Source organism: Coturnix japonica, chromosome 17 (genome assembly GCF_054131305.1).
Source record: "Coturnix japonica strain WE chromosome 17, WE-NBRP24, whole genome shotgun sequence".
Lineage (NCBI taxonomy): Eukaryota > Metazoa > Chordata > Aves > Galliformes > Phasianidae > Coturnix > Coturnix japonica.
The window spans coordinates 3,606,364-3,745,932 of NC_140679.1; the positions used below are offsets into that span (position 1 = coordinate 3,606,364).

At 44.2% G+C, this 139,569-nt stretch overlaps 9 protein-coding genes and 5 long non-coding RNA genes across 19 annotated transcripts; 2 read left to right on the plus strand and 12 right to left on the minus strand.

Annotated features, from left to right (window-relative positions):
• Positions 1-2,626: 2,626 nt before the first annotated feature.
• On the minus strand, positions 2,627-5,542 carry LOC146758057 (uncharacterized). Its single transcript, XM_085518658.1, has 8 exons — positions 5,448-5,542; positions 5,147-5,266; positions 4,497-4,620; positions 4,083-4,169; positions 3,895-3,999; positions 3,444-3,583; positions 3,199-3,266; positions 2,627-2,720 (listed from the first exon to the last, which is right to left on the minus strand). Exons 1-8 carry the CDS (start codon positions 5,499-5,501, stop codon positions 2,627-2,629), a joined length of 792 nt encoding a protein of 263 aa, XP_085374784.1. The 5' UTR covers positions 5,502-5,542.
• Positions 5,543-12,858: 7,316 nt separating this feature from the next.
• Positions 12,859-21,795, minus strand: LOC146758058 (uncharacterized). The gene is made up of 2 exons (XR_014935253.1): positions 21,172-21,795; positions 12,859-13,108 (listed from the first exon to the last, which is right to left on the minus strand). It is a non-coding gene; the product is annotated as an uncharacterized LOC146758058 (long non-coding RNA).
• Positions 21,796-30,809: 9,014 nt separating this feature from the next.
• LOC146758059 (kinesin-like protein KIF20B) lies at positions 30,810-36,266 on the minus strand. Of its 2 annotated transcripts, none has more exons than XM_085518300.1 (3): positions 36,066-36,266; positions 34,651-34,846; positions 30,810-32,208 (listed from the first exon to the last, which is right to left on the minus strand). In XM_085518300.1, exons 1-3 carry the CDS (start codon positions 36,216-36,218, stop codon positions 31,457-31,459), a joined length of 1,101 nt encoding a protein of 366 aa, XP_085374426.1. In that variant the 5' UTR covers positions 36,219-36,266; the 3' UTR covers positions 30,810-31,456. The 2 variants fall into 2 exon arrangements, with proteins under 2 accessions (XP_085374426.1, XP_085374425.1); XM_085518299.1 differs by having other exon boundaries at positions 30,810-32,211.
• Positions 36,267-40,346: 4,080 nt separating this feature from the next.
• On the minus strand, positions 40,347-48,660 carry LOC146758060 (kinesin-like protein KIF20B). Of its 2 annotated transcripts, XM_085518303.1 has the most exons (11): positions 48,507-48,660; positions 48,216-48,299; positions 46,547-46,633; positions 46,308-46,424; positions 45,977-46,115; positions 44,488-44,672; positions 43,056-43,104; positions 42,229-42,422; positions 41,465-41,576; positions 40,941-41,012; positions 40,347-40,484 (listed from the first exon to the last, which is right to left on the minus strand). In XM_085518303.1, the coding sequence occupies exons 4-8, from the start codon at positions 46,356-46,358 to the stop codon at positions 42,232-42,234; spliced, it is 615 nt and encodes a 204-aa protein (XP_085374429.1). In that variant the 5' UTR covers positions 46,359-46,424; positions 46,547-46,633; positions 48,216-48,299; positions 48,507-48,660; the 3' UTR covers positions 40,347-40,484; positions 40,941-41,012; positions 41,465-41,576; positions 42,229-42,231. The 2 variants fall into 2 exon arrangements, with proteins under 2 accessions (XP_085374429.1, XP_085374430.1); XM_085518304.1 differs by lacking the exons at positions 42,229-42,422; positions 43,056-43,104.
• A 1,369-nt stretch (positions 48,661-50,029) lies between these two features.
• On the plus strand, positions 50,030-53,620 carry LOC146758061 (uncharacterized). 2 transcript variants are annotated; one of them, XR_014935251.1, is made up of 2 exons: positions 50,030-50,474; positions 52,587-53,620. It is a non-coding gene; the product is annotated as an uncharacterized LOC146758061 (long non-coding RNA). The 2 variants fall into 2 exon arrangements; XR_014935250.1 differs by lacking the exon at positions 50,030-50,474 and adding an exon at positions 51,587-51,795.
• Positions 53,621-56,558: 2,938 nt separating this feature from the next.
• On the plus strand, positions 56,559-57,959 carry LOC146758062 (uncharacterized). The gene is made up of 3 exons (XM_085518311.1): positions 56,559-56,840; positions 57,176-57,246; positions 57,699-57,959. The coding sequence occupies exons 1-3, from the start codon at positions 56,567-56,569 to the stop codon at positions 57,756-57,758; spliced, it is 405 nt and encodes a 134-aa protein (XP_085374437.1). The 5' UTR covers positions 56,559-56,566; the 3' UTR covers positions 57,759-57,959.
• Positions 57,960-61,607: 3,648 nt separating this feature from the next.
• LOC146758063 (uncharacterized) lies at positions 61,608-75,986 on the minus strand. Of its 3 annotated transcripts, none has more exons than XR_014935256.1 (6): positions 75,632-75,986; positions 73,880-75,109; positions 73,502-73,648; positions 72,646-72,755; positions 69,515-69,626; positions 61,608-62,433 (listed from the first exon to the last, which is right to left on the minus strand). It is a non-coding gene; the product is annotated as an uncharacterized LOC146758063 (long non-coding RNA). The 3 variants fall into 3 exon arrangements; XR_014935255.1 differs by lacking the exon at positions 61,608-62,433 and having other exon boundaries at positions 63,561-69,626; positions 73,880-73,919; positions 75,026-75,109; positions 75,632-75,972; XR_014935254.1 differs by lacking the exon at positions 61,608-62,433 and having other exon boundaries at positions 63,561-69,626.
• Positions 75,987-78,032: 2,046 nt separating this feature from the next.
• Positions 78,033-79,328, minus strand: LOC146758064 (uncharacterized). The gene is made up of 2 exons (XR_014935257.1): positions 79,203-79,328; positions 78,033-78,193 (listed from the first exon to the last, which is right to left on the minus strand). It is a non-coding gene; the product is annotated as an uncharacterized LOC146758064 (long non-coding RNA).
• A 1,920-nt stretch (positions 79,329-81,248) lies between these two features.
• LOC146758065 (uncharacterized) lies at positions 81,249-85,509 on the minus strand. Its single transcript, XM_085518659.1, has 5 exons — positions 85,391-85,509; positions 84,833-84,994; positions 83,718-83,882; positions 82,964-83,083; positions 81,249-81,455 (listed from the first exon to the last, which is right to left on the minus strand). The coding sequence occupies exons 1-5, from the start codon at positions 85,502-85,504 to the stop codon at positions 81,249-81,251; spliced, it is 768 nt and encodes a 255-aa protein (XP_085374785.1). The 5' UTR covers positions 85,505-85,509.
• A 992-nt stretch (positions 85,510-86,501) lies between these two features.
• On the minus strand, positions 86,502-90,644 carry LOC146758066 (kinesin-like protein KIF20B). The gene is made up of 2 exons (XM_085518312.1): positions 90,475-90,644; positions 86,502-88,025 (listed from the first exon to the last, which is right to left on the minus strand). Exon 2 carries the CDS (start codon positions 87,967-87,969, stop codon positions 86,818-86,820), a length of 1,152 nt encoding a protein of 383 aa, XP_085374438.1. The 5' UTR covers positions 87,970-88,025; positions 90,475-90,644; the 3' UTR covers positions 86,502-86,817.
• A 5,316-nt stretch (positions 90,645-95,960) lies between these two features.
• Positions 95,961-97,440, minus strand: LOC146758067 (obscurin-like protein 1). Its single transcript, XM_085518679.1, has 2 exons — positions 96,945-97,440; positions 95,961-96,301 (listed from the first exon to the last, which is right to left on the minus strand). The coding sequence occupies exons 1-2, from the start codon at positions 97,192-97,194 to the stop codon at positions 96,156-96,158; spliced, it is 396 nt and encodes a 131-aa protein (XP_085374805.1). The 5' UTR covers positions 97,195-97,440; the 3' UTR covers positions 95,961-96,155.
• Positions 97,441-107,262: 9,822 nt separating this feature from the next.
• On the minus strand, positions 107,263-112,638 carry LOC146758068 (uncharacterized). The gene is made up of 3 exons (XR_014935258.1): positions 112,440-112,638; positions 109,828-110,096; positions 107,263-107,775 (listed from the first exon to the last, which is right to left on the minus strand). It is a non-coding gene; the product is annotated as an uncharacterized LOC146758068 (long non-coding RNA).
• Positions 112,639-120,548: 7,910 nt separating this feature from the next.
• On the minus strand, positions 120,549-121,782 carry LOC146758069 (rho GTPase-activating protein 32-like). Its single transcript, XM_085518660.1, has 2 exons — positions 121,638-121,782; positions 120,549-121,318 (listed from the first exon to the last, which is right to left on the minus strand). Exons 1-2 carry the CDS (start codon positions 121,780-121,782, stop codon positions 120,888-120,890), a joined length of 576 nt encoding a protein of 191 aa, XP_085374786.1. The 3' UTR covers positions 120,549-120,887.
• A 9,399-nt stretch (positions 121,783-131,181) lies between these two features.
• Positions 131,182-133,022, minus strand: LOC146758070 (myosin-binding protein C, fast-type-like). The gene is made up of 3 exons (XM_085518313.1): positions 132,740-133,022; positions 132,356-132,460; positions 131,182-131,459 (listed from the first exon to the last, which is right to left on the minus strand). Exons 1-3 carry the CDS (start codon positions 132,855-132,857, stop codon positions 131,311-131,313), a joined length of 372 nt encoding a protein of 123 aa, XP_085374439.1. The 5' UTR covers positions 132,858-133,022; the 3' UTR covers positions 131,182-131,310.
• Positions 133,023-139,569: the final 6,547 nt, after the last annotated feature.

The window sequence follows — 139,569 nt, forward strand, 5'->3', positions numbered from 1 at the left end:
GAATGGGTGGTTTCATTGACATGAGAGAACAGGCAGTGATGCTGTGAAACCAGATGGGTGATGCTCAGCCTGGCCATGTGCCTCAGAACTCTTTGCTCAAGGAAGCCAAGTATAGTTGTGGGTTTGCTCTCAAGAGCACAGTTTGGTAGGGATGAGTTGGAGGTTGGACTAGATGACCTTAGTGGTCTTTTCCAGCCTTAGTGACTCTGTGGTTCTCTGCTTCAGTAAAGACCTACTTGCTGACTTACACACGTGTCCAAGTCAATGATGCAGCAGAAATCGAATTTGTAGCATAAAGGGCAGAATCTCGTGCCCATCTTACAGTTAAAGGTAACTATGCTTCTGATGATGATTTCGCTTAAATTATGTTATAAACCAGCTAACATCCTTTGCTTTAATGTCAAGGAAGTTAAACACCACCAGGACCTTTGACAAAAATAAAAACTCCTACCTACCTACCTTTCTGCTCACAAAATCTCCAGCTTGTCTTTTGGGATTTACTTTTGCTAAGTAAAACAGATTATTTTCTTAGGAGGTTGATTTTCTACCTTTAGTCTTCAGATTTGTGTTTGAATGTTGAGGGATAAAAAACATAGCTTGACTTTTTCTTCATTTTCTCTGTCTGTTTCAGAAGAGCACAGGTTTTGGGTTTTTTTTAATATATACAATGTTAGGGTATATATATGATGTTAAGTGTGATAAAGAAAATGGAGACATTTGAGTTAGCACACTACTCAAGAGTTCAGTCCCCAGCTTTGCCACTGTTAGAATGGTAAGGGCAAGAACATCCTGGAAAAGGAATTTCTCCTAAGTTGAGTCATTACATTTGAGCTACAGAGACCTTTACTAGGAGAAAACTTGTTGTTCAGAGCTAAGTTGCTGTATTTAACCAAAGTATTTATCAGTGTTCGTGTTTCATTGAACCTCTTTTCCATTTTGTAATGCGAGGAGTTTGATATTGGGATGGGAAGGTCATGGTTTGATTTGGATGTTGAACTGGGAATCAGAAGATCTGGGCTCTCTTCAGGTTGTCAGTCTTATTGTCTGACTTCTTAACAATATTCCTTTCTTTCTATTATTTTTTAATGATTTTTTAAGGCATTTTGAGGTGATAGGTGTAGTGTTCATGTGCAGTAATGCTGACGTGAGTAAGTAGGGTGATAATGTAAGAGTTTTTTACATTCTTTCTAAATCTCTGCTTTCTCTCCTTCCATCCTTCTTAAAGAGCAATCCATTAATCTAGTAAAGGAGCTGTGTGATGAGGATGTGACTGAGCCTGAAGAAGCCAAATTTGAATGCGAGATATCCATTCCTTCTGTGAAACCTCCCAAGTGGTATCTACGTGGGGAAGTCTTACAGGCTGGCAGAAACTTGATTATGCAGCAAGAAGGACAGCCCTCCCGCCCACGTGACCGCTACTGTCCAATCACCATCTCCGCCACCCCCGCCCCTCGTGGTGCTGTGCTGTCCCGTGGTGCATTGCGCGGTGTCGGTAAGATGGCGGCCGTGAGTCTGAGGCTCGGAGACCTGGTGTGGTGAGTTCAGTGCGCTGCGCTGCGGGCGGAGTGCGGTCCGATCCCATCCGATGGAGTAGAAGGACGCTAAAGCCAAACATGGGGCAAAGCAATGGCAATGCAGCACGGACACCCCGCAGCTCTGCCCGGCCCTGCACCTTCATAGATGATCCCGCATCCTCCCCGCCCACCCAGCGAACCCAACGAACCCAGCGAACCCAACGAAAAGGGACGGGATGGGGATGGGATGGGATGGGATGGGGTGGGGTGGGATGGGATGGGGATGGGGATGGGATGGGATGGGATAGAGATGGGATGGGGATGGGATGGGGTGGGATGGGATGGGATGGGGAACGGGAGGGAATGGAAAGGAACGTAAGGGCTGTGCCAGCAATGCCGCCGCCAGAGGCCGCCCAGGCCCCGACCACCGGGGTACCACGAAGCCACGGCGGCTGCTGGGGCCGCTCCCTGCACAGCGGCTTTGCCCCCAGCTCCTGAATCCCACGTCGTTGTGTTCCCCCATGAGCCCCTGCCCTGAGTGCTGTGCTTCAGCCTCAGTTATTGAGCCCACTGTTACTGCCTTCTCAAAGGGTTGCCCAAGGAATCAGAACAGCAGAGCTCCCATTGGGCCCAAGGCAGAGTTTTGCTGAGGGTGAAGGAAGGAGGAAGTTTCAGCCCTGGATGGACGCCATTCTGTGCCCACAGAGGAGCTTTGTGCCCTCGATGCTGAAGCAGCACCCAGAGCTGGCGGCGGGTGCAGGACCTGAACTCAGAGCCACAAGGAAATCAGAACAGGATGCAGTCAGTGCTGATTGTCACTGCTTTGACTCGGCTTTAAGACTGTGCAGAGTCTCAGAAATACCCACAGAGTAACAACAAAAAGGAGCAGGGCTGGAAAGGAACAGGGCTGGTTTTAATTGTTGTTGTTTTAAACTGTCCAATCAGGCGATGGTGTTAAGCCGTCATGTCGGACAGGTCCAGAAGGAGCTCATCCACATCCTCAACGTCACATCAGTTTCTCCTTCCAGTTCTTCTGTGAGCTCCATCAGAAGCTCCTCAAGGTTGTTGTCTTCAGTGATGGCTGCTTCCCCCGCCCCTGTGCAGCTCAGCTGCTAATTTTCTGCCCCTTGTGAGGAACATGATGTAGTGTTGGATTCCTCTGGCTGTGCCATGGGGTCTGCATGGCTTCCTGGGAGCAGCTCCAGACTTGTGGGAAGGAAAAGAACAATCTACGTGACATTTCTGAGATGTGCTTTCAGCTCTGAGGTCTGTAGTTGACCCTCCCGCCCCTCACACCCACATAGGGATGGTGATTCGATTAACCTGCGGCTGCCTTTGGAGTTAAGGAAACCAGCAGGTGCCTTTTTCATCTGTTCAAGTAGAGCAGTTTGAGTCTGGCAATCAGGGGCTGGGCTTTGTAGCAGAAACACATTGCCACCCTCAATGCTTTGTCTGTAAACATGTCAAGAAATCTTCCTCTGCAAAATCCTGCTTGCTGGCTGAGGTACTTTTCCCCATGAACTCAGCAGAGGTTTTGACAAAGCAGTTTCAATGATCTCAGATGACCTCTTCCTTTGTTGCATTATGCCATGACACATCTCAAACACCCCATTTTCCCCCAGTGTGAAAGAACTTCTGTCTGATGGGAAAAGGGCATTAAGGAAGAACAAGTTGTGGTCATCACCTGCTTGGAAGCTTTATGACTTCGGTGCTGAGCACGGTGTATTCGGGCGGGACTGAAGCAAGAGTCTCCTAGGAAGAAACAAGACAGAGTATGAAGCACAGGTCAGAGTTTCCACAAGTACCTTGTGAGACATCTGCTGCCTTCAAGGGAAACAGAAGAGCTGTAGAACACTTGGAATTTCTTCCTTTTCTTCAAGGGCAATGTAAACCTTTCATATCCACTACTGCTTTTGCCACTGCTCTTACCATTGGTAGTTTTTTAGCTGGGGGCTCATCCGCGTCCTCAGCAGCAGATGGATGAATTTCTGCTGCTTTTCGTTTCTGTCTCCGCGTTGGGGGGAAGGTGTTTTTCCAATCAATGGGCCTCACAGAGACCCTGCGCCCACCTAAAGTAAAAGGAAGAGAGAGCTGGTACTGTCTTGCTGCGCCTCAAGAGAGATCAAGTTCTCTTATCAGTCCCACCACCCTTCCACAAAGTTAAATACATTTGGCCAGTGGAATTGCAATGCCCTGTCCGGGATTCTCAGCCATGTTTTGCACACGGTCATCTCTGTGTACCAACAACGCGTACAAAGGAACAAAGAAACCCAATAGCTGCACTCAGTAATAATCCAGGGCAAGGAAAAGTCTGACAGAGAGCAATGCAAAATGACAGCACTGCTTTTCTGAGGCACCGTAACGAGTTCCTCGTGCTCACCTTTAACTCTTTTCTTGCAGGGCGATTCCCCCGCTTTTCCCTTCTCCTCCTCCGACCGTTTGCGTTTAAGTCCAGCTGGGCCATGGGAGGAAACTGGGATGTCAACTGCAAAGAGTCCCGGGAAAGAACAGTCAGATCTCAGTAGAAAAACAGAGCATCAAACCCAGGAGCCTGTTGAGTATCTGTACCTCTCTCTGGTGCCTTGTCAACCTCTGTCTGGTTCCCCAGACTTTTTGCAAGGCCGCTCTTTGGAGGAAGGCCACTGGTGTCAACTTCTGGCAGAAAAGAAACAAGGAATGATTGATGAGCGTCTCTTTGGGGGCAGGTTTGAGCACAGTCAACCACAAGCTTCACATTTTCAAGCACTGTTTGTTACATTTGCCTTCCGCTGCCCAAATGCTGTGCAGTCAGCACAGACCTGCAGTGCATCTTCCTCACTCCAGAAAAAGCCCAGCGCTGCTCTGACAGCCAAAGCACAGACGGATATTTCACTATCACGACTCTCCCCTGCCACCCCAATGAATGGTGACATGCATCCCGCACCCGCTCAGAACTGACATTCAGAATTGAGCCTTTCATGCTTCACGCCATCGGACACTCACTGTGGCTCAGCAGTGCAGTTGGTCTGTTCCCACCACGTTCCTTCAGGTGACGAAAGGCGCAGTGTGGTTTCTGGCAGCCTCCGGGCTGGTTCTCCCAGAAGCAGGGAATCAAACTGCGCTGCTTCTGCAGAGAGAAGGAAAGAAAGGGCCATGGAAACGGGCACATCAGGTCTGCAGGGAGATGCCGCGCTCCAACAGCCATCAGAAACCATTGTGTGGAGCCTTAGCTCTGTACCCTCATTTCCTGCCCCTCCTTTCACTACTCCAAGCAGCCAGAATGAACTGCTCTGGAGAAATCCAGGATGGAGAAGGCCCGACAGGGCACAACCGAGACCTGCTGGCAGGAGGGCAGTGCCACTCTCTCCTACCACCCAGCTCCAGCAGCTTTAGGAGGCTGAGCAATGCGAGCTTTTTGCATCTGGGGAGAAAATGCTTTTGGCTCCTAATGCAAACATCTCCCGCTGTGATATACCTAAGGCACTGAATTCTCTGCCTTCTTTACCTCCTCCCAGTCCCCTCTAGAAACAGAAACCAGTAAGATTTTCACAGCAAACATATCCAGCCTGCAGAAGTGCATTCAGCCCAACCACAGCCATGAAAAGTGGTGTTGTAGACTAAGCTGGAAAGCACATCTTTAGGCAAACACTCACATCAATCCTCATGTGACGGAACTTGCAGTTACTCCTCGAGCAGCCGCCCTCCATCCACAGTCTGCAGACTCGTTCGCTCCCCAGAGCCGCTTCACAGTGGCGGAAGGGGCAGCTGTCTCCCTGCAAGCACAAGGAAACCACAGGAAAATAAGAGCACAGCCTGAAACATGTCCATGCCATTAGCCCAGGCTGTTAGCAGCGCTATGAGGGTAACATCACCAGCAGGTCTCCCCTGCTCCACCACTTTCTCTTCAACATGAGGAAATGGAAGAAAACCCAGGCAGAAGAAAGTCAACCGTACCTTAGTGCAGGTGGAGTAGAAGTAGAAGTAGCAGTCGCCTCTTTGCTGAGACATGGTGAAATTCTTAGAGCCCGTCTGGGTTATCTCCAGAGGAATTCCCTGCTCTTGCAAAGAGACGGTTGTGCTCGAACTGCTTGGATCCCCAAAGAGTCCTCTCGGACCGGAACCCTACAGGAAGTGCCTACAAGGGAAGAATCATGAGGAATAAGCATTTTCCCAGCTTTCTTTTGATGCAGTTTGGGCTCTCGAGGAGGGCAATGCCTTGGAAGCAGCTGATTGCAAGAACTGTGCCAGCTCTGGAACCAATGTGTGTCTAAGTGCCATGACTTCCCCAGCAAGTGCTGTTCTCCATCCCACCAGCAGTTATATACCTTGCAGCATACATTTTGTGTTCCTGCCATGAGAAGGACTCCATCATCTACCCTTGCTGCAGCTGCAGTGGATGCAGCGCTACCACTCACACGTTTGAGAAACCTCCAGTTCTGGCTTACCCGGGCACAGCTGCAGTTCTCCTCCCTTCCAGCTAACACACCAGTGCAATGGCTGGGCAACACCGTCAGTGAGAGCAGGTAGCACCAGCAGCCACCACCACCGTCACTGCCAGCCGGGACAAGGGCTGACACAGCGTGTCCACACTCTGCGCAGCACTCACGGCTCTGGCACTCACTGGTGGCAGCCGTGGCCCCAGGCAGCGCTTGTGAGCTCACTGTGCTTGTGATGTCACTGCACAGCCCACGGCCCAGCTCAGCACCTGGATCTCACCAGGACTTCAGGGGGTTCTGTTAAAAATGTGCTGGATCCGGGGGTCAATAAAGCACAAGTTGCACTCCATGAAGTCTGTGCTCTCCTTCCCTTCTAATGTCTAAAACAAAGGCTGGGGACCAGCAGCAGTTCTGCAGGGCTGTAGCAGCGATGCTCAGTCACGGCCTGAAGCAGAGATTGAGCACCTGGTGGGATGGCAGGGCCAACCCAGGGCAGCTCAGGCACATGCAAACCCCTCCCAGACATCACTGAAAGGTTGGCAGTGCAGGTGAGGGTGTCTGACTGGAGATCACTGCCTGCCTGAGCCCTTCCAATGGTCAGCAGTTTTTTCCTTCCTTTCTGTGCCCCACAGCTGCTGCACTCGGGCTTATCCTCACCTGCTGCAGCCCAGGACTTTGATACCCCATTATCACTGCTGTGCTTTCCATTGCACTGCAGCATCACACAGGGCAGTAATGGCAGTTCATCATCCTCACCAAAACGTGTGACAGAATCTCACAAGGAATCAATTTCCCCTGCAAACAGCCACTCGGAAGGGCCTCCATTGAGCTGGGAGCTCCTCCCCAGCCCAGCTGTTCTGCTCAGACTCCTTCCAGCAGCCGCCCAGCACCAAACCCAGCTCACCTTATTGGCCTGGTCAGTCCGGGCTGTGCCCAGCTCACACACACGCCGCAGCGGTGCCTGCAGTGGGCTCCCAAAGGATGATCTCCAACAAGGAATGCTCATAGCTCAGTGTCTGTGTGCAGTACGCTCACCAGAGCACCAGCTCTGCTCGACAGCTGGGGGCCAAACCCTCCCAACCCAGCAATGACTGTGACCTCACACAGACCCACATCACTGCTGCTCTTTCATCATAAACACAGGCAGCCAGCACCTCCTAGATCCAATTGTAAGAGACCAACACAAGGGTCACCCAGTGGGGTTATCTGAAGTAAAGTAACAGAGAACTGAGGTGACTCTTGTCACAACACTGGGAATGGGGACCAAACCTTCAGGCCAGGTTTCTTGCAGTTAAGATTCCTCAGAGGGAGGTTTGCAGTCCCAGAGAAGCCCATGAGCTCCTCTGCACGATGCTCGGAGCAGAGCTGCCTCGTGATTCATCAGTGCTCCATTCCATAACTAAGTACATCTCAGATGAAATAATAATATTTCATGGTCACTTCTTCCTTTCTGTGAGACAAGCCTTAAATGTGTCTTTTTAAAGTCGTCGTGCACCGAATCTACAGCATGCTAGCAATATAGGTATAATGACATCACATAGAATGGAGTGTTTGCAGGGCTTAAGGCCGTGAATCACGGGTGAGATGTGATATTCCCACTGCAATGATGCTTTTAGGGCAGGTTTAAGTGCCTTCCGCTTTGTGTAACGTGGAGTCTGTAGGATGACAATAATGATTGTGGAATCACACTCATCTTTGAGCTCTAACTCACATCCACATCAGGAGCCTTCCCAAAGATCAGGCCCTGGTTTGCCTGCCCTGCTGGGCCCAGCTCAGTGCAGGACAGGAGATGGATTTCTGCTGTCCCTGTGCTCAGACTCCAAAGCCCAAGATAAGCTGCAGCTGAGATCTCACAGAGCACTCTGAGGTTTCTCTGCAGCTGTTTTCTGCTGCTGTTACACAGCACGGAATAGCTGGGATCCCCCAGGCACTGCCCTCGCACCAATAACTCCATTGTGCTCAGGATGTGCCAATGTGCTGAAGTCAAACTGTGCCATGTGGGTTTCACACAGATCGAACGCAGGCTGCAGATCTGCTGGCAGCCCTCAGGAGCTCCCCTGCCCTAATCCCACTCTTGCACTCCTTCCCTTCGTGCTCTTGTGGCCTTTAATAACACCGTGACACCTGACAGCCTCCTCCTGTCTGTAAGCTGTCATTTTATGCAGCCGTTTCTCTTCCGTTTACCCCCCAAACTGAAGATGTTTCCCTGCAGTGAATAAGCGATGAGGTTCTTTTCACCTCTCCTTGGACAACTTCCTTTATTGTTTTTTCGGAGCATTAGGGACTCTGAGACCCTGGAGTGTGTCCAGAGAGGAGCAATGGAGCTGAGAAGGGCCTGGAGCTCAGTGGGGTCCTATGGGGGTGACCAAGGGGACGGCAGGCAGCCAGTTTTCCCTGTTTTTCTCTCTGGATCCATCCCCGCCTCAATGGGGCCATCAAACCCTTTTGCTGCAGAACCCGCAGGCACTTCACCTTGAAGGATCATTACCTACATTGAAACTACTGTTACATGCAGGCGCACAGGAGTGCCCTGGTTTTCACAGGCTCTGGGCAGGGACGTTCAGGTCTGGAGGCGTTTGGGGCATCACTAATTGAGCTGCAAAATGAGCTTATAGCTCCTGACTCCTCCCATCCAGAAATATCGCTCCTATATCGGCCCGCGCTGCCGGAGCTCACGGGACTCGGCTCCCCGCCGCCGGGATTGGGTGGTGCGTGCAGGGCTGGGGGTCGGGCTGTATTGTGCTGTTGTGTTGTGTTGTTGTGTTATGTTGTGTGTTCCCGGTGTTCCCCTGCCGCTCTCCAGCTCGGCTCGTTCCGGCCCCGCATCGTTCTGTGACTCCCCCCCCCCCGCCCCTTGGCGGCTCCATACATGCACACGGCGGCAGCGCGGCCCGCACGGCGCACACGGGGATGCCGCAGCTCCGCCCCACCCCGCCCGGCTGCAGCTCCGTCCGCTCAGCGCCGCGTCTCGGTGTCGGGGCGGCGCCGCGCGGCTCATTGGGTCCCGTTGGCGGGCAGAGCGCGGTGGGTCTCGGCAGCAGCGGATTGGAACGGAGCGGATCGGAACAGAACGGAGCAGATCGACGCGGGGCGCAGCGCATCGCTGTGGGGCTGGCACGATGCTGGAGATCCAGCTGGATGATGGCGGCGTGGGGGGGTACCCGGGCAACGACTATTGCTCGGGGTCGGTGATGTCGGAGCGGGTGTCGGGCCTGGCCAACAGCATCTACCGCGAGTTCGAGCGGCTCATCCACTGCTACAACGAGGAGGTGGTGAAGGAGCTGATGCCGCTGGTGGTGACGGTGCTGGAGAACCTGGACTCGGTGCTGACCGATAACCAGGAGCACGAGGTGGAGCTGGAGCTGCTGCAGGAGGAAAATGAGCAGCTGCTCACACAGTACGAGTGGGAGAAGGTGCTGCGCAAACAGGCCGAGGAGGTGAGTGAGAGCGGCCCAGCGCCAACGGGGCCCGGCATCCATCTTGTGCGCGGCGCCAAAGGCCGGGGATGTGATGCAATGTGATGATATGATGCGATGCGATGTGATGATGTGATACGATGTGATGTGATGTGCTGCGGCGGTACCCGCATCGCAGGCCGCGCTCCCGGCCCCGCTCCATCTGCTCCGCACAGCCCGTGCGGAGGGGAAGGGGAATGGCTGGGAATGGCTGGGAATAGCTGGGAATGGCTGGGAATGGCTGGGAATAGCTGGGAATGGCTCCGCGTTGCTGCGCTGCCCCGAGCTCGAACACCGGCTGCACGGGGATGACTGGAGGATTCCTGCCGGTTTCGGGTTTAAACGCGGCCCTCAGATGGTTGATGTCTTCCCTGTACTTCCCCTGCCCTGGAGATGGTTCCCTGTCTGATCTCAGCGGCCTTTCCCCGGGTGCTGCGGGTCCCGGATCCTCGGGGCTGCGGCAGGTGCTGGGAGCGGGCGGCATCGGGGCACAGCGCCTCATGCGGGGACAAAGGAGCCGAGCTGAGCGCGCTGCTCCGCACTGAGCGCTCGAGTCCGCCGACACCACCGGCATCTTTCTGGCCATAGGCGCGGCCGGGCGGCTCCGGCCTCCAGCAGGGCCGGTCTGCGACGTGCCGGACACATTGGTACCGCTAGAAGTGTAATGCTGTCGTGTCATCAGCATGTCTTTGCAAAGCTGCTGGGAAAGGAATGTATGCGTCTGTATTGGCTGTGTTTTAACACTGGGAGAGTAGAGGGTTTTTTCCGTCCCAGGAGTCTTGCTCAGAGTCGGGTTTTGATTTGCTTAGATGTGGTAAATGAAATCCCTTCATGACTCCAGAGTAAAGCGCCGTGCAGTATTTCAATGGAGGTGCTCTGGGTGCTGGATGGTGAGGACGTGAGCCCAGGACATTTATCGCCCTGTACTAATGCTGGTCAATTTGGGTTGTAGCCTTAAGTTTTAAGTATGTGTTAATAAAACTTACAGCTGATCTTTTCAAATTCATATGAAGGCAGGGAGGGATTGAAAAGCAATTCCAAGTGTGGGACTTCATTCCACAAGCCGGTATTTTGTAGCTTCTGAGAATTAAATACTTGGAAATGTGCTGCTGCTGGGGAGGAGTGGGGCTCGGGGCGTGGGGTGGAACAGCCCCATGGATGGATCCTGCATCTTTGGACTCGTATCTTTCTGCTCTCAGTTTACCAGGTACAGGGGGTGCTGCTTCCTGCTGTGCCTGCTCCTGGAAGCAGATGTGGTGACAACATTTACGTCCTGCAGGGACGCTCAGACCCACAGCATGGTGCTGTTGGCAGATGTAAAAGCACTCTGTCATCCTCAGGTGCATCTGAGCTGAATGGGCAAAAAAGTATCTGCATAGGGCCTTGTTAGCAGAAAGGAATAGATAATGTGCTTCTATGAGAACAAATGGGTTTTGCCCCCTGTGTAGCCTCTGCTATCAGCTCACGTGTGTGAGATACAGCTGTCATTCCCTTTGTGTGTGACCAAAGCACACCATTACCTGCAGCAGTTTCCTGTGTGCCTCTTCCTGTGCAGTGGATTACGTGTTATGGAAGTGAAAATCTCTTATGCTACAGAGAATTCTGCTGTTCATCAGCTCATTGTAAGCAGAGAAATGCACCCCCCACCAGAGCACGCCTTGCACTTCTGTAGCAGGGGAAGCCCATCTCCGTCCCTGAGCAGCACTCGGCGCTGTGTGCTTTGCCTGTCCTGGGTCTGCAGCTTCCAGCCCCACCTTCAGTGGGGGTTCCACCTCCAGGAGCGATGTTCAATCCCTTGCTGTTGAGTTCTTTGCGTGTATCAATGATCATTTCAACAGCTGCAGCAATGCTGGGGAGCTGGGAGTCGGTGATCACAAAGTAATTTGTTCCTGTATTGCAATATCATGTCATGGGCGTCTGATTACATCGTTAGTTTATTGATGTTAAGTGAACTGAAACCAGCAGTGGATGTTATTCTCTGGCATAAAAGTTGTGTCGTATCCTCCTGTTCCCGCTACTGCAGAACCACCAGATCTTGTTTTACATAAGCGTGCACCCAGCCATGTCCTGCTCCATTGGGGCAGCTTGCACAGCCTTCATTTCCCTTCCTCTGAAGCAGAGGTTTCTGTCTCCATGTTCTGCCACTCATTTCCCCAGGATGGTTGCATTCAGTATCTTTCAAAATACTCTCAGCCAAAAGCGAAGCTTTTCTGGACACTTTGACTGCAGAGTGACTCAATATTTTCCACTTGCTCTAAAATAGGGCAGCAGAAGCACCCGGACAAGAGCACTGAAGTCAGAAGTCCCTTGAAATGAAGCAGTGCAGTCAGTCTGTGATTGCAGGGCTCAGAATGTCACATTTCTTTTCCTTGACCTCCAAAACACTGAAGCTGTGGAACAGCGTCAGCTTTTCAGTATTGCCGTGTTCTTCCACCTGCTTTGCATTGTGTGAGCGCAGGGTAATGGCTGCACCTCTCCTAGAGCCCATTTAGGGGCTGACTGCTGCTGGCAAGGGTCTCTTTCTGGAGATCCCCCCTTGGTGCAGCTTTCCCATGTGAATCCGAGATCTTCTGCTCCAGGTGAGCGATCTTCTTCCCTTCCTTTATAGCACCTCTGTTGTGCCGCTCCTGTCATTGCACAGAGCTGGGGCTGCCCTGTCCCAGTGCAGAGTACAGCACTTCCCTTGTTAATCCTCATGTGGAGCCTAATGCACATCCCACTAACTCGTCAAGCTCTCACTGCAAGGCCTCCCTACACTCCAGGGAGCCAGCAGCTCCCACTATTTAGTGACATCTGCAGCTTATGCATAGGACCTTGCATAGGAATTTTCTTCCTGCTCTGTAGCGGGTGTTAGGATGGCACCCACTTGTAGGAGCACAGAACTGGGAGGGACCTGCTGACTCAGCAGCCCATTCCTCAGCACTGCAGGCAGTTGCATTACAGAAGCTGCTTCATAAATGTATCAGGCTTTGTCTTAAAGCCATTACTTAAACCTCTTGCGTCTGCTCTTCTAAAAGTGACCTCCTCCTGAATTCCACTTTCTTTTTTTTTTTAACTTGCAGCCTGTTTTTACTGGTTTGTTCTTGTGCCAGCATTGACTTTTACTCCAAGTAACTTCTGCCTCCATGAGATATCTGTGCCTTTGAAGTATTAATAGAAACCAGTCCTGCCTTTGGTCTCCATTGTGTTGGTGGCACGAGCCGAGCTCTGCTCGCTGCCTGCTGGAGGAGGGTCAGGTTGGAGTGCCCCATGGAGGGATCTGTGTGCAGCTGGTTTGGGTGACACTTGGCTGTGCCTGGTTTGATCCCTGGGCGTGTGGGGCTGCAATAGCAGGTGGCTTTCCTGGAAGGCTTCAGCATGAATTGGAGTGTTGCACTGTTCAAAATGACAATGGTAGGATTTATCTGGTGTGATCACCCTGCGTGTTCACCTGTGTGACATCCTGTTGTCATCAATTTACAAGCAATGAGCCGATAATGTTCCAATTAGAAACTTTTATTAATTGTAGCGGGTAAAACAAAAAGGCAATTCAGCGCTGGGCGACAGGGGAATCCTCGTTCCTCCAACTGCCGCACCTTCCCGTCCCTTGCAACTTCTTTTGTAAGGTCCATCCCGAGTGTATTGTCCTTTAATTGGTCGGTCGTGATCGTGCCACTTGGTGTGTCGTTCCTTGGTTGGTCCTTCCGTGAAACTTTGTATCCATCGGGGCGCGCTTTGCCTGTAACTATGCAGAGTACACAATCTACCCATAAAATTAGAGTGTTCTGCAACCCTTGTGGCCTCCATATTCCACCATCACATCCCGGTCCTAATGAACAAGCACTCCACCACAATGCTACCACATCCCGGTCTTAATGAGCAAACATTTTATCACAGTCCCCCCTTTTCTTTTATTGTACTATTTTGTTTTGCTCATTAAACCGTTTTAGTTCTTGTCGACTCCATTCTAGAGCATCCTCTTCTCGTTCCCCATCAAGGGGTTCATATCTTTCTCTAATTACCATTAGGTGGGCTGCCTCTAGCCTGTTCTTAACGATAACGATTAGTCTATTTAAAATACAGGGTCCAAAGGTCAAACCTAATATTATCATAATAACTGGTCCCATTATTGTGGATAATAATGTAGTGAACCAGGAGGAACCATTAAACCAACTCTCATACCAACTTCTTTGAGACTCCTGGGCTCTTTTTCTTTGTTCTAACTGTTTTCTTAGTTCAGCCATTGTATCTATTGCTACCCCCGTTTGATCAACGTAGGTGCAACATTGTTCTTTAAGAGCCACACATAGTCCCCCTTGCTGCAATAGGAGAAGATCCAACCCCCTTCGATTTTGTAACACTACTTCTGATAAAGACCGTACCGATTTTGTAAGCGCATTGATGGCTTCATCTATTTTCTGTAGATCTTCATCCACAGATTGTCTAAGGGTTTTCAGTCCCTGTGGCTGGTTTATTAAAGATGCTACTCCAGTCCCCAGCCCGGCCCCTCCTATAGTTAATAGCATTGCAACGGTTAGGGCTGTGAATGGCTCCCTTTTAATCAGGTGATGTTCAGAGGTTTCTTGTTGACTGATCACATAATCTTTAGGGTGATATATGATTCGTGGAACTATAATTACTTGTACACAGTAATTGGTGGTTTGATTAAATATCTTAGTCGATAAGCATGTAGTGACCCCTAATTTGGCACATATCCATTTAGCATTGTCTGCGGGTAGGAGCCAGTCTGAGGGTTTCTCCTGACTTTGTACTTCTATAGTTTTATTACATAGATGTCGTTTTTCTAGAGGTACAGTTCCCACACACACACCATTTCCAGTAACATGTGCTAGAGTTATCCCTGGAACGTTAGGCCTTCCCTTTTTCCATAGGCACTCTGCTGGGTTAGTCCCATTTCTTCTCCTAATCTTCGCTACGGACCCTATTGCTTCATAAAAAGGGGGTCTTATATCATAGCATAGCCAACACTCCTTAGTTAATTCTGGGTAGGTGTTGTTTAACACCTTGAAACTAGACTGAATTATTTTCCAAAGGGTGCCATATTCGGTAATATAAGGGCTTGCTTCGGTCGGGCCTACAGTAACAGCTTCTGTCTTATTCTGATTGTTATTTATTACTACGTTAGGTCCTATACCTATTGGGGGGTCTGGCGGAACTCTTTCTTTTTTAATAAGGAAATGGCCCCCTCGGTCTCTTCCAGGCTCCCACATTCGTACCCCCCAAGTCTTTCCTATCCACCACACTGTGTTTTCTGTTTTAAGGATTTTTATCTCTAAATGTTGGCATGTTACTTCACCAGAGTGAGTCCCATGAGTCGGAGGTGTACAACCTGAGGGACCCCAACTAATTGTTATATATTCATCTTGTCCCCCCCCTGGCAGAAATCCCAGTGAAACCGTTTCACAACCCCAGTATGCACAATAATATTCCCCTGGGTAATTACAATAACTTTTCCCTGGATTTGATGCTGGGCAAGCATAGATTGCCTTGCGATTCAGGCATGGTTGTGTTGGTACTAAGTCACATACTTGACTTTTAAGGATGGGAGCGCCTGGGGTCACGTCTGTGCTTATCACCTTCTGATCTTCCCCTCTGATTAGGGACCACTTAAATGGCTCATGTGTCTGTACCTCTGTACCCCAACCCTCATTAATGAGATTTAATATTATTATCAATTGAGCTAGTTTTAGATAGGCAGTTTTCCCACTGCAGTAGTGAGTCTTTAATTGCTCGGGGGAGTTATTTCCAGTCTTGGGGTATCTTCTGGATCCTAAATCTTTGGATTCATTCATAATGGAGCAGACTCCTCCACATGTTTTATCTCCTCTGCCTCGCCCATCGACTCGGTTGCCTCGAGCCATGGGGTGTATAATCTTCTCGGCAGCAAGAGTATTCTTCAGGAGGGGCTGGTTTTGCTTCCCTTTTAAGTGGGTCTTTGGGGTACTGCACCCTATTCTTTTTCCCACTGGTTATACACTTAAGTGATGCTGGTAAGGATCCAAATTCACCCCCAGGTTTACCCCCTTCTATTAAAATTTCCACGGCCACTCTGAAGGCTAATAACCAATTTGTGTATTCCTGTTTTCGCAGTGGGTCCACTACCTTTCTAAAACATATCCCAACAGTTGCATTCACAATAGTCAAAATATTCCCTTCTACATTAAATTCTATACTGATACGTTTATACAATCATTGTTAATTCATGTTCTCATTTTCCTTGACGGAGGGTTTCGTGACAGTTTTACTTTCAAATCACCCGCTGGACTAGTGACTCTCCATTCGTGATTTTGTACTGGACCCTTAACACGACTAGCATGTGTCCATCCTTTTTCAGCAGTTCTGATGGCAGTATTGGTAGTCAATAATACCAGATAGGGACCTTCCCAGCGAGGCTGCAGTGTGGTTTCTCTCCAGGTCTTTATCAGAACCCAATCTCCAGGCTTTATCTGATGGAGGGTAATGTCAAGAGGGGGTCTTTGAGTCAATTGTCCCTTTTTCCACAATTCCTGTTTATACTTCATTAATTCCGTGATATAAGCTTGAATGTTCTGATCTACCACCCCCGGGTGATCTTTAGGGGTTCCTGCATCATATGGCATTCCGTATAACATTTCGAAGGGAGATATTCCTATGTCAGCCCGGGGCTGGGCCCTAAGGTTTAAGAGGGCAAGGGGAATGCATTTTATCCATGAGAGCTTAGTTTCTAGTGTTAATTTGGCCAATTGCTTTTTTAGTTCCCCATTCATTCTCTCTACTCGCCCTGAACTCTGTGGGTGCCAGGGAGTATGTTCTTCCCATTTTATTCCCAAGGCTTCAGCTATATTTCTAGTGATTCTTGATGTAAAGTGTGGTCCTTGATCTGAATCTATTACTTCTGTTACCCCATACCTAGGGATGATTTGTTCGAGTAATATTTTTGTTACTACCTGAGCTGTTGCTTTAGTTGTGGGGAATGCCTCTACATAATGTGTGAGGTGGTCTATTATGACTAATACATATTTATATCTTCCTACTTTAGGAAATTCGGTAAAGTCAATTTGGACTCTAGAAAATGGCCTAGTGGCCAAGGGTCTTCCCCCCCATAGGCAGTTTTCTTTGTACGGCTCTGTTTATCTTTAAGCACGTAATACATCCTTGAGTAATATGTCTAGCTAGATTATGTAGGCCTATACACATGTACTTAGTGGCAAAATGATCTATTAAAGCTTGGCTTCCCCAGTGGGTCCGTTCGTGCAACTGGGTCAGCACCTGAGATGCTATTGACTTAGGCAGTACCTCTCTCCCGTCAGCTAGATACCACCTCCCTTCTGTGTTTTTAGTTATTCCCATTTGATTCAGTTTTTGTTCTTCCTTCGGTGTAAACGAAGGGGCCTCATCATGTGTCAATTCTTCCTGCCTCTCCTGCCTCAGGACCAATTCCCTGAGGGCAGCTTGCTTAGCTTCTAGGTCTGCTGCATTATTTCCTCTAGTCTTGTAATCGGTCCCCTGTTGGTGTCCTCTAAGGTGTACCACCGCTATCCTCTTTGGTTTTCGTAGGGCCACTAAGAGTTGCTTTATTAATTCTTGATGTATTAAGTCCTTTCCTTGGGAATTTATCAATCCCCTTTCTTCCCAAATCTTCCCAAAGGTATGTATTACCCCATAACTATATTTGGAATCGGTATAGATAGTGCCCTCTTTTCCCTGTAATCTTTTTAGTGCCTGTAAAACAGCATACAGCTCGCAAGCTTGAGCTGACCAAGTGTTACTCAAGGGTCCTGATTCCAATACCCGGAGGGTCTTTCCATCTACTATTGCATAACCTGATCTTCTCTTTCCCTCCACTACTCTAGAGGATCCATCCACAAATAATTTTTCCCCTTCTCTTAATTCTTCTTCTTCTAAATCTGGTCTGATTTTTGTTTGTTCTTCTATCGTATGTAAACAGTTATGAATGAGTCCCACATTTTCGGGTTTTCCATATAAGAATTCTGCAGGATTCTGGAGACTTGTGGTCTCCAGGGTTAAGTTAGGGGCTTCCAGTAAGATACCCTCATACTTTAGAAGACGAGAATCAGATATCCATTTTTCAGCTTTTTGTTGGAGCACATTTCTAATATTGTGGGGAGATAGTACCTTTATATTGCTGTTAAAAGTAATTTTCCTGGCTTCTTCTACCAATAACGCACACCCAACAATTGCTTGTAAGCAAGTGGGCCATCCTCGGCTCACAGGGTCTAATAATTTTGACAAATATCCAACGGGTTTCTTCTTCCCTGCCCAATCCTGTGTTAAAACCCCATACGCTGTACCACTGTCTATGTTAACGAATAAATAAAAGGGTCTTTTTAAGTCAGGCAGGCTCAAGACAGGGGCATTGATGAGATCCTCCTTCAGCTTTTGTAGATTCTCTTCATCTTGTCTATCCCACTTTATTAATCCATCGGTACTGAGCTTTTGATATAGAAACTTTACTTTACTGCTATAATTTTCAATCCATTGTCTACAATATCCCACTAATCCCAGCAATTGTCTTATTTGTCTCTTATTGTTTGGCGACTTCAGGGACAATATTCCTTGTATCCTTTCAGGATCTATCTTCTTTTCTCCTTTACTCAGGTAATGCCCTAGATATCTAACCTCCTCTTCCACAAATTGCAATTTCCTTTTTGATACTTTAAGTCCTTTCAGTCCCAAAAAGTTCAGCAATTTAATACTTTCTTTCCGAACCTTTCCCTCATCCTCTCCAGCAATTAATAGATCATCTACATACTGTATTAATTTGGTATCAGGATCTAGCTGATACTCTTGCAGGATCTGTTCTAGGGCTTGCCCAAACAAATTAGGGGATTCTGTGAAGCCTTGGGGGAGTACAGTCCACCTTAATTGCTGTTTTCTGTTAGTATCTGGGTCTTCCCACTCAAATGCAAAAAAATCGCGGCATGTCTCATCTAAAGGGCAAGCCCAAAAAGCATCTTTTAAGTCTATGACACTATACCACAAGTTGTCGGGCCCTAATTTACTTAGCAATGTATAGGGATTAGCTACAACTGGGAACCTAGATACAGTGCGCTTGTTAATTTCCCTCAGATCATGAACCAACCGATATGTTCCATCAGGTTTCTTTACCGGTAATATAGGGGTATTAAATGGGGACATACAGGGTTCCAGTAATCCTTTGCTCACTAATCTATCTATTTCTGGTTTGAGACCCCTCCTTCCTTCCAGGGAAATAGGATATTGTTTTATTTTTACTGGGATTTCAGGATTCTTGATTTTTACCGTGAAAGGGGGTATTTTTAGTTGTCCCACACTCTCGGGGGTATACCAGACATCAGAATTGATCTCTTGTTCATCTTCTACCCTAAGAGGGCAGAGTTTGATTCTCAATTCTTTATTCTCTACTTCTAGTCCTATGCCTAATGCAATAATCAGATCCCGTCCTAACAAATTGAACTCCGCTTCAGGCAGTATCAAGAAATCACCCAACCCCACTTTGGACTCTGCTTCTATCATTACATTTTTAACTATTCCTACTGTAAAAGGTTCTCCCTTTGCTCCTATTACTTTGGTAGTTTCCCGGGAAGGTTTGCATCCGAGGGGGATCTGTTGTATAGTAGACCTTTCTGCTCCTGAATCTACTAGAAACTCTACCTCCTCAGCTTGGGGACCAATTTTCAATTTTATCAAGGGCTCCTGTTGTTTCTGGGTCCCCAATATATAGAGCCCCTGTCACCCCTAGTCTTCTTGGAAGGACTTTTCGTCTCTCATTCTAACCCTGCAGTCCCTCTTCATGTGTCCCTTTTTCCTGCAATAATAGCATATTCTCTCCTCCTCCCTGTTTTCAGGCTTCCTAAATTTTTGCTGTCCTGGAATTCGATTTTGCGTCCATCCCCCCATTTTCCTTTCCAATTCCCTACTTTCTTTGACCGCTGCTACCATCATCCTAACCTGCCTATTATGTCTTTCTTCCTCCCTTCTTACATATACCTTCTGAGCTTCCCTCAAAAGTTCATCAAGCCCCCGATCCTGCCAATTTTCTATCTTTTCTAGTTTCTTGCGGATATCTTCCCAAGCCTTAGCTACGAACTGTGTTTTGAGCAGAGCCTGGCCTATCGGTGTATCGGGATCCAATCCTGAATATAGTTGTAAATTCTTGCGTAACCTTTCTAGCCATTCAGTGGGTGTTTCCTCCTTCTTTTGTCTTTCATTAAAAGCTTTATTTATATTCTGACCTCTTGGGACTGCCTCCCTAATGCCCTGGATAATGATAGTTCGCAGGTCCTGCATGTGAGTCCTATGATGTTGATTTTGATGGTCCCATTGCGGATTCTGTAAGGGCCATTTAATATCCGCAGCGGGCCCGTGGACATGTTGAGCATCCCAAATGCGCATCCCTGCACGCCTAATCATACCTCTCTCTTCTGCTGTGAACAGTATACTTAGAATAGATTGTAGTTCCTCCCAGGTATAAACATTTGGCCCTAAGAACTGATCTACTCTGTCTGCCACCCCCAGGGGATCTTCTAGTATATTACCCATTTCCTTCTTAAAATCTCTAACATCCCCTGAATTTAAGGGCACTGATATAAACCCCATCTGAGGTTGTGGACCTCCCATGGGCATTTCTCTTAAAGGGTAGAGGTTATTTTGTCGTGCCTTTGCCCGTGTCACAGGCCCTCCCCCTTCTATCTTTTGTACTTCTCCCTTTCTCGAATCCATCTGCCCATGATCCAACTGAGGAGGAGAAGGTAGGGGAATTGCTGGTGGTACAGCATATGGTGGGGGTCCCACTAAGGCCTCCTCTTCCCTTCGAGGTTTACGTTTTTCGACATCTTTTTCTTTTCGTGTCAAATTAAAAATGGGGACTCCTAAACCCTCTGGGCGAGTGACCCATACTGCTGCATAGTCACTTTCTTCTTGATTGAAAGGGGTTTTGGAGTTTACCCAAAAATTTAATTGCTGTTGTACCCAATCTTCATTAGAACCATACTTAGGCCACCATACTGCCGGGCCAATTTGTTGTCCGCTCCAAATTTCTATACAATAATAAATCATCTTTGCTTTATCTTTATTTCTTGTTCCTGGATAGTGCGTCCAGGCAATTAGCATGAACCCTAGAGGTGAGTCCTTAGGAATGGATGGTCGTTTAGAAGGGGTGGGTGGTTTAGTTTTACACTGCCCCATCTCGTTCTTTACTTCTTGCTCTCTTGTTTTATTCAATGTCTGTAGCTCCCCCTAGTGCCCGTAGCTCTAGGGGAACACCTAAATAATAATCATCCCTAGTGTCCGTAGCTCTAGGGGAACACCTGAATAATAATCATCCCTAGTGCTCGTAGCTCTAGGGGAACACCTAAATAATAATAATCATCCCTAGTGCCCGTAGCTCTAGGGGAACACCTAAATAATAATCATCCCTAGTGTCCGTAGCTCTAGGGGAACACCTGAATAATAATCATCCCTAGTGCTCGTAGCTCTAGGGGAACACCTAAATAATAATAATCATCCCTAGTGCCCGTAGCTCTAGGGGAACACCAAAGAATAACCCTCCATAGAGCCCATAGCCCTAGGGGTTGTGGTGGTGAAAGGGTCCCGCTTATACCCTGTACCCACCCTTCGGCGTGCCCTCACTCAGTGTTGCATTCACTCGCTTCCCCCAGGTCGTGGCCCACGCCCTCGCGGGCAATGGGAACCGCACTACTGTGGGGTCCACACTCGCTCGGGTTAGTGCCGGCTGCCGGCCCCCCTTCACAAGCACACAACACTCGCCACACGCCGGATTCCCAACCCAGACCGGACTATACTCACCTGTCCTGCGTCTTCGTCCGGACTTTCGTGCACGAAATTTAAAGGGTTAACCGGTTTTTACTTGCCTTTGTGTTTTAAATTTCGGATCGTCGGCAGGAGTAGGGCGGGAGGATAGGAGCCGAGGCCACCTATTTAGGCGGGGCGCCCCCTCAGGCTCGTACCCACGCCAGTATTCCCATCCGAGTCACGGCACCAAATTGTCATCAATTTACAAGCAATGAGCCGATAATGTTCCAATTAGAAACTTTTATTAATTGTATCGGGTAAAACAAAAAGGCAATTCAGCGCTGGGCGACAGGGGAATCCTCGTTCCTCCAACTGCCGCACCTTCCCGTCCCTTGCAACTTCTTTTGTAAGGTCCATCCCGAGTGTATTGTCCTTTAATTGGTCGGTCGTGATCGTGCCACTTGGTGTGTCGTTCCTTGGTTGGTCCTTCCGTGAAACTTTGTATCCATCGGGGCGCGCTTTGCCTGTAACTATGCAGAGTACACAATCTACCCATAAAATTAGAGTGTTCTGCAACCCTTGTGGCCTCCATATTCCACCATCACATCCCGGTCCTAATGAACAAGCACTCCACCACAATGCTACCACATCCCGGTCTTAATGAGCAAACATTTTATCACACTGTTGGCTGGAGATGGCAGCACGTCTGTCTGTCTCCTCACACTGTGTTGCAGCTGACCTGGGGCTCATCTTTGCTTTGTGCTCAGCTCCCTTCTCTCAAGTCTTCTCATTGCAGTCACGATGTTTGCATGCCCTTGCCCAGTCCCAGCTCCTCTCTGACCATCAGCATCGCTTCGTTCCTCCTGTGTGATGTTTTGATTCTCTTCATGAGTGGCATCTCCCAGTCCGGTCTCATCTGCTGCACTCAAGTAGCACCTCCTGCCCTGTCAGCCCCACTTACCACAAGGCTGCCTTGAAGAGCTCTGTTAGCTGCCCGTGCTCCCTTTGTGCTCCTCTACAGTGATCCATGGTGTGCGGGGGCAGAGCTGTGTCAGGGCTGAGAAGAGCCCATCTGCCTGCCCTGGCTCTGCCATAGCACCAGGCCTGCTTCATGGAGAGCATTTAAAGGGCAGAGCATCTCATTCTTCAAAAAAAGGCTCAGATCCCTTGGAATAGGAATCCAGGAGATGCTTTTATTGATATATGCCAAAATAACAGCATTTGATTTCACAGAAGCATTTGAAGACCAATCTACAACTATAAAGTAGCTAACACATAAAAGATGTGCTTGTGAATCCTTGAAATTAGCAAGAGAAGCAAAAGCCCTTAAGGGCTGCAGTTGTCAAGGGGATGTTATTTCACTGAGGCTGTGTGCTCCTGTGCAGGTGGAGGTGTTCCTTCAGAGGAGTGTTTCTCTTTGGGGAGGATAGCAAAGATTTGAGCGTGGGGTGTAGCTCAAAGCATCTGCCCACCAGGCAGTACTGCGTCCTGCCACCAGTGGGTTCTGCCCTATTTCTTTGTCTTGGCCTCCTAAGACAGAATACTGTCAACGTAACTTCCCGAATTGCCAGTTAATTACTGCCCCAAATTGTGAGTTGGAGGCTGCACAGCCTGCATTGGCTCCCTGGCTGACAGCCTTCCTGCAGGTGGGGAGTGGAATGCGGTGTGAGTCCTTCCTGCCCTGCAGACAGCCCCCTCCTCACAGGCACCTGTGCGTCCAGCTGTGCGTCCAGCTGTGCATCCAGCTGTGCGTCCAGCTGTGCGTCCAGCTGTGCGTCCAGCTGTGCATCCAGCTGTGCATCCTCCCTGTTCTCCCGGGCAGTGCATCCCAGCGCTGCTCTCTGCCCAGCCGCAGGGTAAGGTGACGACTGAGCTGCTGCTGTTCCCGTCAGCATGTAATACGTGCTGCCAGCCAGCCCAGATTAAGACCTTATAATAAGATTTCTGCATATATGCACACCTAGCTCACTCTGCCTGATTTATTGTTAATATGATATGATGGTTTCTGACCGCATGCTACTATTTTTAGTCATTTTCTTCCTCTGAAAGCCAGTAATGCAGGAAGCTCAGCCATCTCCAGTGTACCGCTGCTTTGCAGAGGAATACTCGTTCTTTCACTTAAGATGATTTTGTGCTCGTTGTTTTCCATTTAACGATGAGCGTGTGAACCATGGTGCTGGTTGTAACCTTATCCTGAGATGTTAGAGACCAGCGATCCTGCTTGAAATCCAGGGAGAGGCTCCAGCAAGACTAATTTGTATGTGTACAGCAGCATCATGTTCCATCATTACTAACTGTTTAAAATATATCTGGCTCCTATAACTGCTGGAAAATTATCCTTTGAAAGCAAGTATGAAGGGATTGGAAAAAATAGTAATGCTGTGCTCGGCTTTGCTCTCCCAGGACAAGTGGGAGTGGGCTCTTTGTTCTTCCAGTTCACCCATTGATTTCATTGTAGTGGGGTAGAAAAGAAAGGAAGATTTTCCCTTCAACATCATTTGAATTACCTGTTCCTGAGGCCTCACTTCTTGAGCCTGTCCAGGCTCCATGGCATCCCTTCCTTCTGTTCTGGTGCAGTTTGTAAACATATGTGTGGAAAATAGATAGCTGTGTGTTACTGTCAGTTAACATCTGCAATGTTGAAGTCACCCATAAGGACCAGGGCAGCTGGGTTTCAGGTCTCTCTCAGTTCCTTAGAGAACAGTGCCTCCATGTCCCCATGCTTGCTGGGTGGCCACTCCCACGGCACCCACTTTATTTGCTTGTCTTGACTTTCTGATGCAGGGGGAGACACTGGCTGGGAGATTCTGATGGAGGAACAGCCAAGAAGCGTTTTGGAGCCAGACAGAGTGAGGAGCCGTTGGGTCCCTGTGCCCAGAGCTGGTGTTCGATCTCCGTAGGAGATGGAGCAGGATATTGCTGCAGTGCACTCACCTGAGATGCTCTTCTTCCCTGAGAACACTTAGAGTGGCATTAATTTTTAATGCTGCTGTCTCTGTTTCTTCTCCACGTGGTCGGCTCATTGCTAGTTTGCAGTTTGTTTGAGTACTTTGAGGCTGCAAGACAGACAGGACTAAGAAGAGCCTTAGTGTGGAATGTTTAATCTTCCAATCGGTTTCACTAAACTAAACCAAAGCAACGGTAGCAAATCCAGGAATCCTATTAAAGTTGACCTACATAGTGGGAATAAAATTGGTCTCCTGCTTTCTTTTGCTTCCTGTTTTACTGTTGAGAGTTCTGTGAATGTTTTCCTTAGAGTCAGTTAAAGTTTATTGCTACTCCAAGCACAATTCCTGCCTGGCTGGGTGGCACACGCCTGGGTGGGGAGCTGGGAAGAGATGGGCACCTTGTGCCAGGAGAGCTGCACAAGAGTGAAAGCCAAGCAAGTGAGAAGGGAGAGGGATTTAGCGCTGGGCTGTAATTGGAAGTTTGTCAACAGAGCATTAGCATGGAGTGCTTCCAGCAAACCCTGAGAGGGGGCAGAGGGAAATACTGCTTTTCTTAGCATAGCTTCAACCAGTCCAAACCAAGTGAAATGGCTTCTTTAGGCCTGTTGCTCAGTGTGGCTGTCTTGGTTAGAACTTTTTCTTTTTTACTGATGCCCAGAGAAGACTGGCCGGGATTTTCTTGCTGTGAGGTCTCATCACTCACTGCTTCCATTCTGCACCAATTGAGGCATAACTCAACTTACAGAACTGAAAAAGTAAGACTCAAGTTTTTCTTAGCAGCTCTGGAGCTGAATGTGCCATCCTTATAGAATCACCTGTCAAAGTTGCTCTGGTTTTTACCATGTAACTCTCTACCCCTTCTCTGATGTGTGCCTGAAAAAACCTCTGGTCTGAGATCTGGGAAGTGGATTGCAAAGGAGACTGTGAGGTGTGACGGTTGTGGGTTGGTTTTCCACAAGGCTTTTATGTTTCCTGCAAAATTTAGATGCAACATCATTAATAGTGGGAACTTTCTGATGTCTGAAGGAGATTTCTGACGTAGGCACTTCTAAATGCGTGACCGTAGACACAGAATTTGGCTTTTCTGACATAAAACTAACAGGAATCCAAATTCAGCCTAGCATGATAAAGGTGTTGTTGAAGATGATGGAACCGTGTTGGTTTACATAACTTGCATTGGCCAGCAGATTATATCTTAATGATACACAAAGTACATCTTTTACTTTATTTTAGAAGATAAGTATTTCTAGCTTGAGTAAATGCTGTTTTAACTTAAAGCACATAGAAATTCTTATCTCTTGCTTTTTTTCTGTGTGTACATATATATATGTATATATACGCACACATAGTATAGGAGGAGAGAAGAGGAAAAGTCAAATACGTTTAGGTCTGTTCCTCATCCTTGCTTCCTTCTCTGGTTTTTCCCTGTACAGAAGTTCATAGAGTTTGAAGATGCACTGGAACAGCAGAAGAAAGAGCTACAAATCCAAGTGGAACACCTTGAATTTCAGACTCGACAGTTGGAGCTGAAGACCAAAAACTATGCAGATCAGAGTAAGCAAAGCTGTGCACCAGATACAATTATGTAGTTTGCTTTCCATGAGCATATACTTGCAGATATTCTTCATGTGCTGTTTTTTCTTGTTTGTTTTAATGTAGTTTGTGGAAAGCCTGAAATCTGTGGCTGTCCCTTTCTTTGGTATAAAAATCAGAGCAATCTACAGGGTGCGACATATCCACACTAGTGTAGTGCAGGTTTCATTGCTTCTCTTGCATGGAGCATGTCTAGATCTGTATGTTAGCTGATGGGTGGAATCTTTTCTTGGCAGTTTCACGACTGGAGGAGCGTGAATCAGAAATGAAGAAAGAGTATAATGCTTTACATCAGCGTCACACAGAGGTAAGCTGTTGCCTGATTCCTTCCAAATAAACAAACTCTTAGCTTACCCATAAAACCACATCAGAGAATTGGGTTTTTCATCCTGACAGTGACTAGAGCTTCAGAAACTTGAGAGCATCAACATTATCTGAAGGGAGGGTGCAAGGAGGATGAAGCCATGCTCTTTTCAGTGGTGCCCAGTGCCAGAACAAGAATCAGAGGGTGCAAACCGGAACACGGGAGGTTCTGTCTGAACATCAGATAGCACTTTTTAAAAGAAATTTTAAGGAATTGGAAGTAAATGCTGGAAAACAATATTCAAAAAACAGAAATAACAGAATATCCCAAGTTGGAAGGGACCCATAATGATCATGGAGTCCAATGGAGTCTTTTGTTTTATTCTGTTTGCCTCACGTATTTTTTCCTCTTCTCAGATGATCCAGACCTATGTGGAACACATCGAACGATCCAAGATGCAGCAGGTTGTGGGAAATAATCAAACTGAGGGCAGTGTACCTGGGAGAAGGTAGGGCCATAACCTCTCCATATAATGTTTGCCATCCAGGAACTTATCAAATGAGTGCATATTTGCAAGAGAAAGAAACCAAAGGATCTTTCCCTGTGGGCATGGATTGTACCTGAAGCTTTTTGTAATGGGTTGAGGGTGAGTTGTGGATAAGTTCTCTAAGGTTTGACAGAGAGGAGTTTTTTGTGTTCTGTTACAAAGCTTAGACTTCATTGTGCTGCTGCAGATGGACGTCTTCTGGAAAGCAACGTTTGTGTTCTCAGGTATCATGTATAAGACTGATCCATAAAATGGATGGGGATGGAAGAGAGTGTTCATTTGTGTGTGTCTGTGTGCATGTGTGATAGCCAGCGAAACTGGAGTAGTTAAACGCATTAGCCTTTATGTAACTTCTTCCCCAGTTTCTTAAGGGAAGATTTATCTGAGTCAGTCACTCAATAGATCTACTTATGCCCATGAAAGTGCTTTGTTTTTTTCCCCTCTGTTTTCATAGCACCAAAGTGATCAGAGCCAGCCTCTGTTTAAAGGAATGGCAGTAGCAGGAAATGAAGTGCAGTATATAAAACCACTCTATTAAAACCACATATAAAAAGATAATTTCAAATGAAGAAAAGAAGAAATATTCTTCCTATTTTATAAAAATAAGGTTATTTTAGTACCTTTTGTTTAGATCCGTAACATTTAAATACTAGTGTGTCCATTAGGTTTGGGATAAAGAAAGTGGAAGGAAGTGTCAGGTCTTGAAATAAACAATATAAGCTCTCTGGAAGCTGTGGCTTCCTTTTGCTGGGTTGGAGTGCCTGGGAAGGAATTCAGATCATCAAGGTTTTGGTTGTGTATTGTAAAACAGCAGAGGAGAGAGCAAGAGAGACACAAACTGCTCCCCGATTCCTTGCAGACGTGATGTTCCTTCCCCAGCCAGTGCTTGGCCTCCTGCCCGAGCATCGTGCTGTGAGGGGAAGGTTTGGGGGTCAGCCTCTGGTTCTGTACTGGTGCCTTACTGGTGTGCACACAGGGCTGCTGGGGGGAACGGGAGTTTTGTTCACAGCTGTTGGTAACGTAACATTGTGTTAGAAGGAAGGGAGGATGCTGAAGGAAAATGGGCTCTGTAACTGCAGAACATCCATGTTTGAGACTTCTGCTGGGCTGTGTGCCTCTGCTGTCAGATGTCTCTGTACAAGCTCTTAGGCACACCCATGGTGAAGGAGAAACAGGGTGGATTAGGTCTTTGTTCAGTCCAACTCACCTCTCCCACCTACCTGAAAGGTATGAATGTTTGTAGGAAGAACAGCTGTGCTGATGTGTGCGTTTCTGTCTTGTTGCCATCTCCATGTCTCAGCTGGGAACAGGGGGAGCTGGGAATTGCTGAGCTGGCAGGGTGCAGCATTGCAGGAAGCCAAGTGTCAGTGTGTGGTCCTGTTTCTTTTGTTCTGCAGAGAGCAGCTCAGCTCTCCTGCCATGGAGAATATCCAGCAGTGTTTCAGGGGCAGCAATATAGCAGTTTGAAGCAGTTATACCCTAAACTCCAGAGGCAGAGAGACTTATCTAGGCTTTCTCCTGCACAAACTCTGAAGGACAGCACAAATCTGTAGCGGATCTAAAAGGAACTGGAATAGGAACATTCTGATCTGGCTGAGTTCTTTCCATATAGTAAGTTCTCAGTGCTGTGTTTTCTGCAGAGCAGTAAATTGGTGTCATGTCAGAGAGTGGCTTAGAAAAATAAAACTGATTACAGAATACAGTGTAACCCTTTCCCATCTGAAGGTAATGCTTTTCTAGCAGACCAGTGGAAAAATATAGAAATCTATACAAGGAAAGAAGAGCAGAAGCTGGATGGTGGCCTCTGTAGGTGAATGGAGGCAGGCATGATGGGTATGGAAAGAGAAGATATGGGGTGAAAAGAACCAGTAGGTTGTTAGGATTGTGAGAGTGTGTGTTCCTGACAGCTCAATCAATAGGTTGTTTCTGTTTTCCTCTGCCCCAAACCAATCCTGATCACAGCTGTAATGGTTGGAGTGTGTTAGGCTGGTTGCCCCCCCACACCCCGTTCTCTGGTATGAAGGACAAACCTTGCACTGAGGATTGTCTCTATGTTGGAGGGATGCTATTCCATGTAACGTGTTGCTAGTTCCTGGAAGAATGGGAAGAAAGAGCAGCTCGCTGTGTCTGTCACAGCCCTTGCCAGGCCTCCATCTGAATCTGTAGGAACAGCAGCTGGGAAGTGGGTCGTTTTCCTTCATTTCAAGCTTTGGGCTGTTCATGTGTGCTGTATTTGTGTATGTTTGTGCCTTTGAGGGTTGTGTGGTCCTGTGTCTGCACAGCTGCGTGTGGGTGAACACCAGCACTTGTGAGTTGGTACACTGATGTGTTTTGGGGGGGATATGGGTGTAATCTCTCAATGTCTTCCTACATGTTTGTGAGTGCATTTGGTTACCTTCACCTGTGGATGTGCTTGGGTGTGTTTTATATGGTAGACTGTGTAAATACATATTTGCATAAGGCTGTAAATGCACCAAGGGTGCTTCCTTGTCACTTGAGAGAAGATGGTGCAAGAACTGCTGAGGGGTGTGTGTGTCTGCTGCCATCTGAGGAGGGGAATGGGTACAGTGCACACCTCCAAGTAGTATGAATAAAAGTGCATGCATTCGCTGTCTCTGATAGGGCTGCATGTTTGCATGACCTTCATTCTCTAATAGTTGTTGTTGTGTTTTTTTGTTGTTTTTTTTTGTCTTGCTTTTTGTGCAATTGCTGCTCTGTTTTGGCTGTTACGTTTGTCGCTGCAGTCATCGCCAGTCATGGAGGAAAAGGTAAATCCTACTGCTATTTGTTAATCATAGTTCTGGAGGTTGCTGTTGGGTGGTCGTGGTGTGATGCTGAAAGGTTCTGTGCTGGCCTATTTGCCCTCTTTGTGTACTGACATCTGCATTAGATTCACTCACATGGCACACTTCCCTTGGCTGGTGCAGAGGGAGCCAGCAAGCTGCTACATCAGGAAGGAGCTCATGCACCCAAAGCAGAAGGGGCAGAGGCTGGATTCCAAACTGGGATCATCCCTGTGTGATTGGACATTTGCACTTCACCTTCCAGATTACTTTAAAAAGTTGTCTTTTCTCCTTTAAATTAGAATCATCAAATCACCAAGGTTGGAAAAGATCCCCAATGATCCAAGTGTCCACCTACCACCAATATTTCCCTTCTAAACCATGCCCTGCCTACCGCATCTACACGTTTCTTGAGCACTTCCTATATGAGCACAAAATACTCCTCTTTTCTAAGCAGGGCAGGAAATGCGTGTCACCAGTAACTGTCAGAATGCACATCTGACTTTGGCTGAGGCAGTGAGTTCTGCACCCTCAGCCTACAAAGAGGGCTGTTGCCACCTTGCAATGATGGCAAACCTAGTAGTTCTGTTACATTTTCTAAGCTTTAAGGTCTTACAGGAGGAGCATTCTGATCCAGGTTTTGGCTACTGCAAGCCCTTATAGAGGCTTTTGCTGTTTTCCTCACAACATGAGGTGGAACTAACCAAGTGCTCAGAGTCCCCCTGGACCAGAAGGACGTGGATGTATGAAAGTCACTCCAAAGGGCTGTAGTCAGCACTGAAAATTTATAGCAACCCTGAGGATATTCTGAACTACTCTGGGGACTGGTAACACCAACGTCAGGACTGTGAAACTGAAGTTATCTTTCCTGCAGTTTTTCCTTGATGGGGCACAGAAAGCAGCCATTCCAAGCAGGAGCCATGCTGGCACAGCGGTGCAGTGCGCCGTGTCAGCTGGACAGTGCTCAGAATGGAAAGGCTGAGCATTGGTCTCTTCCGTTAGACATTTTGCTTTCACTTTGTAAATGAACTCTTTTCTGCCCCTGCCATGTCAGTGTGTTTGAGTCAGTCCTGGGGCAGCCTCAGATGCAGCTGCAGTTGTTTTTCACCCGTGGTCACAGATCACAGGATCACAGAACAGGTTGGGTTGAAGGGACTGCTGGAGGCTGCCGGTCCCACTGTGTGATGGTGGTAGCTGAGCTGAGTCTTGGTGAAATGATTGCTGTGTCCAGGAGCAGTGCTGTACTGGGCTGGCATGGAGCCTGATGGAGCAGGGAAGCAGATCGGTGTCTTGCAAGGAGGTGTTGACTGCTGCCCTGTTTCTGGAGTGTTCATGCTGACAAGCTACTTTCTTTTTTGAGTTCCCACCTCCACTGCTTGCTCTACATTTTCTCCCACTGGAACTTGGTCCCCAAATCTGTGGCAGCTTCCATATTGAGAATCAAATCCACAGCTTGCTGGTCACCTGCACTTGCCAGAAAGGAGAGTGATAAAGAAAAAGTAATACAGACATCTGGCTTTATGAGTGATGCATTTATTTATAAGTTTGTATAAATTCTGAATTTTGAGAAGACTGTAGTTGGATATGGAGGAGGAATCACAGAATGCAAGTATTACTTCTCTTGCTTAGTATTAGAAGTGATCCAAAACCCACTGATTTCTGCTGTTGGTGCAAACCAGGTTTGGGGTGGAATGTGCAGAAGTGGCGTGTAGGTGACTCACTTCAGCCTCTTTCTTCGTTCAATGATGCCCATTTTGTTGTGGGATTGTCTGCTGTGGCGTTTTCCCACGGTGCACCCATTTCTCAAAGGACACATTGGTTTGAATTTGCTCGGTTTCTTTGCACTTTTGCTTTTCCTTCAAACACTGCATGGGGGTGCTGATGTCAGTTGTGCCTGTCCTGGTCACTTGACCCCCTTTGACTTTCTAGGCAGATGGTTGGCTCTACCTGTAGACACTCTGGGTCTGAACAAACAGCACCATGGAGCTGTGGGTTTGGGAATCCACACAACTGCTAAGCTGGGGCAAGGAGTGCTGTTCAGTTTCTAATGACTAACATTTTGCATGAGCTAGTGTGCTGTTTCTTTTGTGTATGAAGCTCGTAAACAGCTAACAGATTGGCTTTCCCTCTCTCTCTGTTTCTCTGTTTAGCAGGAAGGAGCGTCCTAACTCTCTGAATGACGATTATGATTTTCAGCATTATTCAGTCCCGCCTTTAGGTTTTCATTGTCTTGAAGCAGTGCTTTGATGTGCTGACTTTTTTGTGAGGAAACATCAACAATACTTCTGCATACTTCCCAAATCCTTTCAAGACTATAGTTAAAGGAGAGGTCCTGCACAAGATCTGAGATGGAAGAAGTCTGTGACTGAATGCATCCAGAACTAATTTGAGATGTCCCTGGCTCATCTTTTTCACAGTCTGAGGAATCCTTTACACTGACAAAGTCAGTACCGATGGCGTGAAACTCTAAGTGACATTTGTATAATTCATCTAATTTGGTCCGCATTTCTTTTACTTGTGACACTTTATCAATTATATATTCTTTGGCAACTTCTATGTTGTTAGTTAGTTGGGCATTTTTGTTTTCAAGTGTCATATTTATAGATTTCTGTTCATCCAGTTCAGAAGCAATTTCCCGATAGTCAGCTTGACCCTGCAGAATTTGTTCACGGAGGACATCAGCTGTTTCTTCAGAAAAAGAAAGCTCAATACGCAGGCTTGTTACCTGCTTACTGAAATCTTCTTTTTTATTTTTTTCTCTTCTGCATTGTTCTTCAAGCACAGCTAAATGATGTTCCAAGATTTCAGTTCTTTCCCTCAGTGCTAGTACTTCCTTTCGGTACGTGGAGCACTTTTGCTTCATGTGTTCAATTTTCTTTTGCTCTACAGTGTTCTTTTTCTTTCTCTCATTTACAACTACTGTAAAACAAACAAACAAACAAACAAAAAAAAGGGAAAAGGAATGTAGCTCAGATTGATTAAAATCATTATTACATAGCAGTTCACAACACCAAGTAGCAACTTCTAAGTGAAAAACTGTCGTAATATGCAAGCCATGCCCTCACATCACATAGTATTTGATACTAGTGAAGGAATTAAAGTTCTCTGAACACGTAATCAGGTGCATCAGATTTCTATACAGAATTAACAGCAAATGGTTTTCAGTCTGGAAGAACACTTTTACCATGGCACTACTCAAACCTTCCACTCCACACCAGTAGAAAATATAATTAGATTTAAGAAACATGGGAACGAGATAGATAATTCACAGCTATATTCTTTCTATCTTCCGTGCTTCAGCAATCCCTATAAGGCAGCCAGGAATCACTCCATCTACATCTAAATGGTAGATAAACAGTTCTCTAAGAAATTTCATTCCAACTCACAGTCCTCTTACTTTCAAAAGAAAGATAAAACCCTGGACAAGTTGATCACTTAAGTGTTGATATCTGTCTCTCTTATTCAGTTGATCTCTAAACAAAATATGAGGATTCCTACTTCTGTCCACACTTACTCTTTTGCATATAAAGTTCATTCATAAAGTTGTACAAATTTGCAGATTCAAGTTTCCATAAATATTCCATTAGCTTGGGGCTGTTTTTTTCTTTAACTGGTGAGCAATTAGCTAAAATCACATGCATTTTCTTTCTATCAAAAGCGACTTCTGCTGTATTTCATCACTGCTTTAGAATCCAGTTATGTCCATTCCATAATATGCATACTTTAAGTATTAAAAAAAATAAATATAAGTCAAGACTTACTAGGGATTGGGTCACCACAACAATATATTCCATGGTGATTCTTGTACAGTCCTTTTATTACTACAACTACAGAAATGAAGAATTTTATAGTGCCCACGTGCAGCCTGCATTACATACAGATTCACATGTACTGCATGGAAACAGCCTCTTAACTCATCTAAGGAGTTTTATATACAGCCCTCAACTGATTTAAAAGTCATACTGAAGAAACAGCAGTGGCGTATTCCACCCCAAACCAGGTTTTGGGTTTTGACTGCTGCTCCCAGCAACACTAGTGAGGGGAATATGATTTATAAGTAATCTAAACACTTTATGCTGAAAACAACAAGCAAGCACTAAAGCAAGATAAATAAGACTAGGGAGAAGATGTGTAATGTTCAGTCTAGAAGCTCCTTACACAGGAAGTAGGGAAAAAGCATTATTACAGAGCATAGGAAACAAGACCTAAAGGCTCAGAGAATGGTGTAAATACCCTGAACTTTAAGCTGAGATAACCTAGCATCTCCTAAAACACTTTTGCTCGTGCTACTTATATAACTAATTCTACAAAAGAACCAGCACAACATACCTGTGCTCATTGTTCTACTGTGTATATTTAACATAGCTAAAGAATATATATTAAGCGGTTTTTGAAATTGGACGCTATTAATACTCACAAATAGAAGAAAATTTTAACATGATTGAATACTCAGTACTTCTTAACAGAAAACTTCATGCTGACATTGTGACTATCAGCTACCCATTTTAATTCCTATGTGGAGCATTGCTGTCATTAATTTTTAAATGAGAGCTTTGGTCATATGATTAGAACAAACCCACTACTATTTGGAGTATGGAGGAGTCCACATCCCTCCCTCAGTCTCTGGTAAGATGCTTATATGTGATGCCATTCAGTGGTCACATTAGGATTCAATATTTATGCCAAATAAAGGGACAAATCATCCAAGAACAGCATCTCATCCAAAGAAGGCCTTGACTTTCTCCCTTGCACATATTTTGCAAGAGGAATACAAGAAAGGAAGGGACTACAGCTAAGTTTTAGATTTTCCCTTCTACATTGTATATGCCTTCCGTAATTCTAGGAACACTGATGCTCAGCTGTGCCCAGAAGTGAAGTTAAATGCATCAGAGCTTATCCAAACCATTTTGCTCAAATATTGCCCATGAGTGAGCAATTAGCAGGTCGTCAACAATTTTGACAGTTGCTTCAGGAAAAACAAAACAAAACAAACAAAAAAAAGCACTTGAGCAGCTGATGCTACTCAGAAGATCAGCAACAGCAGTTGAAACAATCCTAAAGAAACTGCTTTAAAACTATTACCAAATCTGCAAGTGCATCAACAGATGCGGAAAAAGCAGCAAAAAGGAAAAAAATAGTGCAAAAAACTTTGATTCTTAAGCATTGAAAAATGAACAGCATAGGACCTTCTGAAAAAGGGATATTTACATAACAGTTACTTCTATTTACAGTTTAACACAGTGGCTTTTCTCCTTATACCATAAGGTACGCGCTTCACAGCCTTTTGCTTCCTATCCGGAATAGGAAGCAATTTATTGTTTTGGAAGACACCCTGTTCAACGATGGAAGAAACTGTACCTTTCTTTGGAGGTGGCTCTTCCACAGTAGGCTTATCCTCATCAGTACTGCGCTTTCTTCCCACTTCCAACTCAGTTTTCTCTTGTTTCAGTGCTTTAACTGAAAGCACTGAAAATTGGCTGCTTTCAGTTCCTTTATTAATGTTCTCTTCTGCCGGTTCTGCTTTAATGGCAGTTAAATGGTAGGTAGTCTTTTCCTGTATTGATATAAGATCAGTTACATTGAAGCTTAACAAAGGGAGCACTTAAGTCTCAGTAATCTTCTGTAGGCAAATATTTACACAAAACCATACAGCTAAAATATTTACCCAGTGACTCTATAGACATCAGTTACAAATTTCAATAGCAGACAGAACAAGTACACCTTCAGATAATGACAAGTGCAATACTTGGTAGAGTATACAAGGGAAAGCAAGAGCCTAGCAGGTTACAAAGTAAAAGACTTGCACACAATCAAGAGTTTACCAGTTTATCAAAGAATTTCCTGTTTCCAAGAAGTCAACATAATTACAAACATGGTCAAAGAGCAAATGGTCAGCTCTCATACAAGTTCATCACATCACACTTCTGCTAAGCTGCTAAAATCACTTTCATTGTGACAGATATAATCCAACCTTAAAGCTTAGTCAGCTCTGTCACGCATATTTTAGATTGTGTCCTTGACCACAAGCGAAGCTTCCTTACTTACAAGATGACGATTGTTAAGCCATGCTGGCACTGCCAAGGACTGATTATTCATCTTTAGTAACTTATGAAAAGAAAAGCCTCAGAAGTGTTCAGGCCACACAATCTCACAGATAGAGTTGGAGCCTTGTTCTTGGAAGAAGTAATAGGTGAGGACATGACTACTCATCACAGTCAGCTTTAATACCATGGAAATACTAAGTTGCAGTGATGCAGACAGTCAAAGACTAAGAAGGGTCAAGTTGCTAAGCTTACAAGGTTAGAGATCTGAGTGACAGAATTAACTATAAATGTTTTCAGAGCTACTTCAGGCTACCAAACATCAAAAAATGAACAAAAACCACCAGAAGTGGTATGCACACATACTTAATCAAGCTAGTCTTCACATATTCAGTAGCTCGTGGTACATTAGTCAGGATAAAGTTTTATGGACTGCATAGAACGTGGAGATATCCTGACCATTCATACTCGTACTTCCAACTCTACTCAGCATACTTTTACTGTTGCTCTTCCTCTGATGTAGGAGTGTGAGGCAGGAGTTAGTGGAACACACTGATATTTTTGTTGTTTGTGTTAACAACAACTACCTTCAGATAAATTTGAATTGTTTACAATTTCAAGCGAGTACCAGCTACATACAGAAAATCAGTTTTCCAAAAATGTGTTGATTACAAGCATAGAATTAGTGTTTTTCTTTTTTTGTATAAGGACACGGAGATGTGTAAAACTCACATAATCTTTTACTTTTTCTTCTAAATGAGATTTTAAGTCTTGTAGCTCTGTAATAATGTCATCTTTCTGCACCACGATGTCCATTAGCTCTCGAATCCTTTCATTTTGTGCATTCATTTTCTTGGAAATAAAAAATAAAAAAAATTCAGTCATCAGTTTCTAATGTAGTGTTAAGTAGCTGAATTACACAATGCATTAAAGGCAAATTAAGCTAAGCTCGGTAAGAAATCTATTAATGGAGCCTACTGGAATAGCATTTTAAGCTACCACAAGTTGGTATTAAAACAATTTTACACAACATCTTCTTGATAAAGTTACCTCAGTTGCTTCTTTAAGTTGCTCAACAGACTCATCCAATTTAATCACCTGCATTTCAAAGTCTGTAACACACAGAAAAGGTTGTATTACATAAGTAGCCAATAGATAGTTTATTAAGTAATCAATTTTTCCAGATATTCTAACGTTTAGGTAGCTTTTGAACAGATTAATTAATTTGCATGTGGTCTTCACTTATTGGGAGTGATTCAAAAGTTTTCTATATTTCTTGGAACGAAAACATTGCATCAACAAGACATAAAGAAGAGTAGAGATTACAATATATAAGTAAAAATCAAGATATAGACATTTAACCCCATACTTACGAAAGTGTAAAGCTGCTAGTTGCAGTTTAAAGGAGAGGGGGAAAAAAAGAAAAGAAAAGAAATAACCAAAAACCGTGGAATTGCTGAACCTGAATATACACAAGGAACAAACTATCACTTATCTACAGGCTATGGTTCCAAAGGTAGAACATCTCCTCTAATTCCTACTCAAACTGGTTATTTCTCTTTTAGATTAATGAACTATTTCTGTCTTCTACCTTTCACATCGCATAACTCACCTTTGTTCTTCTGCATCAGCTCTTCTTCAGTTTTAAGTAGTTTGGTGTTTTTCTCTGTTAGCTCTTCTTTGGTCTCCATCAGTTCAAAGTTAGTTTTCTCCAGCTGCTTTTCAAACCAGCCAATATCTTCCTTCGGGTCCTCCAGGGATACAATGGAACTATGTGCTGCCTCAGCTTGCTCTTTAATATCCATGACATCATAATGCACAGAATCAAGAATGCCCTCAGGATCAACAACAGGTGTCAGGCACTATGCTATGTTCTCCACCCTGAAACGTAATTTATAATCAGTTAAAACTGGTGAATAGCTGACTACATAATAGCTGTTATTTCTACAGATAGTCTGGATAGCCACTATGAAGACAGCCATACAAGAAGTTTTTAATTTCAGCTTCAAAACCCACCTCACAAATTCACATACAACATGACAGTGATTCGTATGGGGGGAAGATAAGTGGCATTCTAGTAACAGCTAATATATTTTATAGTATTTGATGTTTGGTCACTACTTAAACCAGTTTTCAAGAAAGTACAAAGGAGTTATTGCAGACTCCAATCCTGCTTTTAACCTCAAGAGTTTCACTAGGCCAACAATGTACAAGAACTGCCACTTCATGCAGCCATAGATTTCTGCTTTTTTTATGTTTTGAGTTTCCAGTTGCATTCAATGCAACTGATCATCATCTTTTCAGTTCTTTGTCTTGCAGCGCCACATCACCCTCATAGGCTGCTCCCTCTACTTTCACACTTAACCTCTTTCAGATAAGGCCACGATCCAAGGGCACACATCCATCAATTGTGCTTCAAACACAAACTCCCAGCACTTCAAAGTTTTCCATCAAGACTGTAGCACTGATCTGACAGCTTAACTTCTTCAGTGTTATATCATAGCACTCACTCCTACCCATTCCGCTTAACCCCCACTTTCCCACTGAAGCATCTGATGGCCATAACACAGCTTTTCAAACTCTTTACTGCTCCACTTCTTTTGTCAACACTTGAACTGGACAATATTCAAAATTACAACAGCAGCAACATATGGGGTAGCTGGATTTGCTTTCCTACATGGGATCATATTTTGAGAAGAGAGAAAAATTAAGTAAATAGCATAAAATCTCCTCCAGATGTAACAAGTTGCTTCTTGTTAGGTTGAATACTTTTTAGGAATGAGATTCTCAGAAGATGCTTATGCCCTCACGCCCCAAAGAAACACAAAGACCCCAGTAGAGATTTTTAGAAAACTCTGTAGGAAAATTAAGCTCAACTAAAACACTAAATTAAAAAACCTGACTGCTGTATGGAGACAAACACCCAGATTCACTACAGATACTACACAAATAGATTCATATTCTTAGAAGAACAGAATTTTTTCTTTAAATGCAAATCATAAGTACTGATCAACAAAATAGACTACAACATACTCACTTTTTGTGCAATAGCTGAGAATCTTAGCACATTGAGTGTTTCTTCATAGGTTGAAGCACACTGGCTGATGTTTGCTAACATGTGTATCTTCCCTTTTCCACTGAAGAATCCCTGAAGAAAGTGTGTTAACTTACTTTCACCACGCGGTATGTGCTGCTGCACCCTTTGAAGACAAAAAGCACAACAAATCCCATTAGCAGAAGTTAACAACTTCATTTCAATGTGAGAGCTATCCAAGTGGAAGACAACACATTAATAACTGCACTAGTCTTTAAATCATTTTGAGTTGTGGGTTGTTTTGAATTTAATCTTTTTGCTAGTTTGCAGTCAGGTTGTATGATTGTTCCAGCTACTATGCAGCCATTATCTTCTTAGACAACCCACGAGAACATTTAAAACAAAAAGTACATTCAACATCCAGCCTAAGATAGGTCATACAGCCTCACGTTAGCTTAAATTCTCTCTCACCTTTCTCTTTCCCTTACCACATCTGGCAAACTGACCTATCTACTTCTAAGAAAACAGTACCCAACAAAACCAGAGATAACCACTCTCTCAGTATATTGTCTCTAGGAAAGGACGATAGTAAATACTTTGGAAATAAAGAAGCATATACTTATCACAACATCTCTGGTGTTTCCTAAACCAAGGTTAAGCCACTGAATCAAACAGCTGGTGATGTACAGAAAATTAGGAGAGAACTCCTAAAGCGTGACTAAACACACTGTTCTCTAGTGAGGTTACCTGCTGGACTCTTTACAGCTACTGAATTCTGCAAACAGAGCTAAAAGCTTCACATAGCTACGCTCCTTTCACAACACACGTGACCCATAAGTAGCTTTAGTGCAGGAGTGGTAAATGAGTTCTTATTTTAAAGAAAATTACTATCAAAGTCATCACTACATTTCCCCCATATTGTTAAAATTTCAAGTGATCAGGACCAACAAATAAAACAGTTCTGAATAAATCAAAGCACTTTAAGCAGCAGCTAATTTTAAGGAATCCTTCTTCCCTAGAAAGGACAGACAGATAAGAGACTAATCCAGTAGCAAGGCCTATTTTCATCTACTTTTAAGCATAACAGAATTTGAATAGGCTACCAGGCACAGTGTGGCATTTCATGAACACAGAGCTCACCTAATCTTTGGGACAGAAAGACACCTTCAAATGAGAATCAGCAGAGAATTCTGCAATTATATCCAGCTGTGATTGTAAATAAATACTACATTGTTTAAAATACAGAAAGCTCTGTCTGCACTCATTTAGAGCACAACCTCAGACAGAAGTAGCAAGCAGGCTTTCTTCTCTCTGAATTTGGTTAGCTAGATCAGAAAGAATGATGAAGTTGCATCAAGGTTTGGAAAAATATATATATATGTGTATATATGTAATTATATATATCTATATGTATATATGTAATTATATATATCTATATGTATATATGTAATTATATATATCTATATATAATTTTTTTTTTCCAAATTATATATATATATATTCTGACCATGTCTCTTGGCTAGGACAAAGCACAGCAATATCCCTGAGGAAAACTGTTACAGCAGAACTAAATGATAAATGCAACTAACTAACAAAGGAGGAAAAGGTCTAACATTTCACACATTTAAAGTGAAAATAGTGAAAACAAATTTTATAATCTGCCCCAGGAAAAAAAAAAACAAAACCACAACGCTAATTTGCTTAAGTCTATGATAACACATTCAGAAATTTAGAACTGGAATGGTTTTATTTGAAAAAACAAACAAACAAACAAACAAAAAACAACAACAAAAAGAAGGCAAGTTTATAGATCACTTTCTTAGATCATTAAGTCTTCACACATCTGCAGAAGCCTACAGATAGTTTTCACTCATAACATAGTTTTGTACTCTGCATTTTAAACAATAGTTTAAACATTGTACATGATATCTGAAATCTACAACTAGTTTACAGTTTGTACAAGGACTTACTTTGACTGCTGACTGATCTTGAGTGCACTAATACACTTGCTTAGAGTTAGGAGAGATGCATTGATATTTCCACTCTCTTTCAGTCTGTCACCTTCATTGCACGTCTTGGTATTCCTTTCTGAACTAGCAAGATCACACAGTGATAATCTGAAGGCAGATAGGAAAATTAAGTTTTCTTGCCTTTGAATGTACATTGATTATTTATCATTTCCAACACAACCACTCCTCCTAGAGGAACAATTTCTTGAACCCTTTCATGCTTTTTAATGTTGCTTTCCTAGTGAAGTTGCACACTACTTCCTGCCAAACTCTTTTCCAACACAGCTTCCATTTTTCTGCCATATTCTTCCTTCTGAGGATTTAGTTCAGAAGTTGAGTGAGAAGGATAAAGGAACACTGTGTGGAACAGTGGGCACAAGATATAGAACAGCATTACAACTTGATGGTTTAGTACTGCATAATGACAGGAAATGGGGAACCACCACTCATACAGGAGGCTGTATCAGGGAACCTAGTGTCCGTAGCCCAATATCAATACATCAATACTGAAAGTAACTGACAATTTCATCCTAAAAGAAGAAGGGAACTCTGCTCTGAACTTACTCATTGACTCGTGTCACTCGTGGCATTTCAAGGTCTTCAATTCTTAGTACCTTAATTGTAAATATACTGTGGCTAAAAGGAGAAATGAAGCAAGGTCAATAGCCAGAAATACACACATTTTCTAAAATCTGTAACATCTGTTCAAAACACTGCTGGATTTATTCCAGATTCAATTAACAATAATTCTACTAGATGCATTAAACCTTTTAAAGAGACATTCCATCTTGGTTTATTTTGCTTTTCTTCCCCCTCATGAACCACCATTACTTACATGGAAGAAGGCTTAGTTGTTTTGTTGAGAGTTTTTGATAAAACACTTAGCTTTTGTATGCACTTATCTGCTTGAAGGACTAATCCTTCTAGTTCAAAGCACTAGAATCACAAACTGTCACAAAATATCACATGGAACACTAGATATCAAGCCTTTTTAAAGCCTCTTCCCCGAAAAAAAGCCATAAACAATATTTTCATTCATCCCTCTTCCCCACACTATGTTACACCCAATGTTAGTGAAAGTTTCCCACCTTCAGCTGGAGCAAGTATTTAGCTTTGTGCTTGCAAAACTCTGGTGTTTCTGTCCCAGTTTAAAAAGTCTGAAAGCTTCTTTAGAATCAGAAATCTGAACCCACTGCAAACCTTTCAAAAGAAGGAAAAGTGATTTTTGCAAGCTTTGCTAGCAAAAGAGAAAGTGAACAAGAAATAAGGTATACAAACTAAGAACATTTAGTTAAGACAATAAAATACTTCATTAACTCTGCCTCAAACATACGACAAGCTGATGGCAGATAAGACTAAGATTCTTCCTCCCACAGAAAAGGGCAAGGTATAGTATAGCACAACAGTTTATCCTACCAGTATACTAAAGTATGTTCCATCCAAATTAAGCAAGCAGCCTTAGTACTGAAAGTACAAAAGCTAAGTTCTTAAACTACAGAAGCCGAAAGTTTGTATTCATTGGTGCAGAAGTCAATCTGAGAAGTTTTTTGTTTTAGCTTGTAGTTTTTATTGGGGATGGGTTATCTGGATTCTGTCTGCATTATAACGACTGTATGGCTCTCATTTTCAAGGATGATGAAGGCAGTGGAGTTCACACAGGCTTTATGGGCAAAGTACAGGAATAAGGAGAATACTGTTGAAGATGCAGATACGTACATGTAGCTTGTTGCCTTCACATTCAAGCAGACACTTCTAGAGCTACACTGAACACATTTAAGAGTTTTCTATCTCAGAAGAAACATGTTACACTATTCCATGACAAGCTTGGCAGTTTGCAAAGTATTCTAGTTACCTTTTAAGTAAGAATATCCCTTGATGTCTTGAGCAAGGCGAAGTGTCCTTTTTTTTCTGTCATTTGATAAAGGAGCCAGTAAATCATAAAAACATTCATTGTAAATCTCAAAAAATGAAACCCAGAGAACTTCACAAAATCATCTATAGATAATCTGCTAAGTTGGTCTGATCCTTCTGAGAGATTTTCTGCACCTGCAAAGTAGAAAATATTACAAGTCAATGTAGAGACAGTAAAACTAGCTGCATTTAAAAATAAGTAATAGTTAAGCTTACAGCTTAAAACTTTTCCCAGAACATAAACACAGAGAATCCCCACCTCTCATACAAACACCAAGTATCTGGAAGTCAAGACGCATGCCCTACACATTTGCAAAGACACGCCTGCTATAAAGCTTGCTTTTTCACTTCCAAAACCCAATCTAACATCTATAGTTGGGTTAGAAATATTCAGAACTCTTCAGTCTTTACAATATAGAGAACTGAACTAGTAAGGACACTTCGTTCTGACTTTTTAGGGAAAAAAAAGTATTTAGTGAGTTCTTAAGTGCCCTAAAGGCCTGTCGGAAAACCACTAGGGATCTTATCACAAATCATACTCTTTTTCTTTGTTTTACTTTCACCTCATAAAACCAGGTTATGATAGATGTCCCAGTAGTCTCCTAGCCATTTTATTCCTTCTGTTTTCTGCCCAGATGTCCTGCCCATTATTCCGTTCTGTTACAAATAAAAGCTAAATAATCCTTTTATTATCAGCATTAGCCAAAAAAGCCAGTCGTTGACCTTACAGAAGCTTTTCTAATTGCTACTGTTTAATATAAAACATACCCTTAGAATCAGATGGGGATTTGTCATTAGTGCTGTTGTGATGGTCTACCTACGAAAGAAAACAGAGACTTTAGGATTTATTATTGATGTACAGCACCAATACACCACTGGTTGCTTTTATTTATTTATTTATTTATTTATTTTAAAAGCAGCTGTATTGCTCTACCAGAAAACAATACAGTATAGTTCCAAGGTGCCAACACAAAAATCCTGGCTACACATTTTGACTGGTTTCACCTTACTACTCATTTCTGACAATTCCTTTACTATAAGATCTGATGCATTTCAGCTTCCTGATTCAGAAAGAAAAAGAACAAATAGGGAGAGAATCCCCAACAGGAAAAGGAGTTATTAAATAAGATGATTTTCAATAGCCCATTTATAATCTGCATTTTACTCTTCATGAATCTTGGACTCCTGAAATATTTTTCTTATTGGGATTTTCTTAATTCAGGACTTCCATATCCTATGGCTTATTAGGTCAACTCTCAGAAAAGGAAGTTAAGGTAGAATACTTGATCACTTAATGTAGATATGCAGCTTATTATTTCTTAACTCAGGCTATCAAAGTGTTACACAAATGAAGTTATGACTAAATTTTGTAAATATAATATTTTTAAGTAGTTTGGTCATAGAAAATACAGAATAGCTCCCAACATGTAGATCTCATGATGTTCATAGATGTATACTCAGTTCCCAGGCTTCAGGTTGTGTTGCTTTTTTATAGAGCACAAAAGTAGAAAGAAATTCTCATCTACTGAAGAGGAGTAATCTCACCTACCAGATACAGTATGCTTAGAAGTAAAACTTTTAACATAGAAGTTTTCATCTACATGACACTCACCCAGATCTGGCTTTGTATAGTCAGCAAAGCTTGTACCTACTTAGCTTATAAGGTCAAGTATTTTACCTAGGAACACGGGTCTTGAAACTAGAGGAGGCACCTATATCGCACGACCACATCTTAACTCTCTAATGGAGTAGGATGAGATCAGCATATAGCTGTTCACTGCATTTTCTTTCCACATACTCACTAAACCTAGAACAGTTTTACACATCTTTGGTTCATGTAGAAGACAGGTGTTGTTTTTCCCCGAAATACTTAAAGATCATTGGAGCCGGACTTCATACTCAGCTGTGCTCTTGAAATAATTCAGAAGGAATTTTACTGCCACCTGCCTTTCACACTGTGAAGTCCACACTTAACCACCTCATCAGTAAGATCAAGTTAACATACTCCACAACTAAAATACCCCAGTGCGGTGTAGCACACCACTAATAAGATGCTTCATTCTTTTTCAGCAAGAACAGAAAGACAAATAGAAAACTGTGTGTAAATACAGAACCCTCTTTCATTACAGAATGGAAAGGATAACACTGAACTATCACAAGATGCATGTACTCATCATTTCTTTATAAAGTAGTTTCCTACCTCTTTTGTCAGACGAAGCAACGAATTTTTAAGAGCAATTTCTTCTCTCACTTTGTCATTAGTCAGTTTTACGTAATCTCTCCACCGAATAGGTTTCAGAACCATTTTTGTGTATAGCCTTCCTCCAACAGTTTTAAACAACATATCCATTGTCCTTGGCAAAATACCAACATCATCTTCTGTCCCTGTAAGCAATACACAAAAGAAGGGCCAGGTTACTATTGTAAGCAACATATAAACATAAATGAAGACAAAGATAACTGATTCTAATCTCAAAGTATACACAAAGAATTTAGAGGCCAGTTACAGTCTGAAGCAATGTTTGCAGTGTTACTAGACTGTTCCCTGAAAAATACTGGCTTTAAGCAACAGCTCACATCCCATTCCTTAGACATTACAGGGCATCACTTTAAAACAGCCAGAATATTCTGCATAAGCTTAGCCTTAAGAAGAAAAAATAACCCACAGCAAACTCCCACATTTAACAGACGTGCAGATTTTCAACTGTTTACCAGGCTCCCTTCCCGCTCTGAAACAACCCTGAAATAACAACCAGAGTGATGTCTCTGCTACAACATCCCGTTCGTCCCACAAACCCTATTTAGAAATATCTACAAGTCTCATAAAAACTGTTAAAGTAACTCAGCTCCTTTCCCATTGCCTTTTCTTGGAGCACACAACTACCTCCACATCTTGCCTACTTCACGCCTTAGTTTTTCCACTGTCACTAAATACCAAGCAAGCTTCAGTGTTTTAAAGTCAGTCATGAACACAAGAGAGGACAATACGCAGAAGAATTTCTATAGTGCTGTATGGAAGGTGCATAGAAAGATAATTTTTGAACATACTACCCTGTTGATTCTTAATATTTAAGTCCTAAAAAGGTATTACTATGGGAAAGTCTTCAGCTCCACGCATATAAAACTATTGGAAATACATAGTAACAGAACACTAAATAACAGAAATAAGGGGAATTTGTTTCCTGTGAACCCAATCGTTTCATTTGTTATGACAATATTAAACATAAAAAACAACTGCTCCCAGCCAGAAAGGAGATTGATGTATTATTTCTGTACTACTAAAGCTCAGGGAACACAATCTTCTATGCTGCTGTTATTACTAAAATCAGAAATTTGAAAAAAGATTGAAATACCTTGATCAAATGTTTCAGAATGTTTAATTTCTGCCTACAATAAATCAAACAAACTCAGACATACTTTGCCTTCAAATAAAGAACAGCATTTAAGATGCACGCATTTATAGTAGGAACAAAAACCAAAGTTATTGTAGTGTATGCTGTCTTACACACTTGTAAATTTAGTAATATTTGTTATGGAAGAAGACGACTTTTCAAGGCTACTAGTATTCAAAAGAAGGCAACGTACAAGGCCTGTTGAGTAACTAGGTAAGAAGTCATAACATCTCTCTCTTCTAGAAGTAGTTCTCACTTTAAGAAATTAATTCAAGGAAAAAGCATTTCTGCTCATACCTTGGAATGTGTAAGTTTTCCCAGCATTTGTAACGCCATACGTAAAAACAAGGCAATTACATCCTTCTAAGAACTCTTTCACTGGTTGCTTCACAGTACCTTCAAAGAATTCTTCTTGAGTTGCTTCAGGTCCAAACACCTGAATGTTACCAAGAAGCTGGTTAATCTCTTTATTTTGTTTAAGCAATATTTAAGTACTTGTAAGGAGTCAGATACACGTTGATAATTCTAAAGACAGTTAAGAAAAACTTGTTTGCTTTATATGAAGTAACAGAAGACAAGCAACTTTTTCCACAAATAACTTAATATCATTTAAAGACAATTAATTTACCCGTGAAAAGGTGAACTTCTGTGTTGTCTGTCCTAAAGTTTTATTGCTCATTCTTCCCAATGAGCTCTTAGGGGACTTCAGTATGATGCTTGTTGAGTCCTCAAGTGAAACACATCCCTATTACAAGGAAGCACAAGTAATGCAGGCATGAAAAAAGTTTTAAAAGGTCATCTTACAGGAAAGAAAACATATATACTTTAAGGGTTGTTTTTTTGTTTATGATTAAATAAATGCCTTACCTGCGATCCATTTGCTCTCTCCCGTGCCGTAAAGGGTTTAATACGCAGGCAAACTTGTATGCGTCCCCTAGGCTCCAAACTAGACCTCTAAAATTAAAGAGCTGGAAGTTAGAAATCTGACTAGATCCTCTGTTTGATGATTAGCACATTAAAGCAGTATTATTTTCATTATCCTATTGTAACAGACTCATTTGTTAACACAGGAAGTAATAATATTTTACTGTTTTCACAAGTGCTTTGGACCCTGCTAAACTTCTTTGTCAGAGCCTAGAATTTCAGAACAAGTACTACTGCAACACACTCCTGTACTGCATTCAGGCCAACTATGAACAAAAGTACTCCATTATTGTGCTTCTGAGACAATGTTAGCTTCATCCACTGATACCGGTGCTCCTCATAAGGTATCAAAGCAACACCACACATCTTGGTCTAGTCTATGTACAGTCTAAAAGCATAGTGAAGATGATTTTCATCTCCTCTGTAAGATTCTAATGCTTCTTATAAAGAAAAGAATTAAGTTTATTTATTTTTGGAGAAACAAGCTGCCTTTGTGGTCCTGAGGGCCCCTTTTTGTCACCTGTTGGGCATAGCAAGAGAGCTTTTCTTGTACAAATCTATGCCCCGTGTACCTTTCTCCATCCCAAAACCTAGAGTTGTGGTGCAGACACTGGATGCTGACCAGAGCAGTAAAAGAACAGAAGAGGGGAAAAGCAGATACAGGTAAGACACCTAAAAGAAAGGAAAAGAGCAGAAGAGAAGGAAGGATACGGTTAAGAACAAAGGACAGAAGATGGAAAGTGCTATAGAGGATTGGACTGGACATGAGCAGATCAGAGCTACACCAAGGTGTGGCTTCTCCCTGTGTCCCTGTCCACCACTGGCAACATCCCCCAATGACAGGGATGATGCTGCCCCAGCAGCTGATGGGGTTGTGGTCTGGGGTTACGTTCTATGCAGAGCCTCCAGAACCTGCTACAGACCTCCAGTTCCCTGCCACTTCTTTTTTTCAGGTGTCTGCACACAAGGAACAGGTGTTCTCTATGCCCTGCATGCTGGTAATTAGTGTGGGCAATTACTGTGTGGGAATTGGGGGAAGGAAATTCAGGGGTGGGATAGTGAGGAGGAATTGGAGGGGGCTGGGAAATTGTTTGGGTGGGATTGTAGAGATCAGATATGACTGCTAGGATGGGGGATATTTGGTTGGAAATATTGTCATTTCTATTACTCATTGCTTTGTATAAGTTATTAAATGCTTTATGTTCCCTCTGCTACATCTCTGCTTGCAGTCATTTGTGCAGTGACAAAGGTCCTCAGCTCTACATGCCCACCTCCAAGGTAGGATGGAGCATCACAGATGGCAGTGTTCCACAGCTGCCACCAGCAGCCCCAGCTCATCCCTCCACACCTGAGGTGTGAGTGGCTGTGAGAGGAATGTCTCTGTGGAAGTGCAGCTCATTCCTCCCCTCTGATGGGGGCAGAAGGCATCTGCATTTCCCTCATGGCTCTTATTTCCTGTGTTACTGTGGGAAATGAGCTGAGCCACTGTGCCTCCCTACTATGGCAAGCTCTGCAGCTCTGCCACTGTCTTTAGACTCAGCTGTTCCTGTGTGTAAAGCTCCACACTTGGACCCTGCAGAGCCCAAAGGCCTCCTTGGCTGCTGTTACTCACCTGGACATTGAGGGTGCTGTGTCTCCAGTCTGTACCTGCTTCCAGGTGTCACTTGCAAGACACTGCGATTCCACCTGGTTGGAACTGCAGTCAACAAACACAAATGTGAAAGAAATAAGAAAGGATTCTCTCATTTCACAGGCTTTCATCTCCATTGAAAGATGTTCTGCTGTGCAGCACAGCTGGAAGCATTTCATATGTGCAAAAAAGGGGGATAGGCCCTGGCTGTGCCCGGCCCCCTTCCAGCCCAGGCCCCAAAGCAGCCCCGACTGTGCTGGGTTCCCCTCTCACCTGGGCCCTGCAGTGGCCTCAGCTGTGCCTGGTCCCCCTCTGCTCTGGGCCCTGAGCTGGCCCCAGCTGTGCCTGGTCCTCCTCCATCCTGGGCCCCAAGGCCCTGCCTCTGCCTGCTCCCCCTCTGCTCTGGGCCCTGAGCTGGCCCTAACTGTGCCAGGCCCCCCTCTGGCACAGGCCCTGCCTCAAGCCCCGCCCCCTGTGGGCAGCAGTGCTAGTGCCTGTTGGTTTTGCTCTCTTCCCTCTCCTTTCCCTGTTCTCTTCACAAATGCTTTCAGATCCCCCAGGATGACGTGCACTGATACTGCTGCCTTCTTCCTGCACAAACTTTCTGGGCAGCTCAGCTTTTTCTACAGAGCAGCGTGCCTTTGGAAGTGCTTGGAGGATGTAAACTAACAGCAAGAGAACACTGAGCTCTTCTGGGTCTTTCTAGGAATGGCAAAGAGACAGGAGAGAGTGCTCAGCCTTGAGTGGTTGCTTGTATGCAGAAATCACAGTTGTCAACATCTGTGCTGTTTTGCTGTAGGCAGTAGTGTGTGACAAGAAGCCTACAATTACCAATTTAGTGAACATAATTAATTGTAACAGTTCCCCTTTCTTCTTCCCTCGACACTTGGGTTATGGAGTTCTCCTATGCTATGTGCCGGTGTAATACCTCTGAGCCACAGCACTGTTGCGTTTAGCAAAGCTCATGGCAACAGGCTTTGGCCAACCTCAGAGCTACGTAGATGATGATAAGATATCCGATGATAGGAGAGAAAATGAACAAGCTCCAAGGTAAGTGTTGTTTTTTCCTTCTAGTCAGCACGCCATCGCTAAATCTTCCATGCTGTGACTTTTATCGTGACAGTGATGATCCCTTAACCTCACACCTTTAGCGCAGCACTTTCTGTGGAGATTCCCACCAATGACAAAGTATTAGTGCCGCTTTTCTGCCTGTTTCTTTTTTGTCTGTATTTTCCAGAATGTGGGTATTTCTTTCATTGCCCACAAACACTGCCCAGTGCAGGAGGAGGCAGGGACAAGAGTCAGGAGCAAGGGCAGAATAGTTTCTCTGTTAGTGAATGGAATGCCAGTGTTTTCTGCATATGGACTTGCCATAGTGCTTCTTACAAGGCCTAACAGTGGGATGAAATGTGCCCTGAAGCAGGTGTGCTTGCAGGAAGGCAAAAGAGAATTGCAAATATTGCTAAGGGGGGCCAGTAAGATGATCAGAGGGCTGGAGCACCTTTCCTATGAGGACAGGTTGAGGGAACTGGGCTTGTGCTTGGAGAAGAGAAGGTTCCAGGGAAACCTCACTGTTGGCTTCTAGTATTTGAAAGGAGCATATAAACAGGCAGGGGAATGGCTGTTTACAAGGGTGGACAGTGATAGGACAAGGGGAATGGTTTTAAAGTGATACGGGGAAGTTTAGGTTGGATATTAGGTTGATGTTTTTCACACAGAGGGTGGTGACGCACTGGAACAGGTTGCCCAGGGAGGTTGTGGATGCTCCATCCCTGGAGGCATTCCAGGCCAGGCTGGATGTGGCTCTGGGCAGCCTGGTCTGCTGGTTGGAAACCCTGCACACTGTGGTCCTTTTCAACCCAGGCTATTCTATGAGTCTATGGCTGTTTTTAACACCAAAATGCAACTTGGCTTGTAATTGTTTCTAAAATGATCTGGTTCGTCCTGTTTTGAATGTGATATTTCTACAGCAGAAGGATGCAGAAGTGAAAAGGCTCGAAACGCTACTGAAGGAAATTGCCGAATGTCAGGACAACCTCGAGGAAGCAAATGAATCCATAAGAAAACAATTGAGATGAATTATTTCCTATGGCCAGACCGCGGGGGGGCAACGAGGCGGCCGCCACCCACCCCCCATCTCCTTCCCCTTCATCCAACACGAAGGGGGTGATGGCGGTGGGGGGCCGAGCCCCTTCCCACACCAACCGGCTTTCAGGTCCCACCCCCAGCGTTTCCCACATGGTGAGTGGGGGGGGGGGGGGGGGGGGGGGGGGGGGAAGCGGGAGGGGCGCAGGGTGAGCCTTAATTCTGCTCCCCCCGACTCCAACCGCACCGATCAGCCCTGAGCCCCCCCCCCCCACCTGCAGCAGCAGCGCCAGGATGTGGAGGCGATGAGGGGGGGTCGCGTCGTCGGGCTCCAAACGGAGGCAAAGCCGTAACCCCCCTCCGGGGCTCCCCATCGTGCCAAAGCCCTCCCGTAACCCCCCCAGGCTCCGGGCGGCCAAACGCCGCAGGTAGCGGCTGCACGCTTTGGGCCGGGGGGGGCCGGGCGCCTGAGCCAATACTCTCAGGTATCCCCGCAGCCCCCCTTCGTTTTGGGTGGTGGTGGTGGGGGCGCCCACGGGGGTACACGAGCAGCAGCAGCAGCAGCTCCACCTGTAGGGGGGGGACACACAGCCCTCCGTGGAGACACAGCTGACACGTCCCCACCCCTCTGAGGACACCCCCCCCCCCCTCCCCGGGATCGCCTTCCTCCGGCTCTGTAGACCGTAGGAACCAAAGCGAGGGCGGAACGCCAGTGAAGCAGATCGCGTTTCCCAGGGGACTCATTTCCGCAGAGCACGCGTTCCCTCCGGGGGAGCGGGTTACGGCACGGACCCATTGGGGATAATGGGGGGAAGGGGGAGTGGAGACTGGAGAGGCCTGACCTGGTTGCGTGGGGCGGAGGGGGGGGAACGGCAGAGGGAGCGGAAGAGGTTTGTGGGCTGAGGGCCGCCAACAGCCGCCCCCAAGGCCCCAGCATGGTTTAAGGGGGTATTTTGGGGCTAAGGGGTGGATTTGGGGTCCATAGGGTGGGTTTTGGGTGTATTTGGGGGCTGAGGGGTGGATTTGGGGTCCATAGGGTGGGTTTGGGGGGTATCTGGGGGTTATGGGGTGGCCTTTGGGGGTTTTAAGGTGGGCTTGGGGGGGTTTTTGGGGGCTGTGGGGTGGGATTAGGGTGCAGTGGGGTGGGTTTGGGGTCTATAGGGTGGGTTGGGGGAGGTATTTGGAGTCAGTGGGGGCACTCTAAGACCCCAGTTTAATGCGGGGGGCGGGGGGGTCTCTTTGGAACCAAATTGGGTTGAAGGGGAAGGGGCGTGGGGGGCAATCTTTATGCCTACGGCGCCCCCTAGTGGTCACCCACAGCCACGACAGGGGAACTTCGTGTCCTTCCGTGCAGGGGGGCAGAGCTTAGGGGTGGGCCCATATGAGTGTATATGGCCCAGCCCCCTCCCATCATCAGCGCTTCCTGCCCCGGGGCTGTGCCGCACCCAACGCTGCGTTCTGAGTTTCTATATAAAGGGTGTGTGTGTGTGTGTTATTAATGAGTATATATTGAAGGGGGGGGGGGGGGCTTTATTTTGGGGGGTTTGCGATGGCTTCGGTGTGGAAACGGCTGCAGCGTGTGGGGAAACGGGCGGCCAAAGTGCGATTCAAAGCGGAGCTGGAGGAAGTGCTGCTCGGGGGGGTGGGGGGGGGGAGTGGTGAGTGAAGACCCCCACCCCCCCATTAAATAACATCAACATATACACAAAAGAAGGGTGGGGGGTTATGGGGGGTGTATAACCCTATATTGTGCTACAGGTGACCACCCCTGTCAGACACTTGTGACCTCCCTGACTCCAGCCCTGCTGCATGCAGGCACCACCTCCCCAATATCCAACAGGGTTGTGAGCCCCAAAACCTTGGGGGGACACTTGGGGTTCTATGGGGACATGAGACCCCAAATCCTTGTGGACACATTGGGGACACCCGGTGGGGATGTGGACCCCAAAACCTTGGGGTGAAGCTGAGGATGTGGACCCCAAAAACCTCACGGGGTGAAGCTGAGGATGTTGGGGATGTGGGCATAGGACCATCCTCCTACAGGACCAGCAGCAGCAGCTCCATTGTGTGACCTGCAGGGAGCTGGAATGGGATGGGGTTGGGGGGGTCACAGGGGTTATGGGATGGGGTTGGGGGGGAGGGGCTCACAGGGGATGTGAGCAGACCCCCGTCCCATAATCAACAACAACCCCCAACCCAAAGCGGGACTGCCCCCGCCATGAGCCCTAAAGGGGCTTTCATCTGACCTGATCCCCCTTTTCCCTACAGACCGCCGCAGACACAGCAAAGGGGCTGCAGCAACAACATCAACAGATTGGACACGTCTGAACAGATTGAACAGATTGGATACGTCCACCCATCCTGTTGGGCCCAGCTCTTCTTGGCTCTCTGTTCCCTCCTGGCCTTGCAGCTGGCAGCTCATCGGCTGCTTTGGGGCTTCAAGCACAGCCCCGATGGGTGGCAGAAGACTGAAAGGACAGAGCGGGAGGCGTCTGCCTGAGTGGCTGATGGCTTTGGGGCCGCATCCCGCCAGCCTGAGCCAGGAGCCTGGGCTGTAATGCAGCCTTCCCCACAGACAGCTGATGGGCTGTCCCATGGCTCTCTGGAGACGTGGAGAGGGACCAGCCCTGTGAACTGGGGGGCTCCTGGCCTCCCCATCCCTCTCTCGGGCAGCCACAAACAAGCAGCGACCCTTTGGCGTTAGGGAATGGGCTCTCGTTGGGTCACCCCCATGCACATCCCAGCCCACAGCCTCCAGCCTCACCTGTAGGCAATGCTCTCCCTCTGCAGAGAGCTCCGTCTCCTTCGCAACTGCCCGCTGTCAACACTTGCAGTGCTCAGGCTTCTGGTGTAGGTTGGAGTCATGTCAAATCTCACTGCAGTTGGGAAGGAAGAGGAGATTCGCCATCAAGCCTTTGGCTCGCTCACTAGCAGCAATCAGGCCTGTTCCCAGAGCCAGCCCTGAAACCATCTCTGTCCCCACTCCTGAGGGTGGATAGTGATAGGACCAGGCCAGGGAGGATGTGACTCTGAGCAGCCTGGTCTGGTGGTTTATGACCCTGCACGCTGTGGTCCTTTTCAACCCAGGCTATTCTATGAATCTATGACTGTATCAGATGAGTCTATGATTGTATCAGACCTCAGGGAAGTCACATGGAAGAGGCAAGCCTTTGAAATTAAGCTTGATTTGCTTTGCCCCTCATACACCTGATCACTGCATCCCTTACTTGGCAAATGGTCTTTCTGTGGGGTGTAGATGAGGAAAGGGAAAGAGGAAAATAAAGCAGCTGCTTTGTCCTAGAGCTCTTGTTTCACTGGGGTCTGGCCCTATTTTCTGAAACTAAAAGATGATGTGTGAAAGAAGGACGGGAAAGGTGCAAGGAGGTTTTGGTTTTGGTGCTGACTCCAGCTCACTGCTTGCTGCTGGGAAAGGCACACTTGGCTCCAAGGAAGGATGCATGGGTGGAAAGCCAGTGGCCAGGGGTCAGGGATCCCCAGCAATAGAGGGCAACAGCCCAACCAAGAGCTGGGGTGATTTGCTTTTAAACTGCATCCAGTGAAGTCCTGTCCCATTGGTTCTGACATACGTCTCCCCATTCCCTTCCAGTTTGTGCAGAGGTGGCATGAAACAGAGGGCATTGCTTTCTGCCAGACTGCAGGAGCAGAAGCATTTCAGGTGCCTAAATGGTTTGCTTTCCACATTGTGGTTGAAAGGAGTACATATAGAAGGAGGACTTCCATTCTTGGGGTGGATATGCACATGGGAGGCTGCACAGGGAAGGCTCCATCCTGGCCAGTTCAGCCAGCAGCTGTATCCAACTGGCAGAAGCCCCACTCAGTGAGGCCAGCAATGGTCCAAGGGCCTCAAACCCCAGCCCATGAGGCCGGCACTGGCCCTGGGCCATAAAGCCACAGTAAGGGAAGTCAACATCGGCTCTGGAGCCTAAAGCCACAATCAGAGAGGTGAGCACCAGCCTCGGGGCATACAGATGTGCACCCCTATTCCTTCCCACGATCTCCCCTGGGACTCCATTGAGCACTATGAGGCCACATTAGTCTTGACTGGTTTTTAATGAAAATTACAAAACCATGACAGCTGCGCAAGAGTCACCTTCACTTCCCTGTTGTTTGACTTCAGATCACCCCATGGGCTGACCCTGGCGTTGGTTTCCTTAAATTCGGATCTAGGAGGCGTCCACTTCCATTATGATGAAAGCGCAGAAGTCATGCGAGCATTGCTGAGGTCTCAATGGTTGGCACGGTGGGAGGAGCACGTGTCCCACAGGTGGTGAGCAGAGCTGGTGCTCTGGCGAGCGTGCTGCACGCGGAGACTGAGCTCTGTGCATTTCGTGGAACAGATCACCCTGGCAGAGCCTGTCCGAAGGACTGCTGTGCTGTGTTGGTGAGCTGAGCGCAGCTTAGGCTGAACAGGCCCAACAGGTGAGCTGGGTTTGGTGCTGGCTGGCTGCTGGGAGGTGTCTCTACAGACATGAAATGCTAGGCCGGGGAGAAGTCCCCAGCTCCAGCAGTGCCCCTCCACATGGCTGTTCCCAGGGGAAAGAGGTTCTTGTGGAGATTCCAACCCGTGTTTTGGTGAGGATGATGAAACACCATTCATAAGGAAACAGAGCGCAACTTGTGCCTCACTACCACACGGATGGCTGGGTGCAGAGCTCCTGAGGAGATGGAGAAGAGCACTTGCTGACACAAGCCATGGCAGTCAGACACAAGCTGCAGCTAGCGTTGGGACGTTCTTGCAGCCAGCTGATTCCCAGACCTTTTCCTCCACAAGAGACTCAATTGCATGGCAGAACAAAGCTGGGAATATACTTCTCCCATTGACTTTTCTCTTGTGGATGATTTCTGCAGGGTTCCTGTTTGCAGGGAGATTTGGAGGATCGAGGCAGTCTTAGGAAGAGTGAAGCCAGCTCTTTCCAAGAGCAGGGAAAGTTCCTGTGGAGAGAGCTTGTGAGAGAACTTGTGCTTCCTCTGACACTTGAGCGATCATGTCTCAGCAAGGAGACAAGTGCGGATCCAATGCCTGCTCTGTGAGCGGAAAGGTATGGCTGGGTTCCTTTGGCTTGACTTTTCTTCTTTGTTCCCATTTGTAAAGGGAAGGAGTGGAGCAGGGGGAGCCCTGCTGGTCCTTTGGGACCTCAGTAAGCGGTTGGATCCTGAGCTCACTGCTGACAGCCTGGGCTAATGGCACGGGCAGGGCTCAGGCTGTATTTTCCCTTAGAGATCAATGATGTCTCAGCACTCTGATATCCCATCTCTGGCACAATCTGGAAGCTCTCAGCTGCCCGTTCCGACCTGAGTTTCTTCCTTTCTCTCTTCAGAGGCGGCGCAGCTGCCAGACATCCAGCTGCACCTTTCAGCGCGCAGAGGGACACAATGGGGATGGACTGTCTTTACTGCCACGCAAAAGTGAGTTTCTCTTCTGTCTGTAAAACAGGGTCTTTCTTTAGTGGGGGGTGGACACGGGCTAACAGGACAATACTGCTACTGTCATCTGTGAAATCAACACACGATCTCTTCTTTTAGGGACAGAGCCCGTGCGTCCATGCAATGGTGCTGGGCAAGGTGGGAAACGGAAAGCCCATGCAGGTAAGAGCTGTGGTGTGGGTACCTGCCACTAAATAGGGCTGCATGAAGGGGTGCATGTGTGATGGAAGAGTGAAGAAAGCCCACTGCAGATCTGTGCTGACTGCAGAAATGGCACCATGCTGTAGCAGCAAAAAGGAAAATGGTAGGAACTACACTTGGAGAGTTGAAGTTGGTGGTTGGCTGTGCTCAAATCTTCCTCCCAAGAGATGCTCTTCAAGTATTTCTTGTTTCTTTCTGCCAGAAGATGACGCAAGCGGCCTTCCAGCAAAGCGCAGCCTTGCGGCAGGTCTGGGTAGGACTGCAGCCTGTGACGTGGCACCCAAGAGAGGTACAGAGGCACAACAGGCATCGGGGTTTGATTCAATGTCGTTCTAGTCAGGCTTTCTGTCTGTTCTTTCCTGGGAGTGTTGTTGCTGCATGTTGCTTGAGGTCTTTGTCCCTGGGATTTACAAGTACCTTCCCTGTCCAGATTTGAAATGCAAACCCACACTTCACCCAAGATCTGCTGCTGTGAACACTCAAGATGAGATTTCCTAGTATTGTGGCCCATTCTGCAGACTGAAAGTAGCCTTGGGCTCCCTTGAAGTCTAACTGCTTCTCCTTTCTTGATTATAACAGATGTACAACGTGAGCCAAATGGAATGATCTACGTGAAAGCAGTGCAGGAAGTGCTTTCTGGGAGAGATCATCTCCAGGCTGGAGGGCTTCCAGTAACAGCAGGTCCCAGCTCAGGGAGAAGACCTTCCCTGGCTGTGTGCCCCCGCTCTGTCTCCAAGACCCTGGCTGGAGGGAAACGCAAGGGCTTGGACGAAGAGCAACAGGCAGCAGCGCAGTTGCCTGCTAACAAAAGAGCCAGGGGCCAGAGCACCGGCAGTGTGCCGGCCCCAACCCCACCACGGAGCTCCAAGCAAAGAGGTAAGAAGGTGCTGTGGCACCGTCCCGGTGAAGTGCTGTCCTTATCAAACACATTGAGTTTGCTTAGGGCTTGCTTTACCTTTTCCTTCTCTGTGGAGGGGAAAGGAGTTGAAGGCTACAAAGTCCAAAGGCAGCGAGGTGCCAGAATACCTAAACGCATCTCTTTCCATTAACATCATTATGCTCTTCCGTATTTCCCCCTGGAAATGTTACTCACTGAGAGGCTTCCTAGTCCCATTTGCTTTGTCTTTGGACTGCCATTTGTTTTCTCGGCACCCATATTTCTGCAGCTTTGCTGTAGACAAAATGAATTCATTGGTATTCTTGCTTTCCAGCAAGAAGACAACAACAAAAAGAAAGGAAAAGGGAAATGAGAAAGGCTTCTTTGAGAGCTGCACGTGCAGAGGTGAGTCCTTGGTGAACACAGACACGCATTCTCTTGTTGGTCTCAGTGCCTACATCTGTCAGACATAAAAGAGATGGCAAAATCCTGAGAGAAGCGATGGAATAGAAAAATTGTGTGTTTGAGGAAATGACACTGTCAGTGAGAGCTGCCATGGGGAGCTTGGACGCCTTCCTCTGGCTTGAGAACAATGTGGTTGGTAACAGCCAGAAGGTTTTGCTGTGATAAAGAAGCTTGCCATGTTGGGCACTGCAACCTTTGAAACGACCTTCCCATGACAGAGCATGAATCTTACCATAGACAACGTGTCATGGGAAGTAGTGTCAGTGACCTGAATGAAAGGAACATGCTGTTCCACACGGGGCCATTCTGGATGTTTACTGGTCAGGCTTTCTTCATGAGATCTCCCTAGATTGTTTCTGTCCTACTTCTACGCTTGCTTTGTTTCTTTCCAGTTCTTCGCAGAGATGAACAGCCTTGCAGAGATGATGCAGAAGGTGCACATGAAGGACTGAGAGGAAAAGCGTCACAAGGCAGCGGCTGCAGTGCACAGCATTTCAGTTGCAGCCCAACTCAGCATTCCATGTTTTACTACATTCTGGGATTTCTTTTATTTATTTATTTATTTATTTATTTTTATTTTTTTATTTTTTTTTCCTTTTTTTTTTTCTTTAATGCATTCAATCAATAAACTATCATAATTACATATTCACAAAGACTGCACAGCCTGATTTGTCCAGTGGCATTCCATGAGCAGCTGCCCGACATTTGGTCCAGAGTAGCATCTACGCATCTTCGGTCCACTATGCATCTTCGGCGCCCACCACAGCCCATCCCAGCACCGTTCTTCCAGGCAGTGCTCCAAGTGCTCCTGCTGTTGCTAGCACTCATAGAGGTTTCCCATGGAGCTCCATGGCACACAGGACCTGGCCCCCGCACACAGCTGTACAACCCCACTCCATTGCACAGCCCTGCACACAAACATGGGCAGCTCCTCTCTTGCACACAGCCACATGCCTGCTCATACTTGTATGACCCCAGCCATTTGAATAACACTGTGCACACACATTGATGTGCAACCCTGTCCTTCTGTCTACCCATGTGCATGGGCATCTATGTGTGCCACCATGCCTCCTTTGCACACCCAGGTGCCCACACAACATTCCATGCCCTTGTACTGATACTTGCTGCTACTCCTTCCCAGGCTGAAGATTCTGCACTTGCTTTTGTTAAACCTCTTCACGTTTATTGGTGCCCAGCTCTCCAGTCTGTCCAGGTCTTGCTGAATGGCAGCACAGACTTCAGGTGTGCCAGCCATTCTTCCCAGCTTTGTATCATAGGCGTACTTACAGAGCATGGACACTATCCCCTCCTCAAGGTCATCAGTGAAGATACTGAACAAGATCAGACACAGCACCAAGCCCTGGGGAACACTGCAGGCCACAGGTCTCCAAATGGACTCTGTGCTGTGATGCCATTATAGAAGGCTGCAGGGTTGGTTGAGCATGACTTTTCCTCGGTGAATCCAAGCTGCATACTGCTGATAAACTTCTTCCTTTCCAATTGCTCGCAGAAGGCATCCAGACCAAACTGTTCCAGCACCTTTCCAGGGACAGAGGTGAAACTGACTGCCGTGCAGTTTACCAGATCCTCCTCCTGCTCCTTTCTGAAGACTGCAGAGTCACAGGCTCTCCTCCAGCTTTCAGGCACTTCTCTTCTCCAAGACCTGTCAAAGATGACAGAGTTTGGCAATTACCTCTGCCAGCTCCCTCCGCACATGTGGATGCATCCCATCAGAGTCTATGGATTTGTGCACACTGATCCCACCCAGATGCTCCCAGATCACCCCGTCCTCACCCAGAGGAAAGCTCTCCATTTCCCAGGCTTTCTCTCTTCCCTCCAGGGTCCAGGAGTCCCAAGGGGCAGTCTTTGAAGTGAAAACCAAAGTAAAGAAGGCGTTCAGCATCTCCACCATCTCAGCATCACCCATTTCCAGGACACCCCCCTTCCCTATTTCCTACCTTTAGGGATGAACCAATCCTGAGCTCCAAAGAAGCGCTATTTAAATACTGCCCAGCTCTCATGGCTAGGAATGGATTTCAAGTAAGACTCATAGTCATAACGTGGTGTTGAGTGACCTGCAGTAAGCATTGTTACTGCTAGAAATGACCTGCAGTCTCAAGGAAAGGTAAACAAACCCATGCTAGGTATTACACTGAATCGCATCAGTGCAAAGGGCTTTATGACAGATTGCTTTTGTGTCAGCATCTATCAGATATCAGATGGGTCCCTTGGCTCATTTCCCACTTTGTTAGGAATTTGGAAGCACCGTGGAGGAGCTACATGCAAATCACAGTCAGTTTGACTAAATGGGGTGACAGAAGAGATGGTGTCACTGTGCAGGGAGCACCAGAAAGCCAGGATGACCTGAAAAAACTCTGAACGCAATTGTGAAGTGTAACAGATCCAAGGACTGATATCAGTCACAACCCACAGCTGCAACAAACCATATAGATGTTCTGCTTCTGCCTTTGTAGCTCTACGGACAGACAGACCGTACAAATGTGTGGTGCTCACGGGTACGTCTCAGAAAACCAGTGGTGGAGGAGCACATTTGGCTGCAACATCCATCCTGCTTCCCTCGAGATGTCGGTCTCCAGCAGGCGGCGCTGTGATTCAACTTTTGCCACCTTTTTCCTGGGTGCTTTACTTTAATGTGCTCCAAGTGATCAGTGCTATTCCAAGAGACTGAGAGAGATTTCTCATCAGGAAATTAAGGACTGGTTAGATTGGTTCCCTTGATCCACAGTCTTTGCACCATTCAGTGCACTGCAGAACTAATGAATGGCTGCATGAAGTAGATGCAGTGAAAGCTAAATTACAGCTTTAGATGGAAAAGAATGGGAGTAGCTGCTGTCCCCAAAGTTGTGGCCCTTATTCAAGTGCATGAGCCCTTTTCTCCTTTAATAACAGAGGCTTCCCAGATGTTGAAGCCTATGTGATCTGAAACGACCTGGTAGTCGAGCAGTAGTCATTTTGAGATGCTAGATGCCTTGGTTTGAAAGGATTGATACATTGTGAAAGGTTCACATTTTGTCCTGTTGCATTTCATAGAGGATCCTCCTTGGGGAAGGAGCAGTGATGCTTAACTGAACTGACATAGGGCTGGGAACTGATTTCTCTGCAGGTGGAGGTAAGGCTTCCTGCAGTGCTTTTCTCTTTGTTAGAATCAATTGCCCATACAGAAGTCACTGTCTGCTTCTGTTCTGTAGCACTAACTGACCAAAGTATCAGACAGTTCAGACAAAACATACCTCTAAGTGCTAGACATAAAGTGGACTGCAAACCTACAGCATGCTTTCTGTCACTCTGTCTCCTTAGTTGCAGACTGTGGTCTCTGGGGAATTATTGATGGGCAGGCAGGTGTTCATTCTCTGTGCATCCCACCACTGATGTATGGCCATCTGCCTCCTGCTGTGGTGCTGGCAGCAATGTGCAGCAACAGGGCAAAATCTCCAGAGAGCCCTCTCCATCCTACTTGCCAGTCCCTGTGACCAAGTCACAAGCCTGGAAATCAAAATACATACTGTCTGCCACTCAACTTCAAATGTGTTGGGCTTGAATCGCCCAGCAGAGACCTCACCTCACAAAATCCCCCCTGAGTGCCACCAGCCAAGCAGGACAGTGAAGAGGCACATGCACAGAGCTCTGAGTCCATCTACTGCTGACTTTGGCCAAAAATGAGGCAGGCACTCTGGACACTGGCAAGGTAGGCCTGCTGGTTCCTCCCAGCAAATGAAATGACAGATCCCTCCTGGCTGAGTCCCACAGCTTCTTTTCAGCATCCAGGTCACGGGGACAGGAGCCCAAGTGGCTCTCTGCTCGAGTGAGGATGCCAGTCAGGAAGTCAGCCATTCCATCTGAAGCAAGATGAAACAGTCGGGTTGTGTGGCACAAAACTCTCTAAAATAATTGCAGATGGACCTCAGTGTTCACATTAAGCTGATACTGCACCGAGTTCTGTCAAATGAAAGAGAAATGTGATGGTTTCTCCCAAAGAATTGCTTGCTTCCCCAGGCAGGCGCACTGGAAGACCCAGAACACTGAACTTTATTTTAAGTACCCAAGCACGAAGCTTACTTCTCTCCTCTGCCAAGGGAACAACCACTTCAAAGCACCTCTGGAGAGATCACTCAGGTCAACCAGTACTGGCAGCAAGGTTATCACTTGTGATTTCAGCACGTGTTTGTTTCTTTGTTTAATAGGTACAAAGTGTAAAAGGAAGATTTCTGCCTTTACCTGGAAATGGTTGGGAATATTGTCATTTCTTTACTGTTTAGACTGTTAATGTGTTAATTGTTTGGTGCTCACTTGGGTACATCTCTGCCTGCAGTCATTCCTGCAGCACCAAAGGCCACCCAGACCTCCATGCCCACCTCTGGGGATGCTGGAGTGGTTGCAGTGAACCAAGAGCTGCAGCTCCTCCAGACTGAATGTCTCCAGCACCATCGTTGCTGTCAACGTCTCTGTGGCCTTGTGTTGTTCTCGTGGAAGGAGATGGTCATGTACTGTACAATGGCTGTGTTAACTGGGGGCACTGGGCAGTACTGGTGCCACTGGGAGGCTATTGAAGGACGCAGACAGCACTGTGGTGGCTCCAGGCAGTACTGGGGGATACAGAGTTTGCACAAAGAGAGTCTAGACAATACTGGGAAGCAATGGGAGCTTACTGGGGAACTGCAAGGAGCACGAGCGGACACTGGAGAGCTCTGGACAGCACTTGTGGTGTTGGAGGACGTTCAGGAAGTACCCAGGTGGCACATATTAAGCTCATTCATTTCCTGTTCTCCAGCATCTCACGCAAGGTATTAAATGACCCACTTTTTTCACGGGGGAGACTTTCCCCTTGGGGCTGACTTCCCCCCACCCCAGCGCTGCTCTGCTCTCCCCTGGCTCTATGTTGATGCATTCCCACCTGATGCTGTCACTCAGTGACACACTGGCCACCAACAGACTCACTGTGGGTCCTGAGGATGGCTGGGGGTGGCACCACTGCACGTCGCACGAGGGGAAACAGAGGCAACAAGGTGAGCCAAGCGCTGCAGGGCAGAAGTTTGGCAGGATGTCACAGCGGGCACGGGGATGGCTTTTGCTCTGAGTGCTGCTGAGTCAAAGCCAAGCGTTTCTTTCCTGGAATGAAAGGCTTTTTGTCAAACTCAAAGTGTCCTCATTTCCCCCCTCATCTTCCACTTCTCCCTCTCCTTTCCTCCCCCTCCAGCTTCTGGGGGCAGACAGCTGAGGGGGTCCCACTCTGCAACCCTTTAGCCCCTTTTCTTACCCCAAATGGGGACAGGAGCAAAGGCCTCCCATGCCCCTCCCACACTTCCCAAGCTTCTGCTTTTTGCTGCCTTTTTAGCCCCAAATGAGTCACTCGGGGATTTTTTTTTTGGGGGGGGGGGGGGCTATTTCTTCACTGAGCAAGTAGAGGGGGTCTCCTATGTGATGCTGAGGGGTTGGATGCACATGGGTGCTGCAGCAGCCCCCAGTCCTGCTGCTGTCCCTATTATCCCTTATTTACAGGTGATTCCATACGGGTGGACCCCAGCCAAGCTGAGGACAGGGGACAGACCCTAGAAACTGGTTCTCATCAGCAGAGTGATGCTGGGTACTCAGGACAATCCCCAGGCCTACAAGGCGGGGAGACACCAGTGGCTCTGTCCCTATTTGTCCTAAAGAGTCACCAGGAAGAGGATGGAACAAGGCATCAAGCTAGGGATCAATTCTAAAGAGTCACCAGGAAGAGGATGGAACAAGGCATCAAGCTAGGGATCAATTCTAGGGATGGCAGCGGTGGGGGGTAAAGGGACAGCAATGAACTGAGACCCACCAGCAGCCAGGGCACAGCAACATGGTGGCAGTAATGTCCCCAAAGCCCTGGGGGCTCTGGAAAACCCAGCACAGTCATTCAGTGCTGTGCCTCAAAACTCCTGTGTGTTCCGGTAAGGAAAGAGTCCATGGCACACGCATGAGACCAGCCACACACAGCACTTCCCTTGAGTGGGGATGAGTCATCCTCAGCCTTCATCCCCAGCCCAGTAACACTGCACAGCACTGCACTCTTCCTTCCGGGGCCTCCACAAGACCTGAGTTTGGGTTGCGGAAAAGCAGGAATTGTCCCTGCATCCCAGTGGCATCCCGCTGCATCATGTCAGTGCTCCCACAGCCCAGGGCTACTGAGCAGTGCTGCATCCAAAAAGCCATAGCCAAATGAATGCATTTCATCCTGACTTGCGGAATAAAACTCTATAATCCAGAGATGGGTTATAAAGCAGGTATGTTTATTCCAGTGCCGGGTGCAAGGGGGATAGCTCCACCAAACTTGCACACCAACTTGTAAAATCGTGACACAGATATAGGTACATCTAATACATAGTCAATGATTTCTCAGAATTCTAATACATAGTCAGTAGTTCTCGGAATTCTGAAACATATTCAGTAGGTCTTTAGCATGAAGACCCCCTCTTGTTCTTATCAGGGGGATGAAACTCCTCTTCTGGTAGTTTACAAGTAGTTATTCTCCTCCTTGCCTGATGTCGTCCGTGAGGTCTCACTCCTTAGCTGCATCCTCTTTGCTCTCCTATGCCCCTTGTTTCTTTTACTTGTAAAATTTAACTATCCTTTACTTGTTTCTATAAACTAGCTTTAAGTTTCCCTCTTTTAGTCCCCCTTTATTCCATATTCCAACAGAGCATCAGTTTCCTGCTTCACTGTACAATCCCCACTTGGTATGTTATTCCTTATTTTGCATGGCAGAGTTCCTTCTTATTTCCCCTGATGGAGGTGGGACCTTCCTCCGTCAGCTCCACCAAAGAGCTCCCTGGCTCCAAGGAGCTTTGAAACCTCCCCAGCCACTGCATTGACAAGGAGGGAAGGTTTGGACCTGGCTGCTCCTCACGCAACCTGTGAAACCCCACTTATTGTATGCCATAGAGAGGCTATGTGAAAGCAGGGGGAAGGCAGCCTTGTTCCCAATTCAGTCAATAGCCATTTCAGCACAGACCACAGTGGGATAAGGACATGGGTCACTGCAGTTAAATTCTTCTTTCCTTTTTGAAGGTTGGGCTGCAATTTATTTAACAAGGAGAACCAGAGAAAGAAGCAGAAGAGGCAGGACAGCAGCAGAAGAATCAGGGCAAGCTGGAAAGGGACGAGGAAAGCAGAGATGCTCTTATCTAACTACATGTCTACAAGACGAACTGCAAATGCAAGCAGTAGGAAAGGCTCCAAGGAAGTGACGGGGGAGTAAGACGGGAAGCAGTTTGTTTTCCCCAACCAAAATCAAACCCCGTGCATTTAGTACAGATGTTTTCAGAGTATCTTGTAGAAAAGGAACCACTCCTTTTCCCTAGCAACAACAAAGATGCAACATGGGGAGGTGTAACCCCAGGCTGACTGGTTCCAAACCTGAACGTGACACGGGGAAAAGAACTGCAGGCTATAAATTAGGCTAAGTGATAACGAGATAAAATTCAGAGATTAAGAGAAATGAAAAAAACAGCATAAGTAAAAAACAACAACAACAAAATAACAATTCAACAACAACTGAAACAAACAAAGGAATACAGATCAAACAAAGGATAAGGAAAAGAATGCACTCCCATGGTGATGCAGAGATGACAACAGAGCCAGAAAAAGGCTAAGATATCACCAACAATACAAGGGAAGAGGAATAGGTAGCTACAGGGCATGCTGCTACCTCCACCAGAGAAGGTAAGGCTAGATACTGGGAAATGAATCTCAGAAGTGACAAGAGGAAAAGAAAAAGAAAAGAGAGAAAGAAAGAAAGAAAAAAAAAAAACAGACTGGAAGGAGAGGAACACAGGCAGGAAACATAAAGTAGCAGGACACAAGCACTGGCAGGAGACACGAACTGACCGGAGGCATACACTGGCAGGTAACAAACACAAACAAAAAAAAAAAAGAAAAAATAAAATAAAAAAAACACAACAGTACGGAAAAACAATAAGCAACAACACTAAGAAAAATCAATGAGGAAAAACTCTGAGGAAATGTACGAAGGGAAAGCACTAGGGAAAAGTAGTATCAAAGACAGAATGCAGACATGCAAACAGAGTCTCGAGGACACAAAAAGTAATACATCCATGCCAGGGAGGAGGAATGGGTAGCTACAGGGCATGCTGCTGCCTCAACCAGAGATGCTACATCAGGGTGACAAGCCCAGATTGGGTCTCCGGATGACATTTAGAACAAAACATATCTTTGTAGGAATGCAAAGCATCTGCAGTCATGCCAAGAAGGAGGTAAGGGATGGATTTAAGCAGCCATGAGAGTAAACAGAGAAGTATTATAAGACAGAAAGAAAAAACACACTGGCAGGAGACAAACACGCAATAGCAGGAAACACATACTGGCAGGAGACAGAATGGCAGGACACACAAAGAGGAAACGAAAGAAAAACAATATCAAAAATCACTAAGGAAAATAAAGGAACAGGAAAGACAAAGAGGCAACAATAATGAAACAAGGACCATGGAAAGTAAAGTAAAAGGAGCACTATAAAAAATCAAACAGGGGAAAACGAAACATGGAAGGAAAACAGAGCAAAGCAAAAAAAGGTCTAGAAATGCAAGAGTAAAGCAAATCACCTGAACACAAGATCATGTCAAAGCAAAGAGTCCATATCAAAGAAACAATAAAAAAGCTCACCAGTGCTGAGCACTGGAAAGAAACAAAGAACACTCAAAAACAAGGGCAGGTAAAGATTCAAAAGAAAAACTAAAGAGCAAAGATAAAACAAAAAAGAGAAATGAAAGCTGAAGAACTAAGAAGCCAAGGTAAAGAAAGCAAAATGGCTTGAAATACTGAGTAACAAAAAGGAATACCGCATAGTGAAGGATAAAAGAATGCCAAGACTGGAAAAGGAAAAAAAAATAAAGGAATCCACAGATATGAAAAAAAAAAACCAAAACTCAAAAGCAATCCATGGCAACATAGACAGAGCAGCAAAGCAAGACATGAAAAATAAAAAGGGCAAAAGGCAACGGTAAAGGCAATGGCAAAACAAAATGGCATAGGACACAAGGCAAAGGCAAAGGCAAAAGCAAAAGCAAACTGCCAAAGGCAAAGGCAACAGGCAAATGCAACAGGCCAAAGCAAATGGCAGAGGGAAAAGACAAAATGCAACGGCAAAGCTATAAGGCAAGGGCAAAAGAAAAAGGCAACGGGCAAACGGAAGGTCAAAAGCCAAGGGCTGAGGCAAAAGGCAAAGGGAAAATACAAAACACAAGGGCAGATGCACCCACCAAGGCCAACGGGAAAATGTAATATGTATGCAAAAGGCAAAGACAAATGTAAAATGCAATAGGTAAAAGGCAATAAACAAAAGGAAAATGGTACGTGGCATAGATCAAAAGGCCAAGGCAATAGGGAAATGAAAAAGGAAAATTGAAAGAGTAAAGGAAAAGGCAAATTGCATACGACAGAAGGCAACGGGAAATGACAAAATAAAAACTGAAAATGCAAAGACAACGGGTAAAAGCTAATGGAAAGAGCAAAAGACAAAGCATAAAGGAAAAGGCGAAAGGCAAAAGAAAAATGCACAGACAAAAGGTAAGTGGCAGATTCCAAAAGGCAAAGGCAAAAGCTAAGTGGGACAGTTAGTACAAAAGGCAAAGGCAAAAGGGAACTGAAAATGGCAAAATGACAAAGCAAAGGAAAAAGGCAAATGGCACAGGAGAGAAGGCAAAGGCAAAAGCCAAAAGGAAAACTGAAAATGCAAAGGCAACTTGTCAATGCAAATGGCTATGGCTAAAGACAGTGCATAACAACAAAGGCAAAAGAAAAAGCAAAAGGCAAAGGCAAAAGGAAAATTGCAGAGGACAAAAGACAAAGGCAAAAGGGAAATGCAAAAGGTAAAGTGAAAAAGCTAATGCCAAAGGTAAAGGAAAACGGCAAATGACATAGGACAAAAGGAAAACACCAAAAGCAAAATGCAAAATTCAAAGGCAAAGGGCAAAAGCAAATGGCAGTGCGAAAAGCAAAAACCTGAGGGCAAATTCAACAGAGGAAAGGCAAAAGGTAAGTGACATAGAAGAAAAGGCAAAGGTAAAAGGGGTATGCAAAAGGTATCATCAAAATCATTTTGATGGGGTGCTCAGAGACAAAGTGTAGTGGAGGGCTGTTAGAGTTAGGCTAGTACGGTTAGGTTGTGGGTGGACTTGATGATCCTTAATGCCTTTTCCAACCTGAGCAATTCTATGATTCTATGAGATTTAACACCACAGTCCTTGTGGCAGCTGTGATGGAACTTGCAGTGTCTCTGGCTTCCCCACAATCACTTTCTCCAGGCAGATTCTTAGGCCCTGCAACTTCTTGAAAACCAAGTACACACCTCTGTCCAGCTTCCGCACCAGCTCCTGCAGTGACATCTCTGACAGCTTGCTCCTCAAAGGAAAAACCAAGCAGGTGGTTGAGTCACCACCCCTGCATGTGTTTAAGAACCATTTGGATGTGGTGCTCAGGGACATGATTTGGCAGCAGGTTGTCAGGTTTAGGGTACGTTTGGTCAGGTTATGGTTGGACTTGACCATCTTTAAGGTCTTTTCCAACCTGAGCAATTCTATGACTCTATGATCCCTATCAAAGCTGACCTTCTGCAGTTTCTATAATCACTCTGCACTCTGCAAAATGTTACTCTCTGCATCCTTCTGCCTTCCAAGGCTAAGTACAGAAGCCTATCTGCCAACCAGTAGTCTTTGCTGGGCTGGTTGCTGAAATTACCCACCAACAATGAAGAGCCAAAAATACAAAGAGAAGTACATCAGCTGAATTAGTCACACTTTAGACTACCAGATGCTACTAAGATCTAAACTACCTGAGCCGCCACGGGAACACTTCTTCAAGCTACACTATCATCTACTGCAGCTAGGAATTATGCTCTGTGTTCCTAAGCCTATTTCTTCAGCTGATTGGAAAGAATGCTTTAATCACCAGCACAATATCAAGAGCTTGGTGTTCCAGTTACGTGTAGTAAAACTCGCTCTTAACAGAGACATCTTGAACTATTCTGGAAGCCACCCATTGGTTCCTGTCGTCAGGAAAGATCAAATGAAATCCAATAAGCCTGCACTCTCAGCCTGTGCTTTCAAGTCACATGACAGGATCCACTAAAGTGGGATGTGAGAATGACACGAGTCCTCCGGCAGTCAGAAGCTTCATTTTAAAAATAACCACATTTCTCTGAGGCTGTAACAGCAAGTGAAATGGGCTCCCCCCCACGCCCCTGCTCACACAAGTAACCTGCTGCTGGTCGGGGTCCTGATTGGCAGGGAGCTGCAAAAAGTGCTGCCCCACACCACTCCGAGGCTGCCTTCATCAGCACAGGGCAGCACTAAGCCCAGCACCAGGCAGGGCAACTTGCACAGCACGCACCAGGCTGTGGCTGGCTCAGCTTCCATGCCGCTGTGCCTGCAGTCCCACTGACCCCAGGCTGCAGCGGGCGCTGTGTCATCACAAGACTGAGTGACACAGAGGCACATTCCCTGTGGGCTCTGCCCCATAAATGCCATCACACAACCTGGTACTCTGAAGTTTACATGGGTTAATACCTTGGGAGCCCTCTCTTCAAAGAGCTAGTTCTACAAGTCTGAGTCCCACAAAGGGTGGGCGACGATGACAATCAGCAGTGTGGAAGATACCCTATCCTAAGCACGATCATTCCCCTAAGACGTTCAAATTAGTGCTGCACAACCCTACTTAATTTTCTGTATTCATCTCTGTATTGATCTCACGTGGGTCAAGATAACACAGTGAGCACCTGCAACGAGTCTAGACCGAGCAAAACTTTTGATGGAGGGAGCAAAGAGGTCAAGACAAGATGATGTAGTGCGATGCATTCAAAGCAGCTGGCCAAGCAAAAGCTATGTGCATGCATTTCCAAGCTGAGCACGCACCTGGAGTTGGGACACTATCACTCATTGTCAGAAAAGAATTCCTGAGTACCCTCCTAAAGAAAGCTATACACCGACATGACTGGAGTCTGTTTACATTAATTAGCCCTCTTTACATTTTGATATGCACCATTTACTACTCCAAAGTTGCACATCCCTTTGCCTTTCCATCTGAAGGGCTTTGAAAAAGTCTCTGAAATAGAAATTCCATGACTGCTGTAATACACTTGGGCAGGTACCTGGACTTCCATCCTGAGACATCCAATGCCTTTTACGGAAATAACGATTACTCAAGGACTTACCCCACTAAATTCACACTCAGTTTTACACCACTGGTTTTTAGTCTGATAGGTAGGAGGCAGCAAAAGGCAGCGAGAGGCAGCTATTCAGCAATCCCAGGAAGTCAGCTGGGCTCTAGGGAGACAAGAAGGGCAGTAAGGTGACAAACAACCATTGCCATTCATCCTTCTTCACAGATCTTAACATCTTTATTTCCTCCTCTCCTTCACACTCTCCCTTTTTCCAGAGGCCAGCAAGTCCTCTCTGATGGCCTGAACTGCTCAGCAAAATGGAAATCAGACAAACTGTTCTCTACTCTGGGAGAGTTCCAAATCTTTTAATCTGGGGCGAAACACGGGTGCTTCACAATATTTTTCCAACCCTTAAAACCACTATCATTCTTTATGTGTGTATTACCCATCTTTACGTTTATCAACAGTTCCTGAAGATCCTAGAGAAAAGAACCAAGAGACATTCCTCCTTATTTCTCCTATCTCCTGGCCACTACTTTGTGCTCCTCCATAACAATCAAACACTACTGGCATATTCATTATCCTTTCTATTCTTAAAATAACAAGTACTTCTACTTGAGGGTTTTGGTTTTTATCTTCATTTCCCCATGCAATTCATTTGAAAATTAGCGATGGACAATCCTCAAGCTTTTGAGAGGTTTGAGCTGGTTATGAGAAGCATCCAGAAGCTCAGAGGCTTAGCCAAAGCTAATCTGGGCATTTCCAAAGCACAAAGCTCCACACAGAGGCACAGAAACTAGGTGGCTCAGGACTCCTACCACCACTTGGCTCGCCCCTCTCAACACTGCTCCCTCACCAAACATCCAGGACTGGTTTTTATTACGTCCTTGCCAAAGAGAACACAAGATACTCAAGCACACCTTGTGCCATATATACTCCGCAAAGCTATAAACATGTTTTTAAGTCCTACAGGAAACAGAGAAACTTAAAACATATGCCTGAGGCCCCTGTTAAGCAGTAACTGTTTGCTGAATTTGGGCTCACAATAGGATTCCAACTTATCACATCCAAAGCCTTAACGTCCCTACCAAAAAGCATCTACTTCATCAAACACAGAAGGAGGAAGGTCGCAGCAACATACACCACACACCAGCCATGCTCATAAGGACAGGTAACTCTTCTGTGACAGATTCATCAAAACCTTACTGGATTAGCCTTGCTATCACCTGCAACTAGTTCTAAACACTGTTTTGAGGGGTCAGTTCCCAAACTCTGCCAAAAGGCCACATACCATCATGAGATCAGGTACACCTGAGGCAACCACGCCACTAAGGCTCCTCTGCTAAACTGAAGCAGTCCCCAGTGATGGTTAAGAAAAAAATAAAAATAAAAAAATGCAGAGTTCCAAACACAAACACTTCTCTCAGTATCCCAACACCTCTGCCTTGTCCATCACTGGCCTGCAGGACTAAAGTCAAAGCAGTGCAAACCACAATCCCAGTGAAGTAGCTGGATGCTCTGTTTCATCTTCTCACAAGGTTAGCAGATCAGAGATCAACGAATGCAGGCTAAGCACAAGTTGCTCACAGAGAACAGGGGCTCTGCTATCACCAGCACCCGCTATACATCAAGAAGGAATGTGTGCTGTGGCATTCATTTTCCTTGACACAACTAGGAGTTCCCCATGACTGTCAGCACTGGAAGGAAAGCAGGCTGAAGAGAAAAACAAATAAATACAGACAGGACAGAAAAGCAGGGAGAACAAAGGACGGGGACTGATCTTGAACTAAATAAATTAGAGAACAGCCTCAAAAGGAATAATGGACAAGTCTGAAATGGTGATTGCTATAGAAAATTCCAGAGTATTCCTCTTGGTTTTTGTTGTTGTTGTTGCTGATTTTTTGTTTGTTTGTTTGTTTTTAAAAAGGACAACACGTAAAGAAATCAGGATGGATATGATTTGAAAACTCTTTTCAAGTGGCCTGGCATCTAAGGGCAAACTGAAGACTACACAGAACACCAATAGAAAAAGAGAGAACTAACAGCCTAGGGGGGTGCCACAGAGAAACTGGGAAGCGACCAAGTCTCTGCTCAGAGAACAACTGCTGGGTGAGGTAGAAAGCTGATGGTGATACCTTCTGCCAAGGAGGAGGAGAAGGATGAGGAAGGATGGCATCTGCAGCACAGGCACACACACCAGCGGTATAGCCTAGCTCAGAGCTACAATGCCAAAGTAATTAGAAGGTTTTATTTAACAGCTCTGTAAGGGACGATTCAACTACTTCAAGCTCCAGCAAGCTGCTAGTGACTGATAAACCAAGACTTCTCAGCGACCTCAAAAGCTGACAGCCTTTCAAAAAATAAACTGATTGTATGCTTTTTGAGATGGTTTGTTCAATCTACAGAAATTAATCCAGCAGGCAGCCCAATGGTCAAATTCTGTGCTGCCAGTAGAGCCTTTTCATGAGCATTAGGACCATCCCCGGTTACAGAGCTAGCACAGCACTGGCAGAAAATACAGTCACCTAGGAGAATAGAAAAAAAAAGAAGCAGCTTACCCTAACCTTATCTAACTCCTCTCCCAAATTTAGTAGCTATGAGTGCCATTAAAAATGCCATTAAAAAATTGGGGGAAAATTCATCAGGTAATTCCACGAAGGGCCACCCAAAAGCAAACAGCCTTTAAGCTGCAGCAGCTCAGGGCCAGGCCAGAAGTAAGAATTTTGTTTATATTGTTCATGACATAAGAAACTTTTGCCTGGTGGTAACAACAGTCCATTCCCATTGTGTCCCTCTGTGTTATGAATACTGCAATTGGCCTTCTGACAGCCTCCTGGATGAATCCACCAAAAGCAAGGAAGCACCCTGCACTTACTCTGAAGACAGAAAGAAAGCAAGGTTCATGGAAACAGGCACACAAGGCTCGCAACCAGACACTGTGCTCCAAATCATGACAGAGATAGGACTACCACAGTGCCAGAACATGATTTACCACTAAAGGAAACATCCGGGAGCACATTCACAACTTCAGCTCAAGCTGTAACGGCTCAGCATGTTTAGCTTTCTTATCTTTCAGCTGGAAAACAAGATACTCCCAAACATCAGCCAGCAAGAACTTGGATGAGCCTGCCCTCTGGTTTTTACGATGACAGACATCATTACTGCCGCCTCTGACACCTTACCAGGAGATGCTTCCATTTATTAGCCTGGACTTGATTCCTTCCACCAGCAGCTGCTCCTAAACTGACCTCGATTCATACAGTGATGCCATCAACTTCTAGCATGAGCTGACCTGCCAGAGAGAAGAGAAAGCAGGATAGAAACAAACACTGACATAGTATGTTCTAAAATTCTTGAACAAGCACAAGAGACAAAACAGGAGATAAACGCATCCGCAGCAACACCCCAGTTCATAAAGAAATGGAAATCTAGCCTGGCCTCAGCAGCCCTTATATATTTCTTACACATTTGATGAAGCCGACTGCAGTTTGAACCAGGAGAATTCACAGTCTCTTGCAAATGTCACCATAAAGGAGAACATGACACAGCAAATTAAGGAAAAAAAAAAAAAAAAAAAAAAAAAGCAATACAAAGAAAAATAAAGAAAAAAGCAAGCCAAAGACCAGGGAATCTAAGTATAAAAAAACCCAGAAAAAAAAAAAAACAAACCAGAAAAAACAACCACATACTATCTGTAGCAGCAGAAAGACTAGCACAATATTACAAAGGCAAGGAAAGAATGGCTCACCCACCTCTGAGGATGGAAGTGCACAGAACAAACTCCACAGAGGAGAAATCAACAGAAAAAAATCCCACCCAAGGGCAGTCAGCCCCCTGAAATGAGCTGTAAGAGAGGTGCAGCCAGGCTCCACCCCTTCAAGTCAAAAGAAGGAAAGACAAGAAAAAAATTATAAAAATAAATAAATGAATAAGACATAGAAAACACCAAATAGGAAAGAAAACCATAGCACTGCAACGCAAAAAAATATCACAGCACAGCAAAGCACAGATGACAAAAAAAAAACAAGGAAAACGCACCTCCCTGACATGACATCTTGCCTCCTAAGCAGGTCACGGTGTCCCTCACTCAGGTGCAGAGCAGGAAGGAAGCTGAGACCCTGTTGGATCATTGCTGTGCACTCCCATCTAAAAGGTCCATATGCTCCTTGGGAAGCACAATGCCACCTGTGGAAAAGAGAAAGCAGGAACATGACATGCAGGTGGCTATCATCCAGCAGAAGGCCAGATCCTTCCATCTGTTATCCACTCCTCTTTTAGTCCTAACAAAGCTTTGAGAAAACAGAAACAGTAGAGCTTAGCAGAAGGTCTCAGGGAAACATCAGTAGAAACTGTCAGGAGGACAACTGGCATCGCGTAGACACAAACAGGCTGTTGGTGCAAGGAAGGAAATGGCACCTGAGCATTTCACCAGACAGGTTCCCTCCTCTCTGTCTTCCTGCAAAGATACAAGGATAAAAGCCTCATTTCCTCTGAGCAACAATTGGGAACAAATCAGAAAATTATTCATTCAAAGGCACTTCCAGGAGATATACAACAGAATCCTTCCCAGTTACACGAGCTTACGCTGTGGCCTTTGGGAAAAAAAGCTGCCTTTGTGGTCCTGGGTCCTGAGGGCTCCTTTTCATCACCTGTTGGGCACAGCACGAGAGCTCTTCTTGTACAAATCTATGCCCTGTGAACCTTTCTCCATCCCAACACAAAGTCCAACCTAGAGCTGTGGTGCAGACACCGGATGCAGACCAGAGCAGTAAAACAACAGAAGAGGGGAAAAGCAGATACAGGTAAAACAACTTAAGAAGAGGAAAAGAGCAGAAAAGAAGAAAGGATAAAGGTAAGAAAGAAGGACAGAAGATCGAAAGTGCAATAGATGAAAGGACTGGACATGAGCAGGAAAGGAGCAGATGCAGAGCTACATCAAGGTGTGGCTTCACTCTGCCCCTGTCCACCACTGGCGACATCCCCCACTGACAAGGATGCTGCTGCCCCAGCAGCTGATGGGTTGTGTCCTGGGGCTGTGTTCCATGCAGAGCCTCTAAAGCCTGCTACAGAACCCCAGTTCCCTGCCACTTCTTTGGAAATACTGTCATTTCTATTACTCATTGCTTTGTTTGATAAGCTATTAAATGCTTTGTGTTCCCTCTGCTACATCTCTGCTTGCAGTCATTTGCACAGTGTCAAAGGTAGGATGGGGCACCACAGATGGCAGTGTTCCACAGCTGCCACCAGCAGCCCCAGCTAGCTCCTCCACACCTGAGGTGTGAGTGGCTGTGAGGGGAATGTCTCTGTGGAAGTGCAGCTCATTCCTCCCCTCTGATGGGGGCAGAAGGCATGAGACAAAAGAGGAAGGCAGAAAGCATCTGCATTTCCCTCATGGCTCTTTTTTTCTGTGTTACTGCAGGAAATTAACTGAGCCACTGTGCCTCTCTGTTATGGCTAGCTCTACAGCTCTGCCACTGTCTTTATACTCAGGTGTTCCTGTGTGTAATGCTCCACACTTGGACCCTGCAGAGCCCAAAGGCCTCCTTGGCTGCTGTTACTCACCTGGACATTGAGGGTGCTGTGTCTCCAGTCTGTACCTGCTTCCAGGTGTCACTTGCAAGACACTGCGAGTCCACCTGGTTGGAACTGAAGTCAATGAACACAAATGTGAAAGAAATAGGAATGGATTCTTTCATTTCACAGGCTTTAATCTTCATTGAAAGATGTTCTGCTGTGGAGCACAGCTGGAAGCACTTCATATGTGCAAAAAAGGGGGAGAGCCTGGTTGCTGCCCTCCCTAATCTCATGTTAGAGCTGGCTGTCTAAGAGAAAGAGTCTCTATTTGGAGATCTGCTCCATAGCAACATTTTGTGAATCCTGTTCTTCAGAAAAGTGTATTTGGGATTTTTTGTTTAGATTTGTGTTGGGTTTTTTTTTCAGAAATTCCTTTTTTTGGATACTAGCTCGAGTCCTTCACCATTCTTTGGAAAATTAAAACAGAGTAAAGCAGCTGTATCAGCTCCTGCCTTCCACTACAGTTACCATTTGAGGTTATGGTTAACGGTTGAACTGGAGAGTCTGAGTGCTGCCACAAGGCCCTGGCTGTGCCAGGCCCCTTTCCAGCCTGGGCCCCAAAGCAGCCCCGACTGTGCTGGGTTCCCCTCTCACCTGGGCCCTGCAGTGGCCTCAACTGTGCTGGGTCCCTCTCCAGTCTGGGCCCTGAGCTGGCCCCAGCTGTGCCTGGTCCTCCTCCATCCTGGGCCCCAAGGCCCTGCCTCTGCCTGCTCCCCCTCTGCTCTGGGCCCTGAGCTGGCCCTAACTGTGCCAGGCCCCCCTCTGGCACAGGCCCTGCCTCAAGCCCCGCCCCCTGTGGGCAGCACTGCTAGTGCCTGGTTTTTTGCTCTCTTAGCTCTACTTTCCCTGTTCTCTTCACAAATGCATTCAGGTCCCCCAGGATGACGGGCACTGATACTGCTGCATTCTTCCTGAACAAACTTTCTGGACAGCTCAGCTTTTTCTACAGAGCAGCGTGCCTTTGGAAATGCTTGGAGGATGTAAACTAACAGCAAGAGAACACTGAGCTCTTTTGGGTCTTTCTAGGAATGGCAAAGAGACAGGAGAGTGTGCCCAGCCTCGTGTGGTTGCTTGTATGCAGAAATCCCTGTCATGGTTGTCAACATCTGTGGTGTTCTGCTTTAAGGCACGAGTGTGTGACAAGAAGCCTACAGTTACCAATTTAGAGGAGGTAATTAATTGTAACAGTTCCCCTTTCTTCTTCCCTCTACACTTGGGTTATGGAGTTCTCCTTTGCGATGTGCCAGTGTAATACCTCTGAGCCACAGCACTGCTGCGTTTAGCAAAGCTCATGGCAACAGGCTTTGGACAACCTCAGAGCTTTGTAGATGAGGATAAGATATCCGATGATAAGAGAGAGAAAATGAATAAGATACAAGGTAAGTGTTGTTTATTCCTTCTAGTCAGCACGCCATCCCTAAATCTTCCATGCTATGACTTTTATCTTGAGAGTGATGATCCCTTAACCTCACACCTTCAGCACAACACATTCTGTGGAGATTCCCACCAGTGACAAAGTATTAGTGCCGCTTTTCTGCCTATTTCTTATTTGTCTTTATTTTCTGGAATATGGGGATTTCTTTCATTGCCTACAAACACTGCCCAGTTCAGGAGGAAACAGGGACGAGAGTCATGAGCAAGGGCAGAATGGTTTCTCTATTACTGAATGGAATGACAGTGTTTTCTGCATGTGGACTTGCCATAGTGCTTCTTACAAGGCCTAACAGTGGGATGAAATGTGCCCGGAAGCAGGTGTGTTTTTTAGGAAGGCAAAAGAGAAATGCAAATAATGCTAAGGGCGGCAACGAAGATGATCAGAGGGCTGGAGTACCTTTCCTACGAGGACAGGTTGAGGGAACTGGGCTTGTTTTGCTTGGAGAAAAGAAGGCTTCAGGGAGACCTCACTGCGGCCTTGTAGTATTTGAAGGGAACATATGAACAGGAGGGCCTCCTTTCTGCAGCTCAGCTCTGTTTTGGGGCTGCAGGAGGGACGTTGGCTATGGGAAAGAGGACCTGGCTGGTGACAAGAAGGCAGCAGAATGACTTTTGGGGTCCCTGCCCTTCCACTGGGGGAGGGCAGGGCCTGAGATCCCCACATCCTCCTGCCATAGCCAGGGATGGGGGTACGTCACACCCAGCACTTCCCTTTTGGACAGGCCAACCATTATCTAAGGGGAAGAAGCCATGCTGAGCCGGCAGGAAGGTTTGAAACAAGTGAGAGCCCTGGGATGATGGTCAGCAAGAGACTGCCCACCTCCAGTTGGTTGCCTGTGCCGTGGAAAGGAGCTGGAAGCCACTTTACCTTTCCTGCCCTTGGAAAGAGGTGGCAAAGTCTCATCTTTTTTTGGCTTCCGTGCCCCAGAGAAGCTCCCGGAGGACTTGCGGTGTATCAGGGGCGGCAGTTTGGGGACCAATTCCATTTGAAACCTGTAAGGGAGGAGAGGGCAGTGAGCGGCGTGACGCAGTGCAACAGCAATCCTTGCTGCTCTCTCTGCTTGTTTGCTCACAGGCACGTTTTCATGCTGCATGAAGGCTTTCTAAAGCTGTTAGCAGGGTCACTTGGGATAGGAGGAGGGGAAACAGTTTCAGGCAGAAAGAGGGAAGATTGGCTTTGGATGGTGTCACGGGTTACTTAGATTTACCTATGCCTGTGACAGGGGAAGCCACCCCGTGGGCCCCCCCCCCCGGGGCCCGGAAAGGAGGGGGAAAAGGGGAATGGGATAAAACAGCGGCAATCTAAGGAGGAAAAACTTACTTTACTAAATATGATATCGAAATACAAGATAACACAATATAATATAATTGAGGCCAACAAATCGAACGAAACAGATTATGTTGCAATATGTATGAGCTAATTATCCGTATTATAAAGGTACACGCAGCCAAGGAATAAATGAGATTCGCTGATCATATGTCAATGACAGGTGTGGTCGTCTGCTTTTCTCCCGCCGTTCTGCAACAAACACCTATATACAAATTTAAGAACACAACGGAGTAACTGTTACTGTTTATTAACAACCAGTTTTAATACTACGATAAAAGTATGTCCTGAGAAAGGGGAACAAACACGCTTCTTCAAGGTTTTTTAGCTGTTCTGGATCTCAGCCGTCGTTTGATGATCAGATGATCACTTTCCTTCTTTTGTTCCTCAGATTCCTGAAGAAAACATTTCAAAAGTTACTCATCTTTTCACACAAGACTGACAAGCTCTTCTTGACCCACGCAAACATATTTCTTCCCCTAAATGGATTTCAGAATGGCATTTGCTTATTATATTTTATTCAGAAAACTATGGGATACCGAGATCATTTTAATGCAGCTTAATCACAAGGAACAAATATGGAGAATGTACAAAATCCTGTTTATCTTAAAAAAGCACACACATCTGAGGAAAGCCTGAAGGCAGCTTTCATTTTGAAATACTTGTTTTCAAAAGAGTATTATAATACTTGTTTTGTGAAACATGAAGCGTTCAGAAAACATTTTTAGCCTCAATCCCTGTAGCTATGACTTGCCCAGAATTTCAGTTCTCGGTTCAGTTCCATGTTCTCAGAACTACAGTGAGAGAAGAAATTGTCTCATCTTCTTCATCCTCTAACAAAAAAAAATAACATTTTTTCTGCCCCTATCATTCGTCAAATCATCAAAAAATTCAGAGGGATATTACAGTATGGGCAAATGATCACTATGCTGAACAGAAAAAGGACTCTAATATAATTAAAAGATGCAGTTCCAACAGAGCAAGAATGTTCTTAGCACAACAGCTGCCGACAGAGTCATGAAACTGGCACATCAGATCCTTGCAAGTTGGCTTAGACAGGAGATCATAGTTTAAGCATACCTAAAAAGCTGTCTAAGTTGTGCTCTAGAAAAGCGTGTAGTAGAATAATCCCACTTCGACACACTGAAATTATCTATGATTCCAAATTAGAAGACATCTCCGTGATTGCTACATCACCTACTTAGTAAACTGTAAGCCAGCCAAACACAGAGATCTTTGAGGACAAAATAAAACAGAACAGCAGGAAGACCAACAAGAATGACTTGGTAGAATAAAGAAATACCTCAGTACTTTCAACCTCCTCCTGCAAATAGATGAAACCTCCAGTCTGTTTGGACTCCTTAGTAGTTTATTTTAAGCCAAGACTACAGTATAATCGCTTACCGAAGAAGCAGGTATATCTAGAGGGCCAGAAACGACAGTGGAATACAGCTTCCTTTTGGATCGTTTTGGCTTGGTCTCTCCTTCTTCGAGACTTTCAGGTTCGTTTGATTTAGGAGAACTTACTGCTGACATCAGCTTCTTGGCTAGAAGAAATTTGTTTTGATACATAAACCAATCAACTTACTGGTTTTGTGAGTCTTTAAATCACTGAATGCAAAAAAAGCTTCGTAACAAACTTGGTTTATAAATGACACATAAAATTTAAGTGAAAATACTCAGAAATTGTATTTGTTCATCGAGGTTCTTTATTGCTTCTATAGCTGAAACTGTTTATAGCTTCAGGTATGGCAGCTTAAAGCACGCATTAAAATGGAGTATGAAAGACAATCATGGCTCAGAAGTCGTTGGAAGTCAAACTTCAGCAGGAGTTAAACAACAGGCCTAACTTTCGTGCTGACAGAAGCACAAGACAGAACCAACTTTCTCTGTATACTTGTAGGTTTTCACAAATGTAATAATGAATCTCTGAAGAGACGAATGAATGCATTTACTTCATAAATCAAAGGACAACTTAACATGGCAGACAAGTCTAAGAACACATACATTAATAGCCTACAGCAGAAACAAGCCATTCTACAATGTCTAGAAAACATGGAATAAAACTTATTCTACACCAACCTTTAGAGTGTATAATAGAAGGAGAGCTTTGAATAAAATCTCCAACTTTTTGCAGTGTTTCATCCTTCTTTTTAGTCAGTCTTGAAGCATGTACTCGCTTTCTCAGGAAGTAGTCTTTTCCGGATTTCTGTTCAACAGAGATGTGAACATGTGAAACAAGAGCATTGTTTAAACTTCATTTTAGTTCAACGTTATTTGAAGTTGACATTTTGAGCTTTACTACTGACACCTCTGTTCATTATGCTGATGATACCACAACGGCAAGTAATGTAGACAATTTTATACCCTTTAGGGAGTTGTCAAAATCTCAGCTATTTCAAGGCATACGTTTCTTAAAGTTTCTTAATAAGGCAGTAGTTTCTTTAAAAGTAGCTCCCAAGCGGTGGAGTTGTTTCTTACATAAGCTGTTCTAATTACATAAAACAAACAAACATACAAAACAGAAGACAACAGATGGGAAAAATCTACTACTCATACTCTGACCATGCCAAGGATACTGCTATCACATGTGAACATCTGTTTTTAATAACTGCCATGCATATTAATGATATGAACCTTAGTTTAATACAAGGGCTTCACTTACAAAAGCACACGATAATACACTAAAGCTTCTCTTCTCAACTATTCAATGTGCAATATCCTTCCCTCCAAATCATTACACAGTACAGCCATGACACGCTCTGGGGACAGACTGACTTGCCCTTTGGTTAGCTTATGGAATTTAATAGGAAGAGCTCATAAGCATGTAAGATTCCCATTCAGGTATACACATAAGGATAAGACACTGCTTCTTTCGTGTGACCACACAATTACAGGAAGTCCCAAGCTAGCTTCAAAACTAGAACAAAAACCAACCATTTTCTCGTCACTTGCAGAGGGTGAATTAAAAGCCATGACAGATTTTGTATTTTTCGTGTTCTCACTTTTCACAAAATCCTGGGAAAATAAGACAAGTTTCAGCCATGATTCTTTTGGAAAGAACAATTGATGTCACAAAAGTGAACACTTTAAACACTTTTGCTAATAGTAGGGAAGTATCTGCTAGTGGTAACTATTCCACTGTAAATCAAATAATAAATAAGCATTCAATTATAAAAACAGGACATTAAGATATCAGTATTAGACATCTCATGATGTCTAAAAAGCTGATTTATGTCTACAGGTTTCAAAGAAAATACACAATGGAGTTAAGAGAAATTCCCTTCTCTTAAACCATTATCACTGAGCTTGGCTATTAGTTTTGTTCATTAAAGCAGTTCATTGATTAAATTCTTCAACTACTTTACTGAGGTAGAAATAGCATTTTTTTAATGCTTAAATGAGAATGGTAAAAAGGCATCAGATATTTTGTTTTCTGTTGGGTCTAGGTCATACCTCATCCATGTCATCACTTCTTTTCTTTTTTGCCTTAGGCATTTTCACTCCTAAAGGTATCATGCTGCCGTGCTGCTTTATCTCCATCTTATCAGGTTGCAGAGGTGTCAGTGGGATTTCCAGCTCCGGTTTTGGGAACCGACTAGTTTTGCCATTTTCTGCGGACACTCCAGAAGAGTCGAGGACAGTTTCCAAATGCTCCTGATAGCACAGAAGAATTTTAAGTGCAAGTGTTAAGGTAGCCATGAGATTAAAAAGCTATAAAGCATCTGGAAAAGGATATGTAAGCATTCAATTTTCCTGCTGTAAGAACACTTGTAACAGAAGGAGTCTATTTCAGTTACAGCAGAGTTTTACCCTTCTTTCCTAGAACTTGTTACATTTAAAATTATTTCCAATCTATGATCCCAAAAAAAGTTCTCCATGTTAAACTGAGCCTGATACTTTACAAGTCATTTTTTCTCAAGGGCACAGACAACTACACTTTTTTTTAATAGAGAATGGTGGTAGAACTGACACGATTTTCTTCATCTCAACTCTGCTGTGTCAGAACTGGGCAGGAACAGGAGCATTTGATTCAAGTGTTCGATTAACTTCCAGCTTAATCTTAGGGAATTTGCCCTTCCTCTTCTACACTAGAGATGTTATTTACATAAGTAAGGTCCAGCTGGCAAGGTGCAAGCCCAGTACAAGTCATTAAAGAACTCCATTGCTATCTTTTCCCTGGAGAGAATACAGGCATTCAAGCAATGACACCGTACTTAAGCTGAAGGCTATCATGTACCTGCTCATGGTCAAATGGCAGCAAATGCACAGCTAAGTGACAGGGAAATGTCAGTATGCATTTCCCCAGCAGCACTTACTGTCCACAATCCACCCAATCCTGTTTTTTTCAACAGGAACAACAAAGTCAGAACTGAGATCACCTGGACTCCTCCTTCTCTATGGCAGGAATTCAGCTAGCATATCAAAAATGAGTTCAGATGCTGGTTGAACACATGGAAGACAGGCTGCTGGGGACATCAGAAAATGGTAGATGGCTGCTTCTACTGCTGCTAGTAACTAGCAAACTCCAGTGTCCCAAACACAGACTAGCAGCTTTTACTACTTACACTGTTCCGACCCCCTGAGGGGAGTCTTCTTCCTCTCAAAAAGTTACCAAAGATTGTAGAAAGACAAAAAGTAGTCAGAGCCACTTTATCAGGCTCTGCTAAGAATCTGAATGGAGTATCACCACCCAGTGTATTTCCAAGAATTAAGTTGGTTAATAAATACTTTGTTTTTAAAATATATGTAACTGCTATTTTATGAAAGTTAGCAATTAAAAACTTATATAGGAATGATTAACATCAACTGCTAACAAAACAATATCCAGAAATCCTGCAGAGGAAGAAAATAAGTTCAATTTGCTGTGCCCGTTTCAGTGGCTCCATGAATTTTTTCCAAGTAACTTATCTAATCATGAGCCACTTCATAAGCATTAACATGAGGAGAGTTTTCAACAGCACCTGACAAAAATTCATCACACAATTGTTTCAACAGCTTTTATTCCTATCAAAGGCTATAAAAACAGGTGATCTGATCACCTTGAAAGGGATAAATAAATTAAAACTTGGGAATTGTTTAGAGAACATGAGATCTTTTCCTACTCATTCCTTATCAAAAGCAATACAATCACAACATTTTCAGATCTGAAGTTTCATACTAACCTCAGATTCATTTAATGAAGTGAGGCTCCTAGTACATGGAGGTGACAAATAATTGTCTTCAGCTTTGCATCTTAATGGAATACTTTCTCCAGTTTTAGTTTTGCTTTGTTGTTTCCTAGGCTGTAAATATTTAAAAGGAGTAAAGATTAGGCTATGCATTAGACCTCCAAAATATCTCGAGTTTTCTGAAGTTACAGTGTAAAACCTCAAGCTCAGACGCCACATGAACACGTAAGCTGAAACACAGCACAAGTGTGGGAAGGTAGTAACATCTATTCATTGTGTGATCTTCAGATACACCCTACTGGGTCTCACTAACAGTCTCAGGCAGTATTCTGCCTCCAAAAGAGAGAAAGCGAGACATTATTTAGGGACAAAATCTGTAACGCTGGTCGTTTTGTCATCCATACCCCCCATACTCTGCACGCTCACAGCTGCTATGTTAGAACACCAAAGGCTAAACCTCTGCCTAATCTTCAGCATCCACATACGAATACATGGAAAACTGCATGGAAAAGTTCCATAATGTACACAGAGAGATGGTGTTCTAGTAAATAAAATATTTTTGAGAAGATGAGAGCTCATGTTTGAGTGGAAGACAAAAAGAACCAACAAGTACTCATCACTGAATATGTAGTTAAAGGACTATATGCTAAGAAAAATGATTCCAGCTCCAGTATCTCCTAGGAAAACAGAAGAACAAAAAGGGGTTAACAAGATGTTAAGTACTGACTTTCTCTAAATATAATCATACCTTTTCATTTACAGAGTCATTCCTTCTACTTTGTCTTTCTTCAAGTAAAGGTTTTTCTGGCAAACACTGAGGGCTACTGTGGTTAATGCGTTGTTTTAATTCCTTTATAAAGTCATCTTTGTCAGCCAGTTCTTTTCTTAACTCTTCTATCACAGTTGCATTATCCTAATAAACAGTAAAAACTGCTGAGTTGTGGGATTGGCAAAAGGAATTAACACACACAAGCAGTATTGCAATTACTTAGTAGCATCAGTTTTAGAATTGCAGGCTAGAACACTTAACTATTCAAGAACAGTAACATTTCACGGATTTGTACGGTCACTGTTACAAGTGCAGTAGTCACAGAATTGCCTGGGAAGTTGTAATACAATATATTTTGATTCTTCTATTTTACTTATGTGCTTCAGCCTTCATCTCCCTTAAGATATAATAACCCGAGCATTTATTTGTTCCCAAATCTTCGGTACTGTGAGAAAGTTGGCAGTTGTAGGGGAAGTTTTGCTATGAGAACATCTTTCTTCTCAGAGAAAGTGAATCCAAACATTCTCAAAAGAGCACAACTCATTTAGTCTTCTGTTTAGCTTCTGAAATTCTATGCTACGGCTTAGATTGGCTATCCTGATTAAAAGCTGGATGTTGAAATAAGAAATGCAACTTCCAGAGATCATCCCCCCTCTGCTTTTTGATGCTTCCCTTAATCTCTCTCCACATCCCCTTCTGTCTTTTCATGCCATTGTAGATACTACCTCAGAGAAAGCAAAGAAAGTAAGAAACCTGAGACAGAACTACTGTCTGAGTATTGAGCCTAGCTTGGGATCCGGAAATGCTGTGAATTATCAGAAAAAGCTACAGATGTCCAGTATGATTGTAGGATCATAAGCATCAAACTGACATCTGCTTATCTAAACTACTGAAAAAATTGAAATTTTAGTAATTAACAGAAATTCTGTTTCTGAAGAACAAAAATAAAAGCTGGTGCTTTTTTTGGTTAGTTGCACATGATGTCAATACGACAGTGTTCAAGAACAGAAGCACACCCAGAATACAAAGAGCAGGTACAGGAGTCTTACAGAATTTATGGGTAGCTAATCAGGTAGGAGGAAAGGAGAGCTGACCTTGCTTGAATCCTTTAAGGCAGATTGTCTCAGTTCTGCTATTTCTGTCTCTTTTTGTATGGCATTAGAAGCCAAAGTTTTGAGCTGTTCTTCCAAATCTTCTACTAACTGATCTCTCTCCTCACGCCACTTTTGAAGATTATGGTCCTTTTCCTCCAGCTCCTATATTTCATGTTGAAAGAAAAGCATACACAGTAGAAACAAGCAGAATCTTTAAGACAGACTAGAATTAATAAGTTTTTCATATAGCGTAAATAAGGATTCAAGCTGATAAAAAGAGTTTATGGTAAGACATTTCAATTAACATATCGTGATGTCACTCAACAAGATCAGGTTATATGCATGTATTATATATGTATTTACTATGCAGATTATTGTATTTAAAGCAATCTGCCAGTGCTCTGTAGTGACTAATTATTTGAATATCTTTCATGGTCTACCGCTAATTTCAGTTGGCCACTTTCATTTTGCTCCAATTTTTTTTTTTTTTGACCTTTTTCCTGTTACTTGGAAAAGGTGCTCTTAATTTTTATTAAATGAATGATGCAAGAAAAATACCTGTTTAAGTTGTTGGATAGTATAGTCTTTATAATCCAGCTCATCCTTAAACTGGTTATTAATCCTTTCAAGTTCTTCCATCTTGTTCCTGAGGGATTCCTCCACAGAACGCATCGTGGACACCTGTAATGTAAGCACAGCTCACGGTTCATTAAAAGACTTCTGTAATCCAACCTGGCCAAATACTTCTTTGTTAAATAAAGAGGAATTCACAAACAAGTGCTGAGTAGGAAAACGACAGCAAGTGCAAGGTTACCAAGGAAGACATGAATTCATTTTTAAGCTTCAATTTTCCACCCCAAGCACACCCAATAAACTTTCAGACTAAGATCCTGCAAAATGGGTTTTAAAATATCTACTTGTTTAATAATTAAATTTTAACTATTAACATCACTGAAGCTGAAATTGAAGAAAAAAAATATACATGCTTATATTAAAGAGCCTCTGGAAATTAGTCTATTTCTCTTCAAGTAAATAGCATTCTTCTTCCCAGTTATCAGCGTTTTTTCACAAGACTTAGGTTTTAGGCTTTGGAGTTACCACGGATACCAATGGCAAGTCACCAGTAACGTAGAGATAATAACAAGTCCCCTCCAGAGGCAGATTAGCTATTCTCTTCACAAACCTTATTCCAGACTACTAACCAACTTTACTTTCCTCTGTTCATTATCTATGTGAAACCATGTTTTAACTTCTGGTCCCCTCTAGAGCTTCAATGGCAACTTTACCTAAGATTTGCTGCTAGCCACACTAGTGTGAAATTTCCAGCTTCATAGTTAAAGTTTGAGAAGTTTTAACAGCAGAAAGCCAAGCATAATCTTACAGAAAAAAATAGCTCAGTTGACTACAAACCTCGCTTTGTACTTGCTGAATTTGTTTCTCGGCATCAGAATGTTTGTCTTTTAGATCTGCATACTCTTCTTCTTTCCTCTGCAAATCTTTTTTCAAATTCAGTACAAGGGCAGAACTCTCAGAAAGAATATTTTCTAGCCTTATGTTAAAAATAAAGAGACAAAGAACATTACTGTTACACATCTCATGGAAACAGCAATTACAGCTTAATCCATGCCCTGCCTGTTGGTTTCTATTTGTAAATAGACTCTTAAATCTATCTAGACCAGTGACAAGATTTAAACAATTACTTTTGAATTTCAGCTTGCTTCTCATAATCAGATTCTGAAGCAATAAATTATTCAGATGCTATTCTGAGGGATGGACAACAAAACCACCAGAAATCCCCATATTATTCTTTATTTCCTTGCACACTCCTGTTTTCCCTTGGAACTCAAGTAGCATACCAAAGCATCCTAAAGTAGTAGTTTGGCCATTGATAAGCATGCAAATGCATTAAGTCAAAGGGATGTTCCCATTAACTATTTTTAACTCTAGTTCATTCTCAAAGGGCTCTAAGTTAACTCAGTGGTTACTTATGATTCTATACGTTGCACTTTCTCCATTTCACTCTTCTCCTTTTTCCAAAGAGAGTGTTTCATCTGCTCCAAGCTGTTTTTCAGCTGCATAACTTCTTGAATCAGATTTGCTTCTTTGCTACTTAACTCTTCAACCTTTTTGTCTGCATTTGCAGACTTCTCCTGCAGAGTTGCTGTAACTGTCTCTAGATTAACAATAATAGATTCTTTTTCTTTAAGTAATTCATTGAGTTTTGACACATTGTCTTCCATTGTCTTGGAAGCCTCCAGGAGATACTCAAGCTCTTTTATTTTTACCTCACAGTTGGCAACTTCCTTGTGAAATTGTGCAATCACTCTCTGATCTTCTGCAGTCTTTTCTTCAAACTCCAGAGTTTTCTTTTCTATTTGCTCATGTAACTGATTCACAAGATCATCTTCCTGACTAGTGTGAGTTGTAATCTCACATAGCTTCATTACAAGTTGACGATTATGATTTTCAGCATTATTCAGTCCCGCCTTTAGGTTTTCATTGTCTTGAAGAAGTGCTTTGATGTGCTGACTTTTTTGTGAGGAAACATCAACAATACTTTTGCATACTTCCCAAATCCTTTCAAGACTATAGTTAAAGGAGAGGTCCTGCACAAGATCTGAGATGGAAGAAGTCTGTGACTGAATGCATGCAGAACTAATTTGAGATGTCCCTGTCTCATCTTTTTCAGAGTCTGAGGAATCCTTTACACTGACAAAGTCAGTACCGATGGCGTGAAACTCTAAGTGACATTTGTATAATTCATCTAATTTGGTCTGCATTTCTTTTACTTGTGACACTTTATCAATTATATATTCTTTGGCAACTTCTATGTTGTTAGTTAGTTGGACATTTTTGTCTTCTAGTGTCATATTTATAGATTTCTGTTCATCCAGTTTAGAAGCAATTTCCCGATAGTCAGCTTGACCCTGCAGAATTTGTTCACGGAGGGCATCAGCTGTTTCTTCAGAAAAAGAAAGCTCAATACGCAGGCTTGTTACCTGCTTACTGAAATCTTCTTTTTTATTTTTTTCTCTTCTGCATTGTTCTTCAAGAACAGCTAAATGACGTTCCAAGATTTCAGTTCTTTCCCTCAGTGCTAGTACTTCCTTTCGGTACGCGGAGCACTTTTGTTTCATGTGTTCAATTGTCTTTTGCTCTACAGTGTTCTTTTTCTTTCTCTCATTTACAACTACTGTAAAACAAACAAACAAACAAAAAACAAAAAAAAGGGAAAAGGAATGTAGCTCAGATTGATTAAAATCATTATTACATAGCAGTTCACAACACCAAGTAGCAACTTCTAAGTGAAAAACTGTCGTAATATGCAAGCCATACCCTCACATCACATAGTATTTGATACTAGTGAAGGAATTAAAGTCCTCTGAACACGTAATCAGGTGCCTCAGATTTCTATACAGAATTAACAGCAAAAGGTTTTCAGTCTGGAAGAACACTTTTACCATGGCACTACTCAAACCTTCCACTCCACACCAGTAGAAAATCTAATTAGATTTAAGAAACATGGGAATGAGATAGATAATTCACAGCTGTATTCTTTCTATCTTCCATGCTTCAGCAATCCCTATAAGGCAGCCAGGAATCACTCCATCTACATCTAAATGGTAGATAAAAAGTTCTCTAAGAAATTTCATTCAAACTCACAGTCCTCTTACTTTCAAAAGAAAGATAAAACCCTGGACAAGTTGATCACTTAAGTGTTGATATCTGTCTCTCTTATTCAGTTGATCTCTAAACAAAATATGAGGATTCCTACTTCTGTCCACACTTACTCTTTTGCATATAAAGTTCACTCATAAAGTTGTACAAATTTGCAGATTCAAGTTTCCATAAATATTCCATTAGCTTGGGGCTGTTTTTTTCTTTAACTGGTGAGCAATTAGCTAAAATCACAAGCATTTTCTTTCTATCAAAAGCGACTTCTGCTGTATTTCATCACTGCTTTAGAATCCAGTTATGTCCATTCCATAATATGCATACTTTAAGTATTTAAAAAAATAAATATAAGTCAAGACTTACTAGGGATTGGGTCACCACAACAATATATTCCATGGTGATTCTTGTACAGTGCTTTTATTACTACAACTACAGAAATGAAGAATTTTATAGTGCCCACGTGCAGCCTGCATTACATACAGATTCACATGTACTGCATGGAAACAGCCTCTTAACTCATCTAAGGAGTTTTATATACAGCCCTCAACTGATTTAAAAGTCATACTGAAGAAACAGCAGTGGCGTATTCCACCCCAAACCAGGTTTTGGGTTTTGACAGCTGCTCCCAGCAACACTAGTGAGGGGAATATGATTTATAAGTAATCTAAACACTTTATGCTGAAAACAACAAGCAAGCACTAAAGCAAGATAAATAAGACTAGGGAGAAGATGTGTAATGTTCAGTCTAGAAGCTCCTTACACAGGAAGTAGGGAAAAAGCATTATTACAGAGCATAGGAAACAAGACCTAAAGGCTCAGAGAATGGTGTAAATACCCTGAACTTTAAGCTGAGATAACCTAGCATCTCCTAAAACACTTTTGCTCGTGCTACTTATATAACTAATTCTACAAAAGAACCAGCACAACATACCTGTGCTCATTGTTCTACTGTGTATATTTAACATAGCTAAAGAATATATATTAAGCGGTTTTTGAAATTGGACGCTATTAATACTCACAAATAGAAGAAAATTTTAACATGATTGAATACTCAGTACTTCTTAACAGAAAACTTCATGCTGACATTGTGACTATCAGCTACCCATTTTAATTCCTATGTGGAGCACTGCTGTCATTAATTTTTAAATGAGAGCTTTGGTCATATGATTAGAACAAACCCACTACTATTTGGAGTATGGAGGAGTCCACATCCCTCCCTCAGTCTCTGGTAAGATGCTTATATGTGATGCCATTCAGTGGTCACATTAGGATTCAATATTTATGCCAAATAAAGGCAGCAGGGACAAATCATCCAAGAACAGCATCTCATCCAAAGAAGGCCTTGACTTTCTCCCTTGCACATATTTTGCAAGAGGAATACAAGAAAGGAAGGGACTACAGCTAAGTTTTAGATTTTCCCTTCTACATTGTATATGCCTTCCGTAATTCTAGGAACACTGATGCTCAGCTGTGCCCAGAAGTGAAGTTAAATGCATCAGAGCTTATCCAAACCAGTTTGCTCAAATATTGCCCATGAGCGAGCAATTAGCAGGTCGTCAACAATTTTGATAGTTGCTTCAGGAAAAACAAAACAAAACAAACAAAAAAAAGCACTTGAGCAGCTGATGCTACTCAGAAGATCAGCAACAGCAGTTGAAACAATCCTAAAGAAACTGCTTTAAAACTATTACCAAATCTGCAAGTGCATCAACAGATGAGGAAAAAGCAGCAAAAAGGAAAAAAATAGTGCAAAAAACTTTTATTCTTAAGCATTCAAAAATGAACAGCATAGGACCTTCTGAAAAAGGGATATTTACATAACAGTTACTTCCATTTACAGTTTAACACAGTGGCTTTTCTCCTTATACCATAAGGTACGCGCTTCACAGCCTTTTGCTTCCTATCCGGAATACGAAGCAATTTATTGTTTTGGAAGACACCCTGTTCAACGATGGAAGAAACTGTACCTTTCTTTGGAGGTGGCTCTTCCACAGTAGGCTTATCTTCATCAGTACTGCGCTTTCTTCCCACTTCCAACTCAGTTTTCTCTTGTTTCAGTGCTTTAACTGAAAGCACTGAAAATTGGCTGCTTTCAGTTCCTTTATTAGTGTTCTCTTCTGCCGGTTCTGCTTTAATGGTAGTTAAATGGTAGGTAGTCTTTTCCTGTATTGATATAAGATCAGTTACATTGAAGCTTAACAAAAGGAGCACTTAAGTCTCAGTAATCTTCTGTAGGCAAATATTTACACAAAACCATACAGCTAAAATATTTACCCAGTGACTCTATAGACATCAGTTGCAAATCTCAATAGCAGACAGAACAAGTACATTTTCAGATAATGACAAGTGCAATACTCGGTAGAGTATACAAGGGAAAGCAAGAGCCTAGCAGGTTACAAAGTAAAAGACTTGCACACAATCAAGAGTTTACCAGTTTATCAAAGAATTTCCTGTTTCCAAGAAGTCAACAAAATTACAGACATGGTCAAAGAGCAAATGGTCAGCTCTCATACAAGTTCATCACATCACACTTCTGCTAAGCTGCTAAAATCACTTTCATTGTGACAGATATAATCCAACCTTCAAGCTTAGTCAGCTCTGTCACGCATATTTTAGATTGTGTCCTTGACCACAAGTGAAGCTTCCTTACTTACAAGATGACGATTGTTAAGCCATGCTGGCACTGCCAAGGACTGATTATTCATCTTTAGTAACTTATGAAAAGAAAAGCTTCAGAAGTGTTTAGGCCACACAATCTCACAGATAGAGTTGGAGCCTTGTTCTTGGAAGAAGTAATAGGTGAGGACATGACTACTCATCACAGTCAGCTTTAATACCATGGAAATACTAAGTTGCAGTGATGCAGACAGTCAAAGACTAAGAAGGGTCAAGTTGCTAAGCTTACAAGGTTAGAGATCTGAGTGACAGAATTAACTATAAATGTTTTCAGAGCTACTTCAGGCTACCAAACATCAAAAAATGAACAAAAACCACCAGAAGTGGTATGCACACATACTTAATCAAGCTAGTCTTCACATATTCAGTAGCTCGCAGTACATTAGTCAGGATAAAGTTTTATGGACTGCATAGAACGTGGAGATATCCTGACCATTCATAGCATTTTAAGCTACCACAAGTTGGTATTAAAACAATTTTACACAACATCTTCTTGATAAAGTTACCTCAGTTGCTTCTTTAAGTTGCTCAACAGACTCATCCAATTTAATCACCTGCATTTCAAAGTCTGTAACACACAGAAAAGGTTGTATTACATAAGTAGCCAATAGATAGTTTATTAAGTAATCAATTTTTCCAGATATTCTAATGTTTAGGTAGCTTTTGAACAGATTAATTAATTTGCATGTGGTCTTCACTTATTGGGAGTGATTCAAAAGTTTTCTAAATTTCTTGGAACAAAAACATTGCATCAACAAGACAAAAAGAAGAGTAGAGATTACAATATAAAAGTAAAAATCAAGATATAGACATTTAACCCCATACTTACGAAAGTGTAAAGCTGCTAGTTGCAGTTTAAAGGAGAGGGGGGGAAAAAGAAAAGAAATAACCAAAACCCGTGGAATTGCTGAACCTGAATATACACAAGGAACAAACTATCACTTATCTACAGGCTATGGTTCCAAAGGTAGAACATCTCCTCTAATTCCTACTCAGACTGGTTATTTCTCTTTTAGATTAATGAACTATTTCTGTCTTCTACCTTTCACATCGCATAACTCACCTTTGTTCTTCTGCATCAGCTCTTCTTCAGTTTTAAGTAGTTTGGTGTTTTTCTCTGTTAGCTCTTCTTTGGTCTCCATCAGTTCAAAGTTAGTTTTCTCCAGCTGCTTTTCAAACCAGCCAGTATCTTCCTTCGGGTTCCCCAGGGATACAATGGAACTATGTGCTGCCTCAGCTTGCTCTTTAATATCCATGACATCATAATGCACAGAATCAAGAATGCCCTCAGGATCAACACAGGTGTCAGGCACTATGCTATGTTCTCCACCCTGAAACGTAATTTATAATCAGTTAAAACTGGTGAATAGTGGATAGCCACTATGAAGACAGCCATACAAGAAGTTTTTAATTTCAGCTTCAAAACCCACCTCACATATTCACATACAACATGACAGTGATTCGTATGGGGGGAAGATAAGTGGCATTCTAGTAACAGCTAATATATTTTATAGTATTTGATGACCACACTCCCTTTTTTTTTTTTTTTTTTTTTTCAATATTACCCCAGATTGATCTCCTTCAAATTTAACGTACAAGTTCAGACTCCCCTTTTCTTTGTATACAGCGTAAATTTTCATTTTGTGTTGCAGAAACAAGGAAAACGCCCAAATTCCCAAAGCTTTCTGAAACTGTTCTTAAGGCTCAGCAACTATTCCTGCTAGATGAAGAATAGATGTATCTTGCTCATCATACAGCAACACAGCATGCACTTCTTTGTAAACAGCCTTGTGTTTCTATAAGATGTGCCCATAACATTTAAATAGTAAAAAGGAAAATATTTAATAAAAAAAAAAGGAAAATATTTAAGAAAAAAAAAAAGAAAAATACCAGGGTGTCATGGTTTAATAATTTTGTAATTTTGCTATCAGTATTCCACATCATAACTTCATATAAAGCATGAATAATTTTACTGCTCCCAAACACTTGCAGTATATTGATGATATTGTCGTGTGGGGCCATACAGCAGCAGAGATTTTCAAGAAAAGAAAACAGATAATCCAAATTCTTTTGCAAGCTGGTTTTGCCATTAAGCGCAGCAAGGTGAAGGGGTCTGCCCAGGAAATCCAGTTCTTAAGTGTAAAATGGCAAGACGGGCATCGACACATCCCAGCAGATGTGATTGAAAAAATCACTGCTATGTCTCCTCCCACCAACAAGACAGAGACCCAATCTTTTATGGGAGTAGTGGGCTTTTGGAGAATGCATGTCCCAAACTACAGCCACATAGTGAGCCCCCTCTATCAGGTAACACGGAAGAAGAATTATTTCTCACGGGGTCCTGAGCAGCAGCAGGCTTTTGAGCAGAGAAAACAAGAGATAGCCCGTGCCGTGGCCTTGGGGCCAGTACGGACAGGACAGGATGTAAAGAACATCCTCTACACTGCTGCTGGAGAAAAAGGTCCCACTTGGAGTTTGTGGCAAAGAGCTTTAGGAGAAACCCAAGGCCAACCCCCGGGACTTTGGAGTCGAGCATATAAAGGGTCTGAGGAGTGCTACACTCCAACTGAGAAAATCTTAGCCGTGTACGAGGGGGTTTGGGCTGCTTCTGAAGTAGCTGGGACAGAGGTTCAGCTCCTTCTAGCACCTCGCTTGCCTGTGGCCCCCCTGTCACGGACACAGGTAGATTTTTGTTTAAACCGTGACAACTACCCAGAATGCAGCATAAGGGAATTTTTGCCTAGAACTCTGGAGGACTATTTTTAACTCAGAAAGGTCAGAGATAGAAAGTTCACACTGATTTCTGGGTCACCAGCCTCACCGTACATCAGCATTTTTGGTTTTTAAATGATACATAAAGTTCTCAATAGCACTGCTCTAGTCGGTAGTTCTTTCCCTTTCCGTGCAGCTTGCTCTGTGCATGGCTTGTGAACTGCTATTCAGGCCAGACAGCTGCAGCCCCAAAGACCTGCCATAAATGTACAAATTCTACCAGGATAATGTCTTGGTAGTGGAGAAACAGGATGCGCAGTCATATGGCTCTCACACATACCTTGTACAACCAGCTTGGCTCTGGACTGGGCATCACCAATGTCACAGGTGTACACATCACTGTCACTTTTCTCCAGATTTTTTATGCTCAGCTGCAGGTCTCGTCCTTTCTGTGCCCTCTTGTATTTCCTGCCAGGCCTGAGCTCAGCAATGCCTTTCCTCCATATGACGAAGGATGCGGCTTTCTCGCTCTGACATGTAAAAAGTGCACTTCCACTTTCTTCAATTTTCACATCTGAAAGTTCCTTGATAAAGTAATTAGGTTTTTCTGGAAGGAAAAAAAAAAGGATGAGGGTGTAGGACAAAGGGATTTGTTACCCCAACAAGTCCCAAGCATACAGAGGTGTCCTGAATCTCCTTTGCCCTCGTTTCAGAATATCACATAGAGATGCAAAGAGTCTAAGAAGACCACAGAGTCCACCCATTTACATAGGTTTGATAATTCCAGTAGATATCTGCGAAGTTCAATACCATTATACATGCGCTGGTAGGATCTCATCTGATAAACTGCATATAGTTTTGATTACACATATTCAATATAGACTAATTCAGATTGCCATCTTTTCGTGGCTCACTAACACCCAAGATCATAGAATCATAGAATGATCACAGAATCATAGAGTGGCCTGAGTAGAAAAGGACCTCAAGGATCATCTAGTTTCAAACCCCCTGCCAAGGGGTCACCAACCACCAGACCAGGCTGCCCAGATCCACATCACACTGGAGAATCATTCAGTTTCCAGATTATTTTAAGGAAAAGATTTTAATCCATCATATTTTCTGAAAACTAAGAATTGATCCTGCTCAAGGAAACAGATGAGAAAAACATCACCCACAGGCTGCAGATATTTACCTCGACTTCTCTACATGCCATCCCCAGTGTGCTTTTCAACTCACCTTGCACAGTGACCCTGGCTTTTGTTATGGAGTCCTCTGTCTCACAGGGGTACTCCCCACTGTCCTTGGCAGTAGAGTCATGGATGATCAGAATGGCCCCACTTCCCTCCTGCTGCAAGTCGTACTTCTGGCTTTTTCTGATTGCTTTGCCATCCTTGTACCACCTGATGTTCAAATCCGGTTTTGACAGCTCACAGCTCAGGCTGATGTCCTGCCCTGCTGCTGCTGTCTTATCCTCCAGCTGTTTTGAAACCTCAGTAGGTTTTCCTGGAAGAAAACATTGCTTTTTGAGTAACATACACTTATGGTAGGATGCCTCTCTCAAAATACATGCATCTACATGCTGGAGATAAGTTAGAGAGGCACTTGCAACAGACGCCATCCTACAGCCAGCAGTAATCTGCAAAGTACAGACAATAGAATTCCAGGCAGCATTTATTCTCTCTTAAATCTACCCCATTGAGGATGATGAACCATGTCTGAAAACTGCCTCTTTCTTCTCTCCACTCATCACACTGGGAGCCTCGGATGATGCTCTCAGATGCACATGCTCTAGATAGGAATTTGTTGTACAGCTAGATGATGTGAAGGCCATCCCTTCAGCTTATACTTAGAGGATATTTGCTCCCACAGTTCCCTCAACAGAGCATTCCTGATTTACTGTTAATGGAACAAGCTGTAGTGAGATGCCCATTTCCAACACTACCCCAGTGCTTTGGGTAGTTCTCACATTTGTGTAAAATGTTTCCTCCTTTTACTTATTTTTAAGAGAAATTCTCAGTGCTTCAAGGTTATAGTAGAAGGTTGCTATTCACTTTAACCATATTATGAGTTAGCTCTCACGACAATCTTATCAGAAGACAGTTGAAGGAATCAGACCCCAGAATCTCTCCCATCTCATTGCCTTTCACAGAGAGGCTTTGGAGGTTAGACCACGGGCAGTAAAAACGACTTCCCCAGCGTCAGTAGGAGTCACACTTTTGATAATGAGAGTATATTTCCGACTCACGTTAGAAGCTTTAAATCACCCACCACTTTCCACTCTGCTTCCATTCAGTGTCCAGTTGAACTCATCAATGCTTTCATGGGACGGAATGCATTCAAAAGTACAATCTTCTCCCTCCTGGATTTCAGTGTTTTTCAGCCGTTTGGTAATGCCACTATTCAGCTCTGGAAGGTAAGAGATAGGTTAGTATGAGGTTTATATGGAGAAAAGGCATTTGTGACTGACATGAGTAGCAGCACTGGTGTTTTAACTCAGGATTTGCAGAACATGGCTGCATTCCTTACAGATGTATTCTCTAAGACATTCTCCACTCAGAATTACCAGAAAGCTATTAAAAAAAAGAGACGTGAATCTCTTGTCTTTGCTCTGGAAGAACTACAAGGCGAGCAGCTCAGTCCATGGAGCAGAATGAAGATTCAATGAGCTACAGAGGGAACAACCTAACAGAGAGGACAACTCTAGGATGCTGTGTGAGAAAAAGGGTTTTGCCTATGACAAGAAATCAAATGTTTCTATTAGCTAATTTGTTACCATCCTACCCTACTGGTGTTCAAACCATTTCTCCATTTTAGGGAAATTTAGAAAGGAAATATTTCCAGGACATTCTTGACGTGTTTGGTGATTTTCATGGCAAAATGAGACACATTTACATCAAAAGCAATGGGAATTTTCCAGACATCACTGCGCTAAATTGCAGTAATACACTTCTATTGTAGAAACTATTAAGGCTCGTGGGGGAATATGTGTAAGACATAGTGACCACACTGAATGTGCTTTCAGCACTCCTTTACTTTCCACAGTACTTACCCTGAATGCCGACCTTTGACTTGGCAACATCAGTGCCAATATCACAGGTATAGAAACCTGCATCTGACTTCTCGAGGTCATGGATAAGGGGACATAGGGTCTTCCCAGACTGTACCAGCTCATACTTGTTGCCAGAAGAGAGCACAACACCGTCCTTCTTCCACACTGGTTTGACCTTCTCTTTAGAGACTTCGCATTCCAATTTAATCACACCCCGCTCCTCAACAAAAACATCATCCAAGGACTTCATGAAGACAGCAGGCTTCTCTGCAATTAAACAGGCAAAACAGAACAACGTGATACAGAAGTTGAGACATTTCCAGTTGCTTTCAGATTTTTAAATAGGGATCAATAAATCTTTACCAGTACTGACGACACCAGTATAGAACCTAAAGCGATTTCATGTCCGTTGACTGAATGCGCTTTATGGTATTCTGAACTAATCAGGAGGAGAATACAGGGAACAGGAGGGACAGCCTGCATTGCCGGTGGGTGGGACTGATATCATATGAAGTAATTGGGATGCAGCTCTTCTAAAGCTGGAGAGCCGGCATTGCCCTCACGTACAGCAGAGCTCATACAGCAGGCCTCAGGATTAAGAGGATAAGCTGCTGAACAATTTTGATTTTCCTGTTTTATTGACTCCTTTTATCTATCTTCTATTTCACACATCAGATGTTTATAATGGGGAAAAAACACCCACCAAATGCAAAAGAAAGGAGAAAAATGAAATCCTTCAAACTCTGGAGTGCATAGAGTAAAAGAGCTTAATTGCTGGGGAGATCAGATTAGAATCACAGTATCCTTAGAATTGGAAGAGACCCTTAAAGGCCATCTAGCCCAGCTCCCCTGCAATAAACAGGGACATTCACAGCTAGATCAGGTTGTTCACAGCCTGGTCATTAGTCATTCCAGAGGCAAAACACACACTGAATGAGCTCTCCCTGCAGTCATAAATACTTGGAGACAACAGCATTGACACTGCATGTTACTGAAGCAGTAAAAGAAATTGCTCTTGTAACTCTTCTTGTGTTAAGTAAAATGATGATAAAAAGCAATGGAATGCTTTGGCAGGACACCAAAACCATTCTCCTTCGTTGATATCTGCTGCAATGGAACCTTCCACTGGAAGAAAGCCCCTGATGACTTGTCACCCCAGAGAGGTCAGCTTTAGAAGCAGGACTGCTGCACAATAGAATGAACTGGAGCTCCTTAGCATCTCTTACATCCAGGAGGGGTGTGATCAGACCCACCTATCACCTTCAGGTGCGCTTTCTGACACCTTGTCTGACTTCACTGTCACTGTGCCAGCATCCTCAGGCTTAACCTGCTTCATTGTCAGTTTGCAGCAATTGCCAACGTTCTTGATGTCCTTGTAATTGTTGGTGTAAAGGAGGTTGCCATTCAGGAACCATTCCACGTCCTCGTCATCATGGGACAGCTCGCAGGAGAAGACAGCAGAGCTCTCTTCTTCAATTTCTACATCCTGCAAGTGCTTCGTTACTTCTACATTGCGAGCTGTGGGGAAACAAGGTTAACTGTTACCACTGTTACTATAAATCATACTGGGATGTGGTAGAATGGTTGGACTAGACGATCTTTGTGTAGTATTCTCAGTGAAGATTATACATTTATAAAGTTAGCAGGAGAGAACGGCAGAAATCAACCAAGAGAAGAGAAATCTGAGGTGAAATAGGACATGTAAGAGACCACCCCCCCTGCTCTTACCTTCAGCTGTCAGCGTGGTTTCAGTCTCTGCAATTCCTGCCTTGCACTTGTACACACCAGCATCATTGGGCTTCAGCTTCAGAATCTTGAGCTCTGCTGAATGCTTATCCCTCTTGATCTTGTACTTCTCAGAGGGCACGATGGGTGTGTGGCCCTTGAACCATTTCACAACCTTTGGAGAAGGCCTGAAGTCACAGGACAGGATGACAGAATGACATTCCAAAGCTGTCTTGTCCTCCAGCTTCCTGGTGATTTGTATATGGTAATCTGCAAAGCAGGGGTGGAAGAGAAGAAAGGATGAGGACAATTGGAAGAAGAGGAAAGTCTCTTGCGTCTGCTCCATTTCAATTAATCTCATGTTCACAATGGTTTTTTGAACCACTCTAAAGATAAAAAAAACGATTGTCTATAGGGAATGCCATTGACTACATTTCTATAAAGTAATACTGTATATTATCTACCAAATGCAAGCTCCAGCTCTTGTTCTGTGCTTATTAAATTGCTCCCAAATGTTGAGGCTTTTATTCAAATAAGAGTGAGTTAAAAATATAACAAGTACTTTAGGATGTGAATGGATAATCTTACGCTGGGGACAACAGCGGACAAAAAGCCTGGAAGTTTCTTTCAGATGAAATCAATGACAAACTGCATAAAATTTAGGTGCTACCAAACTTCAACTTGTCTAGTTCTGAAATACAATTAATTTCACCTGATTTGACCTCTTTGCTATAGCCAAGGACAAAACGTCAGCTCTGTAGATCTGAATAGTAAGCACATCAAAACTATTCAAACAGATCTTTTACTGAGATGCAGCTGTCTCATTTAGTGTCCAACGACTTTTAAATGGAAATGGAGCAGACCCTCCAGACACACACACAATATTTCAAAGACCCCAGTGAAGGAAGACTGTACGTTAATTAATTCTTCATCTTCATGATGTAAACCAAGCCAGGATATGTTACCTCTGACGAGCAGATTGGCTGTGGATTTTGATTTGCCAATTGAGAACTGAATGGTGCCTGTCATTATCAGTGGTGGTTTTCAGTATGGTCAGCTGGTGGATGGTGCCTTCTTGCTGCATAATCAAGTTTCTGCCAGCCTGTAAGACTTCCCCATGTAGGAATACCACTTGGGAGGTTTCACAGATGGAATGGATATCTCGCTTTCAAATTTGGCTTCTTCAGGCTCAGTCACATAGTCATCACACAGCTCCTTTACTAGATTAATGGATTGCTCTTTAAGAAGGATGGAACAAGAGAAAACAGAGATTTAGAAGGAATGTAAAAAACCCTTACATTATCACCCCACTTACTCACACCAGCATTACTGCACATGAACACTACACCTATCAGCTCAGAATGCCTTGAAACATCATTAAAAAATAACAGAAAGAAAAGAATGTTGTTAAGAAGTCAGACAATAAGATTGACAATCTGAAAAGTGCCCAGATCTTCTGATTCCCAGTCCAACATCTAAATCAAACCATGACCTTCCCATCCCAATATCAAACTCCTCGCATTACGAAATGGAAAAGAGGTTCAATGAAACACGGACATTGATAATTACTTTGGTTAAATACAGCAACTTAGCTCTGAACAACAAGTTTTCACCTAGTAAAGGTCTCTGTAGCTCAAATGTAATGACTCTACTTAGGAGAAATTCATTTTCCAGGAAGTTCTTGCCCTTATAATTGTAACAGTGGCAAAGCTGGGGACTGAACTCTTGAGTAGTGTGCTAACTCAAATGTCTCCCTTTTCTTTATCACACTTAACATCATATATATACCCTAACATTGTATATATTAAAAAAAAAAACAAAACCCTGTGTTCTTTTCAAACAGCAAGAGAAAATGAAGAAAAAGTCAAGCTATGTTTTTTATCCCTCAACGTTCAAACACAAATCTGAAGTCTAAACGTAGAAAATCAACCTCCTAAGAAAATAATCTGTTTTACTTAGCAAAAGTAAATTCCAAAAGAGAAGCTGGATATTTTGTGGGCAGAAAGGTAGGTAGGCAGGAGTTTTTATTTCTGTGAAAGGTCCTGGTGGTGTTTAACTTCCTTGACATTAAATCAAAGGATGTTAGCTCGTTTATAACATAATTTAATCAAAATCGTCATCAGAAGCATAATTACCTTTAACTGTAAGATGGGCACAAGATTCACGAGATTCTGCCTTTTCTGCTACAGATTTTATTTCTGCTGCATCCTTGACTTGGACACGTGTGTAAGTCAGCGAGTAGCTCTTTCCTGAAGCAGAGAACCACAGAGTCACTAAGGCTGGAAAAGACCACTAAGGTCATCTAGTCCAACCTCCAGCTTGTCCCTACCAAACTGGGCTCTTGAGAGCAACCCCACAACTACACTTGGCTTCCTTGAGCAAAGAGCTCTGAGGCACATGGCCAGGCTGAGCATCATCCATCTGGTTTCACAGCATCACTGCCTGTTCTCTCATGTCAATGAAACCACCCATTCCCCCACGTCCACATCCCCACCAAAGTGTAATCTAAACATGGCTTCTACAAGGACTGACCGAATGTGGCTGTCGTCACCTTCAAAGTACCTGATACAGAAGGATCACACTCACTGTCAGACAAAACCTCTTTGGAGAGGTGAACTGACTGCCCTGTTCACCCCCACTTTGGAAATAACTGCACTCATTTCCTACCTGCTCCCAGCAGTGTGGGATGGTGGGATAGCATCACACTTCCCACACTAAGCATCCCACCATGTCACTTGTTCCACCCTAACCTCAGTCCCAAAACAAAAGGTGAACTCCCTTCTGAACCTTCTTCACTTCATTTCAGATGTCTTATATGCTTGATCTCCAACCCACCCCCCACTCAGGAGAAAGACCCCCCTCTTACACCCTACCATCTTGCCGCATTCTGATGTTGTCATCAGCTTTCAGCTTGTTGTCATCTTTGTACCACTGGCTCTGAACCTCATCGTGTGAAATCTCAGACAAAAGATGCACTCCCATATTCATTCACTTCCACATCTTCCAGTGGTTTAACAATCTTGATATCTCCAGCTGTGAAACGGTAGAGACATATTTGTCAGGATATTTCCAGAACTGAGTGCAGCATCTTTTCCTTACACATATTTGCATAGAAAATAAGTAGGATTATGTTTTATTCTAAACCATCATCCATTCCTGAGTCATTTCTCTCTTCAACACAGTCAATGCATTATTGCCCTTGAACTTAAAGACAGACCTACTAGCTACAATGGAGCTCCCTGCAAACAGTTTTCATGGAAACCAGAATCTCATTTATTCTAAAACCTTTCAAGCAAAATTAAGGGTAGAAAAACAATAGAACTGACTGAATCTTTAAGGTCATTTAGTTCCAGTCCCCCTGCTATAGGCAGGGACACCTCCCTCCAGACCAACTCTTCTCCTCAGGGTCAAGGCTTCTCTCAAATCATTCTCCTCTAAGCCTGTGCCTGTGCTTGGGATTGCCCTGACCCAGGTGCAGGGCCTTGTACTTGGCCACACTCAAGTTCATGAGGCTGCCAAGGGCCCACCTCTCCAGCCTGTCCAGGTCCCTCTGAGTAGCATCCCTTCCCTCTAGCACATCAACAGCACCGCTCAGCTTGGTGTCATCTGTAGACTTGCTGAGGGTTCATTTGATTCCACTCTCCATGTTGCCTACAAAAATGTTAAATAACACTGGTCCCAACACCACCCTCCACCTGGACACTGAGCTATTGACTGCTGCTCTCTGAGTGTGACCATCCAGACAGTTCCCTATCCTGCAACTGGTCCATCCATCAAAACCATTTTTCTCCAGTTCAGTGACCAGGATGTCATGCAGGACAGGATCAAATGCTCTGCACAAGTCCAAGTAGATGATGTCAGTTGCTCTCCCATTATCCACTGATGCTGTTACTCCATCATGAAAGGCCACCAAGTTTGTCAGGCATGGCTTGAATTTTAGGAAGCCATACTGGTTACCACCAATTACCTCATCTTTATTTTCCAAACTATGCCAAGGAGAACTAGACAGAACTCTACAATGTCGTGTCACTACAAACCTGTCTGAATCATTGGCTTCTCTGCATGCTCATCACTAGTCTCTCCTTACCTTGTGTGCCCACAGTGTATGGGGAATGTCAGCCACAAATCTTACCTAGGGGACATCTTTGCTTCAAAATCCCTTGAACATCACACAATCCCTTTTAACTCTCCAGGTCTGCACTTCTTTATGTCAGAATCAGACCATATTTCTGTGCTGCTATTTCCCTTTCCTTCTGAAGGGCCTGGATACAACTTGGATTAACCTCAGGAGCAGAGTTCCTGCATAAAACAGCCAGTACTGAAACAGCAACCCAACCTGGTTGCAGACTGAGAGAGAAAATGAGAGTTCACCGCCTGTGAATAATGATACTTCTCTTATTTCCCTGGGAAGTAATGTCCACTTTTTTACTTTGACGGAGCTCCTTCCCATCCTAGAAGGGAAAATATCAAGTCAAATCTACATTAGTCCTTCCATCTCTGCACTGGACAAAGGCAGCCTTCAGATCTATGCCTAATTCACCCAATTCCGTAGAATTAATGGAACTGTGCTTATTGGAACATATGCTGAAGCTTAAGCACAGTGCAGTGTTTTCAACATGAAGGAATGGCTATAGAACATGCATAAATTCTGGCTGACCTATGACAGCTTAAAGCACTGCAGAGGACTGTTAACAAGCCCGTTTGGACATAACATTGAATAAATGACGTTATCCCCAAGTAAGGGAAGGAACAGCTGAGCACCGGGGAGGTACACAAAGGGCCAGAGCAAATTCTCACACTGTCACGTGCAAAGAAAACTGAGATTTCACCCTAAAACCCAGTTCACAACAAGGCTACAAAATCCTGGCTGAGAATTTTTGAATGCTCACCAGTTGTTTCCAACTTGAAGGTCATCTTCTGGCCAGCAGCATGGCAGATGTATTCTCCAGCATCTTTCTTCTCCAGCTGCTCCACAACCAGACGCCGTGTTTTGCCCACAGATTCCATTCTGAACTTTCTGGAGGAGGCAAGCAGTCTTCCATCCTTGTACCATTTTACTTCAGTTGGATCCTGTGCTACTTCACAGCTGAGGGAGGCACTTGCTGCCAGGGCAGCACTCACCTCTTTCTGCACCTGCTCCTGGTTTATAAACACAGGTTTTGGCTCTGAGGGAAGAAAAGAAAAACAGAAGGACTGAAATGAGACCATCTTGCAGGTTTGTATGTACAGGTTGGAACAGGTTTAGGTTACCACTTGTGCCCAAACTAATAGCCTTCACTAGAGAATATCAGCTCTTCTGTTGAAACAAAGTGTCAAATCTAGGCAAGAAAGAACCTAGGAACTGAAAGAACCAAGAGGGTCCTTGAACACCAGTCCCATGGTTGCAAGTCACTATGCAAACATATTGAACCCAAAAGAACATTTGTCCTGCAGGCAACCAAAACCTGAGTTCCTTTTACTTAAGACCCACTGTGAAACATCAAAACACATAAACATGTGATAGTCAAACCACTGGCTGCCTTTTCATGACCCAGAACAGTACTCCTGGCTTCCTGAACAGACTCCTCATGGCCTCTACCATTGCCACACCTGTGACTGTCAAAGGCACAAAGGAAATATGCTCACCAACGCAGTCCTTTGTTCTTTGTGTGTGATTTGCAGATATCTATCTTACTTTGAGCTCTGGGAATAGTCAGCTCTACCAGGTCTCTTACTGTGAGTAGCAGACTCACCTATCCAGATGCAGCCTCCAACATAAAGGCATAGTAAAAAGGCAGTGTACTACTAGGAGAAGTTCCTGCTTCTCCTGCCATGAAAGGCTGCACGTAGAACATGCACTCCAGCCTCACTGCACATACTTAGCTTAGTCAAATGTTTCGGTGAACAAGAATTACAGTTTGGGATCTCAGGCACAGGAGAGATTAGAATAATTACTTGAACACTGCTTCCATTGTACATATACTACTAATTATTGTTCTACAGACAGACTGAAACAGGTCTTTGTGTCATACTAAAACCAAATACTTGCTACAAACCCAGGCAATCAAGTATAGGGAAAAAACCTCAGCAAAGACTACTGCAACTGGACCACTGTATAATAGAAACTAGATTTTACTTTACTGTTCTCTGCTGTATTTCAGACAACACCTGTCTTACCTGTGACATGAATCTTGAAGGTGAGTTTCTGGCCAGCAGCCTTGCAGCTGTACTCCCCTGCATCTTTCTTCTCCACCTGGCTCACCACCAGCCGACGCTGTTTGCCCTCTGACTCCACCTTGAAGTTCTTGCTCGAGGTGATCAGTTTCCCTTCCTTGTACCACTTCACCTCCGTCTTCTCCTGGGCCACCTCGCAGCACAGTGTGGCATTTTCTGTTGGTGCAGCCTTCACCTCCTTCTGCACCTTCTCCTTGTTGATAAAAACATCTTCTGCTTCTGGAATTGAAGGCAAATGGGCACATTTAAGACATGAATCTTTTCTACACAGCATTCCCCAAATGCCCAAATTAGTCTTTGGACTGTACCGTTGAGGACAGCTTTCCCACTCACATTTCCTGACAGTGCTATGAACTGAATGCCAACATCTGAACTATATCAATTGCCAGTGAAGAACTTCCTCCCTGCCAGACCAAAACAGCTTAGATAGCCCTAAACTTGTTTTCATTTCCACCAGTATCATGTTCCAAAATCTTCAAAAATTAAAAAACACCCCTTTCCCCACTGTCCAGCAGCACACCAGCATACGCAGTCATTGAAAAGTCTGTTTCTTACAAGGGGACAGGCATTACATTGTCCAAACAAGCTGACAGCTGTAAGTTGCTTTGCCAGCAAAAGCCAGGTGAGGGTCAAGGTTAAATTCTGTTTGTGATTAAGTCATAGTGAGGAAATGTATTTTTCTCACCTACTTATTTCTGAAAACAGTTCTAATATCTCCTGAGTTTTCAGAGGCAGTAATAAAATGGTTTCCCATATGGAATCATAGAATGGTTTGGGTATAGAAGGAAGCTTTAAAGATCATCCAGTCCAACCTCTTGCCGTGGTCAGGGACATCATTCACTAAATGAGGCTGCCCAGGGTCCCCATCCAGCCTGGCCTTGGACACTCCCAATGATGAGTCACCCACAACCTTCACTGGACAATCTGTTCCAGTGTATCACCACCCTCATCATAAAGAACTACCCTCTTCACTTTTGAAACCATTGCCCTTTGTTATGTTGCTACAGACCCTGGTAAAAAGCCTTTTTCCACTTTCTTATCAGACTCTCCTAATAAATAGAACGCCTGTCTTCCTCCATTTCTGGAAAGAAAAGCACCAGCTTGAAGCCTTTCTGTTTTTAAGCATTTCTTTTGTACCTGCTATAGAGAAGAAAACAAAAGAAAATACAGGAAAACCTTTTTAGTTGCAGGTTTCTTTAATTTAATAGAAACCACCAATGCTGCCTTCTAGCATTGTGACCAAATGCTGTCTCTGAGACTATTTAGGAAGAAGCATTTGCAGAGGTGTGCTTGTGCCCTGAAGATATCTTTAATATTCTTTAATTTCCCCTGTAATTATTGACTTCTCATTTTGCTATCATTGCATCTACTTGAGATCCCCAGGGAAATTCCCCAGTTATTTCCAGCCCATCTTAAGCTGAGACTACCCAAGTCCTCTGCAGTAATAGCTTCAGAAGGCAAACAAAACAGTGCATGAATTAAACAGAATTTAAGCACGGTCTACATCACTGAATGCTGGGGCTGAATGTGTCAAACCACTTAACTTTCCCCTCATTCGTTGTTGGGGGGTTCAATACAGTCCAAACAATTTCTCTCACCTGTGACATGAATCTTGGTGAGTCTTCTCCTGGGCCACCTCGCAGCTCAGCGTGGCATTTTGAGTCAGTACAGCCTTCACCTCCTTTTGTACCTTGTCCTTGTTTGTAAACACATCTTCTTTCTCTGCAGGGACATCACAACAGTCACACCGTTTTGCTGTAGTCTGCTGCAGAGCTAACTCCAGTTCCCCATTTTCACTATACTTGCCCTTCACAGGGAGCATCGTGATGCCTCATTAAGACAGGAAAATACTTTCCCCTCTATTTTGCCTTGGGAAATGATAGGCATATCATTTCATATCATATCATATCATATCATATCATATCATATCACATCATATCATATCATAAAGCTAAATATTTCGCAGTCTGATAGCAGATTTGGACATGAGATTTAGAACACCTGCATGCACTGCTGAACCTCCTCCCTTATCTTTTTTTCTTCTGATGTCTCTCTACATTTCCAGAAATCAGAAGGGAACGGCCCTCTAGAACAGGTTGCCCAAGGAGACTGTGGATGCTCCATCCCTGCAGGCATTCAAGACCAGGCTGGATGTGGTTCTGGGCAGCCTGGGCTGCTGCTTGGCAACCCTGCACATAGGAAGAAGGGGGTTGGAACTGGATGAGCACTGTGGGCCTTTGCAACCCAGGCCATTTATGAGTCTGATTAGTGGCATTTTCCACCTAATTGTGTCATTCAAATTTTGTAACCAGATCTCTTCAAACACCTCCCCTTTTCTCACTCCTTGCATGCCTCGTGTGCTCTTGCACTGTAACCCTGCAGACACCAGCTGACTACAAGAGCTGCACAAGTTACCCTCCTTGCCTATTGTTTGTTGCAGTAATTCATTCCTGGATGTAAAAGCACATGTAGAAAAGTGTTGCTATGACACTAGATGACAAAGAAAGTCCTATAGCCAAAGTGTTTTGCACCAGAGAGGCTGTCAGTTGATCCTCCAAATGCAAGACACACCAAATGAAGAGTTCCTTTATCTCTGGGATTCCAAGCATTTTCTCACCTCTGACTTTCACTTGGAATGTTGCTTTGTCATCTTTTGTTTCACAGCTGTAGCTCCCTTGGTCTTTCAGTGTCACATTTTTGACCATGAGCTTGCGGTGCGTCCCCTGGGAGATGATGGTTGTCCTCTGGTCCTGCTTCACCTCTGTTTGATCTTTCTTCCATACGACAGCTCCGCTTGCAGCTGACACCTCACACACCAGCTCCAGGTCTTCAGAAGGACTGACTGATATTTCTGGAGTCGTTTTGGGCTTGTTGACAGAATTAATGGCTTCATCTGAAGAAAAAAAGAGAAAGTGGTTTACATCCTGACTCAGGCTTATTCAGCACAGCATTAAGATACAGTTAGAACTGATTGTAATGTCTATGCTCATTACATCTGGGGGATCGAGTTTCACCTCTGGAGGTACTCACATACAAACGTGTGCTTGATTCTCCTGTGTAAGGAAAGAGTAAGTTCTATGCAGACAGTTCTTATTTCTTTTAATCAATTCTGTATTCTGCACATGTTCTTCTGAAGCTAAAATGAAGGCAGCTAAGTAACCTGTTTGCAATACATGAACAAACCAATTCAACACCTTGTCTCTAAGCTAACAAGCAGCGTTTGATGAGCACATCAGTATTTCATGCCCTTCATTCCATCCAGACAGAACCTGCCTGAGGAGCAAGCTGATGGCTGTCAGCTACAGGCAGACCTAGCTTAGTACTGCATTTCTTAGAGCAACAACTGTCGCTTTCAGTCACTGAATATACCAAGGCCAATTACTATGCCACACACATTTATGGCATCAATGAACAAATAATGCGTTAAAAATTGTAATAGACAGGAGACATCTATTCTTTTAAAACTAGGTGACCAAAGAACAACAGTCCTTCTAGAGTCAAGCTGTTAAGAACTAATAGCACTAACCAATATCACGTAGATTGATTACTTCCCTGCCCTAAGACCATCTTGTGACCATTTGGTGCTCCTAATTAAGCCCTCTTGATGACTTTTTTGTCTGAGCCATGTGACATTTTGTGATAGGAGTTACTGCTAGTGTTCCCTTAACCCTACACCAAAGTAGGAGGTATCCATTCTTAGGGAATCATGCAGGCTTCCTCTGTATTTGATGCTCACAGACAGCCCCAGAACTTTTTAAATCTTAGCTTAGCTCTCATCTGATAAAGTTCATCAAACAGTGCAACTTGTCCTTTTGGGATGCCTTTGTTCTGCATCAACCAGTTCCAATGGAGTCTTCTTGGCTTGTTTTAGATCAGTTTTTCAACAGATAAAGCCAGGGTCTTTGAATTACAAAGTGAAATTGCAGAATGCATGATTCTCAACCAAACAGAACAGGAGGTGGGATGCAGGGTGAATACCTGAGCCAACACCACCTGCAAGCAATCCTTCAATATCTTAGGATTCTCTAGCCACCCCAAATCCAATGTTGTGCTTGATCTATCATCTCTGCTGAGTTTTTAGCTAGCTGATGGTGAGCATCATGGTGGTGATGGGTGAGCAGTCGGACTAGAGGGTCTTAATCAACCTTAAGGATCCTGTGATCAGAGGAACGTGAATGTGCTGTTAAAGGTCACAAGCGCTGCACTGCAGCATGAGCATACACAGCGAAAGGCTTTCAGTAGAGCTTCAGTTCATAAATGAGGACTGGGTTATGGAAAATAGGCTCAAGATAGAAACCAGAAAACAGATCTTAACGCCAGGTTCTGTGAATGCAGCCAGCTGAATTTCACAGATATTGAATATCAATGACAATTTCTTGTGTTATTTTTACCCTCCAGCTCCACCCTGAACAGGAACATGTCAGTGACAAGCATTACTCCTCCAGGCTTGACCTGACAGTGCTTTACTTGTACTATGAGCTAATGGCTGTGCTTACAGCACCTCAGGGAGACACCTCAGAGATCAGAACATCCTTTGGGTACAGCAGGAGACACTCAACTCTCCAAATGTGGAGTTTAATTTGTCAAAAGAGGAGACAGGATTCCCATGCTAATAACTTAGGACCATTTCAGTCAGAGGTTTAAAGATGATGTAAGTGCTGAGGCAATTCATGAACTAGAAGAATGAAGCCCAGATGTGAGGGCTCAAGTCATGACTCCAGCGTCAGTTGGAGCTAAGGCTGTCCTGAATTCATCACAACACAGTTACATTATTTGCTCATCCTGTGGATTTGCATAGGGACAACAGTAAGGTCAGAATTGCTTCAATAGAGCTATGCAATCTTTGTCCTAAATACTGGAAACCCACAGGGCTGGACAAATAAAATGAATGAAGTCTGAAGTGCTTTACATGGATTGTGATCCCATGTTTGCCTCACAAACTTACCTGAGACTTTCCAATCAAAAATCAGAGTGTCATCTCCAATTTTGCAGATGTTCCCTCGTCTTCTTTCGTTACAGCTGAAGCCACAAGCTTATGCAGTTTCCCTTTATCTTCCATTGTGAATTTCTTACTGGTCATGATTTCTTTGCCATTTTTGTACCACTTCACCATGACATTGGCTTCAGAGGTCTCAGAAACAAATTCAGCGTGTTTTCCAGCAACTGCCCTGATAACTCCTCCAGTTGTCTCTTTGTTTATGAAGTCTGCCAGTGCTGAAACAAAATATGGGCACACAAAATATGTATGATGGTAAAGAACTGCAGGAACATTGGTGACCATGAGGCATTCATTTATCATAAGACCAAAGATACACGTTTATTCCTAGTTCTAATTGCTAGACTCTAATTCAGAAGCCGGCAAATTGGCAGCTTTTATAAACCACGTACCAGATTACCTTATCTCCACAAGTTGAAGGACATACACTGTACAGGGGACAGAGCCAAAGGAAGAAGCCCAAGGCTTCAAGAAAGTGTCTGAAATAGGAAAACTGAGGAAAGAACTGGAACAAGCAGACTAGAAGGAAATCAATGGAGGGTGTTCTATTACTGCATTGTAACCCCCTGGCAAACAAATCGAGCCTAAAAGATGGAGATAACACTTAGGACTGAAAAGAAAAACAGAATTCCTTTATGGAAATTAATTGGAGCGCAAAAGTTAGATGATGAAACTGGCCCCTATTAACACACAGTGGAACAATTGACTGCAAAGATTCAAAATCTCACCACTGTCTTAGCCAAAGGTTTAAGCCTAAGGCCACGGTCCTATTTTACTCCAGGTAATGGAGTTTGTTTTCCAACTTCTTGTTAACATATCATTTCAAAACAGCGCACACAACTGAGTTGGGTCTGTTGAGACAGCGCAGTCAGAGCTGCTAAAATCAAAGTCTGGATTATGCATGCATTTGTTCTGCAGTTCCAAGAACACGCATGGATAATACAAATTCAACAACGTTCTACAGAACGCCTGTCTTTTAGGAGCTCGAGAGCCAGCTGATGGACACTGGGATGCCTGAGATCCTGTAAATACATTTAACTCCATCCTATCATACAGTCAAATTTAATTCATTTTTTCAGGAACTGTCTCTTATCATTGTAGTCCCCTCACCACTGCTGGATGTGAGCCCAGACACACAAAAGCAGGTGCTGGTTTTCACTGCAGATACTGCAGTAAGGAGGAACAGCCTCCGGACTGGACCAGCTGAGCGTGGCCCTACCAGGATTTGCTCCAGAGGTCTTATTACCAGTAGTGCTTCCTGCTGAAATACATGGGGGTCCTCCTTTGATTCCAACCCCAACCCACCCCACCATGCCCCCTGATAACATCCATCAGGGCCACATCTCCACAGTTCCTCAACACCTCCAGGGATCCCACCACCTCCCTGGGCAGCCTGTGCGAGTTCCCCACCTCCCTTTATGGGATAACACCATCTCCTCTTCCCAACCTCCCTGAAAAGGATGGATGTTGCTGAGATCTCTGTTTTTCCACCAGCATGGATCACAGGTTGAAAGGTCTGGAAGGAAGAGCACGAAAAGAGTTTCATCCACGTGCCTTCTCCTTCCTTAGTAAAACCAGTGTGAAACTGCAGCCACGTCAGGCTGAAGGAGACGTCTCAGACGTCCTGCCTGGATGCAGGAGGTCACGTGTCAGAGGATGTCTGGCACGTCAAGTCTCATGGCAGTGCAGTGCATGACAAACTGCAACAACACTTTCCTGTGGGCTCCTTTGGGCACGAGGCCCAGCGGGTGACACACCTCTGGCTGCAGCTCTTCAGAGCCTCCCAGCAGCCACGTGATGCCCATGGGAGAGACACAGCTGACCCGCACAGCAGATGATTTACCAGCTAGCTCTGATTTACAACAAGAGAAGATACAAGTGGCGATGCTGAATGGTGAAATACTGCGAGTGTGTGGCATAGGTATAAGATTTGTGAGCCTGAGGATGTTCAAAGTCAGGATGGACAGGGCTCAGAGCACCTGATGGAGCTGCGGTGCCCCTGTTCATTGCAAGGGAGTCCAACTAGCTGACCCTTAAGGGTCTCTTCCCTATCTATGAGATACACAAAAGCTGATTCTGCAGTAACCAAGCTACCAACAGCAGCTGTTTGTCATACAGCTTGCCAACACAGATTTTAAAATAACAGCATTGATTACTCATTTGATAGTCACATTACAGTGCAAAGCACATGGAAACGTCCATCAGTTAATTCATTTAATTCTTTGGGCAGACCTGCCAGTATGAAATATTATGCTAACATGACAGAGAGAAGAAAAGCAAAATTAAGACTAGCTGACAAGCCGTGGCAGGAAGTTCTGCTCTCCATCAATTTAGTCCCATTATTCAATTCTGTTTGGAGATGTCTCCATGACTCTCTGGAGTTTGTTCTTTGAGAAGAAGCAATTAAGTAAGCTCTCCAATGCCAAAGTGCATACACTACTCTAGGCCTTCCTTGTTTCTCCATGGATCAACAAGGGTGACAAGCCAGCAGAAGATGATGAAGAGCCTCATCATGCAAACTCATGCATTTTATCCCCCTCACAGATGCACTGACAACTTACAGCATCATCCATTGAGACGTTGTGAATTTTCAGGGTGTGTTTCTTCCCCACAATGTGCAGTTCTTATTTTTCACTGGCCTTGAGCTCCTTCCCATCCTTCATCCACTCCACAGTAGCGCCTGTGTCTGAAAGCTCAGCCTGCAGTTTGGCTTCCTCACGCAGCCGAGCGCAGATCTTTTCTACATCTTTGCTCTTATTGGTAAATCTCACTGCAGCAACTGTCAGGAGCAAAGGCCTCGTTATTTCAATTGATATCAGGCTAACGTGGTCAATGTTTGCTGCAAGATCTCTGAAAAAGTATCACCTTCTGTTCCTGCACTCATCATTGTGTCACTGCTGAGCAATTCAAGATATTTCATTTGGTCTTCTTGCCGGATTTACTAAGTAAAAATCAACCAAACATCTCCTTCTACTGATTAAGAATGCTCTAAACATGCTTCTGCAGAGGTTTCCACCCAATGACAAACAGGTCCTCCCATCATGAATGTTTATTTGTTCTATTTTGTCATGCAAAGCTGATTGATAGAGATATTATTGGAATGATTGCTCCCCTACTTCTAAATTATTCCAGTGCAATCAGAAAGGCTGTCTGAACCTGGAGCTGAAAGTACTGCTCTATGGTGATGCAGTGGTAAACCTGGTGACTGAATGCACTGGCCAATAGCTGTGAACTGCAGACATTCATCAGCTGGCATGAAGCAATCTGGTTCAGATACCAAGCAGCTGGGTAGACTGGCTTACCCTACACTCAGTGCTGTCATGTTTAGGTCATTACCAGGACTCACATCAGTCCATGGGATGCAATTTCAGGTATTTGGTACAGTCAGTGAATGCCTGCAGCCCCAGTTCTAATCATCAGATCACAGCAACTTTGCCTTGACTGTAAGAGGAAAGGAGAAGGATCAAAGCAAATACCTCTCACTCTCATCTTGGTGCTGACATCAACATTTTCGGCAACAAATTTCACTTCTGCTCCACCATCATTCTTGGTGATGTTCTTTATGATTAGGCTGTGAGTAGTTTGGATTCTCTTGATGATGCAGGTCTCGCTTTCCTGTAAGACTTTACCACTGAGGTACCAAGTGCTGCAACACATTGTTGTAAGATCAGTAGTAAACATGGCATCCCCTCCAGGTACAGCTTCACCAGCTGTTAGGGGGGATTTCACAGCCAGGACTGGTTCTGAGGAAGAACAACATGGATGTCTTAATGCTCTTTAGATGCAAGTCTGGTATCTCATTTAGAGATGGAAGATTAAATCATAGGTACATTTCTACTTCTCCCTCTGCATGAGTGCTGGAAGAAGCACTTCTATGCTTAAGATCTGTTACAGAAAGTTCTGCCTCTTGCACATGTGAGATATCAAAAGATAAGGATATTCATGTCTCTGTCACAGAAACAGAACTTGTATCACTTTAGTGGTAGCTGGAGGTTGACAGGAGAACTAGTAATAAAGGAAAGCCTTTGGTGTGTTAATGCACTACTATCCTTAAAGTCAAAGGAAACATCTTTAGGGAACCAACACAGCTGCTCAGCTCACACTGACCCATTTCCATTGGGGTTTTTGTGCTTACCAAGGTGCACGCTCCCTGGGAATTCCAGAGACGGGCTCTGTCCATGCGCATTGACTGCAGACACTCGGAACTGATCATCAGCCTCTTCAGACAGATTGCTCACCGTGAACTCTGGGACGGGGACATGAGACTCGTGGCACCTCACCCACGTGAAGCCAGTTAGTTTATTGCCTTCCACAATGTAGCCATCGATTGGAATGGGGCGTTGCATCTTCGGAGGGGACCATGCCAGTGTCACTGAGGTTTCTGTTTTATTTTTCACCACGGGGTCAGCTGGGGGCTGGGTGGGAGGTTTTCTGGGAGCTGAACAGAAAGAAATACAGAAATATTAGCATAAGGTCATGTAGGCTGGAAAAGACCTTCAAGATCAGCAGACTCAACTTTCAGCATGACCTACTGAGTCCCACCATTAACTACTGTGCTACCTGAGGACATACATGACAAGCTTATTCCTGCAGGTATTTGCATAGTGAATATATTCACCCTCTGGTTGCTTTAGAACATTTTAGAGGTTAAAATCCCATCAGACTTTTTCACTGTGTGCAGCCACTGATACAGGCAGGAGGCTGGGAATTACCTGATGGGCTCTGGTTACAGACTACTGACACAGTAAAGGATTGATTTCATTTCATTTTGGCCATCAGAAAGTTTGGTGTCTGGTTTAAGTCACCCAATTATAATTTAAAACTCCAAGTATAATCCTATGGAGAGCAGCGCATTCAGGAGAACTCATCTCATCTTAATAAACCTGAATGAAATCATGGAATCATAGGATCACGGGAGGGCTTGGGTTGGAAGAAACCTTCAAGATCATTAAGTTCTAAACACCCTGCCATGGGCTTGCTGCCCACTAACCAGCTCAGGCTGCCCATCACCCATCCAACCTCGCCTTCAACACCAAGGACAGGCATCCACAGCTTCTCTGGGCAGCCTGAAATGGAAGCAATGAGCCACATGTTGAAGATACTCAAACATTCATGACTGTAGAGAGAGCCAAATACTCCATACATATTGCCTGCCTGGTCAATGGTATTAAAATGCCAACAACAGACTCATCCAGCTCATTGAAAATGGTGTGAACAAGGCGTACAGGATTCTTCCAGCAGCGAGTTAGATCTGCAAAGTGTAAAAATAGGAAATCTCAATGCAATGCAATTTTCCCTCATAACATAAATAGACACATAACTGTTTTGGGGTGCACTGTTACCAGCCTGTCAGTTGCTGTTGGTCAGTGCTAGATGCCAAAGGTCCCACTAACATAGCATGAAGCCGAAAGCTAGACGCTAGAATCAGATCTCCTGACCTTACCATCAGAAAACGAGATGTCATATTTTGCTCAGAGGTGCCTGCTTGTAGGAGGGACAGCTTCCGAGCTTTTTCTGCTCCAGGAACCAGCTCCAGCTTCAGGATTTAAACAGCAGTCAGAAATTAAACTGAGCTTTGTCACCTCCATCAAACAGAAGGAGTGGTTGGGTGGTACAGCTTTCCAAATAACTTAGAAACTGTCACAACAATCAGATGCCTACCTTTTCTTTTTGAACTTTTTAATACATAGAGCTTAATAGCATCAGAATGCCCCAAGCACTTCAGATAACACGACAGCTGTAAACCCTTCTTTAAGGATTCCTTTGTTTAACCACTGAGTAACTGTAATTCAGTGGTGCTGGTGGGAGAAGGGAAGTCCTAATCTTCCCAGATGGTGAATAGAGCTGATGTTCACATGCAGACTGGTGCTGCAGCACAGCCAGAAACCACTCATTTGGGAAACACAGCACCAAGAAAATAATGGGAATAGCTTCATAAAATCAGGCAGCTTCACCCAAATTTCATGTCAGGTCCATTATTCTTCCTATTTTCAGGAAGAAAGGTTTTCCCTTTTTCTTGTAGTTTTATTTTCTTTTCCTTTCATGCAAGCAGCTTTGTAGCTTACAAATTGTTTTCTAATCACCTCCTGGTGTGGACAAATCACACAGGTTTGACTCCATGTTTTACATAGTTACCATTTTATCTTTGTTCCAGTATGGAACTGTACAGTCATAGAATGGCCTGGGTTGAAAAGCATCTCAAAGATCATCCAGTTCCAACCCCCTGCTATGTGCAGGGTCGCCAACCACCAGACCAGGCTGCCCAGAGCCACAATCCAGCCTTTCCTCATAGGGGAGCTGCTCCAACCCTCTGATCATCACAGTGGCCCCTCCTCTGGACCCACCCCAACAGCACCACAACCTTATTGTCCACAGAAAGCATATAACCCTCATTCAATTGCCCTTCCACTCAGCTTAGAGCACTACTAAAACCAGCATCTTCACCTTAGCTCATCACACTGCTGCAGTTCCTTTTACAAGGATTTCACTGGCAAAAATTAAATCAAAGCCATCACAAGGGATTTAGCACAGTTACGTGTTACTGGCTACGAGAGCTGTCAGCACAGTCACCTGTCTGGCTTTGCTGCTGTTCTATTTATGTACAGGCACAACAAGGTTCAGACACCTCACAGTGCAGTTCTCACTTTGACTGTAAAGAAAAAGGAGGCTTGAAAAGCAGCGTGTGGAAAACAAAGAAACAAGAATTAGAACAACAGTGGGGCCATGGCACTTGTAGGAATTGCTCCGCCTTTAGCAGCAGAGCTTTTCAAGAAGTATGAGGGCATTGCAAACCAGACCAGTTTGGACAGATTAACAACTGCAAGTAGTGGGTTCCAAAATTCCAGACATGAAATCAAAGATAGAAAAACTCTTCACATTTTCATCTCTCAATTTTTCGTACATTGTGCATTACAGTGCAAACAAGTCTTCACATACAACTTGGAAGCTAAAGACAAGTCTGACAAAACAGACTGCACAAAAATGATGGATAATTAACAGAGCAAATTGCTCTTTCAAAAACAGAGTTTATGTCTTCTGGTCATAACACTTCAGAAGCCTCAGAGGCTTCTTCTCCTTTGTATATTTTCATTAATCTTAGATTTTGTTTTCATTCAATGTGACCTCACTAAACAAATATTGTCTAAGACCATGAGTATCACATAAATGTGCAGATCTCAAGCTGCTCACTTATCTAGTACCCTTGGCATGATGCTTTCTTTTCCTCAGCTGATCATCTAGATTGTGCCTGTTGATTGTGCAACAACAGCCTGTTGGTCTCGATTACCTGTGAGAGGCTCTAACTTTGGCCAGGAAAAATCATTTGAGGACAAGTAATTCTCTTGGAATCAGTAAGGCAGTCTTCCCATTCTTTCTTACCAGCACCCATCTTACATGTTAATAAAGGCTTCTGGAAATCAGTTTGAAGATCAAGAAACAATTCAGTTCAAGCATATGCAATCACAGGATTTGTACGTCACCTGCAAAAGTCATTTTATTCTATCCACAATCTCATCCTACATGCAGTTCCTTAGAGGGTTCCTTAGGCACACCAACCCCATGCTCCTATTACAGACCCTTGCATAAGACAGGTGATATACCTACAAGATTATCTACAGCTTAGACTATGAAAACAGGGAGTCTAGCTAGAGAAAATTATCTACCTGTGCTTCTGAGCAATCTGTTAACCACTCTCATACAGTTCAGGCCAATCCAAACAAGATGCAATGACATGTCAGCCACAGAAACAGCTTGATTTTAAGGAGTTTGTTTGGACAAGCCCCTGTTGCATACGGTGGTCAAACATGCATTACTTGGGGGCACATTGTATTTGATTTAACAGATACTCTTACCTTTGGCTTTGCACAGAGTCCAAAGTCTCTCAGCTTCAAATTGTCAATCAGCAGATTTTCCCGGTGGATGAGAAAGCAGTCAGGAATGATTTCCACCCAAGTGCCCAAGGAAACATCTTTTCTCTTCTCTTATTTCCTGCTGTGGACAGTGGTTCCCAGTCTACTCAAAGCTCGCTCGCTCTCGCTGTCTCAGAGATCTTCACTGACTGCTGGCAAGTTCCCATCTTCCAATATCCCAGGTGGGAAATACTAGCTTGTATCTGTTGGAAAGGACCTGGGGACTAGGAGGACAAGTGGTGAGAGACCACAGGCTGAATGCAAGCCAGCAGTGTGCTCTGACAGAAAAGAAGTACAACAAGATCATCAGCTGCATTAAAAAGCAGCACAACCAGACCAGGACAAGTCATTCCTGCTTCAACACTCACTGGACCACATCTACAATACTGTATCTGGTTTTTGGCCAGGAAGGATAACAACCTGAAACAAACTCTGAAGCAAGTTCTATGGATGACCTCCAGCCTGTGCAGGGGGCTGAAGCTCCCACTCAGAGAAGAGAAGCTGGGGAGAATGATCTTTGTGACAGAAAATCCATTGGATGGGGCCAGAGGAATGCATCTCACCCCATACCCTCTGTATAGCCACCATTTGTTTAAAGGATCACTCTTCCTTGAGGCACAAAACTAGAGCAGGTTACACAACAGACTGACACCACAAGGGCTTCTCTCGAGATACAAACTGCAGCAAAGAGCATCACAAAAATGTGAAACCAACACTCAGATCAGATCTGTGTCTCTGCTCCGCTCATTAGGAGCATCATGTTTTACTCCCCTTTCAGAGGAAGATACTTCTTCAAGGATAACAAAATCCAGCTCAGCTACAGAACACAGTACCACATAGCAATAAATATCTAACATTTCCTGTAGGGAAAGAATCCTAAGCACAAGTTATTCTCTGAGTTTCAGCTGGGACTGAATTATCTTCTTCAGTGTCTGATATAATACTACGTTTTCATTCTAGAGAAACAATGGAGATAGCGCAGTGATGCTTACAGTTGCTGCCAGGCAGCATTGTACAGAGCCACAGTCAATCTCAGCTGAGAGCCCAAGGAAGTGAGAAGGAACAGAACTAGGACAGCTGACTTAAACTGGCCAAAGGATATTCCATACTATATGACATATTGTGGAAGGAGTTTTGAAGGGGGTATAACTTCATGTCAATCTCTTCCACTACTAGGAGGCTAACTGGACACTGATTGGTAGGTGGTGAGCAATTGCTTTTGCATTCATCATAACTATTATCCTTTTCTCTATCTCAGTACATAATTCTATCTCAACCCATGAGTTCTACTTTGTGTTACTTCTCCCCCCTTCAGTTCTCTCCTGCAATCCACTGGAATGGAGTGGAGTACTGTAACTCTCTCTGCCAACAGAAAAATAAAAACACATTCATTATTATTTATGGAAGACTGACTGCAGTTCAGGCTCACTGGTTTGAGGTCTCTGGGCATAACCCTGACTGTGAACAGAAGCAATTGCTGAAACAGTCTGTCAAAAAAAGACTGGAGCTTCCTCTTCCAAAAGGCGGTCCTTAGAAACAATGCAATCAAACAGCTTCCCTGTAAGATAAGGTTATCTGAAAATGCATTTAGAGAGTATCAGAGAAAGATAAGTAAGAAAGACAGCACAGAAAGCAGAAACTATTTCTTACCTCTATGACTATAAATATTTCTTTGATGTCTCTCTTACGTGATCCAATGGGCAAACATGTTGATGACTTCAGTTCTTCATGGCATCAATTTCTGTTTTAGCATGAGGCAAGTCATCCTTAAGAGACCATAAAAGCAAGCGATGAAATCGCTAACTACTGTGACATACCAGGTACCACATCTGACTGCTGTGGAACAGAACAAGCACATATGGGACAGTACACAATTCAACATCATCTCAGCAATGACTGACATCACTCCCATAGAAATTCTGAAACAGAGCTGTGAAAAATGAAAAGTAAAACATTCAGCATTTTCATTGGCATTTTGGTAAAGTTGCTGTAATAATGTAACAATAATGTAATGTAATGTAATGATGTAATAACTTCCTCCATTTTAAAGCCAGAGAATTCTGCCGTCTGAACAACCAGCAACAAGATTTGTGGTGCTCTGTTAAACTTTTTCCAGCTCTACAGCATCTTTCAAAAGGCAATGGGACCAGTAGGCTGCATTCGTATGTACCATCCCACCTGCCCCCGTGTTCTTGAGAACTCCACAACTCCAACAGAAGATATTCTCATATTTAAATGCCTTTTGGCTTACCCCTACAGTAACTTTCTCCATGATTTTTAGTGCAACTTTTTCACCAGTAAGAAGATGCCGCCCGAGTTTTACCTTGGCAAAACCACCTACAAATCAAAACACAGATGCTTAAAGTTGAGTGTGAATTCTTCTCTAATATAACATTACAATTTCCAACTGGTTTAAAAAACGAATTTCAAATTTATACAAATGAAACCTGACTTAGAGAACTGACAAGAGCTGTTAATCTATTCTCAGATTAATTCTAGAGTGGTGAGACAGACTGTTAGGCATGCTGTTTCTGTACAAAGATGACACTTACCCGTTCCAACTGTTTCATGGAATTCCTAGTACTTGAGAATTTCCTCGTAGTCACTGACAGACATCCTGAATGTGCAAGAACTGAAGATCCTCCAAGCACGTGCAATGAGGAAGTGCCAGCAGTGTTCACATCCTACTTAGGACATATTCTTAGAGGCAGAAGGGACACTCGTGGCAGATCCAGCAATGCTCATCTTCTCACCAACGTGCATCCCCCTCTCACCCAGCAACAACAAAACACAGTGCATGAAGCTGGCTTCACTTAGGTTAACAATATGGAACATCCCTCAGGGCTTTGTGCCACAGAGCAGTAGCAGGGCTGGTCTACAGCTTGAGGAAGCAGTGGAAGCCTTTCCCTGTATGGTTACAGTGTCCCTGCACGCACCCCACAGCCAGAGCGTTGCAAGCTGAGCTGCCTTGATGTTTCTTGTACTCATCCCAATCTCTGCGAATGAAAACTCAGAATTCAGTCAAGGCGTTGATTGAGCACGAGCGTGCCTTTATTCAATAGGAAAAAGGAGGGGGTGTGAGGTCTGGAGGAAAGATGGGACTCATTCTCTGTTGTCTGACGAGAGTGTCTCAGAAGTCGTGCTGTTGCCCGGAGCCTGGGACTCTTGGCCTGATTCTACCTCCCCCTCCAAGATGTTTGGCTTCTCCTCTGTAATGCTGACCTGAGCCTGCATGGTTGTGCTGCTGTCGGGGCACTCGTGCTGTGCTTGGGCTGGGCTGTCCTCGAAAGGCACTCGGTTCAGGCTGGTGCCTGAGGAGTCTGGCAGGCTCAGGTCAGCAGCTTCAACAGGTATGGGATGAACGAGAGCTTCAACGATGATGGCATTCTTCTCTTTATAACTGATGTTATACGGAAGGCTTTCATCTGAACTGCAGCATCCTGTGCTTAGTAACAGTTCTTCATTGATGGAATCACAGGATGCTGCATCGTAACATGCCTGGCGTCTTGGAGATATACAAGGGCTCAGGTCACCTAGGAAGGAGTAGACGCACAGCAGTTAGTGTCAAAGTTTCACAAGATGAATCATGAAACAGGTTCTTGACATTTGGCTATGCAGTGATGGTGGGCAGAAGCAAATAGGCTTCTAGCAACAGTGTCACTGTCTTGAAAGTGATCCTCGTGCAGGTCCAGCTCTTGTGTTGACAAGAGACTCATTTGGGAAAGACAGGGGTCAACTGAAGATGTCAGGCACAGGCTTGAATGCCAGAAGGATGTACAAGCCCACTGAAAGCATGAATTCTACCTGTGTTGCTGACAAGCAGTGATTTGAAAGCTGGATTTGCATGCTTACCTGCCAGGACCAAGACTTCAGCTTCAGAGGGCTCCCTGGCACTGCTCTGCAGTTGGCGTTTGGCCACAGGGGATGGTTTGCCCAGGCAGAAGCAGGAACGCCAACTGCAAGCTGCTGACTCTGCCCTCTTACTGGGAGAACTCATTCTGCAGAGAAAACAGAGCATGCTGTCAGTCGTGGTGCAGGGTGAGGGAAGAGCTGCACCGAACCCTTGCCAATAGTTGCCTGTTCCTGGCAATGCCTGGTTTCTGCTGAAACACAGCTTAGAAAAGCCCTCTGTTTCAAACAGCAGAGGATGCTTCCATTCCTACAGCTCAGCCCTCAAGTCCTGTTGGCTAAATACCTCTCAACGATGTCAAGCAGGGACATGGATCCCGAGAATGTTGGAGGCTCAGGCTGCTTCGCTCTCCTGGGGCAGGCCTTCAACAGGGAACGAAGGCAGGAGATGAACTTGCCCCGTTTCTTTGGCTCTGCGCAACAAAACAAAAAAACAAGTTCATTTCAGCCCTGGCTCGGTTGGATGAGGCCGAGTACAACACATTCAACAGAACACGTAACAACAGAAAGCATGTTCCCAACAAAGACACGCAAGAACGGATTTTCCCCATCCCTGGAGGTGCCCAAGGAGCTTAATGCAGTTCTCTTTCTAAGCTTGCTCAACTCGGGCATTAATGAACCCCCTGAAAGCCACGTTCAGACCCCATTTTACTAACCCGCATTGTCAAATGTAAAATACGCACCTGGCTTTGGCAATGAATGTAGGATGGACTCGAGCAGTTTTCCCCTGATGAGTTCCACGCACTCACCAGGGAAAAAACCAACCTGTAATAAGAACAAAAAGACAGGTGGGCATTAGCCCAAGCCCAGAGCCAAAGGGAAGGTCCTCTGACACCGACACAGGGCAACTGTTTGCATCCAGAAGCCATCCTGTGCAGGCAGAGCAGCTCCAACCGGAGATTCTAGACACTACTGAAGCTGTGCTCTCTAGTCAAAAATGTGTGCCTACCTCAAAGCCACGCTTGCCTCTCCACCAGGGGCTCATCTCCTTTGGTGGCATATCAACAATGCACACGATGTCTCCAACCTGCAAAAGATTGAAACATCAATCCCAGCTTCAGCACAGCTAAAACAAAAGCCTTCTTCTACGACACAAAATATGAGAGTATTCCCGAGGCGTTCACACTCTATACTAATTCTGTGCACAACAACAAGGAACGCCTGGAACTGCTTACCTCCAGAGAGAGCTCATCCGGCCCCTGGGCGACGTGGCTCCTAATAACATGGGCTGCCGCAATTGCTGGTATGTTTAAAGATGACATAGCACGCACCAGCTGCGGCTCCCGCATGTTATCAGCCTGCAAAACAGAGCACAGGCCGTTGTCAGGAGATGAGGACAAACCAGGAGGATTTCAAGGTGAGGAGCACATCTGCAAAGAAAGCTGCAGCAAATGCGCTCCGTCCTTATCAGGAGCACTTCAGAAGGAGCTGCACGTCTCATCACAGTTATTTCCCTTTCTGGCGTGCATTGCCAGGCCATGCAAAGATGCATCTCTCTCTACCCAGACTAATCAGCAATGGCACTGGCACAGATGGGTGGCCAGGCCCTTTTTGGCCCATTCTTTCCTGCAGGAGAGTACACCTGCAGCTCCTTCTAATGGCTCAACACAGGGAAAAAAGACCGGCCAGAGCTTCATACTGTACCTCCGTCGCCGCCAACTCAGGCTCACGGCTGATCCCACTGCACGCAGCACCCATCACAGCAAGTGTGAACAGCTGGAACAGAGCAGAAACACACTTCTGTTTTCTCTATTCACACAACACAGTATGGACAGACTTTTTCAGAGCTACCCGCGCATACCGTAAGCAATACGGTGCTGTGAGCTCAAACAGCCAGCAGTTCTCAACACCTCACTGCCCACCCATCCATCCCACGTCAGCTCAGCTTACCTACAAGCTGCTGCACACGACGGTGAGAAGAAAAAGCAGTAAAGATACTAACTAAAGCCACTAACTAAAGGCACTAACTAACTAATGGCACTAACTAACTAAAGGCACTAACTAACTAACGGAACTAACTAAGTAACGGCACTAACTAACAACAGTAACTAACTAACAACGCTAACTAACAACACTAACTAACAACACTAACTAACTAACAACACTAACTAACTAACAAAACTAACTAACTAACAAAACTAACTAACTAACGGCACAAAAGGCACAAGAACAACAAGACAACCAACCACTCCGACCACTAGCTCACCCACAAAGGAACACAGAACGCACCGCTCCTCCCCTCATTCCAGCCGCTTATGACATCACCAACGGCCAACAGCCTGGTCCACCATGACCCCCCACAAGGCGGGGAGCCAAGACCACGTGGTCACATCTGATTCCAACACGGCACCACAACATTCCAGGACTCAGTGAGGGCTTGGAATTCTATCCTGGTGTGGCAGCGCAATGGGAGGTGTTAGGGCACAGCTGAAGAGCTGACAGACAACGGACGTTTCCAAAGGAGGGTGCCAGATTAACTCTCAGCATTCTCTTGCGGGGCTCTTAGGAATGCTTCAAACCCATTTTCACTGCCTAGCTCATTTCTAGAAAGTCCAGTTGAGAAATGCTCACTTTGTCTGGGGAACGCCTCTATGCATCATGAATGAAAAATAAAATAAAATGGGCACACGACCCTATGAAACTTACCTCTCTGCTCTTGCTGTCAGCCAGACACCTCAGATGAGCATGACGTGTCCCTGCTCCTGAATGAAGATTCACCCAAGTCTGTGTTCCTCTCTGCTCCATCTCTGGCTCTAAAAGAAACACAGACAGAGATGATTACAAGATCCTTTGTGCAGACAAAAGACAAGGGTGCACACGAATTCTGTTTAGCAAGAAATACTACATTCCCAATGGTAGTACTTGAATCCTCCTTTGGGGCTGGAGCTCAACAGGTCAACACATCAGAAATAACACAAAGTGCATCTGGAAGACGTGTCTCAAAGCCCAGAAAATCCAACACGGGAGGGGGCTGGACAGTGGACCACAAGTGTCCATTTCCATTGCAGCTCCCTGTAGAGAACAGCACCAATCAGCAGGCGTGAATCAATTCATTCACAAGCTGCACAATGACTCTGTTCTTTACATGATAAAGAAACACACAGAGATTCCTGACCAAAAAGTTGGGAGTTAATAACGACCAAAGAGGTTCCTGTTCCTACGCCTCATCCTCTCACCCCAACTCCTGGGTGATGCCCACAGGCTTCAAGTCAGCTCTCAAATCCGTTGAACTCCAGTCACAGAACTCCATCAAAAAGGATGCCACACATGTGACACTTACATACATTTTGCATCAGAAACAGTGATGCCAGCAGGAGCAGAGAGGTGACTGTCCCCCTGTACTCAGCACTGGTGAGGCCACAACTCGAATTCTGTGTCCAGTTTGTGGCCCCTCACTGAGAAAAAGACACTGAGGCATTGGAACGTGTTCAAAGAAGGGCAACAAAGCTGGTGAGGGGTCTGGAGCACAATGGGGCCATATGAGGAGAGGCTGCAGGAGATGGGAATGTCCAGCCTGGAGAAGAGGTGGCTCAGGGGAAACCTCATTGCTCTCTATAACTTCCTGAAGGGAGGTTGCAGTGAGCTGGGGGTCGGCCTCTTCTCTCGTGTCATTACTGATAGAACTAGAGGGAATGTTTTCAAGCTGCGGCAGGAGAGGTTCAGGCTGGACATTAGGAAATATTACTTCTCAGAAAGGGTGGCCAGGCACTGGAATGGACTGCCCAGGGAGGTGGTGGAGTCACCCACCCTGGGGGTGTTCAAGGAACGTCTGCAGAAATCCCTGCTGAAATCCTGACCTCTGCCACAGGTGGCTGAGTGACACAAAAGCTGTGTCCTTGGTTCCCGGCCTTACCTTCACATGCTGTTCATCTTGCTCTGCAGCTCCTGTTCTGAATAGTCTTCTTATATTCCCATGTGATGTACCCTGAAATACATCATTTAGTGAGTCTGAACAAAACATAAGACATTAATTGGAACTGTGAAGAAATGTTTTTTGCACTTTACTTGGAGGATGTTACATGCTATACCTTCTTTTCTCAATTGTAACACATGATTTTTTATAAAAAGAAACATAGCAAGTCAGCTCTTCAGTGTGCATATTGATGAAACTTGGTGAAATACAACTTTAGAAAAAGGTAATTTGAAAATTTAAATATTCTTATCAGAATCTCTGCTATTAGTTACCGTTCCAATGTTCTGATTTGATGATGATTCTCTCAGAACTGTTTTGTCACTCCCCACCTCAAATGCACTTCAAGTGCTTTAGGAGCATCACTGGAATTTTGAATAAACTCGATATATTTTAGGAAAGCTGCTACAGATGCACGACTGCAGTACTTTGGAAAAATATAATCTTGATTGAACGCTGAACAGTGTTATTTAATTATAATCCAGGTAATTAAATTAATTAAACCAAGGGAATCACCTCCCAGTCAGTCAGCTCCCACCAGGGAAATCGCTTCCCTGCCAAGCAGATGTAACCAACACAAGCTGCTACATCACTCTAGGGCCCCACTGAGTCTTCCCAGGGGGTCTCCAAAGGCTTCCCTGTTGACTTCTGGGAACCTGGAAACACTCACATGGAAACCAGTGCCCCCTAATGTGCCCCAGAGGTTTCTCAGGGCCCTGCAATTAGCTCTACAGACATCCAGACATGCCCCAGAGCAAGTATGTGTGCTGTAGGGAGCCCAAGAGACATTCCAGAGTATGCTAGTACTCCTCAGTGCGCTCAAGGGTTCTTCACCTGTCTCTAAATATGCCATACTTGACTTTGTTTTCTCTTCTGGAGCTTAGTTCTCAGCTTTGCTTTCTCATGCCATTTATCATTCAGTTTAGAGATTATTTTAACTAAAATATTTTAATCCACCATATTTTCTGAAAACTAAGAATTGATCCCGCTCAAGGAAACAGAAGAGAAAAACATCACCCACAGGCTGCAGATATTTACCTCGACTTCTCTACATGCCATCCCTAGTGTGCTTTTCAACTCACCTTGCACAGTGACCCTGGCTTTTGTTTCAGAGTCCTCTGTCTCACAGGTGTACTCCCCGCTGTCCTTGGCGGTAGAGTCATGGATGATCAGAATGGCCCCAGTTCCCTCCTGCTGCAAGTCGTACTTCTGGCTTTTTCTGATTGCTTTGCCATCCTTGTACCACCTGATGTTCACATCTGGTTTCGACAGCTCACGGCTCAGGCTGATGTCCTGCCCTGCTGCTGCTGTCTTATCCTCCAGCTGTTTTGTTACCTCAGTAGGTTTTTCTGAAAGAAAACATGCTTTTTGAAAACATACACTTAGGGTAGGATGCCTCTCTCAAAATACACGCATCTACATGCTGGAGATAAGTTAGAGAGGCACTTGCAACAGAGGCCATCCTACAGCCAGCAGTAATCTGTAAAGTACAGACAATAGAATTCCAGGCACCATTAATTCTCTCTTAAATCTACCCCATTGAGGATGATGAACCATGTCTGAAAACTGCCTCTTCCTTCTCTCCACTGATCACACTGGGAGCCTCAGATGATGCTCTCAGATGCACATGTTCTAGATAGGAATTTGTTGTACAGCTAGATGATGTGAAGGCCATCCCTTCAGCTTATACTTAGAGGATATTGCTCCCACAGTTCCCTCAACAGATCATTCCTGATTTACTGTTAATGGAACAAGCTGTAGTGAGATGCCCATTTCCAACACTACCCCAGCGCTTTGGGTAGTTCTCACATTTGTGTCAAATGGTTCCTCCTTTTACTTATTTTTAAGAGAAATTCTCAGTGCTTCAAGGTTCAAGTAGAAGGTTGCTATTCACTTTAACCATATTATGAGTTAGCTCTCATGACAATCTTATCAGAAGACAGTTGAAGGAATCAGACCCCAGAATCTCTCCCATCTCATTACCTTTCACAGACAGAGAGGCTTTGGAGGTTAGACCACGGGCAATAAAAACGACTTCCCCAGAGTCAGTAGGAGTCACACTTTTGATAAGGAGAGTCTCTTACCAACCCACGTTAGTAGCTTTAAATCGCCCACCACTTTCCACTCTGCTTCCATTCAGTGTCCACTTGAACTCATCAATGCTTTCATGGGACAGAATGCATTCAAAAGTGCAATCTTCTACCTCCTGGATTTCATTGTTTTTCAGCCGTTTGCTAATGCCAATATTCAGCTCTGGAAGATAAGAGATAGGTTAGTATGAGGTTTAGATGGAGAAAAGGCATTTGTGACTGACATGAGTAGCAGTACTGGTGTTTGAACTCAGGATTTGCAGATCATGGCTGCGTTCCTCACTGATGTATTCTCTAAGACATTCTCCTCTCAGAATTACCAGAAAGCTATAAAAAAAAAGAGACATGAATCTCTTGGCTTTGCTCTGGAAGAACTACAAGGAGAGCAGCTCAGTCCATGGAGCACAATGAAGATTCAATGAGCTACAGAGGGAAAAACCTAACAGAGAGGACAACTCTAGGATGCTGCGTGAGAAAAAGGGTTCTGCCTACGACAAGACATTAAATGTTTCTATCAGTTAATTTGTTACCATCCTACCCCTACTGGTGTTCAAACCATTTCTCCATTTTAGGGATGTTTAGAAAGGAAACATTTCCAGGACATTCTTGACGTGTTTTGTGATTTTCATGGCAAAAGGAGATACATTTACTTCAAAAGCAATGGGAATTTTCCAGACATCACTGCGCTAAATTGCAGAAATACAGTTCTATTGTAGAAACTATTAAGGCTCGTGGGGGAATATGTGTAAGACATAGTGACCACACTGAATGTGCTTTCAGCACTCCTTTACTTTCCACAGTACTTACCCTGAATGCCGACCTTTGACTTGGCAACATCAGTGCCAATATCACAGGTATAGAAACCTGCATCTGACTTCTCGAGGTCATGGATAAGGGGACATAGGGTCTTCCCAGACTGTACCAGCTCATACTTGTTGCCAGAAGAGAGCACAACACCGTCCTTCTTCCACACTGGTTTGACCTTCTCTTTAGAGACTTCGCATTCCAATTTAATCACACCCCGCTCCTCAACAAAAACATCATCCAAGGACTTCATGAAGACAGCAGGCTTCTCTGCAATTAAACAGGCAAAACAGAACAACGTGATACAGAAGTTGAGACATTTCCAGTTGCTTTCAGATTTTTAAATAGGGATCAATAAATCTTTACCAGTACTGACGACACCAGTATAGAACCTAAAGCGATTTCATGTCCGTTGACTGAATGCGCTTTATGGTATTCTGAACTAATCAGGAGGAGAATACAGGGAACAGGAGGGACAGCCTGCATTGCCGGTGGGTGGGACTGATATCATATGAAGTAATTGGGATGCAGCTCTTCTAAAGCTGGAGAGCCGGCATTGCCCTCACGTACAGCAGAGCTCATACAGCAGGCCTCAGGATTAAGAGGATAAGCTGCTGAACAATTTTGATTTTCCTGTTTTATTGACTCCTTTTATCTATCTTCTATTTCACACATCAGATGTTTATAATGGGGAAAAAACACCCACCAAATGCAAAAGAAAGGAGAAAAATGAAATCCTTCAAACTCTGGAGTGCATAGAGTAAAAGAGCTTAATTGCTGGGGAGATCAGATTAGAATCACAGTATCCTTAGAATTGGAAGAGACCCTTAAAGGCCATCTAGCCCAGCTCCCCTGCAATAAACAGGGACATTCACAGCTAGATCAGGTTACTCACAGCCTGGTCATTAGTCATTCCAGAGGCAAAACACACACTGAATGATCTCTCCCTGCAGTCATAAATCCTTGGAGACAACAGCATTGACACTGCATGGCACTGAAGCAGTAAAAAAATTTGCTCCTGTAACTCTCCTTGTGTTAAGTAAAATGATGATAAAAAGCAATGGAATGCTTTGGCAGGACACCAAAACCATCTTCCTTCGTTGACATCTGCTGCAATGGAACCTTCCACTGGAAGAAAGCCCCTGATGACTTGTCACCCCAGAGAGGTGAGCTTTAGAAGCAGGACTGCTGCACAATAGAATGAACTGGAGCTCCTTAGCATCTCTTACATCCAGGAGGGCTGTGATCAGACCCACCTCTCACCTTCAGGCGCGCGCTTTCTGACACCTTGTCTGACTTCACTGTCACTGGGCCAGCATCCTCAGGCTTAACCTGCTTCACTGTCAGTGTGCAGCAGTTGCCAACGTTCTTGATGTCATTGTAATTATTGGTGTAAAGGAGGTTGCCATTCAGAAAGCATTCCACATCCTCGTCATCATGGGACAGCTCGCAGGAGAAGACAGCAGAGCTCTCTTCTTCAATTTCCACATCCTGCAGGTGCTTCCTTACTTCTACATCGTGGGCTGTAGGGAAACAAGGTGAACTGTTACCACTGTTACTATAAAGCATACTGGGATGTGGTAGAATGGCTGGACTAGATAATCTTTGTGTAATCTTCTCAGTGAAGTTTATACATTTGCAAAGTTAGCAGGAGAGAACGGCAGAAATCAACCTCAAGAAGAGAAATCTGAGGTGAAATAGGACATGGAAGAGGCCACCCTCCCTGCTCATACCTTCAGCTGTCAGCGTGGCCTCAGTCTCTGCAATTCCCGCCTTGCACTTGTACACACCAGCATCATTGGGCTTCAGCTTCAGAATCTGGAGCTCTGCTGAATGCTTATCCCTCTTGATCTTGTACTTCTCAGAGGGCACGATGGGTGTGTGGCCCTTGAAACATTTCACAACCTTTGGAGAAGGCCTGAAGTCACAGGACAGGATGACAGAATGACATTCCAAAGCTGTCTTGTCCTCCAACTTCCTGGTGATTTGTATATGGTAATCTGAAAAGCAAAGGTGGAAGAGAAGAAAGGATGAGGACAATTGGAAGAAGAGGAAAGTCTCTTGCGTCTGCTCCATTTCAATTAATCTCATGTTCACAATGGTTCTTTGAACAACTCTAAAGATAAAACAAATGATTGTCTATAGGGAAGGCCATTGATTACATTTCTATAAAGTAATACTGTATAGTATCTACCAAATGCAAGCTCCAGCTCTTGCTCTGTGCTTATTAAATTGCTCCCAGTTGAGGCTTTTATTCAAATAAGAGTGAGTTGAAAATATAATAAGTACTTTAGGATGTGAATGGAGACTCTTACGCTGGGGACAACAGGAGATAAAAAGCCTGCAAATTTCTTTCAGATAAAATCAATGACAAACTGCATCAAATTTAGGTGCTACCAAACTTAAACTTGTCTACTTCAGAAATACAATTAATTTCACCTGATTTGACTTCTTTGGTATAGCCAAGGACAAAACCTCAGCTCTGTAGATCTGAATAGTAAGCACATCAAAACTATTCATACAGATCTTTTACTGAGACGCAGCGGTCTCATTTAGTGTCCAATGACTTTGAACTGGAAATGGAGCAGAACCTCCAGACACACACACAATATTTCAAAGACCCCAGTGAAGGAAGAGTGGACATTAATTAATTCTTCATCTTCATGATGTAAACCAAGCCAGGATATGTTACCTCTAACAAGCAGATTGGCTGTGGATTTGGATCTGCCAATTGAGAACTGAATGGTGCCTGTCATATCAGTGGTGGTTTTCAGTATGGTCAGCCGGTGGATGGTGCCTTCTTGCTGCATAATCAAGTTTCCGCCAGCCTGTAAGACTTCCCACGTAGATACCACCTGCGAGGTTTCACAGAAGGAATGGATACCTCGCATTCAAATTTGGCTTCTTCAGGCTCAGTCACATCCTCATCACACAGCTCCTTTACTAGATTAATGGATTGCTCTTTAAGAAAGATGGAACAAGAGAAAGCAGAGATTTAGAAGGAATGTAAAAAACCCTTACATTATCACCCTACTTACTCATGTCAGCATTACTGCACATGAACACTACACCTATCAGCTCAAAATGCCTTAAAACATCATTAAAAAATAATAGAAAGAAAGGAATGTTGTTAAGAAGTCAGACAATAAGACTGCCAACCTGAAGAGAGCCCAGATCTTTTGATTCTTACTCCAACATCCAAATCAAACCATGACCTTCCCATCCCGATATCAAACTCCTCGCATTACAAAATGGAAAAGAGGTTCAATGAAACACGGACATTGATAATTACTTTGGTTAAATACAGCAACTTAGCTCTGAACAACAAGTTTTCTCCTAGTAAAGATCTCTGTAGCTCAAACGTAATGACTCTACTTAAGAGAAATTCATTTTCCAGGAAGTTCTTGCCCTTATAATTGTAACAGTGGCAAAGCTGGGGACTGAACTCTTGAGTAGTGTGCTAACTCAAATGTCTCCCTTTTCTTTATCGCACTTAACATCATATATATACCCTAACATTGTATATATTAAAAAAAAAACCCTGTGCTCTTTTACATCAGACAGAAAAAATGAAGAAAAAGTCAAGCTATGTTTTTTATCCCTCAACGTTCAAACACAAATCTCAAGTCTAGAGGTAGAAAATCAACCTCCTAAGAAAATAATCTGTTTTACTTAGCAAAAGTAAATCCCAAAAGACAAGCTGGATACTTTGTGGGCAGAAAGGTAGGTAGGTAGGAGTTTTTATTTCTGTGAAAGGTCCTGGTGGTGTTTAACTTCTTAGACATTAAAGCAAAGGATGGTAGCTGGTTTATAATAAAAGATAATTTAAGCAAAATCGTCATCAGAAGCATAATTACCTTTAACTGTAAGATGGGCACGAGATTCTGCCTTTTCTGATACAGATTTGATTTCTGCTGCATCCTTGACTTGGACACGTGTGTAAGTCAGAGAGCAGGTCTTTCCTGAAGCAGAGAACCACAGAGTCACTAAGGCTGGAAAAGACCACTAAGCTCAGCTAGTCCAACCGCCAACTCATCCCTACCAAACTGTGCTCTTGAGAGCAAACCCACAACTACACTTGGCTTCCTTGAGCAAAGAGCTCTGAGGCACATGGCCAGGCTGAGCATCATCCATCTGGTTTCACAGCATCACTGCCTGTTCTCTCATGTCAATGAAACCACCCATTCCACCCCAACCACATCCCACCAAAGCTGCTTAGTGCTCCCAAAGCGAATGCTCACCAGTTGATTCCAACTTGAAGGTCATCTTCTGGCCAGCAGCCTCGCAGATGTATTCTCCAGCATCTTTCTTATCCAGCTGCTCCACAACCAGATGCCGTGTTTTGCCCACAGATTCCATTCTGAACTTTCTGGAGGAGGCAAGCAGTCTTCCATCCTTGTACCATTTTACTTCGGTTGGATCCTGTGCTACTTCACAGCTGAGGGAGGCACTTGCTGTCAGGGCAGCACTCACCTCTTTCTGCACCTTCTCCTGGTTTATAAACACAGGTTTTGGCTCTGAGGGAAGAAAAGAAAAAGTATTGACTGAGGGACTGAAATGAGACCATCTTGCAGGTTTGTATGTACAGGTTGGAACAGGTTTAGGTTACCACTTGTGCCCAAACTAATAGCCTTCACTAGAGAATATCAGCTCTTCTGTTGAAACTAAGTGTCAAATCTAGGCAAGAAAGAACCCAGGAACTGAAGGAACCAAGAGGGTCCTTGAACACCAGTCCCATGGTTGCAAGTCACTATGCAAACATATTGAACCCAAAAGAACATCTGTCCTGCAGGCAACCAAAACCTGAGTTCCTTTTACTTAAGACCCACTGTGAAACATCAAAACACATAAACATGTGATAGTCAAACCACTGGCTGCCTTTTCATGACCCAGAACAGTACTCCTGGCTTCCTGAACACACTCCTCATGGCCTCTACCATTGCCACAACTGTGACTGTCAAAGGCACAAAGGAAATATGCTCACCAACGCAGTCCTTTGTTCTTTGTGTGTGATTTCCAGATATCTATTTTACTTTGAGCTCTGGGAATAGTCAGCTCTACCAGGTCTCTTACTGGGAGTAGCAGACTCACCTATCCAGATGCAGCCTCCAACATAAAGGCATAGTAAAAAGGCAGTGTACTACTAGGAGAAGTTCCTGCTTCTCCTGCCATGAAAGGCTGCACGCACAACATGCACGCCAGCCTCACTGCACATACTTAGCTTAGTCAAATGTTTCGGTGAACAGGAATTACAGTTTGGGACCTCAGGCACAGGAGAGATTTGAATAATATCTTGAATATTGCTTCCATTGTACATATATCAGTAATTATTATTCTACAGACAGACTGAAACAGCACTTTGTGCGAGACTAAAACCAAATACTTTCTACAAACCCAGGCAATCAAGTATAGGGAAAAATCCTCAGCACAGACTACTGCATCTGGATCACTGTATAATAGAAACTAGATTTTACTTTACTGTTCTCTGCTGTATTTCAGACAACACCTGTCTTACCTGTGACATGAATCTTGAAGGTGAGTTTCTGGCCAGCAGCCTCGCAGCTGTACTCCCCTGCATCTTTCTTCTCCACCTGGCTCACCACCAGCCGACGCTGTTTGCCCTCTGACTCCACCTTGAACATCTTGCTCCAGGTGATCAGTTTCCCCTCCTTGTACCACTTCACCTCCGTCTTCTCCTGGGCCACCTCGCAGCTCAGCGTGGCATTTTGAGTCAGTACAGCCTTCACCTCCTCTTGTACCTTGTCCTTGTTTGTAAACACGTCTTCTTTCTCTGCAGGGACATCACAACAGCCACACCGTTTTGCTGTAGTCTGCTGCAGAGCTAACTCCAGTTCCCCATTTTCACTGTACTTGCCCTTCACAGGGAGCATCGTGATGCCTCATTATGACAGGAAAACACTTTTCCCTTTATTTTGCCTTGGGAAATGATAGGCATATCATTTCATATCATTTCATATCATATCATATCATATCATATCATATAATTTCTTATCATTTCACATCATATCACAAAGCTAAAGATTTTACAGTCTGACAGCAGATTTGGACATGAGATTTAGAACACCTGCATGCACTGCTGAACCTCCTCCCTTCTCTTTTTTTCTTCTCGTGTCTCTCTACATTTCCAGTAAATCAGAAGGGAACGGCCCTCTAGAACAGGTTGCCCAAGGAGACTGTGGATGCTCCATCCCTGCAGGCATTCAAGGCCAGCCTGGATGTGGTTCTGGGCAGCCTGGGCTGCTGCTTGGCAACCCTGCACATAGGAAGAAGGGGGTTGGAACTGGATGAGCACCGTGGGCCTTTGCAACCCAGGCCATTTATGAGTCTGATTAGTGGCATTTTCCACCTCATTGTGTCATTCAAATTTTGTAACCAGATCTCTTCAAACCACCTCCCCTTTTCTCACTCCTTGCATGCCTGGTGTGCTCTTGCACTGTAACCCTGCAGACACCAGCTGACTACAAGAGCTGCACAAGTTACCCTCCTTGCCTATGGTTTGTTGCAGGAATTCATTCCTGGATGGAAAAGCACATGTAGAAAAGTGTTGCTATGACACTAGTTGACCAAAATGTTTTGCACCAGAGGGGCAGCAAGTTGATCCTACAAATGCAAGACACACAAAATGAAGCATTCCTTTCTCTCTGGGATTCCAAGCATTTTCTCACCTCTGACTTTCACTTGGAATGTTGCTTTGTCATCTTTTGTTTCACAGCTGTAGCTCCCTCGGTCTCTCAGGGTCACATTTTTGACCATGAGCTTGCGGTGCGTCCCCTGGGAGATGATGGTTGTCCTCTGGTCCTGTTTCACCTCTGTTTGATCTTTCTTCCATACGACAGCTCCGCTTGCAGCTGACACCTCACACACCAGCTCCAGGTCTTCAGAAGGACTGACTAATATTTCTGGAGTCGTTTTGGGCTTGTTGACAAAATCAATGGCTTCATCTGAAGAAAAAAAGAGAAAGTGGTTTACATCCTGACTCAGGCTTCTTCAGTACAGCATTAAGATACAGTTAGAACTGATTGTAATGTCTCTGCTCATTACATTTGGGTGATCGAGTTTCACCTCTGGAGGTACTCACATACAAACGTCTGCTTGATTCTCCTGTGTAAGGAAAGAGTAAGTTCTATGCAGACAGTTCTTATTTCTTTTAATCAATTCTGTATTCTGCACGTGTTCTTCTGAAGCTAAAATGAAGGCAGCTAAGTAACGTGTTTGCAATACATGAACAAACCTATTCAACACCTTGTCTCTAAGCTAACAAGAAGCGTTTGATGAGCACATCAGTATTTCATGCCCTTCATTCCATCCAGACACAACCTGCCTGAGGAGCAAGCTGATGGCTGTCAGCTACAGGCAGACCTAGCTTAGTATTGCATTTCTTAGAGCAACAACTGTTGCTTTCAGTCACTGAATATACCAAGGCCAATTACTATGCCACACACATTTATGGCATCAATGAACAAATAATGCGTTAAAAATTGTAATAGACAGGAGCCATCTATTCTTTTAAAACTAGGTGACCAAAGAAGAATGGTCCCTCTAGAGTCAAGCTGTTTAGAACTAATAGCATCAATCAGTATCACATAGGTAGATTACTTCCCTGCCCTAAGACCAACTTGTGAGCATTTGGTGCTCCTAATTAAGCCCTCTTAATGGCATTTTTGTCTGAGCCACGTGACATTTTGTGATAGGAGTTACTGCTAGTGTTCCCTTAACCCAACACCAAAGTAGGAGGTATCCATTCTCAGGGAATCATGCAGGCTTCCTCTGGATTTGATGCTCAGAGACAGCCCCAGAACTTTTTAAATCTTAGCTTAGCTCTCATCCAATAATGTTCATCAAACAGTGCAACTTGTCCTTTGGGAATCCCTTTGTTCTGCATCAACCAGTTCCAACGGAGTCTTCTCTGCTTGTTTTAGATCAGTTTTTCAACAGATAAAGCCAGGGTCTTTGAATTACAAAGTGAAATTGCAGAATGCATGATTCTCAACCAAACAGAACGGGAGGTGGAATGCAGGGTGAATACCTGAGCCAACACAACCTGCAAGCAATCCTTCAATATCTTAGGAATCTCTAGCAATCCCAAATCCAGTGTTGTGCTTGATCTATCATCTCTGCTGAGTTTTTAGCTAGCTGATGGTGAGCATCTTGGTGGTGATGGGTGAGCAGTCGGACTAGAGGCTCTCAATCAACCTTAAGGATCCTGTGATTAGAGGAACATGAACGTGCTGTTAAAGGTCACAAGCACTGCACTGCAGCATGAACATACACAGTGAAAGGTTTCAGTAGAGCTTCAGTTCATAAATGAGGACTGGGTTATGGATAACAGGATCAAGATAGAAACCAGAAAACAGATCTTAACGCCAGGTTCTGTGAATGCAGCCAGCTGAATTTCACAGATATTGAATTTCAATGACAATTTCTTGTGTTATTTTACCCTCCAGCTCCACCCTGAACTGGAACAGGTCAGTGACAAGCATTACTCTTCCAGGCTTGACCTGACAGTGCTTTACTTGCACTATGAGCTAATGGCTGTGCTTACAGCACCTCAGGGAGACACCTCAGAGATCACAACATCCTTCGGGTACAGCAGGAGACACTCAACTCTCCAAATGTGGAGTTTAATTTGTCAAAAGAGGAGACAGGATTCCCATGCTAAGAACTTAGGACCATTTCAGTCAGAGGTTTAAAGATGATGTAAGTGCTGAGGCAATTCATGAACTAGAAGAATGAAGCCCAGATGTGAGGGCTCAAGTCATGTCTCCAGCCCCAGCTGGAGATAAGGCTGTCTTGAATTCATCACAACACAGTTACATTATTTGCTCATACTGTGGATTTGCACAGGGACAACAGTAAGGTCAGAATTGCTTCAATAGAGATATGCAATCTTTGTCCTAAATACTGGAAACCCACAGGGTTGGACATATAAAATGAATTAAGTCTGAAGTGCTTTGCATGGATTGCGATCCCATGTTTGCCTCACAAACATACCTGAGACTTTCCAATCAAAAATCAGAGTGTCATCTCCAATTTTGCAGAAGCACGTTCCCTTGTCTTCTTTCGTTACAGCTGAAGCCACAAGCTTACGCACTTTCCCTTTATCTTCCATTGTGAATTTCTTACTGGTTGTGATTTCTTTGCCATTTTTGTACAACTTCACCATGACATTGGCTTCAGAGGTCTCAGAAACAAATTCAGCTTGTTTTCCAGCAACGGCCCTGATAACTCCTCCAGTTGTCTCTTTGTTTATGAAGTCCGCCAGTGCTGAAACAAAATATGGACACACAAAATATGTATGATGGTAAAGAACTGCAGGGACATTGCTGACCATGAGGCATTCATTTATCATAAAACCAAACGTACACGTTTAATCCCAGTTCTAATTGCTAGATTCTAATTCAGAAGCTGGCAAATTGGCAGCTTTTATAAACCACGTACCAGATTACCTTATATCCACAAGTTGAAGGACATACACTGTACAGGGGACAGAGCCAAAGGAAGAAGCCCAAGGCTTCAAGAAAATGTTTAAAATAGGAAAACTGAGGAAAGAATTGGAACAAGCAAACTAGAAGGAAATCAATGGAGGGGGTTCTATTACTGCATTGTAACCCCCTGGCAAACAAAATGAGCCTAAAAGATGGAGATATCACTTAGGACTGAAAAGAAAATCAGAATTCCTTTATGGAAATTAATTGGAGCACAAAAGTTAGATGATGAAACTGGCCCCTATTAACACACAGTGGAACAATTGACTTCAAAGATTCAAAATCTCACCACTTTCTTAGCCAAAAGTTTAAGCCTATGGCCACGGTCCTATTTTACTCAGGGTAATGGAGTTTGTTTTCCAACTTCTTGTTAACATATCATTTCAAAACAGCGCACACAGCTGAGTTGGGTCTGTTGAGACAGCGCAGTCAGAGCTGCTAAAATCAAAGTCTGGATTATGCATGCATTTGTTCTGCAGTTCCAAGAACACGCATGTATAATACAAATTCAACAACGTTCTACAGAACGCCTGTCTTTTAGGAGCTCGAGAGCCAGCTGATGGACACTGGGATGCCTGAGATCCTGTCAATGCATTTAACTCCATCCTATCATACAGTCAAATTTCATTCATTTTTTCAGCAACTGTCTCTTATCATTGTAGTTCCCTCACCACTGCTGGATGTGAGCCCAGCCACACAAAAGCAGCTGCTGGTTTTCACTGCAGATACTGCAGTAAGGAGGAACAGCCTCCGGACTGGACCAGCTGAGCGTGGCCCTATCAGGATTTGCTCCAAAGGTCTTATTACCAGTAGTGCTTCCTGCTGAAGTACATGGGGGTCCTCCTTTGATTCCAACCCTAACCCACCTCACCATGCCTCCTGATAACATCCATCAGGGCCACATCTCCACAGTTCCTGAACACCTCCAGGGATCCCACCACCTCCCTGGGCAGCCTGTGCCAGTTAATTCTGTGGGCAGACCTGCCAGTATGAAATATTATGCTAACATGACAAAGAGAGAGAAGAAAAGCAAAATTAAGACTAGCTGACAAGTCTTGGCAGGAAGTTCTGCTCTCCATAAAATCAGTCCCATTATTCAATTCTCTTTGGAGATGTCTCCATGCCTCTCTGGAGTTTGTTCTTTGAGAAGAAGCAATTAAGTAAGCTCTCCAATGCCAAAGTGCATACACTACTCTAGGGCTTTGTTGTTTCTCCATGGATCAACAAGGGTGACAAGCCAGCAGAATATGATGAAGAGCCTCATTCATATTCAGTGTAAAAAAAAAAAAAAAAAAAGGCAATTGTTGCTGGGAAGAAGGTGCATTTGCATTTGTGTCATCTGCAGAGGGTACTGCAGAAATGGAAAGTCTTCCACTGGAGCAAACAAAGGGCTCTCATTTATTGCAATCAAGGCCCAGCGTGTGGATCTCAGAGATCAGACCTACACCCTGCAGCAAAACAGAGACCTGCGTGGGAAAGTTCAGTTTCTCTCTACATCTGTGTAAGAAAAAGCCCACCATGGAATGACAGCTAAGTAAACATCCCTGTGACTCTTCACAGGTCTC

What these genes read in the sequence shown, in the direction of transcription:
- LOC146758057 (XM_085518658.1), bottom strand. Translation starts at nt 5,501, where the DNA reads ATGTCTCAGCAAAGAGGCGACTGCTACTTCTACTTCTACTCCACCTGC. An exon ending in AACTGCACTGCTGAGCCACA is followed by an intron (nt 4,170 to 4,496) that starts GTGAGTGTCCGA and finishes CTTTTCTGCCAG; the next exon opens with AAGTTGACACCAGTGGCCTT. An exon ending in CTGCAAGAAAAGAGTTAAAG is followed by an intron (nt 3,584 to 3,894) that starts GTGAGCACGAGG and finishes CTTTTACTTTAG; the next exon opens with GTGGGCGCAGGGTCTCTGTG.
- LOC146758059 (XM_085518299.1), bottom strand. Translation starts at nt 36,218, where the DNA reads ATGACTGAATTTTTTTTATTTTTTATTTCCAAGAAAATGAATGCACAA. An exon ending in AAGAAAAAGTAAAAGATTAT is followed by an intron (nt 34,847 to 36,065) that starts GTGAGTTTTACA and finishes ATATCAATACAG; the next exon opens with GAAAAGACTACCTACCATTT. An exon ending in AGAGCCACCTCCAAAGAAAG is followed by an intron (nt 32,212 to 34,650) that starts GTACAGTTTCTT and finishes TTTGTTTTACAG; the next exon opens with TAGTTGTAAATGAGAGAAAG.
- LOC146758060 (XM_085518303.1), bottom strand. Translation starts at nt 46,358, where the DNA reads ATGAGCAATAAAACTTTAGGACAGACAACACAGAAGTTCACCTTTTCA. An exon ending in AGAAGTTCACCTTTTCACGG is followed by an intron (nt 46,116 to 46,307) that starts GTAAATTAATTG and finishes GGTAACATTCAG; the next exon opens with GTGTTTGGACCTGAAGCAAC. An exon ending in ATCCCCATCTGATTCTAAGG is followed by an intron (nt 42,423 to 43,055) that starts GTATGTTTTATA and finishes TCTACTTTGCAG; the next exon opens with GTGCAGAAAATCTCTCAGAA.
- LOC146758062 (XM_085518311.1), top strand. Translation starts at nt 56,567, where the DNA reads ATGATCTACGTGAAAGCAGTGCAGGAAGTGCTTTCTGGGAGAGATCAT. An exon ending in ACGGAGCTCCAAGCAAAGAG is followed by an intron (nt 56,841 to 57,175) that starts GTAAGAAGGTGC and finishes CTTGCTTTCCAG; the next exon opens with CAAGAAGACAACAACAAAAA. An exon ending in TGAGAGCTGCACGTGCAGAG is followed by an intron (nt 57,247 to 57,698) that starts GTGAGTCCTTGG and finishes GTTTCTTTCCAG; the next exon opens with TTCTTCGCAGAGATGAACAG.
- LOC146758065 (XM_085518659.1), bottom strand. Translation starts at nt 85,504, where the DNA reads ATGCGTTCTGTGGAGGAATCCCTCAGGAACAAGATGGAAGAACTTGAA. An exon ending in ATGACTCTGTAAATGAAAAG is followed by an intron (nt 83,084 to 83,717) that starts GTATGATTATAT and finishes AAATATTTACAG; the next exon opens with CCTAGGAAACAACAAAGCAA. An exon ending in CTTCATTAAATGAATCTGAG is followed by an intron (nt 81,456 to 82,963) that starts GTTAGTATGAAA and finishes CTGTGCTATCAG; the next exon opens with GAGCATTTGGAAACTGTCCT.
- LOC146758066 (XM_085518312.1), bottom strand. Translation starts at nt 87,969, where the DNA reads ATGAAACAAAAGTGCTCCGCGTACCGAAAGGAAGTACTAGCACTGAGG.
- LOC146758067 (XM_085518679.1), bottom strand. Translation starts at nt 97,194, where the DNA reads ATGAAGTCCTTGGATGATGTTTTTGTTGAGGAGCGGGGTGTGATTAAA. An exon ending in GTCAAAGGTCGGCATTCAGG is followed by an intron (nt 96,302 to 96,944) that starts GTAAGTACTGTG and finishes CTTACCTTCCAG; the next exon opens with AGCTGAATAGTGGCATTACC.
- LOC146758069 (XM_085518660.1), bottom strand. Translation starts at nt 121,782, where the DNA reads ATGAGTTCTCCCAGTAAGAGGGCAGAGTCAGCAGCTTGCAGTTGGCGT. An exon ending in TGAAGTCTTGGTCCTGGCAG is followed by an intron (nt 121,319 to 121,637) that starts GTAAGCATGCAA and finishes ACTCCTTCCTAG; the next exon opens with GTGACCTGAGCCCTTGTATA.
- LOC146758070 (XM_085518313.1), bottom strand. Translation starts at nt 132,857, where the DNA reads ATGGAATCTGTGGGCAAAACACGGCATCTGGTTGTGGAGCAGCTGGAT. An exon ending in CTTCAAGTTGGAATCAACTG is followed by an intron (nt 132,461 to 132,739) that starts GTGAGCATTCGC and finishes TCTCTGCTTCAG; the next exon opens with GAAAGACCTGCTCTCTGACT. An exon ending in TGCCCATCTTACAGTTAAAG is followed by an intron (nt 131,460 to 132,355) that starts GTAATTATGCTT and finishes TCTTTCTTAAAG; the next exon opens with AGCAATCCATTAATCTAGTA.